The following is a 144,179-nucleotide window of genomic DNA, read 5'->3' as shown; positions in this document are numbered from 1 at the left end:
TACTTAACTGAGTGAGCCACCTAGGCCTCCCAACTGTCAGCCATTTTTACTCATAATGTCCCTTCCATTCCTATTTCAATCTTAATTTACTCATTAGTCAGGTAAAACAACAAAAACAAAAAATGCCAGAACAAATAAGTAACAGAAGAGCATTGGATTAGGGCAGGAGTAAGCAAGAGATATTTTATACTTTAAAATGATCAACGGGGCTTCTGGGTGGCTCAGTCAATTAAGCATCTGCCTTCAATTCAGATCATGATCCCAGGGTCCCAGGACTAAGCCCTGCTTCTGGCTCCCTGTTCAGTGGGGGTCTGCTTCTACCTCTCCCTCTGTCCCTACTGCCCCCCACTCATGTTCTCTCTTTCTCTTGCTCTCTCTATATATCTCAAATAAATAAATAAAATCTTTTTTTTGTTTTGTTTTGTTTAAGAGTCCAATTCTTTATTTCAGCTCAGATCATGATCTCAGGGTCCTGGGGTTGAGCCCGGCATCAGCCTCTGCACTCAGTAGGAAATCTTCTTGAGGTTTCTCTCTCTCCTTCTCCCTCTATCCCTCCTCCTACTCTCTCTCTCTCTCAAATAGATAAATAATTGTTTTTAAAAAGATGATCAAGCACTACTATTTAATATTAGCCATCACTGCTGGCTAGCGTAATTAAAAATAGTTTATTTCCCCTGTCTGTAAGTTCCTCTGCCATAATCATGAGCTCCAAGTGGAATTAGTTCTTAGTTAAATTTTATATCTATAATTAACTGCATCTAACAGAAAAATGACAGTTACACTTTCAGAATTGGTTTATGTCTTCCTTCTGCCTTGAAGTTTGTTGTTGTTTTAAACAAAATTAGAAAAGGAACAGGATACATTTGAAATCTAACATATTTAGATTTTTATTCACATGTTCTTGAAATTTCTGAAGTTAGTTATCATGAAGATATATGTAATCAAATGCCATATTCAAATGATCACAGCTGTACCAGAAGGGCTATTGCTAATCAGTGAAACTCAAAATATAAGATTAAATATCAGAAAGTATTTAATCAACATCCTTCATTTATAGGCAAGGAAACCAAGACCCGAAACGTATGTGACATTCCTAAAGATGTCAGAATGTTGGATGATCCCCTAACCTAATCCTTGAGCTAGTTAGACTAGCACCAGTTTACTAGTAGTGGTGGTTAGAAGTAATAATTAGCACCAAATTTACTCATTCATCATTTCCTTTCCAATTCTTCTGAAGGGTCCAATGACATACACAGGGATTACAAAGGAGGAGAAAAATTACAAAGGAGGAGATTAACAGACACAAAAAATAGTCTTAAATTATATAAAGGCAATCATACCAAATGTTCCTTACTTTCTTTGTAACCAATATCACCTAAATCAATTCTATTCCAATCATTCTTTCAGTGTTTGCAAGAGCTATATTGCATTGTAGTATGCTTCTTTTTAGTGAATTTATTTTACACCTTCTCCCAGAAGCTGAAAAGATTTCAATACCTTTAAGTATTTCACAGAACTCCATACAGGAGAGTAAAAGTATTAAGTAATAAAAATAATGTGAAAAATATTTAATATATCTTTTTTAAAAAAGCATTGTTTTTTAATATAAATATATTTTACCATCAGACCAAAAATGAATAGCTAATACAATCTTATCTCAAACCTAATTTGGGAGGGGAGTTCTTTTAGCAATAAGTACAACATATCTGGTTATTGCTAGCTGATTTGATCGGATTAATTTTAAGAAATATGCAAAATCCCATATGTGAGTGGTAGTAATGTCAGCATCAGACACTTATCGGCGTGTTATAATTTTCATAGAAAAGAAACTTCATTTTCCATTGTAGGCAGTCAATTATCTTTTATGAGCTCTTGTGATACCAATAAAACCTATGACTCCACTCCTGAGAGTTCATGTAACAAGACTGAGTTTAATCAATTCAAAAAAAATTAACTTCTATAACCAAGGAAACATAAAAAACAGCCTTTTCAAATAGGAAAATGAATACATGTATTTATAATTTTACTTAGCAATTCAAAATGAAAGGTCAAATCGTGTCCCTGGGCCAGCAAGTAGGAATGACTATTGTTAGACAGTAATTTAATAAATGAATGAATGGGCACTAATCTTGCAGTCATGGTAACTGATTTTTCTGTAACTGTACTGAAAACAGATTCATCTGAGAAAGGAAAAGCTCTCATTTTATTTATATAGCCTGGATCTCATACAAGAAAAAACAGGCATAAACAAGTTTTGCTGCTAACATTTTCAATATTTGCTGTTAAGAAAATGATACCTAGGATGTTTAGCAATGGTAAACACTTGGTTAAATATGATATACTCTGGTTGTTTTTATCAAGGTGGAAAATATGTATATATTCAGTTTCAAAGCATAATCTTTCTAAACAAAGATCCCAACCTATGTTTCTGAATCTGCTGGTATGATAAGCAAATTTGTAATGTCAATGCGTCTACCTATAAAACAAAGCCTTCTTGCTGGATTTAGAAAAGACAAAAGATGAAAGGGAGATTTGGATAGGCAGACAGGCCACATAGAAAAAAACAGTAATCTTCTCAAATTCTAATGGCACCTAACATATATTTTAAAACATTTTATTATATATTGAAATACATAATAGTTAAAAATAATAAATTAAATATATAAAGCATAAATAAAATTTATATAACTATATAATTGATTTATAAATATAATTTAATTACAAATTTTATATATATATGAAATTATAAAAATAAATTTATATCAATAAATTTTTATACACATATATATACATATATATCTTTACCACTAATAAAGACAGGGGCTGATAAATGACATAGCAAAGCATGAAATTCTGAGGCTATAGGGTTAGTAGAATGACACTAAATATGTAACTTAGAACACATTTATTATCAGTTAGGATTCATGATGAGGATTCATGACAAGGGTCATGCTACGGATTCAAAGGCTTGCATCCTTTCCTCTTTTAAGTTAGTTTTAATGTAATTCTTGGTAGAATAAAGATTATTTTACTGAAAAGTGATCTAATCTACTTCTTACAGTAGTGGGGAAATATGAAATTAAAAAAAAGATAAAACATTGAGCTATTGAAAAATCTGCAAGGTGACAGGAATGTTCCAGGCAAGAAAAATAAATTTAGAATGTAGAAGTGGGGGATCCCTGGGTGGCACAGTGGTTTGGCGCCTTCCTTTGGCCCAGGGCGCGATCCTGGAGACCCGGGATCGAATCCCACGTCGGGCTCCCGGTGCATGGAGCCTGCTTCTCCGTCTGCCTGTGTCTCTGCCTCTCTCTCTCTCTCTCCTCGACTGTCATAAATAAATAAAAATTTAAAAAAAATTTTTTTAGAATGCAAAAGTGGGAATGAAGACGCAAGAAAATTGAGGGTAAACAGTTTTCATATAGGAAGGACCCAAAACATCATGCTTATTTTACAGATAATGAAACTTAGGTTAAAAAGGTTTCATAAGTTCCTCATGTAATTTAACTTACTTCCAGAAATTCTCACCATACTACCCTTATTTGAATGTGCTTTCAGTAATAGTGAGCAAAAGTTTCTTACCTTCTCAGTCCCTGTGACATTACAAAGTTATGACTCTACTCCTGGAGCAGAAAGGCAACTATATCTGGAAGCATTCTTTTCTACACCAGGTCCTGATCTAATTACAGAACTCAACTCATAAAACTTCCAAAATCAGGAGTCCCATTGAAATGGAATTCTTTTCCCTGCCTACTTCAACCTAATGGGCCTAATCAAATTTAAAACTACAAAGACAATGCTTCTTTAAACAGATTTACTGCCTAAGGAAATTATCAGATTTTTTAGTTAAATTTAGAAACAAAGCAAGTGACTCCTCTACAGCACATACATTCAATTTTTTTTAAAATCAACATCAATTTGTGAATCAGGTAAGGTAAATATGAGGCACATTTCCTGCTTTCATGGAACTTAGGGGAAAAGCCAACAATCTGTCAAGTAACTAAAACAAAGGATACTACATGGAGGCATATAGGAGGATACCTGACAGGGTAGCAGCTAAACTTCATGGCACATCAGAATAATTGGGGGCTTGTTAAGAAAAATACTGATAATCTCCAAATCCACAGTTTTTTATTTAGTGGGTCTTGAATGGGGCCAATGAGTTTTATTTTTAATAATTCCCCCAATGATGTTGATGCTGCTTTCCTAAGACTTACTTTGAGCACCACTGTTCTAGGGAAGCAAGAAAATTCTTCTAGAAGTTTAAGCTTATTTATTAAAGAAGAAGGAGAAGAAGGAGGAGGAGGAAAAGGAAAAGGACAAGAAGTTTATTAAGTTATGTGATATGGGAAAGATAAGTAGAAAGTATAATTAAACATTTGTTTTAAGCTATGAATAGCTAATAGGAACAAAGTTCCTCCAAAACAATGATTAAAACTTCTGTTCTAAAAAAAAATAAAAAATAAAACTCCTGTTTTGCCCATAAGAGATTTCCACTTCTGCTCATGAGGAAGTTACTGGTACCCAACTAATGTTTCCAAGGTAAGCCATTGTAAAATAGGATAAAAAAAATATGATGAATCTGTTTTCAGATGATGGACAATAGGCAACATAGAGCTGTGATCCTTCAGAGAGGAAAATTGATGAGATGAGCCCAGCAATGACCATGACTTTTTAACTGGGAGTAGTTTCTTGACTGCGGTACATGGAAGAAAGACTTCAAGAAAGCCCTATTAGGTCTCAATAAACTGATAAGGCAGAAATCACACTTTGATGTTACCACATTGGTTGAAATTTACAAGAGAGATGAGGGCTACAAAGAAGAAGATGGAGAAGAAGAAGAAGAAGAAGAAGAAATCAATCTTCATATGATACCTCTTAAGATTTTAGCCGAATACTAATATAAACATGCATACAAAAATCATAAGTGAGGTCTTCCAGAAAAGAGATGCTATAAATTTATGAGATGAATGGAAATTCTAGAGCTATATGGGGAGACAGAAATTCTGACCAGTCAGAATGGAGAAACCTCACCAAATACTTATAGAGCTAAAGTAATGGCTGCTCTAGAAGCACCCTTAAAGAGCTTAAAAACAAACTCAAAAGATCAAACTTATCTACCAGTAAATTAATCGCCTGCCAAAACAATATGAAGCATGATAAATCCAGATACAACTACACATAGCAAGTTTCCCAAGTTTGATGATGAACAGTAACATAGAGATCCAAAATCTCAATAAACTATGAACAGAATGAAAACAAAGAAAACCCCAGAGAGGCACATCACTGGCAAATTGTTGAGAGTGAAGAATAAAGAGAAGATATTGAAAACAACTAGGGAAAAATACACACACAGAAAAAAAAATTATATGAATTATCAAAGACTTCTTATCAAAAATATTGAAGACCAAAAGACAATGGAGTGAAATTTTTTAAAGTGTTAAGAGAAAAATGGTAGGAGGAAGCAACCCTATACTATAAATCCAATGAAAACATTTCATCTCTAAATAAAGTATTAATAATAGAGAAATAACTAAGAGAATTTTCTGGCAGCAGAATAAATTCTAAAGGAAATTTTATTCAATGAATGGTATTAACATTAAATGCAAACTTGAATCTAGAGGAAAAATGAAAAGTACCGAAAGTGGTAAATATGAGTGTAAATATAAAAGACTATATTTTTCTTCTCTTTATATTTTTATAAAGACAAACAACTATTTAAAGCAAATATAAATTTCTATTGTGGAGCTTATAATGTATAAATATAAAACATAAAATAGTGAAGTGGGGATGGTAAATAGAATTTCACTGTTAAGAAGTTCTTACATTTTATGTAAAGGGTTTAAACATCATTTCAAAGGGATGTATTCTGAAGACCTTGAATCAAACACTAAACTATAATGGTACAAATATAAAAATATATAAACAAAGAGATATAGCTAAATAGCCAATGGAGGAGTTAGGATGGGATAAAACTGATTGATTTACAACAAGACAAGAAAGGAAGAACTAAGGATAAAAAACATACGCAAATGACAAAAATTTTAAAAATGCAAAATAGTATTAAATGCAAACATATCAATAGTCATGTCATATGTAATGGTCTAAATTTTCCAACTGAAAGAGGAGAGGTCGTCAGACTCAATCAAAAAGCAAGACTCAATTAAATGCTGTCACTAAGAAACACAATTTACATATAAAGACACTGATAGATTGAAAACAAATTAGTGGAAACAATGCTTACTAAAAACAGTTGGCATAAGAAGTCTGGAGTAGCTATATTAATTGCAGATGAAGTAGAATGACTTCAAGACAAAGAAAGTTATTTAATAATGACAAAAAAGACAATTCAATAGAAATCATAATAAATCATAAATTATTTATAATCATAAATTATAAATGTATGTGTGCCTGCCTAATATAAAAGCTTTGAAATACATGAAGCAATATATTGACAAAATTAAAGGAAGAGAAATCTACAAAAATAGTTTGATACCAACACCTCTATCTCAGCAATTGATAGAACAATTAATTATATAAAACCAAGCAGTAAAGAGAAAAAAGATTTAAACACTATAACAGTTTGACCTAATTCCTACTCATCACTACATAAAACTAAATTTTAGAAATGCATATGCTCTTTTTTTTTAAGATTTTATATACTAATCTATTTTAGAGAGAGAGCATGAGAGGAGGAGGAGCAGAGAGAAAAGGACAAGCAGACCACACTGAGCTCAGAGCCCAACCCAGGGCTCCATCCTACAACCCTGAGATCACAACCTGAGCTGAAACCAAGAATTGAGTGCTTAATTGACTGAGCTATCAAGGTACCCCTATATGTATATACTCTTAAGTGCATATGAAATATTTACCAAGGTGAACCATATGCTGTACCACAGAATAAATTTCAATAAAATGTAAAGACTGAGATCTCGGGATCCCTGGGTGGCCCAGCGGTTTGGCGCCTGCCTTTGGCCCAGGGCGCGATCCTGGAGACCCAGGATCGAATCCCACATCGGGCTCCCGGTGCATGGAGCCTGCTTCCCCCTCTGCCTGTGTCTCTGCCTCTCTCTCTCTCTCTCTCTCTCTGTGACTATCATAAATAAATTAAAAAAAATAAAAAAAAAAGACTGAGATCTCATGGAGTACATTCTTTAAGCACAACAGAATCAAATTATTAGAATTCAATAAAAATATGATCTCTCAATATCCTTTGGGATCAATTTACTCACCTAGGAGGTAGAAAAAAAAAGAAATAAAAAGCTGAAATCAATAAAATAAGAACCAGACATACAGTATAAAAATAAAAGCCAAATTGTTTCTTTGAAAAAAAAAAAAAAAACAACAATAAAATTGGAACACCTCTACCAAGGGAATATCAAGGTAAGGGGAGGGAAGATGGGGAAGGGGGAGAGGAAGTCAGAGTAAAGGGAGAAGGAAAGGAAAAGCAGTACAAAAGGAAAGATGAGGAGGGGGAGGTGAGGGTGAAGAGAGGAGTCAGAGGGAAAGGGAGGGGGAGACAGAGAGAAAAAGGAAAGAGGAGGAGGAGGAGCAACAGCAGGAGCAGAACAGAAGGGACTGATGGAGAGACCACAATTTACCAAAACCATAAATGAAAGACAAAATAGCTGCAGATACCACAGATATTAAAAGGAGAATAAGGACACCTCGCGGATAACTTTATGTTGATAAATTCAACAACTTAGATGAAATGGTTAGGTTTCTTAAAAGACAAAACTTAATAAAAATTGAGAAGATAGGAAATAGAAAATCTGAATAGACTTACTCCTATGAAGGTAACTAATAACAAATGAAAAAACTCCATGAAGAAAACATCACACCTAGATGATTTCCCTAGTAAATTATACTAAATATTTAAGAAAGAAATAATGCCAATTTTACATAATGCCCTTCAGCAGAAAAAAAGAGGATGGAATACTGCCCAGATTGTTGGGTCCAGCATAATTCTGATACCAAAAGCCAGACAAAGGTATAACAAAGAGTAAACTGCAGACCAATGTGCATTATAAACATACACGCAAAAACCCTTAAGAGATTTAGCATATAGAATTTGGCAATATATAGAAAGGATAAAACATTAATGGCCAAATGGTGTTTATCCTAGGAATGCAAGTCAGCTTAACATTTGAAAATCACTGTAAATCTGCACAATGACAAGTTAAAGAAAAAGCCATATGATTATCTTATCTGATAAGAAAGCATTTGACAAAATTATGTGCTGGTCATGATAAAAGTTCACAACAGATAGGAATAGAATGGAATTCCCTTACTCTGATAAAAGTATTTATTTAAAAAACAAAACGAAACTTAGTTTACTTAATGGTGCAACACTGAACACTTTTTACTTAACATCAGGAACAAAGCAAGGATATCAGTTTTCAACATATCTATTTAATAGTATAAAGAAGGTCTTACTGGGGCACCTGGGTGACTCAATTGTTGAACATCTGCCTTTGGCTCAGGTCATGATCCTGGGGTACCAGGATCGAGTCCCACATCAGGCTCCTCACAGGGAGCCTGCTTCTTCCTCTGCCTATATCTCTGCCTCTCTTTCTGTGTTTCTCATGAATAAATAAATAAAACCTTTTAAAAAAAAAAGTCCTTACAGTGCCACAAAGCAAGAAAAATACAAACTACATAAAAATTAGAAAAGTAAAGTCTTTATTTGGAAATAACACGATTGTTTGTGTAAGAATATTTGAGGTCATTCATGAAACAACTATTAAGAGAATTTAGTAAGTTCTCCATACAAAGTCAACATGCGAAATTGATTTATTTCTATACACTTGCACCACACAATTAAAAAACAAAATTTAAAACTCTATTCACAATAACGCCAACAGAAAATTCTTAGATATCCTAAGATATCCTTAGATATAAATTTATATCCTTAAATATACATCCTGTATATAGCAGAGACTAATTTCTGCCTTTTTAATATGAAAGAACATGAGTGATCTTAGATGAGAGGGAATATTTTATTTATTTATTTATTTTTATTTTTTTATTTTTTTGAGAGGGAATATTTTAAAAAGCAAACTACACACAGCCCCTTTGGTTTATGATCCCAGGAAAGATTCATTTGTGCAATTAAAGCTGGTTCCCAAGGGAAATAGCAAACCTAAAACCAAAAGCTTAAAGATCAAGTATTTAAATCCCTGCCTGAAGTAGAACAGCTAACCCAGAATGAATCCAAAGGAAACGTTCTAAACAAAAAACGGAGGTAAAACTAGGACTATATCAGTTCTATTCTCACTCATTTTATTTTATATATACACTAAATTAAAATATGAAATTCTTTAGACAGGAATAATCACTGATTTTTAAAAAATGTTTAAAGTTACTTTTTTGCAATGGGTTTGCCGCCAGAACACAGGTGTCGTGAAAACCACCGCTAAACCTAAACCAAAATGGGAAAGGAAACGATTCACATCAGCATCGTCGTCATTGGACACATAGATTCGGGCAAGTCTACCACTACTGGCCATCTGATCTACAAATGTGGTGGGATCGACAAAAGAACTATCGAAAAATTTGAGAAGGAGGCTGCTGAGATGGGAGAAGGCTCCTTCAAGTGTGCTTGGGTCTTGGATAAACTGAAAGCTGAAGGTGAACGTGGGATCACCATTGATATCTCCCAGCAAGTATTATGCGACCATCATTGATGCCCCAGGACACAGAGACTTTATTGAAAATATGATTACAGGCACATCTCAGGCTGACTGTTCTATCCTGATTGTGGCTGCTGGTGTTGGTGAATTTGAAGCAGGTATCTCCAAGAATGGGCAGACCCCTGAGCATGCCCTTCTGGCTTACACACTGGGTGTAAAACAACTAATTGTTGTTGTCAACAAAATGGATTCCACTGAACCACCCTATAGCCAGAAGAGATACGAGGAAATCACTAAGGAAGTCAGCACCTACATTAAGAAAATTGGCTACAACCCTGACACAGTAGCATTTGTGCCAATTTCTGGTTGGAATGGTGACAACATGCTGGAGCCAAGTGCTAACATCCCTTGGTTCAAGGGATGGAAAGTCACTCATAAACATGGAAATGCCAGTGGAACCACACTGCTTGAAGGTCTGGATTGCATTTGGCCACCACCTCGTCCAGCTGATAAGCCCTTGCGTCTGCCTCTCCAGGACGTCTACAAAATTTGTGGTATTGATACTGTCCCTGTGGACGAGTGGAGACTGATGTTCTTAAGCCTGGCATGGTGGTCCCCTTTGCTCCAGCCATTGTTACAACTGAAGTAAAGTCTGTTGAAATGCACCATGAAGCTTTGAGTGAGGCTCTTCCTGGGGACAATGTGGGCTTCAATGTCAAGAACGTATCTGTCAAAGATGTTCATCGTGGCAACGTGGCTGGTGACAGCAAAAATGACCCACCAATGGAAGCAGCTGGCTTCACCACTCAGGTGATTATCCTGAACCATCCAGGCCAAATCAGTGCTGGATATGCACCTGTGCTTGATTGTCACACAGCTCACATTGCTTGCAAGTTTGCTGAGCTGAAGGAGAAGATAGATCGTCGTTCTGGAAAAAAGCTGGAAGATGGTCCCAAGTTCTTGAAATCTGGGGATGCTGCCTTTGTTGATATGGTTCCTGGCAAACCTATGTGTGTTGAGAGCTTCTCTGACTATCCTCCTCTGGGCTGTTTTGCTGTTCACGACATGAGACAGACGGTTGCTATGGGTGTCATCAAAGCAGTGGACAAGAAGGCAGCTGGAGCTGGCAAAGTCACCAAGTCTGCCCAGAAAGCTCAGAAGGCTAAAAGAATATTATCCCCAATACCTGCCACCCCAGTCTTAATCAGTGGTGGAAGAACAGTCTCAGAACTGTTTGTGTCAATTGGCCATTTAAGTTTAATAGTAAAAGACTGGTTAATGATAACAAATGCATCGTAAAACCTTCAGAAGGAAAGGAGAATGTTTTGTGGACCATTTGGGGGTTTTTTGTGCCTGTGTGGCAGTTTTACATTATTAGTTTTTAAAATCAGTACTTTTTAATGGAAACAACTTGACCAAAAATCTGTCACAGAATTTTGACACCCATTAAAACAAAAGTTTAATGAGAAAAAAAAAAGTTTAAAGTTAGAAAATAAAAGGTTTAAATCTATAGCTCATAGAATATAAATAGTCCATTACTTTGAAGTAGAAGTAGCTACTTCCACTTAGCTCTCAACCTTAATTGGAATATCAATTTAAAAAAATTAAAAAATAAATAAAAGGAAAATCAACTTAGTATCTAAAATGCAAGAAACAAGCCCCACACCATGCTAAGATATCTTAACAAATTCTCCCAAATTTGGCTCTGTGGGATCTAAACTAAGTTTGTAAAATAATTTTATCACTCAAGTTAATTGAGTAAGTTTTATTTTAATGACGACACCTTTCCTTTTTAATTCCAATTCTGACCAACATATTAAATAAATTTGATAAGACATAAGCCAGTGGTGGAGACAGAATCTATTTCAAAGTAGAGAGTGAAATTATGGAGGTACTGCTCCCGTCTTTGACCTTTGCTTGTTTTCTTCATACAGTAAATATTTCTGATGTAAATGCAGGTGACAAAAGGTACATTATTTGTATTTATATACATTTAACTTATGTTTAGATCTTATTTTCCAAAAGGGTATCAGTGCCAGTCATGAGATATCCTATGAATTTAGGAAATAAATAATCATTGAATAAAGTTCCAACAGACATGTCAGCCAACTTATTAAGTTAAAATAAGATAAATTATTAAAAGGTACCCAAAGTCAATGGGACAATATCTCTAATGAATATCTTACAGAGCAAGGGGTTTTAGAGAATTTTATTTGAATATTAGATATCATACTGATAATATTTGTAGTACAGCTTACAAATATTTTATTTACTACTAAATAAAAAGGTCTGACAAAATAGTTTGAGTCTGCTTTTCTACAATTTCAGAATAATGCTAAGGCATAGCTATGTGTCCAGTCAATAAGGAAATGCAAGTATAGATAGACTCTTCCTCCAAGACAAAACAAAATAAAGCTGCAGACATCCTAATGCCTTGAAGAGGTTCATGACACCCATGGAAACTCTTCAGAGATATTGTCTTGCCTTATGGGTTAGTTAAGATCCATTCACTTAGGGTATCAACCATTATTATGTTTGTTACAAATTTTTGAGATCAAGTTGATTGGATGCATGGATAAAAGTGGGGAGTATGTAGAATCAGTTTGATGGTGATAGTAAGTAGAGAAAATTTAGAACTCTATATTCTAATATCTATTGTTTCCTGGTGGTCTACCACTCATATTTCACATGCTTTATTTTCTTCCCTCCTTATGCTAGTCCTCAAGGAATATTTTTTATCTTTTTTATTTAAAGAAAAAAATAGACATTCAAACTTTAAATAACTTGCCTAGAATGATATAACTACTAAAGGCAGAGGCAAGATTTGAACCCAAGTCAGCCAAATTTCAAGGCCACAACTGAATTCAGTTTTTTCACCCATAGTGTTTATAGTCTACCCCTTTCCACATCATAAACAATTCATTGTCACAAAGCAAAGGTAACTTACGACACCTTGGCTTAACCAACCCTAATGGATTTGGTCACCTATGTATTTTTCCATGTGACTGAAGGATCACATGTAACCAGATGACTAAAAAGCTCTTCTACCTGCATTTGAACATAATGATTCAAACTGTATATTGCCTTATATTTCTGTCTTAAAACCCCCAAAGAGCTGGTTACTATAGAAATAAGTCTAGTGAATATGCTATAGACTAACAGGTATACCAAAATACAGATGGTTCCAAATACTAAGTTGAAACAAAAAAAAAATTAATCTGTGGCCATTCTTTTTTTTTAAGACAATTTTTTTTATTTTTTATTTATTTTTTATTTTATGATAGTCACAGAGAGAGAGAGAGAGAGAGAGAGAGAGAGAATGGCAGAGACATAGGCAGAGGGAGAAGCAAGCTCCATGCACCGGGAGCCCGATGTGGGATTCGATCCTGGGTCCCCAGGATCGCGCCCTGGGCCAAAGGCAGGCGCCAAACCATTGTGCCACCCAGGGATCCCTCTTTGGCCATTCTTAATGATTGGCACAAGTGGGAATAAATGGAAAGTAAATGTTTTGAATAGTGGTATTTAATTGGGTCAGTATCTCATAGCTGGATAGGATGTAGGGCCCCAAAGGGGTTTGCAGATACTTTGTTAATTTCCTCCTATATGGCTTTTATTTGGCAATAACAAGACATGGAAATAAACACATCACTTTTAAAGGAACAAAGAGATAATTTTAGCTTAAACAGTGGGTAGTTACTCCACCCTTGTTTCCATTAAGTGGATATTTTTTTCATTTCAACATCATGGACACTAAGTGTTAGGTCATTTCTCAAAGGGAAATATCCCATTCTTGCTTATATTAGGAAAGTTTTGGGTTCTAGCTAATATTTGTTGGTCCTGGGTAATATCTGTGGTTCCATTTTCTAAAAGGCAACCATCTATGCTCAATAACATAGGGAGGTCTATACTCCTTCAAAGAATTTTAGAAATAAGTGAAGACAGAAATGCTTTAAGCAAGAGAATCATATGGGCAAAAATTAATTCAAGGCTCTGTCCCTTTCTTCCCCATCTTTCCTCTTACTCAACTGAAATGTTCAAGTATACTTGGCTGTTTACATACTTGCTAATCCTGCCTGCACAGAAAGCAATCTAACTTGCTTTTGCATGCAAGTCTTTGTCATTTTTCCCAAAAATAATCAGTAAAGGAAGATGCATTTAGAACAGGAGAGTGAAGAGGGATTTTTCGGACAAACGGAAAAGGCTGTTAGTGCCCTTCAAATCATACAACATAAAAACATAACAGTTTGAGCCCAGCTCTGAACAAAAAGGAAAATCTCTACTGCAATCCTAAACGTTGCAGCTTATGTTCGAATATTAGACATCTAACTACTTGGCTGACATTTAAACATATGGCTAACATGTGCCAAATTTGTTTAAAGTTGTGTCCAAAAGTTCAAATGTGGAAGACTAAAAGTCCTTATTCATGTTTTCTTATTATATTCTCCTGAAGATAAATCAGTGCCAACATGTCTGTGTGTGTGGTGGGGTGGGGGTCGGGTGGGGAGAAATGAAAGAAATTTAGGAAGGGGGAGACAATCCTCATTTGTTTTTCCTCCTTCCTCAGCAAATGGGGAAGCAAGGCAGAACACTGAAAGTCTGCAGCAAAGTAAGTCTTTGTGGCCAGTAGAATACACGTTCTACATGATAGCTGAAGATAAGGGCACAGTTTACTCAGAGGAATGTAAAGCTACCCCAGTTCCATGAATGGGAGAATAGAATAGGGTGGATTTAAAAATAAATAAATAAGCAAATATGTAAAAGCATGTCAAGGCTCATTTACAACTTTACAGCTATATTTAGCCTGCATAGTAGCAAGTTTTCAGTAGTAGAAAAATATTAGAAAACCAAAAAAAAAAATGTAACCTTAACTATAGTTACATAATAGTTTGTGGTCCTATCTGTGCCTAGCACTTTTTAAGATGGCATGCATTAATTATTTAAATCTCTCAGAATAATCCAAGAAAGTATATATTTATTATCATTTCCATTTCACAGAGATGCCCTGAGAAACTAAATATTTTGGCCAAGTCAGCAGTGCAAAAAATGGTGGAGCCAGGATTCAAACTAAGGCTCCTTGGCTTAGGTAAGGCAACTTGGCTCAAGAATTCATAGCCTTAGCCATAGCATATTGATGCTTGGGGCTGAAGAGGGCTGAACTGATCAAGTCTGCTACTATTTTTTTGAGAGGGCAGGAAGCAAGCTTCATCCTTAGAAATCTAAGGATTATTTTAAATTCTTCTTATATCCATCTATTTCTATGCAGTTATTAGGAGTAAAAATATCTAAAAAACAAGATGCCACATATGATGTATTCCAAAAGAACAAGAGTTTATCAGCAAAGGGAAGTAGGCAGCCCCATGTGAAATACAGAATGAGCTCTCCAGCATCATTAGAAAAACACACAAAAGTAGGTTGATGTAAGCAAACAGTGACAAGTAAAAATGTGGTCTTCAGCCTTCTACCATTAACAACCAGAAAAGGACGATTCCAGAAATTGGTATTAACTAGTACTATAAACATTTGACAACACAAATTAGAAGAGATATGCTCTTAAAGTCACAAAAGTAGCATCTTCAAAATGACTTTTGTATCAGTGAATAAAGTTACATCAAAAGGGCAAGTACATTTATCAATGTGCTTTTCTTAAAAGGGGTCTGAAATTGAACACAAATCTTTCCTCCAGCTGACATATCTACTTATTGTTTGTGATCATACCTAACATTTCTGTGGCAATACCTTTGTTCCTGTCACTCCCATATGACAATAATATTGCCAAACCTCTAATGTCTTCTTCAAGGTTTTTCCTTCAAACCATTCCTTTCTCTTGAAGACTTAACTGACCATATGTCTCATCTTTGAAAATTGTGACATCGAATACTTGCTCTGCAGTGTATATTGTCTGTATTTTATACATTACCTTGTTATTGAAAGAGTAAATTTGTAATGGCTCAATATTCTTACTGACTCAAACACTGATATTATAAGTTTATAAATCAGAGATACTCAGCATGCATGATTTTATATTTTTATAGTTACAATGAAATAGTTAGAAAGGTGACAGAAGATTTAAAGATTGATTGTAAATCAGTAGCTAGATCCCAAGTAGTGGCCTTTGTTGCAACAAAGTAGATTAGAACAATAATTTTACAAATCACAGACTCATTGGTACTCTTGCCAAGATACATTTAAAATATACTCTCTCACAATAGTGCAGACTCAAAGGGAATTCACATCATTCTATGTTACAGTTCTTGAACTCACCTATTTACTTTTCAAACTAGCACAACAAAGAAGCTATAGTACTTGTAACTAACACATTCTATTAACCACTTCTTTACTGATTTTGCAGGCTTAGTCATTGGAATCATGAACCTGGCCAACAGAGGTTCTGTGGAGACTTTCAAAGACTCCACCTTAAAGCACTGGCATGTGGCCATCTTTATAGGCTTAGAGTTTCCTAAGCCAGTCATCCCCAAGGGGCAGAATCACAACTATTCAGCTAATTCCACAAGCAGCAAGAATTTGTTAATTCTGCCAAAGTCCATGAGTTTTCACACCTGCAGTCAAATTAGGTTTGGTTTGTGTTCTACCATAAAGTAAAAATATTTGGGTAGCTTGCAATACATTAAGCCTAGGAAATGTTATTTAGACTACTAGGCTCTAACAGTATTGCCTAAGGGATAAAATTGAGAAATGAAGATAAGGCAAAAGACAGGAGCATAGGTATATTAGTGGAAAACAGTATGCAACACCTAAAACCAATAACCCAGTGCCACTTAGTACCATTAACACTTAAACATCACGTAAAAAAGAAACTATGTAAGTCACTTTCCCTAAATATTTTAAACATTATGCAAGAACATTTGCCCCACTATACAACCAGGAAATAATATATTTTAGAGTTAAGGGAATAAACAAATGCTATTAGTGCCAGAATTGGAGCAAATACTCAAAAAATTCAAATTCCTTATAAATCTTTCAATGAAAAAATCCTTTTAAAGGGGTCTAGAATTGACCTTATTGGGCCTTCCACTCTGATGAAGGGTATCAATGAAGCAACAGAGCACTTTCAGATATTACTCATCAAATACCAACGTCAAGGTCATAGCTGACATTTGGTTAATTATGATTATGTTCTCAATATTTAATTTATATTAATATAAATTCTCAGAACAAAACAGAAAACATCCCCACTTTTAAGATGGGGAAATTGAGGCACAGATGCATTAAGTAAACTTCTCAAAGTTACACAGATAACAGGGCTAAGACTTGAAGTGTTGTGGCCTGGTTTCAAAACCTTTGCCCTTTAAATTGCCAACCTAACCCACCTCTGGCACTTGGAGAGCTATAGGTAATGATCATGGTGAAATCTCACCCTTGACTTATAACTAATGATAATGAAGTAAAGGTATTTTTACACATGCCCCTTTCTTAAAACAGCTGCAAATAACAAGACTTTCAGGGGAGTCTGGATGGCTTAGTCAGTTAAGACTCTGCCTTTGGCTCAGGTCATGATCCCAGGGTCCTGGAATAGAGCCCCACATCAAGATCTCTGCTCAGCAGGGAGTCTGCTTCTCCCTCTGCCCCCTGCTTGTGTTCTCTCCTTCACTCTCTGTCAAATAAATAAATAAAACCTTTTTTAAAAAAAGAATTTCAATAAATATATGACAATACTAAAATATAAACTTTAAAAACTAGGTACCGAATAAGTCTGAGAATAAAATAATGGAGTAATTCAAACTTACCAGTGTTCCAATCCTATTTTTCTTGTCAAACTTAACAGTGTGGACTTGGGAAAATGGTTTTACTTTTGGCTTTTGATTCTTCAATAAGATGAAAATACAGCTATTATGGTAAGGATTAAACACCCGAGTCTATACACTTTACAGCTCCTGGCCAACAGGAACTGCAGTCTATAAATTAGTAATGCCAGCTCTTCTGTAAGGACACTAGGGTGACGGAATGGGAGAAGAAAAAAGAAGCTAATTAAAATAGCATTCTTATTATTAAGAAGCCATGTTCCTTGACTGTTTCAGGTGAAGTAAGAGCCCTTGTTGTTCAACTTCTAATTTTATTTAGGTCTCACTCTGGCTGCATGTTAGAAACTCCATGAACTTTATATAAACATTGATTCTAGGGCCAAGTCAGTCCAATTAAGTCAAATCTCTGGAGAGCAGAACTGAGGATTATGTTTTTAAATGCCCCAGGTGATTATAATTGAGAATCAAGTCGCATTCTACCATAGGCTCTTCAGCTGTACCCAGTGAAGTGCCTACAGATGTGGTCATGTGGATGGCAGCCACAGGTGCAATGGCTCAAGTTACTTTCTAGCTTTGCAAATATAGGGATGGTAAGACTGACCTTCCCCATAAGAAAGAATAGGTACAATGATAATATAGCTAATTGGACTCAAAAGGTCAGCTTTATTTATGGCCAGTCAGGTGCTCATTTTTCTACTAAGGTGCAGAGTAATCCTTCGACAAGATGGACTTTAACAACATGAAAGACCATTTTTTCCCTAACCCCAAGCTGATTACATCAAAAATATTCAGGCCTGGCTTGATTTACAGATCCTGGCTAAGACACTAGAACAGAGGAAGCAGAGACTTAGCTGGCCCTTCCAGGTAAAGTCCCTATCTTTCTTTTTTCTCCAGGGGACTAGAAGAACCAAACAAGTCAACTGTCTTTTCAGCTGAGTGGTGCCATTTTTTTTCCAGTTTTAAAGCAAAGTACTCTATAAACTACTAAAAAGCCATGAGCCCATAAATGCAGAGACTCATTATTCATCCTTTATCTGAACAAGAGAGCAAATAAGGATTGAGATACAGGTTAACACTTGCTCCTATTTCCCAAGTTGGATGGAAAATTGAAATATCCTGCTTTCTGGCCCAAAACAGCAATGTAGTTTCATGGAATGTTATTAAGATTCCACAATTTTTTTTCTATCATAGCCAATCTGGTCAACTAGGAGTGTGAATGGCCCTCTTGGCTGTCTTTCTCATTGCCATGCCAGACTAGGTTCAATGCCCTGATACATTCTTCTGAAGTTCATGAAATTGCCACTCAATGGTCACCCCCAAAATACTTTCATATGGGTCAGAACAAAGCATAACTAATTCAAAGTTATGTGGTCTATACAAAAAGTCAACCTTATTCTATTTCTCATTTCCAGATTATGCTTGGTAATTTTATCCATTATAACTCATCCAAGATTATAGGTGATACCCCAATGACAGCAAAAATACTATCTCCAAATAATACAACGTGCTGAAAACTAATATGTACATTTTCTAAATCTGACGTTACCAGAGAAAATTAGATTTTTAGATGGAATATTCTTCTTGTGCACTAAAAAATCAAAGTTCAAAAGCCATTTTCTCTGTTGCTCAGCTCAGAGGACACTCATTTAATTGGGGTTTCTTCACCAGCTGCTGTGTCCTATGGTGTCCCTCCCTGGTGCCTCCCAAATTGTTATTTCAACTCTAGAGCTTGTGTGTACATCTTTGTCCAGGCCTACTGAAAAGGATATAGGCTATCATATCACTGGCCTCATCTCCATTAAACTTGTAAAACAAATTTTTGGCCCCATGGCTAAATTCCTAGGAACAAGATTATTCCATGCCTACCTACCAAAGTGTACCAAGGCAAAAGCTTGATCTTATCTTAGAAAGGGTAGACAGGAAATATACAAGGTAAAGGAGAAAAATATATCTTACCTTCAATGGATTGGGATGCCATTCATTCTCTGAACAGTAGTCTGAAGCTTGCAATCTGTAGGATGAAACTCATTTCCAAGAATGTCCCACTGAGAGGTAAATTTTCATATTTCCCCTATCCTAGGGGGAAAAAATCTATCATATGCACCGCTTTATTGCTCAGTCAGGGCATTTGAGACATTCCAGTCTCCATGAGCCTTCTTTTTGCCCCTTGATCCCATATATTTAAAAAGTCTTAATTTCCTTTTTCCCTTTGAGTTTTAAGTACTCAGCACTCTAGGCATAGAATTTGTGTAAATTATTTTTCAATCAACCATCCATTGCTTCTTATATGTAAACTCCTCTCATTTTTAACCTGCAACATAAAGAAACATTTACTGCCCTTCTTTCTTTGCAGGCTTTTTATCTATTTCTGCCTTCCAGTAAGATCCCAAAGCATTCCAGTCCTCTGCCATATGTTGCCTATGAATCTTGTCTCCTAGGAGCAGTTTCCCCATTGACCCCACATACATGCCAGATGCAGAACTATTCTCAGCCAACTTTTGAAATGAAGTTGCTGGTGATGCTTTCAAAGCCCATGCCCTCAGAGGCACAGTGAGGTTCAATGCTTTCCCTCACTTTCTGAAGTTTCTAGATACATTAAAAAACCAAACAAATGGAAAAAAGAGCCAGTTGTTAACTCCAGGAGAAGTTAAAAGTTATGTGAGGAAAAATGTAATCATAATACACCATGTGCCTCCGCAAACAATATGCGCATAATTCTAATAATATAAGCCTAATACTGATTTAACAAAAATGTGTCCAATAAATACGTTGGAATGAAGGAGAAGTGGAAGTGCATGAGACCATGGTATAATATTAAAGGACTAAATCATCTTCCCAAGTAGGAAGCCATCACACAATATCCTAACTTGAAATAAATCAAGAAATAGCCAATAAGCATACTACTCAGAAATATGGAAGCAAATACTAGGAGCAGTAGCTAAAAATGTTGAAAAACAGTTTTCCCTGGGGAGTAGGACTCAGGAACAAAAAGGTGGGTCATGTGCTCAGTGTGGTTATGTGTGTAATATGAGCCTTTGGGTCTATCTGAATTTCTAAGCCATGTACAGGAACTAAAATAAAAATTGAAAGTTAATATACAATAGTACACATTCAAAACTGAGGAAACCCATTTTTCTAATCTTTTTAAAGATTTTTAAAAATTTATTTGAGAGAGAGTGTGAGTGGCAGGGAAGAATGGAGGGCAGGGGAGAAACAGAGTTCTCATTGAGCAGGAAGCCCCACCAGAGGCAGAACCAAGATCATGACCTGAGCCAAAGGCAGGCGCTTAACCAACTGATCCACCCAGGTACCCCTAATTTTTGTTTTTATTAAATGACATCACATTGGTCGCCTAAATACTAGAAGTGGAGCACTGAGGGTCTCTTGGTTAAGACCACACCCACAAACATTTCTGGTAGCATATATCTCAATTCTAAACAAAATAAGGATAGGCTGATTATTTGGCTTCCACTTCTCCCCCATTTTTTCCCTCTCTTCGATGTGTAATTCTTCTAATTCTTAAGCAAAGGAAAGCTATATATGCTTTTCCATTTTTGTGAAGCAAAGAAATGGAAACCACCTGGAAAACCCTATCTACTTCAAGGAAACTTGACCTGCTTGGGCTTCAATATGCCTTGAAGTTAGAAAAAGTTGGGGGTGGGGGTGGGGTGGCGAGATAAAGAGATCAAGATGGGTAGGTAAACACTCCATGGAGGAAGTTGGTTTTGGATTTAAGAAAGTGGAAAGATATCATGTCATGTTTGAGATGGAGGCAAAGGCTCCCATTAGGAAGGAATAGTTCCCATATGCCAATTCAACTGACAAACCTTGCTGAGCCTCCCAAGGACTTTTCACAAGCAAAAAATGTCATCTTCAGACTTCTGTGTTTCAATGCAAAGCAGGGGTTGGGAAAACCATTTTCACCTCTGGATACATGACATAGCATTACATCTCCTTCATAGACAACTTCGCTTTGTTGAAAATGTCAGTGTTATCCTGAGCCACTGCCTTTAGCAGCAGGCAGATTCTGTGCCTCACCAGTCATGTGACTCCTCTGACTCCTACCTACTGTGCACAATTCTTGCCCTTTACTAAATTCTTGTATCTATCCTTGAAGCTTTACTGATATTTTTCTGGTATTTTGCTGCACTCTGTAATTGAAATTTAGATCCTGAGACTTGAAAAGAAGACAAATGAAAGGATCAGAAAAATAAAACAGAAGAAATGGCTAGAATTCTTTTGTTTTAACCCAAGTAGAGGGTTGAGAAGTAAATTTGTCATGTATTTCAATATATAAGAGATTATTATAAGAGGAGAACAATCATAAATGTTTTTGTTTCATTGAATGAACACCCGAAACAATTGTTAACTTGCTCCAATTATAAATTGAATACATAACTGTTTATTGATTTCATTTTATCCAGAAACAATCAAACAAGGACCAAGCCTCATGTTAAGCTTGCCAACATTATCTTCCTGCCTCCAATTATCTGGTCTGTTGAGACCAGCTTTGGCCTGGTTTCCAGTGATAACTTCTGCCTGGAACATTGGCATTTCTCTGTATTGCGCTGCCTCTTGGCAGCTGGTCCCCTTCACTGCTCTCCCTGCGTATATAAAAAATGCTAGTTATCTGAGTCTCTCCTAAGGATATTAGTACAATTCTGTTCTTTCTTCTACAATAAACATGTAATACTTTCAAATGAATTCAGTAGTTTTTTAAATTAACAATAAAAGTATTCAATAAAGTTTAAGATTTCTTTCAGTTTTTAGTCTTAAGTAAACATAGCTAAGGATTTAAAGTCACAGTAGGTCAAGCAGAATAAATTTTATTTATTTATTTATTTATTTATTTATTTATTTATGGTCAAGCAGAATGAATTTTATCTTTGTAAGGTTTTTTTTCCCCCACCAAGTTAATATATGGTTATATTAATTTGTTGTTTTCAATTTTCAATGATGCCAAAGGATTATTTTCTTCATTATTTAATTATTTTATTATGTAAAATATTTACATAGTTCGATTTTCAAAACTCAGTGAGGGATCTCAAAGAATTCTTATGTTAACCCTACATTTCCCTTCATTGTTTCATTTTGCAAACATATATATTTTGCAAATTGTATGTATTTCCCCCATCTCTCATATACAAAAAAACTAACAATCTATATTATTCTTCATACTTTGTTATTTTTTTCACTTAGCAATATATATTGGAGATGACTACATTTTAATGTATAGAGATCCCTCTAATATCTTAATTCCTTTTTACCACTGCATAGGATTCAATGGTGTGATCATGCTATAGTTATTCAACCAGTTGCCTATTGATAACCATGCAAGTTCTTCTGAGTCTTTTGCTATTACAAATAATGCCACAATGAATAATCTTGTATATATGTCACTTTTTCTTTTTTAAATTTATATTTGTGATATATTTCCAAAAGTGAGATTACTAAGTCAAAGGAGAAATTTTAGAGGGGATTTTACTAACTGCAGTCAAATTCTCCTCTATGAAAGCTACCCATTTTGCATTTTCACTAACAAAGTGTGTGAGTGACTGCCTTTCTAGAGCCACACCAACAGAACATGCTGTGAAACTGATGGTAAGAAACAGTATGTCAGTGTGGATTTAATTTGCATTTCTCTTATTATGGGAAAGATTGAGCAACATTTTTTCATATTCATTATTCATCAGGGTCATTGTCATTCTTTTCTGAGAACTGTCTATATTTTTGTCCATTTTCAAAATCAAGTTGTTATGGGTGGGTTAGTTGGTTAGGCATCCAACTCTTGATCTCAGCTCAGGTCTTGATCTCAGGGTTGTGAGTTCAAGCCCTACATCAGGCTCCACACTGGGTATGGAGCCGACTTAAAAAAAAAAAAAGAACAGAAAAGAAAATCAAATTGTTGGGTTTTTTTCCTATTGATGTTCAGAAGATTGTTACATATTAGGGTTATTGGTGCTTTTTCTAAGATAAAAGTTGTAACAGTTTTTTCCCAGTGTGTCATTTGTCTCTTTGGTTTTTGCCAAGCAGAGGTTTGTTTTTGTTTTAACATGACCAAATGTATCGACATTTGTTGCTCCTGAATTTTAGGTATAATTAGGAATATTTCCCCTGTACCTTGGTGCAAAGGAGAATTCACACATGATTTCTTCTAGACATCGTACAATTCCATTTGTATGGTGCTAATCTTTTTAGAATTTTTCTTAGTTGTAGTGTATAATCTGGATAGAATTTGCCTTTTTCCAAATGGCTGCTGATCAGTTGTTCCAAAACCTTTCATTAAAAAGTCTATCTTTCCAGGGCACCTGAGTACCTCAGTCAGTTAAGTGTCTTCCTTTGGCTCAGGTCATGATCTCAGGGTCCTGGGATTGAGCCCAGAGTCCAGCTCCATGCTCAGCAAGGACTCTGCTTCTCCCTCCCCTCTCCCTTTGCCACTGCCCCCTGCTCATACTCAGTCTCTCACTTGCTTTCAAATAAATAAATAAAATCTTTTTTGGAAAAAAAAAATCTGTCTTTCCATCCATAAATTTGAGTTTCCTAATTTATCATATACAGAATTACTATATTCATGGGTCTATTTTTTTTAAAATTTATTTATCCTATTCCATTAGCTTTCCTATTTATTCAATAATATCATACTCCCTCAATTATAGAAGCTTTATGTTATGTTTTAACATATAACAGAACTAACTAGTCTCCTCAAAGCACTTTTTAGGTCTTCTTGTTTATTTACTATTCCATATGAACTTTTTAGTCAATTTGCATGGCTTGAGAAAATAAAAACTTATTGGCATGGTTATTTGAAATACATTAAACATATAAATTTAGAAAGGTCTGGCAACTGAGTGATATTAAATTTTAAACAAGAACATAGTTTATTTGTGTAAGTCATCTTTTATGTTTTTCAGTAGTGTTTTAAAACTTTCTTCATAAGGAGATTGTTTCTCTTTATTGTGATTATAAATGGATTCTTCAATTTGATTGTATCATCTAACTAGTTACTGTTTGTATATACAAAGAATAGATAGACAGGTATTGTTTTTATATTCTTCTACTTTATTAGGGACTCTTATTTTGTAGTAATTTTTCTAGATTTTTAAATATATAATTATATCATCTAGAGATACAGTTAGTTTTACCTTTCCTTTTACAAATCATATGTCTTCAGTAACTTTTAACAGTCTAATTTTGCTAGTAATACTTCTGATGCAATGTTAAATAGTAGTGATGATTTGGGAAAATCTATTTTATTTCTGACTTTAGGAGGAATGTGTTAGGTATTTAATGTTCTTCTGTTAAGTAAAATCCTGGCATCAGAGTGTGCCTGCTAAATTGTTTTATTTTTATTTCATTGATTTTATCTTAATCCAGAATAGTCATTGATTTTTTTAATTGATTCTGAAATGCATTTTCAGAATTTATGGAGATGATCCTATAATTCTCCTAGAAATATCAATGTACAGTTTAGATTAGTGGAACCCATAATATTAAACTATCCTTGCATTGCTGAAATAAGTCTTACTGAATCCAAAGGTAATGTATATTGAATTCTATATGCTTTGTGATTTTATAATTGATTATTTTGCATCAGCATTCATAAGCAAAATTAGTTATTCCTTTGCGAAGTTTTCACCTGATATTGGCCTTAGTGTTGTTATATTTACATTATAAAAGAATTTAGAATTTTTTTTCTCTGTGCTGTAATAGCATAAATAGCACTAGGACTATCCAGATTTTCAAAGTTTTAGTAGAATTTCCCTATGAAATCATCTGGGTCAATGATTTTGTGTAGGGAAGCTATTACACAACTTTTTGCATTATTTCAATGGAAATTGGTCTGCTTGGATCTGCTATAGCAACTGCATTTCTAATAAAGCATATTTTCCTAGAGGCTTATTCATTTCATTTAGGTTTATAGATTTATTTGTAAAAGATACATAGAGTAGTTACATGATAATTTTAAATTATTTTTATCTGTGCCTACTTTTTTAACCAGACTAGAAAAATGCTTTCTATTTTGTTGATAATTTCACAAATATACTTTCTTTGTTCTATAATTTTTGTTTTCTAACTCATTTTTTTTTTTGCTTCTTTCAATTACTCCCTTCTGCTTTTGCAAAGTCAATGTTGATGTTCTTTTTCTAAGCTTTTGAATTGAAGGTTTGGTTCACATATTTTTAATGAGCTATGTCTATGTGCTATCTCAAGTTGTGCAGGAAATATGCTTAGGAAATGGCTGTAAAATACGCAAATCTTTCATGTTGTATTTTCCATATTTGAAGGGTTGATCCCCTTCACCCTGCATCTGATCACTTTCCAGTGCCTTCAAATGGTTATGTATTATGTAGTGTCCAGATTTTACAATTGTCATCTTAGAAGAGTTCATTTGACCCAAATATTTTGCCAATACCAGAAGCTAGAATGTCTGTCTGGCTTATGGAAAAGAGATTGGGAAGACTAAAAAACAAATCAAAACTATCCTATTTTCTTTATCATATCTCCCTAAATTCACAGCCTCTGCCTTAGGCAGAAGCAAAAAGAGGGAGGCATTCTCTATGTCGTGTGATTTTCACAGGATTTTAGAGCACATGTGAAATGATAATGGCTTGCACTCAGGGAAATAAGATTGCCCCCTGAGCCTTAAAAAAATAAAGTAAACCTATAATATAACCTTTCAGTGAACAGAGGGCCCTGCCATGAAAAAGAAAGAACTACTGATATTAACATATTTAAGAAAAATCATGTAGGTGTAAAAGTCCTAAATAAAATAATTAAGTACCTATAATTGAACAGGTTATTATTGAAATATTTTAAATTTAAATTTAAAAAATTTTATGGTGACCATTTTCAAACTTCCAGAAAAACAGAAGTAATACTGGGATCAATCCCCTTCTACTTCAATGATTCTTTTCCTTTTTAATGCATGATGGCAACATAGGGTTTTAACTCAGGAATATGAGGAGCTTAAACATCAAAAAAAATCTCTCAAAGTAATTCACCACATTATAGACTTAAAATAGAAAAATATCAAAAGATTCCTTAAAAGCCTGCTGTGGTGTTCAAGATCTATCAATAATAAAAATTATTAGAAAATTATGATTAGAAGAGAACTTTCTTAATCTTATGACTTTCTCCCAATCATTTTTAATATACAAATTTTAGACAAACTTTATGTAAGTTTAGGAACCTGACAGGAGTTTTTGCCATGACAAGTGATTCCTCAACAAAATTTTCTAGGTCTTCCTAGTGAAAAAACGCTGAAAAGAAAATGTATAATAACAAGTAGATACTATTTAGTAATGATTTCATTTATACTGAAACCCTAAGAAAATTGCTATATAAACTATAAGAACTATAAGAAATTCAAAAAAAATTACTTAATCAAAGAGCCATATACAAGAATTAATACTATTCCTCTCTCCCAGTAATAATCAACTATATAAAATAACATTTCACAAAATTTGCAACATTCCTAGGAATTAACAAAGAAAACATAGACTTTTATAGAGAAAAATTTAATATTCTTCTAGAAGATATAAAAGAATATATATGTATGTGTGTATCGGTTAACAGCAGTTCATCTCTAAAATAATTTATAAATTATACACTCTGTTAAATTTCAATCAAAATCTCAAAAAGCAGGAACCTTAATAAATTAATTAAAAATTAATATTAGTAAGTAAAAATCCCTGCACAGCTAATACATTTTGAAAAAAAAGAAGAGCAAAGGTGCTTGTGCTCAAACAACATTACAAAGACAAATATTTAAAATTGTGTGGTGCTAGAACAAGAACATAAATCAACCAGGAAAACAAGTGGAAAATTCATAAATGGACTTCTGTATACATGTAACTTATGATAGTTATCTGAGAGATAACTGATAATGATGTGGTCAAATGTGCATATTTTTTTTCTCTGTTGTTTGAACTTTTAGAGTGTTAAGAAATAAATATATACATTTGACTTCATCAAAACCAAAATTTCTCTTCAATTAAAGACACCTTAACAAAGCAAAGAAGACAGGTTGGGGAAAAGTATTTGTAATTTTTAAAACTAACAAGGGTTAGTATTGAGATTATACAAGAAACTCCTAAAATGAGCAAGAAAAAATACTGAAAACCCAAAAGAAAACTTAAGTATATATATTTTAATGAGCTAAAAAGCTCAATCAAAATATTGAGTGCACCAGAATGTTCACATAGTACTGTTTGTGGTAGCAGAATTGGAAATAACTAACACGATCATTGCTACTGGAATGGCCAAATAACATCTGATATAAACATAGAATGGATTATTATAGCAATCACAAGCTATACTGGACTGGACTTCCTAACTTTTTTGGTCATCAAGAACACAGTGCTGTATGAAAAATAAAGGAAAAAGAATATAATTGTAACTTTTATTTTATGGCATTACATTAATATGTATATTAAACTGACAAAATCACACCTTACATTTTTTTTCACCTTACATTTTTCTAAGGTTAAAACAGGTATAGAAGGTGGATTGGAAGAAATATATACTAGAGTGGGTGCCTACTGAGGGGATAAGGAAATGGAATTACACTTGGGGCTAGTAAAGGAAAAAATAATAACTATCACAAAATAAACATGGAGTCTTGGAATGCAGATCATAATTAGCCTAAAACTGAGAAGTGTGATCAATTCCATTCTCCTAAAAGAAGAGAAAAGTGCTATTCAGTGGGTTTTTAGGAAGAAAGGCTGTGGTGGTCAGCAATAAAAGCATAAAATCAGAAACACCGGTTTTATAATCACTGTCCAAAGATGAGAATATCCTGAAAGACTGACTCAAATGTCCCATCCACCTTGCTAGATTGGATTGGTATTCAGCAAGTATGTACCATTTTGGTAGACTATGACCAGAGGCATAATTGGTGATGGTATCCATTCATCTGGGTTGGGGCAACTCCATTCTGGAGATTGAATAATCGAATTATCAGAATTGGATATTAGTAAGCATTTAGATCATATAATTAATCCCTCTGTTCTGAAACCAGGCCTCCTGGTAACATCATCATTAGCTTGCCTATAGAAAAATATATATCGATCAGAACAAGGAAGTAACTATTGTGCCTGATTGCTTTGTTTTTCAGTGTAAAATAAGAATGTCAATGTTATAGTTAATTTTTTATAATACAATGTCTGAACATACAAAGGCGAGGATGAGAGCTTAGGTCCCGATAAATTCATCAAAATGAGATTGCTTCTTACGTTTCCTTGTTTTTAAAAATTATATATTTTTTATTTTAAAAAATGTTTCCAAGTCCCATTTCAATATTTATGAGGAGTCTGAATTTGAATAATTTAAAATGAAACTTCCCAATAAGTTTTCATTGTTGAGGGAATCTTCCAATAGAAAATGAATTTTATTACCTGGATCATTGGCTGAAGTGACTCTAAATTGTTATAAGATAATAATCAAGTTGCCCTACACATGGACATGCAAAACAAATCATAGCTACCCCCCCTTAGCCTCCCAAAATATCTCATAAAAAAGAAATTATTTTTTAAAGATTTATTCATTCATTCATTCATTCATTCATTATGAGAGACACACACACAGGGAGAGGCAGAGGGAGAAGAGACAGAGGGAGAAGAGACAGAGGGAGAAGCAGGCTCACCGTGGGGAGCCCAATGTGGGACTCAATCCTGGGACCTGGGATCACGCCCTGAGCTGAAGGCAGACGTTCAACCACTGAGCCTCCCAGGCGTCCCCAAGGCATGATATTTAAAAATCAACTGCCTTCTTTCTTTTAATACCTTCACAGAGTTGACATTTTAACTACACATCCAACCACTTATTTTTTGGCCCTGCCAAGAATAATTTGTGTGGTCCTTTGCCATTTGAAATACTCACAAACTAAGGAGTCTCTGAGTTGAAATCATCTCTCCTTTTTCCTAGAGAGAAGCTTCTTGACAATGTGTGACTTGCCCTCTCAAAGAGAGGAAGACCCAAAGGATATCTAAACCCTTGCTACCTAAAGAGTATCTCCTGAGAATTGGAGAGCCTCAGTCCCCACCTGAGATCTGCTGAATTAAAACCCCCATTCTAGCTAAAGCCTGAGTGAATTACATGTACTTTAAATTTGAAAAGCATTGGTTTCCCCAAATCTGGGCAATCAACAAAATCACAGTAGAGCACTTTTGAAAACATCTAGTCTTGGATCTTGACCATGGAAATTCTGATTCACTTAGTTTGGGGGTGGGCCTAAATCTGTTTCAAAACTTCCAAAGCTTGGTCAGATTCAGGAACCACTGTCGAAAATGTTTTCATCAGTAGTGCCCAAACGTTAATTCCACCAAGTGTAAATAGCTGTTTGCTTGCATACAGGAAATAGCTCTTCTCTAACATGAGAGATGCCAGGACAACTCTGAAACACCTAACAATGTATCCTTTTGAGGTAAATATTTTGATCTACAGAAAACAAAATTGTAGCTAGAGATATGAAGTGATTTATTAAAAAATCACATTGTTGGTTATTCTCAGACCAGGGATTGAACATAAACATCTTGCCTCAAAATACAGGCATCCTTTCACTACAAGAACTCTTCTTTCCTACATCTTTTACAATTATGGAGCCTGGATTAATTTGTCCAGATTTTTAAAACTATTAATTTTAACAAGATATTGTCTTATTTGAATATTTCCTTTCCCCTCAAACAGCCATCCTACATTCCCCCCCCCCCAGGGGAAAACAGGTTAGGAGAGTGGTTTTTAAACTTTTAGCAGAGAACAATTGGACAGGCTTAAGTCTCCCCAGCTAGCCCATTTCTTCCACAATTCAGCTCTCTATGTTTTATTTATGTTACACATTCATGTTAAAATTTTTAAAAACTGGTTTCTGTGATTTTAAACATTTTGAGGATTGGTTTGGCAATGGGGCTTTGGTGTAGTGTTTGTCAACAAGGAGTAGGAGATAAGAAATGCAGGGATAATGGGTAGCTAGGAGAAGTGGCAAATGCCAGACATTTCTACATGTTGCCATTCATGTAACCAAAATTAGATATTGTCTGTATCACCTACTTTTCCCAAGGTTAAAATCTACAGATGTATTTTTCCCCTGGGTGTTTTGCATTTTAAGCGGTTTATTTCTAATTACAGAATGAAATCAGTTGTTTCCTCTTAAGATTTTTTAATTATCAGCAAACAAGAGAAAATGTAAGACTCTTCCCAGTATCCCTAAAATCACATTTCCTCATAGAAGTAAGAAAGAAATTTTATCCATAGGATAAAATATTTGGAACTTAAGACTAGCCAAAGGGTTCTTATGTTTTCTGATAAGAAAATGTAGGATCTGTTCCTCATAGATTTCAAATATCTGAAACTCTCTGATCCTAGTGGGAAGCAGAATTCTGGGAACTCAACAAAATTTTAGCAATCAATTCAAACATTGTATAAAAGAAATAATACTTCATAACCAAGTAGCATTTATACCACATATATATGCTGGCTCTACATTCAAAATTTAACCAACCTAATTCATGCAACAACCACTAAAAAATCATATGATATCAATTAACACAGAAAAAATATTTAACATAATTCAACTTTGATTCATAATAAAAACTCCCAGTACACCAAGATGAGAGGAGGACTTTTTTAACCTCATATAGAGCATCTACAAATAACTTATAGTCAACATCATCTTTAATAGTGAAAGAATGCTTCCCCATATGATCAGAAATAAGGCTAGGGATATCCATTCTCACAACTTTTACCTAACCAGACCTAGAAATTTTAACCACTATAATAATTAGGCATGAAAAAGGAACAAAATACATACAAATTGGAAAGAAAGAAAACGACATCTATTTGCAAATGATATGTATGTATAGAAAATTTACAAGGAATCTCTAAAACAAAACCTCCTTAGACAATTTAGTAGAGTGACAGGATCCATGATCAGCACGCAATCAGTTGTTTTTCTATATATTGACAATGAACAAGTAGAAACTGGAATAAAGCATGTAGTACCATTTATAATTGGTCAAAGAAAGTGAAATAGATATAAATGTAACAAAATAGATCTGAAAAAATTATAAAATGCTGGGGAGAAAAATCCGACTTAAACACTTGGAGAGAATATGCCATGATTATGGGTTGAAAAGTGCCACATAGCAAATATATCAATTTTCCCCAAATTTATCTGTTTATTGAAATTTCAGTTTCATGTTGACATAGACAAACTTATTCTAAAATTTATATGGAAAGAGAAAAAGTTTTAGAGGCCTTTATTTTTGAAAATAATTTTGAAAATTAAAAATAAAGTAGAGGAATCACTTTTCCTAATATTCTTACTTCCTACATAGCCAAAATAATCAAGAGTATAGTGCTACTGGAAGGATACAAAGATCACTAGAATAGAATAGAGAACCCAGAAACTAACCTACACAAGTATGTCCAATTAATTTCTGACAAATGAACAAAAACAATTCAGTGAAGGAAGGATTGCTTTTTCAATAAATGGTGCTAGAACAATTGAGTATTCATTGGCAAGACAAAAAAGGAACCTTCACCTATATCTCACATGTTACACAAAAATTAACAAAACAAAATTTAACTTATACAAAGATGGGTTATGGATGCAACATAAAATTATAAATTTTTTAGAAAATAACATAGGATAAAATATTTGGGACTTAAGACTAGCCAAAGGGTTCTTAGACTTGACACCAAAAGCATAATTCATAAGAATAAACAATTGATAGATTGGATCTAATCAAAATTGAGAGCCTTGATCTACAAAATATCATGTGAAAAGACAGAGAAGACAAAGTACATACTGGAATAAATTTGTTAAATCAGACAAAGGCCTTATATTCAGAACATATGAAGATATGTTCAAAATCATTAGCAATCAGTGAAATAAATATTAAAATTACGATGAGCCAACACTGCACATCTATAAGAATGGTTAAAATGAAAAATGGGGACAACAACCAAATACTGGTGAGGATGGGAAGAAACTGGATCACTTTAATTTTACAGATGAGGATAGAAAGTGATAAAGCCACTCTGGAAAACAGTCTGGCAATTAAATGGGAAAAAAACTAAACATGAAACTACCACAGAGCCCAACATTTGTCTCCTAGGCATTTATTTCAGAGAAGTTAAAATTTTTGTTCACACATAAACCTGTGCCCAAATGGTCATAGCAGCTTTATTCGTAATAGCAAGAAACTATCAAAATTCTAGTGTCTTTCAACAGCTGAATGGTTAAAAAAACTGTGTAACATGCGTACCATACTACTTAAAAATAAGAAGGAGGGATCCCTGGATGGCGCAGCGGTTTAGCGCCTGCCTTTGGCCCAGGGCGCGATCCTGGAGACCCGGGATCGAATCCCACATCAGGCTCCCGGTGCATGGAGCCTGCTTCTCCCTCTGCCTGTGTCTCTGCCTCTCTCTCTCTCTCTCTCTCTGTGTGATTATCATAAATAAATAAAAAATTTAAAAAAATAAAAAGGAATGAACTATAGATACATACGATTTGAATAAATTTCCAAAGAATTATGCTGATTAAAAAAGATCCAATTCCAAAAGGGTCATACCAAATGATTACATTTGTATAACATTCTTAAAATGGTAAAATTGTAGAGATGGAGAACAGATCGGTGGTTGCCAGGGGTTAAGAAAGAAGGAAGAGGCACCAATAAAAAATAAATTTATATAAAAAAAAAGAAAGAGGGAAGAGGGAGGTTAATTTCAATAAACCTTTCAGCAAAGGTTAATTAAAAATTTTAAAAAGAAGTCTTCTGATATTACCTCTGATGCTGAGAAAACTCAATTACCATACTATTCTCCATCCAAGAATAAAACTTTTCTATCCTATTCTTTGAGTACTTCTCTCCCACACTTGACCTTTGCTGGAGGTACTGTTATGCAGACTGTCAGCACTCACCCACACCCCTTATGATTTTATCACTGGAGTGAAAAACTAACCAATTTTTAACTGTCTGTGAGTTTTCTCTACAGGCTGAAACCTGCCTAAACCTGGCTACAAGTGCTGAGGAATCAGTTTCCCTTTACAGAATCTCTGCAGTATCCCTTAACCCTGACCCCTTGGATGAGCTAACTATGAAGTACATTTTCTTTATCCGCTCCCAGGGAGTTCCCCAGCAGAATTAAGATCCAGTAGCCAACAGTGGTAATTGGCTTTGATCATGCATCCTTTTTATTGGCTGGCTTCCCTTCCCTTTCTTGATTTCCCACCCTCTAACTTCTTTCATTGAAATTCTTCTTTTTGGGCCTGTTTCTGAAAAACCCAAAACAAGACAGTTAACTTCACAATTCTAGGAGTGAATATTGGTGGAATTGAGATGGTCTCCTTTCTCCTCTGGTTTCTGCACTTCTCATTCTGCACTTACCTGGCCCCTGAAAGTGTATAAGATCTGAGGTCCCATTCTTTTCTTCTATTTGCTTTGAATTGTGAGCAATGATTACAGTACCTGGCCAAGTATTCCTGGTCTGAGAACAATTTTCACTCCTTATTAACTCCTTGAATTCAGCCAAGACAAAGAACCTTGCTGGGTCTTTTTTTTTTTTTTTCTTGGATAAAACAGTACTTGCCCTAATGCCATCACAAATTTGTCATGAGGATAAAATACGAAAGTAGCTGGGAAAGAATACAGCATGATGAAATGTGAAGTCAGAACATTTGTACCTTTGTTTTCACAGGGAGAATTCTCTCTGAAATCCCACTGCCCTGCTGTGACTGGCTACAGGAAGGAGAGACTCTGAGTCATCCCTTTAACCTTCTCCTTCAAGGCTTTTTCTGCCTTCCACCAGCACCAAATGGCTTTTGTTAGTGTCAGTCTGGTTGTGTTCTATCTTGTTAGGAACATCAAGATATCCAATTCCCTTTTCACAAATCCTACTCCAATGTCATTTCAGGTTCAGCCTAAACCAGCAAAGGAGCTTCGGTTCTGTAAAAAGCAATTGTCTGTTCACTTTGTTGTATTGTGTGACTCTCTAACAAAGTCATCTGAGTTTTATGATTTTTCCCCTCCCCACAGTCATAACAGGGATATGCTATTTTCCCTCTTTTTTAAATTCAAAGAGAAGAGATTGCCCAAGGCAGAAAATACTTATCAGATACTCATTTTTCATGTAGCTTTCCCCCTGCTGTGGCTTAATGTAGAGATGATAAAGCTAAAGCTCTCATGTAATCTGGGTTTTAAATAACCATGACAAAGTTCTCTGACACTTCCTGGCTAATGTGGTGCAGATCTCTTGAAATGAGGGAAAGCGTAAGAGTCAAGAAACGAGAAATGTTTGGTGGGTCAGGTTCTAAGAAGTTAGGCTTCCAAAAGCCTTCTCCTGATTCCAAATTCTCTTTTCTAAATTCTCTTAGAGGCAGTAGTAGCTATAATACCCAAGAGGCTTTTACATTATACTCTTATTTTATAGCTGTATAGCCTTCGACAAGATATAACCCCTGTAAGCCTTCCTCTGAAAAATGGGGCTAATAGTGATGGTACCTTGGGGGCAAAATGTTTAGTTCCTAATGTTAGTTCCTGAGCTTTCAGCAAATGTTCATTCCTGTTACCATTATCAGCATCATTGGTAACATTAATACTATTTTTTCAGAAGTAGTTATGATCATTTAGGATTTTCTTCTTAGAAAATTTTCTTCTTCTTAGAAGATATACAGCTGTTGACTAATACTTCTTTTCTTTAAATGGCCGATTATCCATTTGCTTCCAATGGCATGGTCCTGGCTCACTTGAGAATCTACCCCACCCCATGGAAAGACAAAATTTTCATGAGCATCCTGAGAATCACCAGTTCTTCCCCTGTAATGCTTGGCGCTAACACTAACAGCCAATAACAAAAGAAGGTGTCTGCCTGTGTTACACTAAAATCATCTTTACTTTAGCTGCTTGGGGATCTTGGGTTCAGTACCATCAGGTGCGTAATAAAGCATACATAGATGTTAAGTAAACTATTTGCCTGTCTTCAGAAATTAAGGTGTACTTTTTAAATATATAACTGACTGTATTTCTTTCTTTAGAAGTAGTTTTAGGTTTATGGGAAAACTGAGCAGAAAGTAGAGTTCCCATATACTTATGTACAGTTAAAATCAATGAAATAATAAAACAATAGTTATGAGCCACCTAGAACTAAGATTCCGTATGGCTAAAGGTACATTCACTTATAAAAATGTTCACAGGGCAAGTTTTTAGGAGAGTAAACCAGCCAAAGGAAATAATATGCAATGGCACAGATGTGAAAGCAAGCATAGAAGAGTCTCAAATTAAAGAACAATTTTGTTTGAGCATACGATGCAAAGATAATATAAATAAGAGATGGTGCTTGAGAGGAGGTCCAAGAGAGCACCCAAAAGATAATGAAGAAGTGTAAGGATTTTTATCTTACAGGTAGTAAAGAACCACTAGGAATTTTGTACAGCAAAACATAATTAGATGTGTGTGTGTGCATAGGGGCCAAGGGCAAGCTGCCCCAAAGATGAGCCACTTCATCATGAAGATCATGTTTAAGTTAATAGTAATCTAATCAAAATTCAGCAGGTTCAGGAAAAGCTCCTTATCTTTCCCTCAGCTGCTAAAAAGAATTTAGAGAACTTGCTCCAGGAGGAAAACCATCACCATAGATAGTTACATTACAATATGAACTGGGTGTGGTAGACAGGAAGGAACCAGCAAGGGCTGTTTGATCCAAGTCTTCTATGTTGCACTGTTTCTGAGTGGCCTAGCAAATATCTGTTTACCAACCATTTAGTCTTCTTCATTTTCCTGTGAATTGCATTCCTTCTCTTTGAAGTCCCAGACTTCTTACTCCCTTCTTAGTTCAGGATGGCATATATACCTCATGTTGCCTGTCTTTAGAATTTCGTATCTACATGAATTTCCCATACATATGAAATTAAATGTCATTTTCTCCTGTTAATTTGTCTCTTGTCAATTTGATTCTTAATCCTGCTAGAAGGACCTCAAAGGGCAGAAGTAATTCTTCCTTCTCAACATAGGCTAAGGTCCTTCTGACAGTAATATGTTGGGTGAATTAAGGTGAGTCGAGGCTAGGTGGGTGGAAACTAATGAATCTGTTGAAATACTTAAAATGAGATCATTCAAATGAGTACTCAAAGGGTGATAGTAGGATAAGGGAGAAGATGAGTCATACTTCTAAAGTGTTAAAGAGATGAAATTAACAGAGCATCTTGGGCAATGTTGGGTGAGGATTAGATGGAGGAAGAAATATAGAGTGACCCCCCATTTCTGACTTGAAAAATTAAATTAATAGTGCTGTCATTTTCTGAAACAGAATGTGTAAGAAGAGAATGACATAAGAAAAGAGTTGAGTTTAATTGTGTCTTGAGTTTGGGACATTCAAGGTAGAACTCTCTGGTAGCATGTAAGATGTTATACTTTGGACCCCAGAAAAAGATATTTGAGCTGGAGAGAAGATTTGGGGTCATTAATTAGTTGATGAGATTTCCCAAGGTGTATGCATTGAGAAGAAAGGAGGGCCTAGGATCAAATACTGAATAAATAGTACCAATACTTAAGGGAGCAGGCAGGGGAAGCAGCCTTAGCGGAAAAAGAACCACTGACATCACTAAGGGTGATTAAAAACTAAGAAGTTTTAATAAGGAGGAACTAGTCAATGAGGCTCTGTCAAACATGCTTCTAGTGTATTTAGTTACCAGAAGGTCATCAAAAACCTCACCAAGGGGGAATTTGCAATATAGACTTGAAGCGTGAAATGTCAGTCAGTCCCATTCATTGCTAAATCCCTATCACCTAGCACAATGATTGGTTCTCCTCATTGTCTAGTAAATATTTATTGAAGATTGCACTATATATATTTTCCTAAGTCACGTAACAGCACAGAATTGTTTTTTCTGAACTGTACTTAAAATGTAGTGATTCTCATTCTCTGATCTAAAAGCTTATCTGACAGATAACACAACCACACTCAGCTACTCTCTCCATGTTCTGTGTTCCTACTCAATTATTCTTGCCAGGATTTTATAGTGAAGTCTTGTTCTTTGTGAAATAGCTTAAACTAAATTTTAAATACTTTTAAAAATTTTAATTGTAAAAAAAGTCACATAAAAATTACCGCCTTAACCATTTGGGAACCCATTAGGGAACCACATAGTTCCCTATTGTACTATTCCCTATCATATTATTAAGTGTATTCATTGTTGTGCACTAGATCTGAACTTTTTTGTCTTGCAAAACTGAAACTCCATCCACTGAAAGGAAGCTGCCTATATCTCCTTCCCTCCAGCTACTGGCAACCACCATTATATACTTTGTTTCTTTGAATTTGACTACTTTAGATGCCTCTTATATAAGTGGAATCATAGAACATTTGTCTTTTTTGTGGCTGGCTTATTGGCCGCTAGATTCATCCATGTTGTACCATATAAAATAGATCTGTTTTTTAAACAGGATTTCAGTGCTTTTCTTGCAAAAGTTCTAAGAATCCAACAACATACATACATCATACAATTTCCAAGTAAGTAGTAATCATGAAGGTTTGTCCATGCATTTTGTGGATATTTTTACATGGAAGAAATCATTATTCTTATTAGAAATAATTCAGTGATAGGGAACCAACCAATTTGAGGGTGCCTACTGCACTTTTCGATAAACCTCACCATTAAAATCTACAATATTCTACCCTCTGTACTCTTCTGGGGATGAATTTATTGAAATCCTAGAATTTGACATACAGGAAGTATCTAAATCCAGTTAGAGCACTTATTTTTCTTAAAGCTTTACAACATTCTTCAAGTCACCTTTGTCTTTCTGGTAACTAGCCACTCGGTTCCTTGTATCATTAAACTGTGGTTACTTATTAATCGCCCCCCATGAGATGGCTGCAGTAACAATGTGCACATAGGTTAAGCTGTCTGGTTTGGGAAAATGAAAAGAAGAAGTATAAAAGAGGAGGGTTAGAATCCATCCCCACACACCGAAAACAAAGGAAAAGCAGTCTGGCATCTCAGCTGCTACCTCCCACACTACTAGATTTTACTATAATTAAGCTCTCAGCTTCCAACTTAGTACAACTGTAATCTCCAGCAGCATTTCAGATATAGAAAGCCTAAAACACATTTCCACATATTTTTATTTATAGCTTGGTCTACAGAAAGTTTGAAAATGAAAATTTGAAAGGATGTCTAACTTTCTACATAAAGAGAAAGGTGGGATCATCCAGTCACTGTGCTTACATCTACACTTCTCAATTCTGCCCCACATGGTATATTCCAGTAAGAACTGGGTTAATCTTCGCTGATGTTGTTTTTTCCTTTTGGCCCGGTACAAAAGTCTAGACTGCCGAGGGCAAACATGTTTAGTTATTTTTACTAAGGTTGAGCAAATAAGCACTAAATCTTGCCTTAAAACTTGAGCTGATCCTCAACATAACCTTTTAGGAAGTTCCAAAAGGTGTTGTTGCCTTAGGTTTTCAACCTGGTGTTTTCATTTGTTCTCCTGTTATCTTTAAAAAATATATATGCTTTATTTTGGTCTTTAAAAAAATATATGCTTTAAGAAAGATCTTATCAGCTCCCCATACACGATATAAGGGAGAAAAATCCATGACTGTTCTGTGTACAGAGTTACTGAAAATACCTCTCTAAGTTTTTGCCAGGCAAGTATTCTTTCCACCATGGAACACAAGCAGTATAGATGGATGATGATCTTATTACTAAGATTTAAGATTTCCTTTTTGGGAAGATCTATGCATGCACATTGAGATTAACAGAAATTCCTTTATATGGAAGATGCTGACTTTTGCTCTCCAATCTATTCAGATATAACTGTTCATTCTCGGATGCCCCTTGTTCCTAAGCCAGGAATCCGGGGTTAGGTTATGAAGCATGGCCTCAGTTTTTACTAACCTACATGATTCTCCCTTAGGATGGATTTGACTTCCTCTACCCCTAGGTCCTCCACAGTTTTCAGTTACATCCCCTCAGCCTTCCAACTTCTATGTGAGGCACAGCTGTACAAAAATAACAATTCTTGACACTTTTATAGGAAACACAATTACAAGATACGTTCTTACATATTACCTTAACACAACAGTCTGGGATAATCAGATCCAGAAGCAAAGTCACATTTTAAAGATAAGGAAACTATGGGTAAATGGAAATCAGAACCTAGGTTCTCTGTCTGTTGTGGTTTTTGCCTTCTGGTTGTCTGTGTAAGCCCCAAAGAGAAAGGCACATTGTTTTCAATATTCCATCTTCCTTTCAGTTGTTTTTCTTTTTGCCCCTCATCCTTGTCTTCCCTTCATTCAGTATGCTGTGGTTCTCTGGAAGTTACCTCTGCCTTGTAATAGCCAATTCACATTTACACTGTGGAGCCACTTCCTACAGCTTCCTGAGCTTCCGGTTTTCCTGAGCTCCAAAAACCTCCCGTTCTCTCAATACTCTGCTAGACTCTTGGAGCCAAATCACACAGGATTAATGGAAGGTAATAGTTCAGTGCAACAGTTCTCAGCCAGGGTGAGTGATTCTGCCCTACAGGGAGCTTTAGCAGTGTCTAGAGATATTTTATACTACTGGCATCTAACAGGTAGAGACCAAGTACTGCTAAACATCCTACAATGCACAGGACAACCCCAAAGATGAAGAAATACCTGGCCAAATGTGAATAGTTTCCCAAATGCCAAGGTTGCAAAGCCACAGCTTACAGCAGTAATACATTCCATCCCACAGTGTCTATTACAAGCGTTTACCCAAAAGGACTAGCCAATGTCAAGCCTTTTTATCACCATGGTGGTCAGAGAAAATAATAGGTTACAGCAGAGGAGGTAGGGGTGGTGGAAGGGTATGGTAGTGTTTTCATTCAGGTCCTGGAAATAATAATCTACTTGGATTGTGTTTATTGATAACTCTTGACACCATAAGGCCACATTAAGTTTGCAGGTTTGCTCCATGGCAACATAGCAGAAACTTGTCATAAAGGGGAAAAAAAGCCAATGACCCCGGGGTTCTCTGTCTCAGAGACACTGAAGGTTTGTTATGAGTATGCCCCATGTTGGGCCTCCTGCTTCTGAAGGTGAGCTCTTGGCAAATGACTCGTTAGCAACCACATGAGATGATTATGTGATGGGCATCAGCCTTGAGGATTAAAGGACAAAAAATATTTTTAATGTAGTATCCCATGGTGAGGAAACATTGCAGATGGGAGAATTTGAGTGTGAGATCCAGGCTCTGCTCTTAACTGGATCTATCAGAGCAGTTGGTCATCTAATTCCATTCCATCTGTAGAATAAGACATTTAAAAAAAATCATTCTGGGACCTGTGCCATGCACGTTTCTAACCAACAGTGCAAAATTCCATTTCATCTCAAGGACAAAGAACAATTTGCTCTCAGCTACAGCTTCCTTTCTTCCTTCTCTGACATCAACTCTGTTCTACTTGGTCCCTCCTCTCTAGCCTGATGTGCTCAAAAGACAAAGATGTCCTTTGACCTCACTGTCCCTCCGCTTTCATGTTCACAGCATGTATTTATAATATTTGAATGAGTGATCACCATTTAATTCTAACACATGTTTTGAAAGAACATTTTCTTTAAATGGTTTACTTTCCAAGTCCATTTCTCTCAATCCCAAGAATTTCTCCCTTCCCATTTAGCTAAGTCCAGGGTCCACTATTTGTTATCTGATTTCTGGACCCCGGTTTGACATTTGACATTTTTCTGTGCTCTCTGCTTGACCACTTTCCAGCCTCAGATGCAGACACACTCGATTTTTATCTTATTGCTTCTTTATGTAACCAGAATATTATATGCACTTGCATCACTTCTTTTCCTGCCATGTGTACTTACAGGATTGGAACTACATGAAGATACAAGTTCTAATTGCTACTACATATGGAGAACTACATTTATTTTGAATTTTCATCCCAGTTAATGGTAACCCACTAGTTACAGGCTAATTCATCTACTGAGATAAATGGGCTTAAGTTCAACTAATGTTTCTCCTTTCCACAATTTTGAGAAAAACTACATGCAGTGAGGGTATGTGTGTGACTATAAGAAAAAGAAAGAAAGTAGGAAATTATTTTAGGTACTTAAAGGTGATAGAAGTTCTTTTTCTTAAATAAGATTTTATCTGTGGGGCACCTTGGTGGCTCAGTCGGTTAAACATCTGACTCTGAACTTGGGCTCAGGTCAACATCTTAGGGTCATGAGATCAATCCCCATGTTGGGCTCACACTCAGGGCAGAGTCTGCTTGAGATTCTCTCTCTCCCTCTGCCCCTCCCCCACCTCTAAAAATTAATAAATAAAATAAAAATAAATAAGATTCTGTGACATTGGCCAGTATAGTTCTTGAAATGAACTCCCAGTATAGTTCTTGAAATGAAAGAATAAGGGGAAATTTTGTGTTATGTTCTATAGAAAAAAGTTTCCCCTTGTTCTTTCATTTCAAGATTCAAAGTACAAGGATCATGCTGAGAAAAGAAGGATTTGGGGCTGCATTCGTTTGAATTCACTATCGGAGTTTCTTCCAATGATTGACCTTTATTTTTCCTTTGGCAAGGACAAATTTTTGTTTTGCTTAGAAAATCCTTTGCTGTTGGCAGTGGTAGGTATTTCAAAGGAGGATGGAATGAAGGAAATGGAAAGAACTATGTGATAGAATATTTTCCTTGTTTTTTTTCCCTCAAAGTAGAAGAATGGGGGGTCATTTAGGATGAGGAAAACATGATGTTTTTTGACCTCCCTGAAGCAAACACCATATTATTTTGCCTTCCCACAGAGCCTAGTTAAGTTTCTATAACCAACGAGTGTCCAGAAAATATTTGTATCTGACTGTTTTCATCCTAAAACCCTAATAAAAATACTCATATAAGAGTTGTATGTAAGAATTCACATTTTACTTACTTTATAATAAATAACTATGTAGAAAGTTAAATGAATCCACCCAGCGAAAGGGTGCATATGGCTTTAAACCTTTCAGTGTGCTGCTCCCTAGTGAGCATTTTTAAAAAGACAGCTCTGCCTGAACTATACCACAGGCACCAGCAGGGCAACAACCAACCTGTGAGGCCAGATAGGTGGTGGTGGTAGCGGTGGCAATGTCCAGGGGGATCAGGAGAGACAAGAAAATTACCAAGGAGCCTGAGACAGAAGATCAGAGACCTGAAGTCCAGGGAGCAAAACTGGGTGTTACATGACTACTTATCAGAGGTATCTCCACATTAATAGATTTTGCAGACTGGTTCACCTGGGTGGCTCAGCAGTTGAGTGTCTGCCTTTGGCTCAGAGCATGATCCTGGAGTCCTGGGATCGAGTCCCACATTGGGCTTCCTGCATGGAAACTGCTTCTCCTTCTGCCTGTGTCTCTGCCTCTCTCTCTCACTCTCTCTGTCTCTCATGAATAAATAAATAAAATCTTAAAAAAAAATAGATTTTGCAGACTGAGACCAGGCCAAAGCCAGGGCAAGTCCAATGATCACCTAAGCACTCTCTTAAGCAAACCAAGGACTGATGGGAGAAATTGAGAGACAGTGAGCAAGAAGTTGATTTCCAGTTGGCAGTAATAAACAGACAAAATAAACAAAAGGATACTCCTCTTGAGATTCATATATGCAGTCAGAATCCTGTCTGAACGAGCTAGCTGGATACTTAGAAGTAATGCACCTACCCCACACCACCTTCTCTTTTTAAGTGACATCTTCTCACCACTTTTAGTCTTTAGAGTTACCCTACCTACCTGCCTACCTACCTACCTACACACACACACACACACACACACACACACACACATACACACACACACACACAGAGTTATTGCCAGAAAAAATGGAATTTGTGCCATGTTGGGGAAGGGTTGGGTTTGGGCCCAACATTGTCACCCTGCCAAAGATGAGCTGTAGATAAACTGAACCACAGCTTACAAAGAAGGAGGAGTCTGGAGGTTTGACCACCTCAGTAAATACTAAATATTTTGTTTCAGCTTTCTAAGGTAGCCTACTGTCCCCTTCTTTGGTGTGGAATATAGGATTAACTTCCTCAAAAATATGAAAAAAGTAGAATACATTTTAGAAGGCATCTTCTTATATAGCAATCCCATTCCCTTTTGACATTATTATTATTATAAGAAACACACTAGCTTTTATTTTTGAATACCTACTGTGCCTTTTTTTAAGTTTATTTCTTTTTCTAGTAATCTCTAATACCCAGCATGTGGCTCAAATTCACAACCCCATCAAGAGTCTCTTGTTCTTCCGTCTGAGCTAGCCAGGTGCCCCTACTGTATCTTTCTTTAATGTTAATAATAACTAGCCCTGCATGTAAATTTAATTGTCCAAGAGATTGCTGCTAAGACAGTTACCCATGATTAGGAAACTAGTACATGGCAGTATTGAGAATTAAATGTTTGGTCTGACACTAAAGACACTATGCTCCAGTTGCTTGTTTGCTCCCTTGCTTGCTTGCTTGCTTTTTAACAACCATTTCCTTTCAAGACATACCTAATTCTATTGCTCTTTGGAAGATAATTAGTGAAGTGGATGAATTAATCTGACCAACGGTAACCTTCCTCTTCGCCTAACATGGACACTTGTCACCATGGCTTTTGAGATGCTATCCCACCCAAGGTCATTGGTCATTTCCATTCAGCTGTAAAAGGAAACTGAAACTATGACAAAATAGTAGAAGCATTAATTCTAGGCAGATAAAACCTTACAATTCCTCTCAAAATAAACCAGTATTTGTTTGGACGAGTAGACCTTTCCTCCTACCTTCTTTTATTGAACCCATTGGATTGGATTGAATAATGTCCCCCACAATCCATGTCCACCTGGGACCTCAGAATGTGCCCTTATTTGGAAATAGGGCAATAAAGAGAAGTAGTTAAGATGAGGCCATACTGGATTAGAGTGAACCCTAAATCCAGTGACTAGTGTCTCTCTAAGAGAAGGGAGAAGGAAGGGCACCTTGCCTACTCTTGATTTGGGCAAGTCATGATCTCAGGGTCATGAGCCTGAGCCCCTCAGAGCCCTACACTAGCTCTGCACTAGGCATGGAGCCTGCTTCAGATTCTCTCTCTCTCTCCCTCTTCCTCTGCCCCTCCCTTACCAGCTCACATAAGCTTGCGCTGGCACCCTTTCTGTCTCTGCCTCTCTCTCAAAAAAGAGGGTTGGGTTTGGGTCCAACATTGTCACCCTGCCAAAGATGAGTTGTAGGTAAACTGAACCACAGCTTACAAAGGATGAGGAGTTGCTCAATTTTTTGAGAGTTGCTCAAAAAAGAGAGAGAGAGAAGAAGAAGGAGAGGGAGATTCAGACGCAGAGACATAGCAGAGACATAAGGAACAGAGACTGGAACGATGCAGCTACAAGCCAAGAAACACCGAGGATTGACAGGACCCACCAGGAGCTCAGAAGAAACGAGAAAGTTGTCTTCCTCTAGGACCTTCAGAGGGAGTGCCACCCTGCCAATATCTTGACTTTGGACTTCTGGCCTCCGGAACGGTGAGAGAATAAATTTCTGCTGTTTTAAGTCGCCCCCCTTTTGTGGCACTTTGCTATGGCAACCCTGGGAAAATAATACGCCCATTGTCACTAATTGATTTAACCATGTAGTTATCTCTTTGAACACTTGAAAAAGCATAGAATGTGGGAGAATGAAAGAGAAAATAGTGACGCTTCAGTGGCTGCCAAAAGCTTAGGAGCGAGACATCCCAAGTGGCTAGAGGACAAATAAAGCGATCCAAGAAATGAAGAGAAAGGAGACAAGATGGAGAAGACAGATCAAAAATACGATTTTGAAGCGAGACTGCCTGCTGTTCACTTTTGTCTAAGGGTCCAGGTTGATTACAGTCAGCCCTGCCGATGTCCTCAAAATCATTTAGGAAAATTAGCACGCTTATTTTATGTAAATAAAGCCATTTTTTTCCAATAAAGACATCTAACAAACTTTGATTGTGATATGCTAAACCAAAACATACATTCTTAGATAAATGAGTGATTTTTCAAAATAAATAAACTTCAAAAACTGATATTCACATTAGGCCTTCCTAAAGTCAACAGTCAATGTACGTTTATATTAGTTCTAGCCAGAAAACTCTTTCAAAATGGTATTTGTACAAACAGTTCTTTGCTTAAAGGTTTCATAAAACCCTTACTGAATACTTTTCAAGGCTCTTTAGAAAAACAAAGTTGGAGTTAAAGTTGATTGCTTTCTCAGAATAAGCAAGCAGGAGTCTTGGATGGAGTGTGGAAATCCCTTCTAGTCCCATTCATTATTAAGGAAAAAACAAAAAGGCTTCATAGTTTAATAAAAGGGGCCTTGTGCTGAGAGTTAGGAGACTCCGTTTGAATTATAGCCCAGGCTCTGACATAGATTTACTGTATGACTTTAAGGCAAGTATATGATATCCCAAGTTTCAATTTACTTTTTGCTGTGTAACATTGGACAAGTTGTAACAATGCTCTACCTCTGTTTTCTCATCTATTAAATAAGGATGACATATTCTTGCAGAGTAACTGTGAGGATAAAATGACTTAATATGTCTAAAGTCCTGAGAACAATGCCTGGCACCAAGTACCTAGTAATCACAGTATTATATGGCTTCTCACTCTTCTAAACCTTAAGCTTCTTGAGGATAGGAATCATGTCTTATTCACCTTGGTATCTCTCAAAACCCCTAGAAATGTATCTTGCACATAGTAGTTGCTCAATAAATATTTGCTGAATTGAATTTCAACTCTAAGGATAAAGGCCACATGTGCTCTAGCTTGTTGGGTTGTATTCATTAATTTTTAAAATCCAATTATCTGGGAAAAGAAAACAGCATCTTCTGGGAAAACATCTGTGAGCAAGGCATTCCCATGAGAAAGTTTGTCTCAGGTTGGAAAAGTACTTTAACAGATCTTCTCCTAGTGACAGTAGAAGACTTCAGCTCTTTGTAGGCTCCAGTCTCTGCTCCCTTAGAACAGCCTGGGACATATTCATTGTCTGCAAGAGCCTACTTTCTCCCTTGATCCCCTTCTCTTCTTCCTACTTTCCCCTTCCCAGGCTCACCCTAGCCTCTTTCCCATTCTGCTGGTGGCCTCCGTCTCCCAGGAGAACTAATAGTGAATTCTTTACTGCTTTAGCTTTGTTGCTTTTAGCTCTGAAATAGTGTGTGTTTGGGCAGTAATTATATTTCATGTATAAATATTATCTCTAAGAGAATAGCTAATAGCTTTTTTGTAATGCTATCTGTAATTCTGTAGCTGCTAAATTTATGTGTCAACTAGAATCTTGAAGTAAACAAAGTTTATAAATTGATTCCCGTAGAATGATGTAAGATCTTGCCAGACTCCACTACTGCTCAATTGAACATTCTGAGCAGGCTTCAAGAACCATGACAAATTACAGTAAAAACAAATGCATGAATGTCAGTTGCTTTGTCAAGAAGTCAGGTTACAAGTTACTCAGCCTCCTCCCGGCCACAGGTTCATGTATTTCTTCCCAAGTTAAGCTTGGGAAGGTGGCTTTCTCATCAAAAACAATTCAGATGGGAAAGAGCCCTTTACCTTCACAGCAGAGTTAAAGAAGAATATAAGCTACAGGCAGCACGCCTGGCCTCAATATAGGGTCTGTGGATGGAAATCCTTGAGCAGAGGTTAATGTCCACTCTGATGTCTTAGTCAATGACAGTGTCATGATGAAATAGGATGGAAGTAGAATCCCATCCTCATACCGTGGGGCTCCTAAGGAAAACGGTGTGCAACAGCTTTCTGGACACCAAGGAGTCTTAAATGTTAGCAGACATCTGCATACTTTGCTAAAACTCATTTTCTCTAGAGAGGTAGCATTATGTAATGATAAACTGCATAAGCTCCGGAGGACAGAACTTTATGGATTTATTTCCAAAACTGAGTTGGGGGGTACCTGGGTGGCTCTATCGGTTGAGCATCGCCTTTCACTCAAGTCATTATCTCAGGGTCCTGGGATCGAGCGCCCTGTGGAGCACCGCATGGGGCTCTGCAGTCAGGGAGGAATCAGCTTGTCCCCCTGTCCCTCCCCCACTTATGATGTCTCTCTCTCTCTCTTTCTCTCTCAAATAAATGAATAAATTCTTTTAAAAAAGTGAGTTGGACAAGCTATATCAGGGTTTTTTTTGTTTGTTTGTTTGTAAAATGGATACTAGCTGAAAACATTAACTGAGTTAATATAATTGAAGAACCTGTTAGACCATAAAAGATCAGTAAGTGTTGCATTATATATTACTATTATTATTATTATTTAGGACTATTTTATTTAAGGGACTCCTGGGTGGCCCAGTGGTTAAGCATCTCCCTTCAGCTCAGAGCATGATTCCAGGGTCCCTGAATCAAGTCCCGCATTGGGCTCCCTGCATGGAGCCTGCTTCTCCCTCTGCCTATGTCTGCCTCTCTCTCTCTCTCTCTCTCTGTATGTGTCATAAATAAATAAAATATTTTTTAAAAAGAACTATTTTATTTAGAGTAATTATTGGGATTATTCAATTTTAAATCGTTACATTATTTAGAATTATTTTTTAGCTCTCTCTTAGCTCTTGCTATCTTAATTTTAGCCCAGGAATGGCCAAGCAGCTGCCTCCCATGTTACTGTCCTGAAGAGGCATTCTGACAACCTTCCCTCTACCATGGCCCTAGCCAGGACAATTCTAATTAGCCCTAAAAGGAGGAGAAATCTTTTCTAAAAAAAAAATTAAAAATAAAAAAAATTAAAGGAACAAATGAGAATAAAAACAATTATTGTCTGAAAAGAAAGATAATACAGTAGTCGCTCCTTATCCACGATTCTGCTTCCAGAATTTCAGTTAACAGTGGTCAGCCATCGTCAGAAAGCAGGTGATTCTCCTTCTCATGGTCAAGAGTAGCATAAGTCTGCTCTCAAAGCGCATTATCACTCAGCTCACTTCATTGCATCACGTAAGCATTGTTATCACCTTATGGCATCCCAAGAAGAATGGTGAGTATGGTAAGGTATTTTGAGAGAGAGAGGGCCCACATTCACATAATTTTTGTTAGTATATTGTTATACTTGTTCTGTTTATTTGTTATTGTTCATCTCTTGCTGTGCCTCATTTATACATGAAGCTCTATCACAGTTGTGTATGTCTAGGAAAAAAACTAGTATATATAAGGCTCAGGACTAGCCACGATTTCAGGCACCACTTGGGATCCTGGAATGTCTCCCCTGCAGATAAAGGGGGCAAACAGCACAGAACACAGCATTCCAAAGTGACTTGTTGCTACTTCTAAGGGAGCTGAGGTCCCCGGGAATCCTTTGTAGTCCCTGGGGGCCCTCTATTCTTGGAAGTGCAATGAATAGTTTTCCTCTCCTCCTCTGAGCTGGGGCTTTTGTTTTCATCTACACGGATGCCTTTTCCTCAAGATCAGTTTCAGACTTTTTTCTCTTTGTGCTATCTCCCTGAAGTAATAAACAACCTTTTTTCATCCCACGATTTTATTATTAAGTACCATACAAAAGAAGAATAATGCTAAAAACATTTTTTTTAATAAAAAATAAAATTGGAAGCTTCAGAGTTCTCAAATGTCTTATAAAAGTCTGGAATTTTGACCCTGAATGCCTTTCTTGGGTGGAGCACAGACCCTTACTGTCCTGCAATTCTTCTCTAAGTCTTAAAGATGGAATTGGCCAAAGTGTTATCCATGAATAAACTTTCACCAGATCCTTTTCTTTTTGAAAACTCTTCCAAATAGGGAAAAAGATGTAATTCAGGTGGATTAATTAGGCTCTTCTCAAGTAAGTCACTTGTACCTCAGATGAATTGCAGGCATGCATTTCTCCTTTGGGTCCATCTCCATGTTCCTCTGTTTCTGTACATGAAAGGTCACTGGGTGGCCCTCATTTATTTCAAGACTCAGTTTCCATCTTTTACTCCAGTGGTTCTTAAATCTTAGTATATCTCACAATAGCTTGGAGGACTTGTCAAAGAATAGAATACTGGTCCCTCCTCTCAGAGTTGCTTAGTCAATAGGAGCTGGGATAGAGCCTGAGAAGTTGCGACTTCTGGGGGACACTGCTTCTGCAGGAAGCACCCTAAGACCTCTGGACTTATGGTCCTTCTACCCAGTTTTGCTCTTTGGTTGAAAAGGGGAGCCTCTTTGTAGAGTGAAGTCAGAACCAGAGACATGGAATAAAGAGAAAGGAAGGGGCATGCGGGGAGAAGCTTAAACAAGATTGTACAGCTCTGCAGCCCATCAGGGTCTGAAGCCAGCTCCCCACACTCTATTTCCCAGCTATATATTAAAAGTTATAAATACACTTCTTGCTAAACTAGTGTCAGTTGGGTTTTGGCCACTTGCTACAAAAAAAAAGACACAGCCAATATAATTTCAGTAATGTCCATTCAGGAACATTTCTCATTGCTCCTGGAAATAATCAGAGAGGTCATTTCTCCACATCCCTTAATCAGCTTTGTCAACAACAACAAATATCCATTACCAACCTGACAAAGACTGTGTTTATTTATGGAGATTTGATGGTGGGTGGAACAGATGGAAATTCCCCAGGTAGACATAGGCTCAGAATGCGAAGTTAAGCATATGTTTGGCAAGCCTAGAATTCATTCACCCATTTATTTAATAAATATTTGCTAAATCCCAACTATGTGCTCCTTACTATGCTAAGTGCTGGAATGAAACAGTGAAGAAGACCTCTTCATGCCTGTCACTCCTCAAGTTGGGGTGACAGAAACAGTCAGTTACAACAGAGCTAGATCATTGCTCTATGGGTATCACAAGGTACCACCAGGGCATCAGGCATGTGCTCTATAAACTGTTGCTCTGAGTCAAGGTTTGGGCGATGGTATGATGCAGTGGACATGGTGGGATAGATTTTAGTGCTTTGGGGAATAGGCTTTGGGCTTTGGATAGACTTGATTTGAGGCATTGCCCCACTATCTTCTAGTCTAGTTAGTAACATTGAACAATTACCTTCTGAGCCTCAGTGTCTCTTATTTATAAGTCGGGCTATTCAATATTACCTGTCTTAGGTAATATTGCAGTAAGAATTGCACTCTAGCGTCAAACATATAATAATAAATATTCTTTCAATGTTTGCTAAAGATAATACCTCCAAATCACATAGTTTTAGAAAAACAGTAAAGGAAGCTCCCATCTTCCACTGGAATACAACTCACAGAGCAAATGCGAAACCTGAAGTTCTAAGGACAAATGCGACATTAAAATTCAAGTAGGAATTTTTGAGGGATCAATAGCTTCAGATCTGAAACTCTAAGCCACTTCCTTAGGAATCAATACCAATGCCATAAAATTTATTGAAAAATTAAGAAATGGCATGATACCTGCTTTTGAAATGGAAAAATAATGCAAATTTAAAAAAAAAAGTTGCAAGAGACATCAGTTCTCTGTGGTTTTCATTCATGAAAAATTGTAAAAAATGTCCCTGTAAGATTATGCACAAGTGCATATCTGTTATAGTGGAAAGAGGAAAAATAAAAAGGCAACATGTCAGGCTTAGACTTAGACTTGACCAAGGATGAGCTCCACCACTTTCTAGTTGTGGGGGATTAAATTCTGGGCATGATAACTTCTACCATTATAATATTTACAACACCGGTTTGTGGAGAACTATGAAAGAAAATGTGAGTAAAGTAGCTACAATAATGCTTCATTTGTTTGGAAGCTGCCCTGACTCTGACCCACCAGGAAAGGATGGTTTCCTAAAACTTGCTTCACGAACACTGTGTACCTACATCCTTCTTGCTGTGAATAGACTCTGGCAGGCACAAGCAAGTGGTCTGTCGAGATTAGGCTCTTCTGAAAACTACTCAAATGATTCAGTCTAAAACAACAACAACAAATTTAACTGTCACGGGATAGGATTAGAAATCATAGGAATTTCTTCTCCCCTCCAATATCAGATGATGATCTCAGAATTCATGGAGCATTCATAGTTTTTTTCTTTTTTTTATGTTGTACTTTTAAAAAAAGATAGTTTTAAGAGTAAAAAATACATTGATCCAATTGAAATGTGTTAAAATTGATCACTGGAATTATGGTATTTATATTCTGTACATGCTTCCATGTATTTTATGTAGTTAAATACCCATCAACATAAAATATTTTTAAAATAAAAGAAATCTTGAATTACTATTAAATTAAATTTCAAAAGGTCAACAAGTTTGTGGTTAAATTTTTAGAGCTTTAAAATATAAAATTTGTAGGGACACCTGCGTGGCTCATTTAAGTGGCCGACTCTTGACTTGGACTCAGGTCATGGTCTCAGGATCCTGGGATCAGCTGCGTCAGGCTCCAGGCTCAGCACAGAGTCTGCTTGTCCCTCTCCTCCCACTCTACTCTCGTGCACACCCTCTTTCTCTTTCTCTCTCTCTCTGAAATTAATAATTTTTAAAAAAAAAATAATAAAATACAGAATTTGCAGAAACACATATAGCTTTAGGATAGAAAACATGAGTATCATTGTCCACTGGAGTCCAGTTTAGGCAGCTAGAAAGCATACTAATTACTTAACAGATATAAATAGTATAAGTTAATTATAATCAATTAAGGAACTCCCTTAATAAGCATTAGAAGGCCAAAAATGCAGAAAGGGAACATTGAGGTAATGAATACAGAAGCAGGAACCACCATAAGGAAGGTGCAGTAGAGGGAAAAACTTGGAGGTGAAGAAGGGGCCCTCGGAGTTCACCAGACCTCTGTGGAGAAGGCACTGCCTGGCTGGTGCTGACAGCTCTGCAGAAGGAGGGGGAGCATAGAAGGAACTGGAGAACAAAAGGGATCAGTCACTGCTGCCAAGAGAGAGCAGCTGCTGCTGGGTATACTGTTGACAGGAAAGGAACAGGAACTTCCCCTTCTCTCCCTCTACCTCCCAGCATGCCCCCAGGGCCTCCTCCTCCAGGCAGCCCAAATTACAATTCCTGGCCTCTCAGCCTGGCCTCATAAAGCTGAAGATAGAAAGCTGAGTTTGGAATAGAGACTAGCTTCATAAATCAGTCCAGTGTCTTCTTAGCAACCACTTCAAGTAAATTGAGGCAGTCACAAATCATAGCAGTGCTTCAATTGGCACCTGAAGTTTGTAAACAAAGAACATCATTTCTGTGTCTAAGAGTAGGGAAGCCCCTGTTCATGCCATGTTGATCTTTCCAGCCATCCACAGACACAAATAATCATCCCATTCACTTATTCATATATTTATTCAACCATGAAGTATTTTTTGACGTTCATTTCTAGGCATTTTTCTGGGTGCTGGGGTGGTTATAACAGTGAATAAGATGGTCAAATTCCCCGTCCTCATGGAGCTTATATTATTCTAATGGGGTAGACAGACCACAAACAAACACATAACCAATGGCCAGTAGGGCTAGGTCCGTGGGGTGGGGGTAGGGAAGGGGTCTTCAATCCACTTCCCTTTTGTAATGTGATGAACACAGAGTATTTTATAAAAAATAACTGAATGCTCCAGCTCATCTGGATTGCAATTTTACATTAATTTCTGTTTTTCATAAGCCATCATTCCAACTGTCAGTAGCTCGTATTAAGCATTCTGGCTGACAACATGTCTCTGATAAAACAAGACCTAAGATTGCTGCTCCCTGGAAAAATCCAAAGTCAGACACATCAGCTCAAGCCCGAACACTAAGGTGGGGGGCAGTAGGACACTCTCTTGGAGGATGTTTTTGCCCTGGACATATCCTACGATGTCTGAAATGATCCTCCCAAAGAGATTTAGTGGAGAGTTACAGGCACAGCTTATGCAGGAGAATTAAAACCCAGAGACATTTCAGGAACTTGTCCTTTCCTTAAAGCTTCAGTGGCAAATCACTTGTTTACAGTTGAGTGTATAGTTAGTTGTCTACATACAAATATTGTAAGATGAGTTATTCTAGCTCCATTATATTTTTACTCTGGGCAAAATAAATACTACCGATGTCTTGACTCCAACTTGCTTTGCTTCTTCTAGGCACCATAACTATTAAAATATGGAGAATATTAATCAAATTTGTGTCTTTGTGCATGGTAACTTGTGTTAGAAAAAGTAACTAAGATTCTGGCATACATTTACTGATCCTTGATTAATTTAAACTCTATAAAACATCTGTAGGTTATATAGATTATTTAGAATGCTATAAAGATAAACTTTATTTCCAGAGGGTTTAAAAAAAAACTCTTCCTACTATATTTTTTCTCACAGCTAACATTAAAACCCATATTCTGAGACTCGGATAACACTAGCTCTCAATTTCCAGTGGCCACCCTTGAAGATGTCCTCTAACATGAGCATGCTGTCCCTGGGGCACAATCTCTGGTCCTGCTCAAACTGCTGCACCCAGTTCCATCACCTACTGGCCTTTGGAGAAATTTGAGTTTTACAGACTCTGTACTCATTGAATAGCTCAGAAAGATATTAAACATATTTAAGAACCAAGAAGATAGGTACCTGGGCGCCTCAATGGGTTAAGCATCTGCCTTCAGCTCCGATAATGACCCCAGGGTCCTGGGATCAACCCTGTTGGGTTTCCCTGCTCAGTGGGAAGCCTGCTTCTCCCTCTGCCCCTCTCCCTGCTCATGATCTTTATCTCTCACTTGCTATTTCTCTCTCAAAAAAAAAATAAATAAAACCTTAAAAAAAAATAACCAAAAAGGTATGGGTAATAGAGTGAGGTCCTACAGGTCTCATGCAGTATTAAGTATTAACCCACTGCTTTCTGATTGTGTAGAGAAGAGGTTAAGGTGCAGAGGTGTGGGGGACATGTAGGAAGCTCAGGAAAATGCTTACCTACTTATGTTATAGAAATATCAATATCCAGACAACACATATGGTCATATTAACTGAATATCATATCTAAGTGTGCAATCTTTAGTTGAAGGTTCATGAAACTCCTTCATGAGTTTAAGGTGACTATTAAGGGAAGGAAGATATAGAAGGGAATGAAGATGTGGAGTCAAGAAAGAAGAGGTCTTAGGTCATACAACTTAAAGGTAGAAGTGTGTGTGTGTGTGTGTGTGTGTGTATTTACCAGAAAACCTACAGAAAGCCTGTAAAACTTAGAAAGAATATTGTTTCTAAGGGCCTAAGCATGGGGTATACAAGATACTAACTCTACAAAATATCTGAAACTCCTGTTTTAAAATGGATAAGAAGAGGTGCCTGGGTAGCTCAGTCAGTTGAGTGTCCAACTCTTGATTTTGGTTCAGTTCATGATCTCAGGGTCATGAGATCAAGACCCACAGGCCTAGCATGGAGCCTGCTTAAGATTCTCTCTCCCTCTGCCCCTTCCTAACCCTGTTCATTTTCTTTCTGTCTCTAACAAGTAAAAATAAATTAAATTAAATTAAATTAATAAATTAAATAAAATAAATAAAATAATGGATAAGAAACGCAATGATTCCTTGGTCCCACAGGCCTGAATAATGGAAGATCTAAGATGACAGGAACCTCTATCTGATCCCTTATCCCACTTATCTCCTTCCACTGGACTCAGAGTTTTTTCATCTTTGTACTTCCCAAACTTAAGACAGTGCCTGGCACATAACGCCTCCTCCCAGTCCCTTCCAACTTCGAGTTGATTTAGATGTTCTAGTTTATCTGTCTCATCTGGAAGATCCCTGAGGCAAGGGATTATGTCTTATTTACTGAATATGGTGCCTAGTGCCTGACTCAGAGTAATATATTTGTTGAATGGAGAAACAGATGAATATCAATCAATAAACTATCTTGGCAAATAGTCGTGGGAATAATCTGTAATGTTAAGCATTTATTTGTTCAAAGTATGCTGCTGATTTATGAAATAATGGGGCAGACGTTGGTGATTGGCTCACCAAAAGCCATTCCTAACCCTTTCATCCTGTGGTCTCTGTATATAGCAACTGGATATCTTTAAGGCCTCCTTTGCTTAGAGGTAACCATGTGATATATTTCTGATCTATAAGCAGAAGTCTGCTGGGGTGGGGACCAGAATAAGTGTTGTATTCTCTGGCTATTTTTGCCTCTTCTCCTATTTCCTTCATTCTATCTTGAACATCGGTGTGATGACTATAGTGGTCATCTTATAGTTATGAAAAAAAAGGACCTGAAAATCCAGAAGACCAGCTATGACATATTCTAGCAACCCTGACATCTTTGAGCAATTGAATGATCATTAGCATCTATACATTTTCTACCGCTTCATGATTTTTAAAAAAGTGGTTTAAAAAAAAAAAAAGGTTTAACCAACAGATTTCCTGTTACTTGCAGCTAATCAGTAAATACCGGATGTTAAAGTTCCCGATGCCAAAGTGTAATTTCTCGGATAAGCGCATTGTGGGGATGGAGACAGAATGTATTCAGAGACCCTGGATCTGAAAGAGTGGGGTGTTAGAAACCAAGGTACATTTTCTCAGTGTCCTCTGCAGTCTTCAGACAATTTCCCTCCTGGACACACCCTAAGAATTAACCTACCCTGCTGGAAAATGAAAAACAAACAAAAAAAGTCTTAGAAATTTACTCCTTCATTTCTCAGGAATAGAATCTGAAGTCCCTAATTATGTTCCTTCTCACTATAGAGAATGTTGCTAAACTGGATGTGATTTCTTTCCCTTTCCTGATTCCCCACTGGCCTTCACATCTGTTTGATCTGCAAATAGTAGGTTTAGCCCTGTCCAAATCCACTGTCCCTCTGTATTTTCACAATAAGACTGTCTTAGTAGTGTGTTAATACCTTGTTACAATGTTACAAAACCAATTACAGTGATAAAAAATTAATCACTATATTGCTACCCCCAATATTTATCTTTCAAAAACTAATGAATATTGATGATTAGCACATTCTTGCCATGCATCGTCAGCAATTTGAAAGCTCCTAGATCTGAAACAGAATAAGCCAACAACTTTAAGTACTTCTAAATGTGATTCTTGAATAATAAGTTATAATCATTGAAAGGAAGCTTAGAGATTCTATCACCCTCTAATGTCTGTTTTACATGAGGAGTCTGAAAGACCTAAGTGGGAGCTGTCTTTTTTTTTTTTAGGTGGCGATTTTATTTTATTTTTTTTCTTTAATTTTTTATTGGAGTTCAATTTGCCAACATATAGCATAACACCCAGTGCTCATCCATCAAGTGCCCCCCTCAGTGCCCATCACCCAGTCACCCCAACCCCCTGCCCACTTCCCCTTCCACTACCCCTTGTTCATTTCCCAGAGTTAGGAGTCTCTCATGTTTGTCACCCTCACTGATATTTTCACTCATTTTCTCTCCTTTCCCCTTTATTCCCTTTCACTATTTTTTATATTCCCCAAATGAATGAGAACATATAATGTTTGCCCTTTTCTGATTGACTTACTTCACTCAGCATAATACCCTCCAGTTCCATCCACGTCGAAGCAAATGGTGGGTATTTGTCGTTTCTAATGGCTGAGGAATATTCCATTGTATACATAGACCACATCTTCTTTATCCATTCATCTTTCGATGGACACCGAGGCTCCTTCCACAGTTTAGCTATTGTGGACATTGCTGCTATAAACGTTGGGGTGCAGGTGTCCCGGCATTTCACTGCATCTGTATCTTTGGGGTAAATCCCCAGCAGTGCAATTGCTGGGTCGTAGGGCAGGTCTATTTTTAACTCTTTGAGGAAACTCCACACAGTTTTCCAGAGTGGCTGTACCAATATGAGCTGTCTTTACCTATGTTTTCATTCTCACATCAACTAGGTCTATTTATATAAATAGAAAGGGACAGGGCTTGCTTTTCCTGTGCTACCTATCCAATGTCCAACACAATACCCTGCTTGCACATAGGAGCAACTTAACTCGTGTTTATTGACTAAAGAAGTGATTCCACACATTCCATTGGGTTTTGTCTCATTCATTAGACCAAAATAGGATGGTTTTCACTGGGTCCTCTGACTGTGTCTTTGGTCCCACTCATGACACCTCAGCCTCTAGCTCCTCTAGGGAGCCATCCATGCTGCCTCCAATACTCACGGCTCTCACTCTTGCTGAAAGAGCTTAAAAGACAATCAGCACTTTTATACCATTTGGGATTTAATTATATGATCTCTCTTATTGATTCTTGTTTTCCTGAATTGCTTTGTCCATGCCACTATCATTTGTATTCCCAGAAGGCAGCATAAATATGCCATATTTTTATGTATCAACATGCATATCATGTTTCAAAAAACATGGAGGTCCTCAGCATGTTCCTGATTTGTTAATTGGAAAGAACAGAAAGTTCCTTTGTAAATCCCTACTCAATAAAATAGATGTGAAATAATTTCTGCATCATTAAACCAACACCATAAACATATGAAAGGAAGAGTATTTTATTAAGAATCAGGAAAGGACACACCAGCACTAGTGAAATAGAACATTTTAACATCAAAGGGAGTCACGTATTCAAGGATATCTGCCTTTATATCCCATTTCTCCCAGAACAAACTGAAATATTTCAGAAACAAACACACACAACATCAAGAAAACAGCAGGAATGGAGGGTAAGAATAACCAATAGATGAGAGATTTCAATAAATCCCTAGAAGACAGGACACGGAAGGGAGTTTATTATTATTGATGGACTATAGCAAAAGAGGTCATACCCTGAAGTGTTCCATGAGAGAAATGCATTGGAGGATGGGGGTGCCACCATCTGCCAACTAGAATCTCAAAGGGGCTCTGGGCTCAGGGTGAGGAATTGGTCAGCAGCCTGGAAACAGACAGATTTACTGAAAATATAAATAGGGAAAAGGGATACCAGTTCAATTCTTTTCTCTCCACCTCCTTCTTTGCCAACATTTGCAAGCCTCCTGGGGAGCTAAGAGCTAACTAAGACTTCTAGTGTGATGTTGGCCCCCCAGTAAAATCTCCTCGCTCTGACTTTTGGAAAAAGCACACCTGACAGCCACCTCCACATCTTCTCATTGTAAAACTAAGCTTGCCATTCCACAGGCTCTGCCTGTGTAAACAGAACTCCCTCTCGGAATTTCCACTCAGTTGGAGCAGCTGTCTGAAAGCCAATATTGGAAACCAATATAACAGGGTAGGTGGTTTTACCAGATCCCATCCTTCATTCTTAAATATGAAGAAACAATCCAAAGGTGACCAGATAAGTGAGAAAAAAACAACAGCATAAAGGAAAAAAAGATCAACAACAACAACAAAATCACAACAGGGGATAAAAAAGAAACTCTGTGTACAAAAAGATTTGACATCCATGAACAGAATGTGAAGAGAAAGGAGAAAGCAAAGACCAGTAAAGAAGTTGGAAATAGGATAGAAAAAGAACTACACACACACACACACACACACACACACACACAATAAAACGATATGAACAGTAAAGGACAGAAACATCAAAAAATGTAAACAAGACAATAGGAGGAATATAATATGAGAGAAAACATAAGAGGAATAGAAAAACCATTTTTGACTTAGAATCTCAGAGACAGAGAGAAACGGGAGAAACAATGTTATCAAAGAAACAGCAGGGTGGGGGGGAAGTCTTGAGAAATTGAGAAAGATGTTTTCAGCAGAGAAGGAGTTCCTTTTCTTTTTTTGTTTTTAAAGATTTTATTAGTTTATTCATGAGAGAAATTGAGAAAGATGTTTTCAGCAGAGAAGGAGTTCCTTTTCTTTTTTTTTTTAAGATTTTATTAATTTATTCATGAGAGACGCAGAGAAAGGCAGAGACATAGGCAGAGGGAGGAGAAGGCTCCCCATGGGGAGCCTAATGTGGGACTTAATCCCAGGACCCCAGGATCATGCCCTGAGCCAAAAGCAGACACTCAACCACAGAGCCACCCAGGGTTCCTGAGGAGGAGTTCCTGATTGCCGAGTAGACTCAATGAAAAATCATTGTAAATTTTAGAGCACCAATGATAAAAAAAATAATCACAAATGTTTACAGGAATGAAAACACAAATTTGGTCTGGAATTTGATCTGTTGTCTGGGACAACACAACTACGCTACAAGCTTGGAAAACAGCCAGTCCAGACAGGCCCAGTAGGACAGATGCTCTCATGGGGTCTCCCCTAAAAGAGTCAGAGAACTTGGTTCAATATACAAAATAATCATGAAGTTAGATAAACTATGAGAGTATGACAAAGACATAGAGTTTTTTTGCCAAAAAACAAACAAAAAAAGATAATCAGAAAAAGAAATAGAAAAACAACAAATTTATAAGACTTAAAGTAATAAATGACGTGTAAAGGAAGAGATTCCTCCTTTTTTTAAGTAGGCTCCACAACCAGGGCTGAGCCCAACAGAGGGCTTGAATTCATAACCCCAAGATCAAGACCTGAGCTGAGATCAAGAGTCAGACACCTAACCAACCAAGCCACCCAGGTGCCCCAAGATTTCTTTTGACCTTGATGCTGGGGAGATGTTCCACTGAGCAGTCCAGAAATGTAGACACTGAACGAATAGAGAAGAAATGTTCACTAAGTATACTACTTGGCCCTACTTTGGGGGAAAAAAGATATATAATCATAATAATGTAACTGCTATTGACTAGTTTTGTTTTTAGAATCATTTTATAGGAGAAATGTAGAAGGTTCATGTAGGGCTAGTGAACAGAATGTTAATGCTAAAAATCCTGAGAATGTGAAAGAAAAGTTGTGGCTGACAGAATGGGGAAAAGAGAAGAGAAAGTTGGAGAAAGGGGTAAAAGCACTAATCTCATCCTAAATAAGCAAAGAATCAAGAAAATGACAAAAGCTGTTTGAAGAAGAAATGTCACTTGAACTGTATCAATGAAATTATAGTGATAATGAATAGAAGTTCTAAAACTAAGAATTGAATTTAAGAAATGAGAATGGATAAGGAAAGTGGCCAATGATATAAGTCATATATATCATCTTTTCCAGCAAGGAATCTATACATATTGTTTAAACAAAGGCATAAGCCTCTAATTTAAAGTTATACTGGTAATGATGAGAAGATAAAAAGTAGAAGCAGACAAAGAGTTACCCTTAGAAAGTAGAGAATGGAAAGAGTATAATGGGCATTTTGCTATTTTTTAAAATTTATTTATTCATGAAAGACAAAGAGAGAGAGAGACAGAGACAGAGACACAGGCAGAGACACAGGCAGAGGGAGAAGCAGGTTCCATGCAGGGAGCCCGACGTGGGACTTGATCCCGGGACTCCAGGATCAGGCCCTGGGTCGAAGGCAGGCGCTAAACCGCTGAGCCACCCATGGATTCCCCCATTTTGCTATTTATAATAAGCTCTTTTACTTTCTTAAATATGAATTTACACTGATTTTTTATGAAATAATTTTGCAATAAAATAGTGTGCTAAGAACCACGCTTTGGCTTCATCCATTTCTGAACCTCGTCCTATCCTAAGTCACACCTAAAATCTCATCTTTGTCCAACCTGTGCCTCGAACCCGGTCTTACTCTATCTGGAGGTCCAGAGGAGCACAAAACTACTGATATACCAAAATGGCTCATCAAATTGGCCAAATAAAAATATTATATAAACGTAAAGTCTGCTCCCGGTTTTAAAGTTTCCTAAGAATACTTGTGCACATATTTATGTATTGGTCTCTCAGCACTAGACTATGAAGCTAAATATCCACAAGATGGCAGTCTAAGTCTAGTTCTAGAAAGAGTCCCTTTCATTCTTTTTAACCCTCCTAGTCTTATTGGGAGAAATCACAAAGCTAAGAACTAAGAGAAATAGGTTGAGGAAAAGCCCCATGAGGCCATAAATACCATTCAGAGACAGCAGACTCCGCACAACCTTCCACCACCTCTAAACCTCTCCAGTAGCCTGGAACTACGTTGCCACAGGTCGTAACAGCCTGTGAAAATAGTTCCCAAGTAACAATCACAAAATCATCTTTCTCTGGTTTGTACTTCCACTCCCACTGTGGGAAATTCAATCTGCTGCTCACAACCCTCACTCCTCCAGTTAATTCTGAGATCCCTGGCAGGGATGCTTCATCAACCAAACCTCTTAGCACCTTCACTTCCATACCAGTCAGTGTTCCGCCAGAGAAACAGAATGAGTAGGCTATAAACATTAAGACGTTTTTATTAAGAAATTGATGTATGTGGTTTTGGGGACTGGCGAGGTAGGCCTGAAATCTTAATGCAGGCTGGAAACTCTCAAGCAGAAGCTGGTTGGTACAGGCCAAATTTTTCTTCGGAGAACCATCAGTTGTGCTCTCGAGGCTTTACAACTGATTGGATCAGGCTCACCCAGATTAGCAGGGATAATCTCCTTTACTTCAATCCGTGATTGTAGATGTTAATCACAATGACAAAATATCTTCCTAGCCTATTAGTGTTTTCGATTGAAAAGCTTGGCAGTACAGCCTTGCCCAGTTGATACATAAAACCAACTATCCCAATTTCTTTGCCATTTCCTCTTTCTCTTGCTCAGGCTCCTTGGGGCAATGCTGGCTCTCAAAGATGGAAACGTTCCTGGTGTTGCTCTGGCGTAGTGTTTCTGGAACACTCCAAACCACTGAAGCGCCATCCTCCTAGGCTTTGAATATGCTCATGTTCCCTTGTCCTCTCAATGCTTCTCCCAGATTTCAGGGACACAGTCTCTGATTACGGCCTCTCTACCCTGGGTCTCTCTACCCTGGATATTCTGAGTAGGAAGAACCCAGGACATAGTCTTGTACAAACACACCATCAGCCACTAGCTTTTTTCTTTGGACTCAACTTGTATAATTTGGCTTTCTCTACCATCCTCATAGGATGGATGAAAAAAGGTCTAACTAATTCTTGCCAGGGCCAGCAAGACACATTGTCTGACACCCTCTGCTCCTCCAGTCTCATCCTGCACTGTGCTCCTCCTGCCTCCTCCCCACACTCCTGCTTTAACAAACTTTGCTCAATTCCTGGAACTTGCAAGGATCACTCCTCCTTGGGCTATTGAATGCTCTCTACCTTCTGCCTGACATATTTCATCACATCTTCATTACACCATCATCTAGATAATCAGATTTTCCTTTGGATCTCACTTCAGTTGTTATTTCTTCAAGAATGTCTATCCTGACCACCTTTCCTGGTTATTTCCCCATTACAGTTTTATATACCACAGATCATTATACATCTAACCACAGCTGAAATTTTACTTTTCTATATGTCATCTTTATTTATTATATTTCTCCCAACTAGAGTGTAAGTGCCACCAAGGCAAGGATCATGTCTGGTTTTGTTCTTTATTGTATCTGTAGCACAGTGCAAGAGTACTTGACACAAACTGGTGCTCAAAATATTTGGTAAATGATGAGGCACATGGGCAGCACAGTTGGTTAAACATCTGACTCTTGACTTCAGCCCAGGTCATGACCTCGGGGTCCTGATATCGAGCCCTGCATCGGGCTCTGCACTCAATGTGGAGTCTGCTTGAGATTCTCTCTCTCCCACTCTCTCTGTCCCTCCCCCAACTCTCTCTCCCAAATAAATAAATCTTTAAAAAAATTAGTAAATGAATAAATAATTAGCTTTTGTATATCTCTTTCAAGACCTAACAGAGTGTACTAATTTCCTAATGTAGGATCATAACTAAGGCAATTAGGGCTGCCATAACAAAGTACCACAAACTGAGTGACGTAATGGAAATTTTTTCTCTCACAGTTCTAAAGCCTGGTATCTGAAATGAAGATGCTGGTTAGGCCATTCTCCCTCCAAAGCCTCTAAGGAAGGATCTTTCCTTGTCTAACCCAGCTTCTGATAGTGTTTCCAGATGTTTCTTGGCTTATGGCAACATACCTTCAATCCCCACCTTTGTCTTCACAGGGAGATCTTCCCTGTGTGTCAGTGTCTGTGTCCAAAATTCCCCTTTCTTGTAAAGACAATGATCATATTGGGTTATAGGTCCACACTACTTCAATATTATCTCATATTTTTTATTATATCCTCAAAGACCCTATTTCTAAATAAGGTCACATTCATGGTACTAGGAATTTGGACTTTTCGCATATCTTTTGGGGAGAATACAGTTCAACCCATAACACACATTTTTTAAAATAACTGATACTGAAAAATTTTATTAAATTTATATAAATTTCTCCAAATTTCAAGCAGAAACATCATCATATCATGAATATGTTCTTTTTTAAAGATTTCTTTATTTATTTGAGAGAGAGAGAGTGCAAGAGTACATGGTGTGGGCAGGAGTGAGGGCAGGGGGAAAGAATCTCACACATACTTCCTGCTGAACCCTGAGCTCAATGTGGGGCTCAATCCCATGGCTCTGAGATCAAGACCTGAGCAAAACTCAGGAGCCAGTCGTGCAACTGACAGAGCCACCCACATACCCCATATATATTCTACATATGAGTATGTTCTAACTGAGGCCATACATATCTTATTCCCAGAATACCTCCAAACTACTTTTTTGCATTTCCGTGGAATTGATCTTTTATACTTGAAAGTTCAATGTAGTTTAAGTCCCTTCTTATCCTATGCAAATAGCAGGTGTAATGAAAAGAACTTTTCAATTTGTGTTCCAAGACCAGCATTTTAATCACACTTCTGCTATTTTAACCTTGCTAAGACTTACTCTCCTATATAGTGTAAAATGCTATTAACAATGCACACATTGAATTTTTATTCTCAGGACTAAAGGAAGGTAATCTAAATCATCAGACACATAAAAAATGTTATAGAAATGTCCATTTCTTCTTTCACATGTATGACAATTTTTCTACTGCCTCATCTGAAAATAGAAACACACATATATACACGTGGATACTACAGATACACTATATATAAATGTGCTTATATAGTATCTCTATAAATGTGTGTATAACTATACATATATGCATATATATGTGTATATATATATATATTTGCTCTGTCCATGTTTGCCATGAAGTACATGAAAAAATTCATAACAGTAGCTAAAACATTAAGCCAGGAATTAGTCATTTCCTAAGTCCTCATTCATAATCCATTCTTAGCTTTTTCTGTGATTCTAGAGGATGTTACTCACTGTCTCTGGACATTATGTGTAAAATGAGATGTCCCACTTCAAAGGGCAGATCTGTAGGGCCGCGTAATTAAAAATGAGAATAATTCAGCATCAAGACAATTGGCCTTATCAGACACAAGTAATGAGGCAAAACTGGCCACACTCTTTCCAAAGAGTATTCAAGAATAAGAATATTAATAAAAATGTACATTGTATGTAAAGGACAAAACCAGAAACTTTGTGAATTAACCCCACAATTAATTATACCTAACACCCTTCTCTCTACCTCTAGACAGAATGTTACATGATAGAGCTAAAAACAAAAGCTAACATGCTCTAAAACTTTGTGGTCTCTAATAGAAAACAAAACATTATTTACTCTATGGGGATTCTTAAAAACATAGATTAATGGAATTCTGCTAAGCTAGTGAAGGATATGCAAGCAAGGTGCTAATAGATGTGTCTTTAATTGAAATTTCTCAAGAAATTTCTTGATTTGGGAAATACAGATCAAAACCACAGCAAGATATCACTTCATACCAGTCAGAATGGCTAAAATGAACAAGACATTTGCCAACAAGACATTAGCCAACAAGACAAAATGTTGGCTAGAATTCAGAGAAAGGGGAAGCCTCTTACACTGTTGGTGGGAATCCAAGCTGTTACAGCCACACTGGAAAATGGTATGGAGGTTCCTCAAGAAGTTAAAAATGGAGCTACCCTATGACTCAGCAATTGCACTACTAGGTACTTACCTCAAAGATATAAATGTAATAAACCTAAGGGGCACCTCCACCCCAGAGTTCATAGCAGCAATGTCCACAATAATCAAACTGTGGAAAGAGCCCAGATGTCCATCAATAGATGAATGGATAAAGAAGATGTGGTCTAGGGATCCCTGGGTGGCGCAGCGGTTTAGCGCCTGCCTTTGGCCCAGGGCGCGATCCTGGAGACGCGGGATCGAATCCCATGTCAGACTCCCGGTGCATGGAGCCTGCTTCTCCCTCTGCCTGTGTCTCTGCCTCTCTCTCTCTCACTGTGTGCCTATCATAAATAAATAAAAATTTAAAAAAAATTTTTTAAAAAAGAAGATGTGGTCTATATACAATGGAATACTATTCAGCCACTAGAAAGGATGAATACTTATCATTTACATCAACATGGATGGAACTAGAGGGTATTATGATGAGCGAAATAAGTCAATCAGAGAAAGACAATTATCATATGGTTTCACTCATATATGGAATATAAGAAAGAGCACACAGGATTACAGGGGAAAGGTGGGAAAACTAAATGAGAAGTCAGCAGAGAGGGAGAAAAACCATAAGAGACTCTTAACTATAGGAAACAAACCGAGGGTTCCTGGAAGGGCGGTTGGTGGGGAGATGGGGTAACTTAGTGATGGGCATTAAGGAGGGCACATGATGTGATGAGCACAGGACGTTATATGCAACTGATAAATTATTGAACACTACATCTGAAAGTAATGATGTACTATATGTTGGCTAATTGAATTTAAATTGAAAAAAAACTTTCTTGACTTTTAGAAAGAGAATGTATGTTAATGTTTCAGCTGAGTTTACAATGCTGAACCTACAGACATCTAAGTCAATATAATATTTTTCCAGTACTGCCAAGTGACCTCCCATGAATACAAAATCAACACAAAGGAGGATGCCTGTAGGCTAAGATAGAAATGTTAAGGCCAGAGTCCTTTAGTTCATTATTTATTCATTAATTCAACAAATATCTATTGAGTGCTTACTGTCTGACTCCATGCCAGACACTGAGAACACAGCCAAAAACAATACTTTAGGTCACTGTTTTCCCAGAGTTTACATTCTAAACTCTGGGAAAACAGACACTATAGCTGCAATCTAAAGGATGAATTGGGGGCAGGGGTGAGAACAGAAAGATTATTTGAAGCTTGTTATAATAATTCATCCAGAATATGATGGAAATGGAGAGCAATGGCATATTCACCTAAATTATTACTCTTCCTAACTTCAATTTTCATCACCCCCCCACCGCCCCCACCACAGACACAACATCTACCAGTACTGTCATGTAGCTGATGACTCCCTTCAGTGTGATCTAATTTCAAACTATGTCCTTGTGCTAAGCTGTAAGCACCTTGAAAGCAAGAGATTCATAATAATAATAACAATGACAATAGCAATCAGACTGTGATCACTAAGCACTTTACTACGAGTTTGGCATTACACTCTCATCTCATATATCTTCAAAAAACACTCCCATGAAATAGATGCTATATTCTCCAAAAGACATTTGGAGAAGCAATATATTTATCTCTGTGTCTCCAGAGCTTGTCTTGGGTCTTACCCATAATAAGCCTCCAAAAATATCAACCAGAGAGTTTATTGAATTAATATAACCAAAGCAAACTATTTGCTTCTTTTTCCTGCTCTGATTATTACCTTTCTTGCCTGCATCTCACAACCTTCCACTATGACATCAGTCAGGCCAAAAATACCATCTCAAATTGAGAGGATTGGAAAATAACAATATATATATATAACAATATATATATATATATATATATTTCTTTTGGCAAATGTCAGCTTATTTTCAAAAAATAACATTCTATTCAAGGTCAGACACAAAATCACATGAAAACATGAAGCTTATTGGTAATGGTAAGTACACAGATAAAGAATTTTGTAATACTGTAATGTGGTATGTTAATCATTTCTATTCTTGCATAGAGGTTAAAAGGCAAAAGTAGAAAGAAACTATAACTCTAAAAATATGCTCAAGGATACAGAATATCAAAAGATGTAATTTGTGACATCAATAACATAGAAAAGAGGAGTAAAAATGTAGAGTATTTGTGCACCTTTGAATTAGTTTGTTATCAGCTTAAAATAAATTGTTACAACTATAAGATGTTTTATGAAAATCCCATGGTAACCAGAAAAAAAATACCTATAGAAGATATGCAGAAGAAAATGAGAAAGAAATCAAAACATACTGCTACATAAAATCAATGAAATACAAACGAAGGCAGCAAGAGAGGAAAACAAGAGCAAAAGAGCAACAAGATAGCCAGAAAACATTTAACAAAAAAGCAATAGTAACTCCTTCCTTATCAATAATGAAAATGGATAAAATTCTCCAGTCAAAAGACATAGAATGACTAAATGGGTAAAAAAAAATTTTTAATTATCCAATGTTCATGGATTGGAAGACTTAATGTTGTTAAAAAGTCCATACTATGCAAAGTAATCTATAAATTCAATACAATCTTTATCAAAATCTCAATAGTGCTTTTGACAGAAATATTTTAAAAATCCCAAAATTCATATAAAATCACAAAGGTTCCTGCGTAGCCAAAATGATCTTGACAAAGGGCAAAGCTGGAGACCCCAGACTTCCTGATTTGAAAACATATTACAAAGCCACAGTATTCAAAAAGCATGGTATTGGCATAATCACAAACATATAGGATCAATGGAACAGAGTAGAATGCCCAAAAGTAAACTCATACATGTATAGTCAAATGATCAAAAAGGGTGCCATGCTACACAATGGGGAAAAGATAGTCTCTTCGACAAATGGCAATGGGAAAACCACATGGAAAAGTATGAAAGCAGACCCTATATCACACCATACGTAAAAATCAACATAAAATGGCTATCAAGACTTAAAGACCTAAAACCATTAAATTTCTAGAAGAAAACATAGGGGACACCTTTCATAGCATTGGTCTTGGCAGTGATTTCATGGGTATGATACCCAAAGAACAGGCAACAAAAATCAAAATAGACAAGTGGGAATGTATCAAACCAAAATGCTTCTGCTCAGCAAAGGAAATAATCCACCAGCGTGAAGAAGCAATATAGAGAATCGGAGAAAATATTTGCAAACCATATATCTGATAAGGGTTTACTACCCAAAAATAAATAATGAATTCTTAAAATTCAATAAGAAAAAAAAGTCCCAGACAACTTGATTAAAGAATGGACAAAGGACTTGAATACAAATTTCTCCAAAGAAGGCATACGAATGGCCAACTGGTGCATGAAAAGATACTCAACATCACTAACCACGAGGGAAACGCAAATCAAAACTGCAAACGAGATATTACTTCATACCTGTTAGAATAACCATTATAAAAAATAAACAAACAGGGACGCCGGGGTGGCTCAGTGGTTGAGCGTCTGCCTTTGGCTCAGGGCGTGATCCCGGAGTCCCGGGATCGAGTCCCACATCGAGCTCCCTGTGAGGAACCTGCTGCCCCCTCTGTATGTTTCTGCTTCTCTCTTGTGTCTCTCAGGAATAAATAAATAAAATCTTTAAAAAAAATAAACAAACAAACAAAACCCAAAATATCAGTGTTGGCAAGGATGTGGAAAAAATGGAAGCTTTGTACACTATTCATGGGAATGTAAAATGGTGCAGCTCCTATGGAAAACAATATGGAGGTTCCTCAAAAAATGAAAAATGGACCTACCACATGATCCAGCGATTCCACTTCAAATATACCCAAAATATGTGAATTAGGATCTCAAAGAGATATTTACAGCCTCAAGTTTATTTGCAGCATTATTCACAATAGCAAGGAGATAGAAAGGAACTAAATGTCTATTGAAAGATGAATGAATAAAGAAAATGTTGTGTATATACACAATGAAATATTATTATTCAGCCATTAAAAAGAGGGAGATATTCTCATATGCTACAATACGGATGAAATTTGAGGTTATTATGCTAAGTCATATAGATCAGTCATGGAAAGACAAATACTGCATGGTTCCATCTACATTAAATAGAATTGGTGATTGCCAGGGGCTAGGAGAAGGGGAGAATGGGAAGCTGCTATTTAATAGGTATAGAATTTCAGTCACACAAGGTGAAACATTTCTAGGGATCCACTGTACAACATTGTTCTTAGAGTTAACGATATTGTACACAAAAATTTACGAAGGTAAATTTTATATTTATTTTTTACCACAATAAAAATAAAGATAACTTTTTGGGGGGTTTGTTCATGTGCAAGATGGAAGTGGAGGGAGTTAGACAAGCTGATTCTAAATTACAAATGAAAAAAATAAACATGCAATAATATCCAGAAAATGTGTGAAAAAGAATCATAATGAGACAATGAGTTTTCTCAGATCTTACAACATGGTCTAATGTTTGTAGCTATTTAATTTTTTAATTTTTATTTTTTTAAAGATTTTATTTATTTGTTCATGAAAGACATGGGGAGGGAGGCAGAGACATAGGCAGAGGGAGAAGCAGGCTCCATGCAGGAAGCCCGACATGGGACTCAGTCTGAGGACTCCAGAATCACACCCTGGGCAGAAGGCAGATTGGGCAGAACGCCCAATCTCTGAACCACCCAGGGATCCCTGTAGCTATTTAAAAATAGAGCAGTATAACATAACAGAAATAGAGACTCTGTGATAAACATAGCAATTCAATAAAGTAATGGGAATATGGATTGTAAAATAAATTCTATTAGGATATATGTCTCTTTACCTGGGAAAAATATTCTCTGCAATAACTTTCAGATGAATCCAAGATTTAAAGTAAAAAATGAAAGAAAAAAATGGGAGAAAATATGAAAGTTATTTTTTTCAAATTTGGAATGGGAAAAATCTAAGTGAAACAAAAATATACAAAAAAAAGCAGTCACTAAATTTTATAAATATGACTATATAAAATATAAGAGATCTACATGGTAAAAAATAATATAAATTAAAATAAGAAACCAAATAGGAAAAAAATTTACTACACATAAAAGACAAATATTTCCTTTCAGATAGATAGACTGGTAGTCAAATAGAAATTAATATCTTACAATTAAGTACAAAGATCAATCATCTTATCAGAAAACAGGTAGAACACATAAGACAATTCATAAAGACATAAAAGTGATTTTTAAACATGAAAACTTGCTCAAACTCAGACAAAATAAAAATTTATTAATACTTTAGGCAAAAGTGTTAGGAAAAGTATATTTAATTGTGTATTTTGCGTTAATGATTAAAAATTATTTGGAGGCTAATTTGGCAATCTTTTTCCTTCAAAATCCATCCGTTCTACTACCAAGAATTTACCCTAGATAGACCTGTGCAAAAGTGTCATACAGGTGCAGACAGTTAAAGAAAGATGTACTAGACTAAAAACCCAAAATGACCATCAATGTGAGACTGGAAAAGTGAATTAGACTTCAATCATATAAACAGAACCTATGAGGTACATGAAAATTTACAGACAAAGGGACCCCTACATGGCTCAGTCCGTTAAATGTCTGCCTTCAGCTCAGGTCATGATCTCAGGGTCCTGGATCCAGCCCTAAATTGGACTCTCTGTTCAGCAGGGGCGGGGGGGGGGGGGGAGGGGGCGGGTCCTGCTTCTCCTTCTGCCTGTGTCTCTGCCTCTCTCTCTCTCTCTCTCTGTGTGTGTGTGTCTCTCATGAATAAATAAATAAAATCTTAAAAAAAAAAAGAAAGGAAAAGATATATACACATAATACTGTCTCTGGAAGTATTTAGAACAAACTAGTAACAGGGATTGCCTGAGAATGGGTGGGAGACAGAGGGCATCGGATGAAAACAAAACTTACCTTGTTCACCTGTATTACTACATTAACGTTTAGAAGTATAAATACGCAGGCAGACACTGCTATCAGACACAGACGAAAACCATGCACACATTGCAGAAACCACAACTGTTGGAGAGGATGCGGAGGAAAGGGAACCCTCTTACACTGTTGGTGGGAATGTGAACTGGTGCAGCCACTCTGGAAAACTGTGTGGAGGTTCCTCAAAGAGTTAAAAATAGACCTGCCCTACGACCCAGCAATTGCACTGCTGGGGATTTACCCCAAAGATACAGATGCAGGGAAACGCCGGGACACCTGCACCCCAACGTTTATAGCAACAATGTCCACAACAGCCAAACTGTGGAAGGAGCCTCGGTGTCCATCGAAAGATGAATAGATAAAGAAGATGTGGTCTATGTATACAATGGAATATTCCTCAGCCATTAGAAATGACAAATACCCACCATTTGCTTTGACGTGGATGGAACTGGAGGGTATTATGCTGAGTGAAGTAAGTCAATCGGAGAAGGACAAACATTACATGGTCTCATTCATTTGGGGAATATGAATAATACTGAAAGGGAACAGAAGGGAAGGGAGAAGAAATGGGTGGAAATATCAGAAAGGGAGACAGAACATAAAGACTCCTAACTCTGGGAAACGAACTAGGGGTGGTGGAAGGGGAGGAGGGCGGGGGGTGGGGGTGAATGGGTGACGGGCACGGAGGGGGGCACTTGACGGGATGAGCGCTGGGTGTTATTCTGTATGTTGGCAAATTGAACACCAATAAAAATAAATTTATTATTAAAAAAGCATTATAAATATTAAATATTTATAAATATTACACATATGGAATAAACATGCACTTGATAAACATAAATAGCCACATAGCATAACAATTGAAATTGGTCAGTGAGTGGGAACAAATTCAGAACTAGCTCCGTGGAATTGAAAGTTTTCCAATTGATAGGGTCTTCCAAATGTTCGTGAAGCGGTCATTCATTACAGCAGGTGGCAGTATTACATATGAAAAGAGCTCGAAACTCCGTGCCTTAGGACCTCTGGCCAGAAAGGGTATGGCTGGTTCATGTTTGAAATATGCTTAGATTTATTACTTGGTTTTTAGAATTTTATACTGCAAGGGACCTTGGCAATTACTTAGTCCAATATCCATGCTTTATTTTCAAACACTGAGCCCCAAAAGATGTCTAGCAAATCCTATGCAGACAGCCGGACAGAACCCACGCCTCCTGATTGGCCGTAAGGGTGTGACTGATGTGGATAACAGGTTTATGAATCTTGTTTTAAATTCTAGTTTTCATCAGTCTGCCCTTAAAAAGTAAAAAACAAAGTCAAATAACTCATTTCAAGTTGCAGAAAGCACTAGGCTAGTTTCTATAAGCACACAATTTCTGTGGCCTGTATAAGCCTTTTTCCCTCTAGTCTTTCATCAAATAAAAGTCCTTTTCTGTTTCTCTCTTTAAAACAATTTATTGTCATATATGCTTGGTTGCCATAATATTTGTTGTGTTGGTCAGTCTTGAGGGATTGGTTTTCCTCTTCTGCAAAATATTAGTCTCACTAATTATTCTTGTCTATGTATGTTTTCTCCTCACTTCTTTAGTTGCTGAGACAATACTTTCCCTCCTTTTCTCAGTTTATGGTGATTCTTGTTTCTCTCATTATTCAAAAAAAATAGAGGTCAGTTGCACAGTTCCAAATGTTTAATAACAACTGTGTTTATTTGCTCATGGCGGGGGGGCACTCCAGGGGAGCATTTTCTCCCAACACACTGTTTCTGCTCTGACATGATGCTACTGAGCTCTAGCATGGAGGGTGGTGCCTACATCACCAGCACCATTGACCCCAACTTCTACCCAATAATGTAAACAAATAAGAAAGGGTGGAGGCTAAGTGAAGGTCACTGCCTCCACCTGCTGAGACAAAGCTTTCTCCCTCCGTGGTCACCACTACTCCAGTCAGAGGAGGAAGATGAGGGCAGCAAATGACATAGACTACTAAGTAAGGGAAGCCATGTGAGACAATGGCAAGCTGTCCACCCTGGGAGTATTGGTGACTGTTTGGTCCTACATTTCTTGGAACTGCTTCAGTCTAACACTTTCTAAACTCTCTGACATTCTGTGCAATTTGAGAAGCATTAAATGAGTTAGTGTCATGAGACATGTCTGTTTGATCGATATAAGAGTCAAGACACCAGAATGTTAACCCCTGTTCTCACATGTATTATATATGTTATTAGGGGCAAGTGGACCCAGCTCATCAGTTGCCTGGGTGGTAACAAGAATCCTCCAATTCCTAATACTTACAGTGTAGGCCTGGACTACATCAGTGTTTTCAAACTGACACAAATACAAGGATCCCCTGGAGCCCCTCTTGAAAATAAAAGTTTCCGAGATCTTACTCCTGGAGACTTTTATTCAGAAAATCTGGAATGGGGCCCAAATTTTGTGTATCTAAAAAGAAAGCCACAATGGTTGTTATTATCAAGAAAGTGTCAGAACATTTCCAAAAATTCTCCAAACCCTTAAATGCTGTGATAACTTCCTCTTGCTATTGTTCTCTTTTGCCGATTGTGTTATTTTATTTGACGTGGTCCTTCCTTCACCTTCACAGATTTTACACTTACCCAGGCTTATTTCCCAACTTCAACTAACAATTGCTGGTGGACAGTTGGTTTCTATTCTTTCATACTGTGACCCACTGGCTAATTCCCCTCCACATCTATTTGCCCCTCCACATCCACTCTCCACTCTTCTCCACCTGATCTCTGCTCTTGGAAGTGAACTTTACACAGTGAACCACATCAGTGAACCCTTTTGTCTTCTGACTTCCAATTGGGGTTATCCAATGGGAGGTATCAACAGAAGAGTAGAGAATGGGAAAGAATAACATTGAGTTACTTATTAGCTTAACCTTCTCTCCTCTTTTTTTAATAAATTTATTTTTTATTGGTGTTCAATTTGCCAACATATAGAATAACACCCAGTGCTCATCCCATCAAGTGCCCACCTCAGTGCCCATCACCCAGTCACCCCCACCCCCCGCCAACCTCCCCTTCCACCACCTCTAGTTCGTTTCCCAGAGTTAGGAGACTTTCATGTTCTGTCTCCTTTTCTGATATTTCCCACTCATTTTTTCTCCTTTCCCCTTTATTCCCTTTCACTATTTTTAATATTCCCTAAATGAATGAGACCATATAATGTTTGTCCTTCTCTGATTGACTTATTTCATTCAGCATAATACCCTCTAGTTCCATCCATGTCGAAACAAATGGCGGGTATTTGTCATTTCTAATGGCTGAGTAATATTCCATTGTAAGACAGTAACTTGGGGCTAGCAAAGTTTCCAGTCCTACACCTGAGGGAATCCCAGTAAGTCTTCTCTATGCAAAAGGTCTCCAAGATGGCTGTAGAAGGACGCAGCCATCTCACAGTAATCCGTCAAGTAATCAAGAGGAGAGGAGGTTAAGCTCCTGTGGGGTGGCTGGGTCCTTCTACAGCCCTCTTGGAGGCCTTTTGCATAGAGAAGACTTACTGGGATTCCTTCAGGTGTAGGACTGGAAACTTTGCTAGCCCCAAGTTACTGTCTTACCTTTCATAGAGACTCCTTAATCCTTTCCAGGCCTTTTTTACTGTATTCTTTTTTTTTCTTTTTCAAAATAAGCCCTACACCCAATATGGGGCTTGAACTTAAGACCCTGAGGTCAAGAGTTACATGTTCTACTGACTGAGCCAGCTAGGCTCTTCCACCCCAAGCCTTTCTAAATAGTCCCTTTGATTAAACTTTCTCAGTTACTCTGAGTCTGGATTTCTGCTGCCAGGACTTTGATGAGGACCATGACTTACCTTTAACTATATGTGCTATTTATATAAGAAGGGCTTCCTTGTTTCTTATTAGAAATAGTAGAAATGGTAGAGGTAGAATTAGAAATGGAAATAACAGAATTCTAGGATTTGAATGGCTTTCAATTTATCTCTTCTAGCTTACCACTAAAAGCTAGAACACTTCATAAAATAGATCTGCTTCATCCTGTTCATTACAACTTTGCAAATACTTGCTGGCAATCATCATTTTCCCATCTAGGCTAAATGTTATCAATTCCTTCAACAATTCTTCATGTAGCATGGTTTCTGGATCCTTCTCCAGCCTGACCATTGAGTATGTTCTTCTGGGTGCATTCTTAAAATGTTTAGAGAAACATTTGCAAAATAGGTCAAATGTGGACCAGAGTCTCACCCAGCTGGAGAAGAACCCAGACATCCATAACTGAGAGGCATACAAGAATGAACAAGTGCAGCTCGAGGCTCTGGCTATCAAATGGAGCTGCTAGCTGGAAAACAGATGCATGAGTAGAGGCAAGAGTCCCTGCTGGAGGGGGAAGCACACTCCACCACTACATTTCTTCCATGTCACAGTTCCACCCTTGAATTTATTTATTTTTTCTTTTGTACTTTTTCTTTACTACTAAGGGGGGGGAACTGAAATGGAATTCTAGTCAGGCCAAGAATTAAAATAAAAAATAGGAGTGCTTTCAGTTCCCCTGGTCTGGAAATCCACAGTCTCCTTACCCCCTTACCAGATGCTTTCCTTGGGCTTCTGGGCTTATGGCCAATGGCAAGTAAGTCATTTGTGCAAAATAGTGCAGAGTCTGTAGCACAAGATATTTTCTTGAGTGCTGAGCAACTTTAATTCTCATACTTAGACTCCGTGGGCCTCAAAGTCATGGAATTATCACTACTATGAGCCTTACATTACCTGATTCAGGCAAACTAGAGGATCCAAAGAGAGAAATCTTTGTCCCAAATTACAGAGTAATTTACTGGTCAGGCTAGGATTAGAACCCAGATCTCTTTCCTCTCTATAATTCTGCCTCTCTTTTCAGTTAATTTACTTCATTCTTTTACCACAGATTACAAAATTGAAATGAAGAAATTAATACTGCTGGTATCCAAAGCATCCAAGTCACACAGAAGCAGCCTTTGAATTACACAATTGCCTTGAAAGTATTGGGGAAAGATAGCTATGTGCACATTACATTTGACACAACCTCAAGGGTGAAGCAACCCATCATTTTATTCAGAGAGTTCAACTACCTCTCCTTTGCATTGGAGTCTAAACTTTATCACATCTAAATATTTTCAATCAACTGAGCCAAGGCACCGCAAAGAAGACCCAAATTATCAGATTCCTGAGTTTAAATCTTTAGTCTTCCATCAACATAAGCCTGTCTAACTTGTACAAGCTGCAGAGGCCCTCAGGGATATCCCAGTTCAATAAAATTTAGACCCGAAAAGTACTTGATATACAAAGTTACAAAATAGAAACAGGGTTTGACTCTTATTCCTATGAACTTTCACATGCACTGTGCTTATTTCCTGTAGGACTGTGACTTCTGTGTTTAATTGTCGTTCAGGTCAGGGCATCAGATATCTGCATATAGCATTTAATACAACCACATCATTAGATTGAAGGTAAGTATCTTCTTTATTAAATGAGAAGAGGAAGGGAATGACATAAATGTTCTCTTAAAAGCTACTACCAATTATTGGGATTGCCTAATCCAAATAGATTTGAAAGATTTAACAAATAAACAAAATCTAGAAAACTATCAATGATTTCCAACCAGCTGATGGGGGGAGATGGTAAAGTTTGAAATGCCCTAATAAAAGACAATTTACATCCACTATTCTGAGCTGAACTGTATGGCAAGAGAGGATCTGACACTATGAGAACTGTTCATAGCAATGGAGGGGAAATGACTGTGTAAGCTGAAGAAACCACTTCCGAACAGCTGAATTTCAAGACTCCGGCAGATCAATAGGGCAAAAGTAATCAAAATTACAGCCGATGCTGTTGAGAGCGACAGAACCTGTGGTGCCTCAGATGATCCCAAACTGAGCAAGCTCATGCAACTCCAGGTGGCTAAACGCTTCCCAGGGACAAATCACCGTGATATCTGCAAGAAAGGGAAGAACTTGTAAGCCGACCCCACCCCTCTAGAGCTTCTTCTATTCACAGAAAAGACATTCTTCAGGGGCGCCTGGATGGTTCAATCAGTTAAGCATCTGACTCTTGATTTCAGCTCAGGTCAAGCTCTCAGGGTGGTGGGATTGAGCTCCATATCAGGCTATGTGCTCAGTAAGGAGTCTGCTTGTGCCTCTCCCTCCCCCCACTTGTGCTTCCTCTCTCTCTCTCTCTCTCTCTCTCTCTCTCTCTCGCTAAAATAAATAATAAATAAATAAATAAATAAATAATAAATAAATAAAATCTTAAAAAAAAAAAAAGACACCCTTCAGGCAGAGACACCTCACTCCTCTCCCCTATTCACTGTCTCAGTAACCAGGAAGTTATCTAGAGTGGCCCTACAGCCCCTGGAAGGATTAGACTGATTGCTTCATTAATCCCTTACAGGGTTCTGATGCCCCCAGAACAGGCGCCACTAGGTGGGCATCTTCACTGGTTTCATTCTGCAAGGCTTTGGCGAGGTGACCCAAGGTATTGACTACAGCTAGCCTGAGAGGGTGCAAGTCACTGATCAAATGGGGTCTCCTCAAAGCACAACCACTATGGAAGGAATATAGGGGAATTCTAGTCAGGCCAAGGGTTAAAATGAGAAATAGAAGCATTTTAAATTCCCATGATCTGGAAATCCACTGTCTTCTTACTCCTTATTCGTTCAGATGCATTCCTTGGGCTTCTCTGACTCACTCTTTAGTTCCTTTACATTTTGAAATGCCTGCTATATCTAGTCACCTACTGAGAGGTAATCTCAAGGCAACTACTAATTCAATTTTTTGCTTAAAAAATATAAAATATTATAATCCCTGAATTACAGAGAAGCTGACTGGAACCCAAAGAGATTTAATGCCTACAAAAAAATCTGAGTTATAGAGATGGGACTGGAACCAAGCCAAAGATGTCAGTTCTCCCTGCAGTATAAAGCTCTCTCCTGTATTCCAAATATGTTGGCAGAGTTAAGCATATCCTCCAGAGCCCAAAGCAAATCTGCTGCTCTTATATACACCTGGCCAAAATACAAAAGCAGTTTATTTAGCAGAATAGCAAATGAGCTTTATAAAGTAGCCCAAAAATGTATTTGAGATCCCAGAAGTGGCATTTGACTGTAAAAAGCAAATACACTGAAAATTGTTTGTTGAGGACACTGATTACTGATTACAGCATTTATCAAAAGTGTATTGGATGAGTTGAAAACATGTCCACACAAAAACCTGCACAATGGTGTTTGTAGCAGTATTATTTGTAATTGTGAAAATTTGGAAGCAAGAAAATGTCTTTTAATAGGATAAGCAAATTGTGATACAGCCATATAATGAAATATTATTCTGTGGCAAAAAAGAAATGAACTATCAAGCCATATGGGGCATAAAGGAATCTTAAATGAATAAATACTGCTAAGTGAAAGAAGCCAGTCTGGAAAAATCTATATACGGTATGATTCTAACTACATGACAATCTGGAAAAGGCAAAAGTTTTGAGAGTAAAAAAGTTCGTGATTGTCAAGAATTTGTGGAGGGTGGGAGAAGGGGTGAACAGGGGAAACCCAGGGGATTTTTAGGGCATATATTCTGTATATGCCTGTAATGGTGGATATGCAACATTGTGTATTTGTCAGAACCTGGACAACACCAAGAATGAATTCTAATATAAGCTATGAATGCTAGTTAATACTAATGTTACCAACATTGGCTCAACAATTATAACAAATATACCACACTAATGTAAGATGCAAATAATAAGAGAAGCTTTGTACAAGGGTATTAAGAGCTCCATACTTTCTGCTTAAGTTTTCTGTAAACGTAAAACTGCTCTAAAGAATAAAGTTTAATATTTTTAAAAGAATGTCCAGTAATCTGCATTCATTATCCACCATTTCAAATTATTCTAGCCAACTAAAAAATATTGTATTGGAGATATTCAGTGTGTGGGCCCTGTTCTAGGTGCCAGAGAATATGTAAAAAGAGGAAGTTGGTTAGGGAGGGGTTTGCCTGGTAGCTTTGAAAAAAGTCTCCAAGCCCCTCCCTTGTTTCCAATACCTCACTCTGTGGCTTCAGATTGTCACTCAATTCCCCTCTGTCTCAGGTTTCTCTTCTGAAGAAGTGATGAAGTTGGGATAGACTAACCCTGAGAATTTCTCTACCGTGATAGTTGACAAATCACCATATGTCCTCAAGCATTGGTTAATAGAACAAGATTTTGTATCTCCGGGGCTTAGCTTGATTTCTGTGAATGTTTGGCTCTGGGCACACGTGTACTTACTTAAGAGGTTCAACTAAGCCCCACACTTCTATGTCTTCAAATATCTGCTGTCTTAGCTATTTCTTATAATTTTTCACAGCCCTTTGAGGTCTAACGTATGTAGAGTGGTGAAAGTCCACACCCTTGTGTGGCTCACCTGTTCCTAGCCCCTCCATGCCTGGAATGTCATCTCCAAACCTATGGGGGAAAAAAAGAAAAATTAGCTGACATCAGAGTGAAAAGATCTCAAAATGACTCATTGAGAAAGCTTCCTGACTAAGGGGGAAGAAGAGGTTTAAGTTTTTGTCTTTGAGAAATATCTTTTATTTGCATTGACCTGGGGCAAAGACAATATCACTCAGGCTGGTTTCAGACAGTGTGTCCCAGTGGAGAGAGATTTTCCCCTCATAAAAATTTAGCCTAAAACAACTGAGAGCCAAAGAGAACTATCACTGGGGCAATTTAGTCAAGCTCCATTTTTTAAAAAATAGAAATTGGAATAAAGCACAGTACGAAAGATATTAAAATGATTAATTCATCCATTTGGTTAGTTACTCAAAAGCACTTATCAAGCATTTACAATGTGGCAGGCAGTGTATTAAGCATAGGGAATTAAGGAAAAGCTAATTTTCTCCGAGGAACTTCAATCTCAGAGAACAGATGTAAATAAACAAATTTAGTGTAAAACAATTCAAGTTATGATAGTTGAATGTACAAGATGCAAACATGGAAGTAATGATCACATTTGTCCAAGAGAGTCAGGAATGGCTTCACAAGAGAAACTAACATATGGGTGTATGTTAAAGAATAAATAGGGTGTTGCCAAGAAGAGAAAGAAAAATAAAGAACTGAAGACTTTTTTTAACTTTTGCAGCCATAAAAATCAACTCTGTGTTCTGGAAATGGCCAGTGTTTTAGTACTCCAAATTAAACCACAGGGTTTACTGGTAAAAAGGAGTGGTCAAAAAAGTCTGGTAAGGTAAGTCAAAGGTTGCTGTGACGGGCCCCATTTACCATGTTAAATGTGAACACAGACCTGGGGGCTGAGAGAAAACCTTCCAGGGCTAACAACGTGATTCAGCAAAGATTGTGGAAATCTTTGTAAGTCTGTTTAATATTGGGAGCATTAATTTCTCAAAAACCAAAGCAAGCTTGTGATGGAAAAAATAATAGCAAATCTTCCTTTTCATTTTGGTCTTACCCTTTCACACCTTTCTTAGGAGGTTTGCTCTTGAATTGGCGTGTCTGTCTCTGCTTGAACTTGGGGGGCCCCTTGCGGGGGGTGGTGGGACCCTGGTTTGAAGCTGGAGGAGCCAAAGTAGTGTTGTCACTCATCCTGATGTCCCTGGGTGTCTGATGGTTCTCTTTCAGGTTCCTTAGATAGTGAGAGGAGGGAAAAAAAAACCCTTCAGGCTACAGGGACCATTGCTTCTTAGACCCTCACTGGAAGTTCCAGAAAAGCTCAGGACTTTTTGTTAAAACAAAAGGGAAGAACTTACCAGCTTTTAAAGAGATTTTCAAGAAAGAGATTTTCACAACAGAGAGATTTACAAACCAAAAATCTAGGTAGATATGTTGCTTCAATGAATTGTCATGAGCTTTCTATGTAAATTTATTATGATATGTACTTCCCCTCTGTGATCACCAGTTCCACTCTCTGTGAAGAGAGGGAAATGGACTAAATGCTACCTACGGTCTTCACAGAACTGGTATGTTCTTTAAGCTTTATATATTTTTCCACCCAACTACATAATAACCTGACTCTTAATGTTTATTGCCTCACAATTTATGGGCTTTTTACCTTCCAGTCCTTATTTTGTTTAAACCTCATGTGATCAAGATACTTCTAGTTCTGGGGGATAACAATGTAGTCATCTGGACAGGGGAGCTCTGAACCAGAGACACTAACCTGTGCGGTATTTGATAATCTCAGTACACACACACACACACACACACACACACACACACACACTAGGGAACGCAATGGAATATGATTAAGTAGTAAGTTTATGCTTTAACTCCATATCCAGACATGAGGTTCTTTAGCCACAGACCTCTCTGAAATGTTAAACATTTTCTCCCATTATCCAAATCATGGACTTACCCAATATGATTTTTTTAAAGGATTTTATTTATCCATTCATGAGAGACAGGGAGAGAGAAAGAGAGAGGCAGAGACATAGGCAGAGGGAGAAGCAGGCCCCATGCAGGGAGCCTGATGTGGGATTTGATCCCAGGTCTCCAGGAACACGCTCCGGGCCGAAAGCGGCACCAAACCACCAAGCCACCCAGGCTGCCCCCCAATATGATTTTCTTTTCTTTTTTTAATTTAATTTAATTTAATTTAATTTAATTTAATTTTATTTTATTTTATTTTATTTTATTTTATTTATGATAGTCACACACAGAGAGAGAGAGAGGCAGAGACATAGGCAGAGGGAGAAGGAGGCTCCATGCACCGGGAGCCCGACGTGGGATTCGATCCCGGGTCTCCAGGATCATGCCCTGGGCCAAAGGCAGGCGCCAAACCGCTGAGCCACCCAGGGATCCCCCCCAAAATGATTTTCACAGACTTTTACTTTAACTACAGAAATAGACATTGTCAGGATGCATGGTGGCTCAGTGGTTGAGCATCTGACTTTGGCTCAGGTTGTGATCCCAGGGTCCTGAGATTGAGTACCACATCAGGCTCCCTATAGGGAGCCTGCTTCTCCCTCTGCCTCTGTCTGCCTCTTTCTGTGTGTCTATCATGAATAAATAAGATCCTTTTTTTAAAAAAAGAAGAATTGTACATTGTCTTCAAGTATAAAAATGCATTAATAAGATAAATTTTAAAAGTAAGTATGCTAAAAAAAAAAGTAAGTATGCTAATCTAAAGTATGACTTTTTTTTCTCCTTTTCTATCACAAAAGTTGGTAACACTTATCCTGGGAAGGAAGATTCTAAAAGGCTCCAAAGAACTGATAAGTAGCCTTAATCTCTTACCCTGAACCAATCCTTTCCATGCCCTGCTACCTAGAAGATTTATTTATATAATCTATAAATTATTGATTTATGCTAATATTCTTAGCTCCGACTCTTCCTATCTTTGGCCCATGCAAATCTTCTTTCTCTTTCTCTGCCACATGGACCATGCCTCAAATCTTATATTTTATGACTTCAAGTTCAACTTTTTCTTATTACTTTCAAAATCAGTTTAAATTATCATCCTTGCATAAAAGATATTTTTCCTTACCTTCTTTTCCCCAATTACTATTTTAATTTTCTCCTTCTAGTTCTCAACTTCTTCAACAGAAATACATTGACTAACCTGTGAGCAGGTATCAAGGATGGTCAATCTGGCCAGGGCTCTGGATCATTTGTTCATGCCATGGATCTTATCTTAATTCCCCACTGGAATGTGCTCCATAAGGTTGCTTTTTCCATTTTTGTTCATTTCTGCGACCTCAAAACCTAGAAAAAGGCCTGGCACATAGCAGGGGTGCCATATATATTTATCCAATGGGTGAATAAATAAATGGAGAAGTTGAACTAATATCTTGAACACTGGGTCATGAAATCCTGACCCTGTGAATTCTCCACTAAACCATAAAGAAGGCAACAATTGGTCTTCTCCTCACAAACCTCTCAGTGGTTTTCAGAAATAGGCTGCCAGTTCATCTGTTCACTGAATCCAGTTCTTGTGCTATGGACCCTCTTTTGCCCTGGTAAACAGGCACAGTTTGTGTCCAAGTATGGTTGGGACTGTGGAAACTGCTGGTGGGCAGCCAAGAGCAACATTATTCTCAGAGTTTACCACCAGTAACTGACACATCCCAGCTCTGACAAAGCTATAGAGGAAAACTAGCGAATTTCTCTCAGATCAATTTTTTGGACTTCTTAATTCTTTCAAAATAGTAAGAAAGCACAAACTTTCCTTTAGCTCATCTGGAGAGTTTACTAGCATTAGGATTACCAGATTTAACAAATAAAAATGGAGGACACCCAGTTAAATTTGAATTTCAGGTAAACAACAAATGGGTTTTTTTTTTAGGATAAGGATATCCCAAATATATCATGATACATACTTATTCAAAAGATTATTTTTTGTTTATCTGAAATTCTAATTTCACTGGGCATCTTTTATTTTTATCTAGAAGTTCTAACTAGGATCCCACTGGGTTAGATCCAGAGCCTATAATATGAAGCCCTAACATAAACTAATCAATTACCCTTTGGGGGCAACGCAATGTAAAATTTCTGTGCTTTAGAATCAAATAGATATATTCTCAAATTCCTGCTCCACAAGAACTGTTTATGTGACCTTGGACAAATCGCATAACTTCTCTGGATCTCATTCCATCTATAAAATGATTCAAATATATCTTCTTTTTAGAGTTATGGGGAAAAGTAAAAGGCATAATGTAAACAAGTGTTCAGTGTAGAATGCTCAGAAAAACAGTAACTATGTAATAGACCTTAGGAATCAAGGAAGTCAAGCAAACAAATCTATGATTGTGACACAGGTTCACCTGCCCTACCTACACCGTTTCTCCTGGGCGAACTGTTGAAGAGCTCTTGTCATGTACCAGAGAGGTGACTGTCATCAGCACTTGCTGAGTAATCTTCTGCATCTCTTCAACACCCTTTTAATTTATGCCTGGCCTTAAAATTCTGTCTTAAGCTCTCCTTGGATTCCTTGACATCCCCAAAAGCAGCCCCAAAGAACTTAAAAATCACGCTTGACTTCCATCTTTCCCCGATTGTACTTCTCCTTTTTTCCTATAAGTTTCTTTTGCATACTTAACTATAAAATTTTGAAATTACACCTCTAAGCTCAGAGTTCCTTTGTAGGTGTGATGCATTATGTAAAGGAATTCTTCAGAAAGAGTTCTATAATAGCTTCCTGGCTAATCCATGGATCCTCATGACACTCAGTGTTTGCACAATGGGTAAGAATTTTATGTTTATTGTGTCTTTCATGTATAATATTTCATTTTTGAGTATGTAGGACAATCAACTAACTCCTAGAGTGTTAGATGTGCCCCCAGTTCTCTCTGTAAAACCTTTGGAAGGAGCAGAACAAATATGACCCTTTCCAGCCTTGGAAGTTAGTCTTGTCCACCACAGATATCACTAAAGGCTAAACTTATCCTGGCCATGCTTTCTTGTGAATTAAAAGGGCATCCCTTAGGCTAAACAATCCTCAATCTAGTCTCAGACTTGATTTTAGCTCTAAGAAGATGTTTCACATTTTTGCCTCCCAGAAGTGTCAAGTCATTCATTCCTTTGTGAGGCAGAATGGTTTTCTCTTTTTAAAACAATATTAGCCCTTCCCCTTTTGGAAACTATGAACTGTTGTCCTACAGAAAGAAGTGGATGCATCAAAGTAATATGTGAAGGCGTGGTTTTATGGGGAACCAAGGTTAGTGTCACCTTGGACCCAAGGCAGCAGAGTTCAGTTGTAGAAAGCTACAGAGGATGATCATCCATAAATCCCAGCTAAGGAAGAGCAATTTCAGAAGGTTCTTGACTCGGGATCTCTGATGCTGCTATCATCATCCCAGACTTCCAAGTCTTTCTTTCTTTCTTGGAAAAGATATAAGCAAATAGACAATTCTATTGTTGAAGGACTAAGGGAAAGAGGGGTCAGGAGGAGATAGATGCAGAAGTGCTCTCCTTGCACTGGTGGAGTTGTCCCTAAATGTTACCAGGGTCCTGCTGAAGCAGAAAAAATCAAATAATTTGGAGAGAAGAGCCAAGGAAGACTCAAACCAAAGTCATGAAAAGACAAGAACAAAAGTCCAGTGAGTACTTTCCTTCAGATTGGAACAAACAAATACTTTGACCTTAGAGGAAGAAGGCTAAGCCATCTGTACTGCACTGAGGTTATTCCTGGCTGGCTCTTGACTCTGTTTCTCCTTATCCTCACTCTTTCATGTCCTTCTCTTGTGTTTTGGTCTTTTTTAGCATGTCTTGGGTGTAAAGAACTGTTTGTTCTGTGGTCATTTAATGCCCCACATCCCTCCTTTCCCAGAAAACTGGGAGCCACAAAAAGGAAGGAATCAGTTTGGAGTTCTTTCAAAATGAATTTAGCAATAAATTTTTGCAGCGACCTTGTAATAATCAAGTTTCACTTATTAGCCTGCTGCATGATATTATAAGGCCATTGTGGTGTACTTCATGTTTTCCCTAGTTTCATTCCTGGCCCCAGTCCAGGCTCAGATTCAGAGTTCTCTTCTTCCATCTCTTTATTTTAGAGTCACATCAACCCTTCACCACCCACAAAGCCTTTCAATTACAAACTACTTAAACATCAGAAGTTGAGAAATACTCACAGAGTTGAATGTTGCTCCTATAAACTGTCTAGTTGCCCTCTTCACAGCAGATGAATAAAGGACGTTTGCGTCCTGATTTATCTCCCTGTAATACCCACATGCTTCTTAATCCCACTCTTATGAGATTAAAGCACCAACCCAGGTGCAAAGAAGTTGGAAGAATAAGGGGTGAGACTAGGACAGGCTTAGGAATTTTCTGATGATTGAATACTCTCACGAAACTGACTTGGGCTCTCTCCTGTCAATAAGTAGGTATTAAATCCACAAACACACACAAAGTGTTGATATCCAGGGACATATTCATAATTTGTGATTCAATATCTCTTGTCCTCCTCCATTCCCACTGTTAGTCCTTGCTACCCCTCATTTTTTCCCTTTCTCTGACTAACACACCCAATCATAAATCAATCCCCACCACACACACATCATGTCATAATTATTATAAGACTCTAGGTAACTGAGAAGAAGGGAGTGAATCATAATGTCCCTTGCTGCAGTGGGGACACTGGGATGCTAATTGTGTGAGCAATGACATTGAGAAGTATACGATATCTCTCCCTAACAGGTAAGGTATACATTTCCTCAGTAAGATAGAACCACAAACCAAAAATGACACAAAATGCAGTGATACTTGACAGAGAAAAAGCCCAAGTGGTAGCTAATAACTAATAACTGATGCCATTTATTTGAAAATTGATTGCTGGATCTTCAATATCAAAGGCTTCAGAGTATGAGGCTCAGGCTACAAACCAATTCATTGGCACATTTGGCTTCAGTTTTTCAGTTATATTGAGCCACTAGTATTAACTTGTACAACACTTTATATCAACCTTAGCTCATATGCTAGTATCAGTAAGTTCTTTTGACAAATTTATCATAGAGAAATGATGTGATTTATTCGACTGCATATAATAAGTTACTAGTGAAGCCAGGACCAAGGCCCAAATCTCGGAATGCTCTGCATATTCTGCTTCCTTTCTATTATACTACAGCAAAGCAGAATAGACCAAGATGCATGTGTTGCTGGTCTCTCTCATGCCTTGTCAGTGAATTGTAATGTGCATTCCCTAAATTGTTACCTGTTGGAGAATTGTACTCCATAAGATTATAGAGCGAGAAGGTCAATTTATCCTTCCTAGGAGGGGAAAGATTCTTCACTGACAGCCCCAAGCAGATTACATGGGCTGCTCAACAGCTTATGGGTTTTTTTTTGATAAGCTTTCCTTTGGTCCTCACCAAAATTAGAGGAGTTTTGAAGCTGCATATGCATTGCAGAGCCAGCAGAGTGTTTGGTGTTTGAATGAGTCTTTCTACTCCCATATCTGTGTCTCCATTACCATTCAGACCTTCCTCTATTCTTACACACCAGGCACATAGATATTGAGATTCTTATCTGTGAAACCCACCCATTCTGTATTTCTTTGTTAAACAACTGCAATTCATGCAGATAGTGAAAAGAAAAATAAGCTGAATGCTCTAGAGTGTTGCTACTCAAAGTGTAACAGCATCCACACCACTTGGGCATTTGTTAGAAATACAGGACATCAGGCACTGCTCCAGACTTAACTGAACCAGAAGCTGCATTTTAACAAGGTACCAACATAATTTGTTGGCATAGTACCACTGTAGATTCACGTGCAAGCTTAGTTTCACCACATCTCTGCTGTGTGACAAGATTGCCCCTTCTTCAAGTTTCAATTTCTTCATGTCATATGTCATAATGTGCCAAGGTTCTCAATTTTTTCCATCCCAAAACACTTGAGAAAGATAAACCACATTGATCAGTAGCAGGATTTGTAACCAGTGATTCTCAGTGTTGGAGGAAGGGGGAGGGTTGTTGTACTGTGACTCTTTGCCCTCCCGGCAAAATGGAGACCCAGAAGAATGGAGAGTGACGAGTGTGATATATGACCAACTATATAGTTTGAAAAACTCTTCTGAAGTGGTTCTAATTTAGCTCTCAAGGATTTATGATTAGAAAATTCTTAAATTGCTTTAAAAACTTAAAAATTTATTTTCCATCCAGCTCTGAGCCAAGATGGAACAGATATACTCCTCCCCCCATTTCTCCTGCAAAGTACAGCTAAAATTCCTACATATTATACATAGAACAAACACAAGAGTATTTTAAAAGGTCAAGAGAAAAAGAGAGACCAAATAGGGAATTTAGGGCCTTAGGAATAATGTGGCAGTAAATTCCTTGAGTTCTCTTTTTATTTTGTATATTCTGAACTAGAGGCAAGAGAGGCAGCAACCCAGAAACACAAACAGGAGCAGACAAAAAAAAAAAAAAAAAAAAAAAACTTCTCAAAAAAACCTACTCTTTGTAGAAAAATGACCAGAAAAGAAGTATTCTAGTTAGGCAAAAAAAAAAAACAATTAGACAAAAATTACCCTATGCCATGGAAATAAATCCAACATCAACAAATACAATATTATGGAGGGGAAAAAAATGGCCACATCAACCTCATCAGCACAGGTTGAGTAAAGAGACTTCCATCCTGGTCCAGCTATACTTATGTAACCCTGCTCCACCCCCCATGAGTAGTATCAGAGAAGGCCACCTGGAGATCTTAGACTTTCATCTACAACCAGTGATAATAAGGCACCGTCTTCCTTCCTACTAGAATGGTGTTAAGGGGCCCATTTTTAGAGCTGAAAAATGCAATTACCAGCATAAAAATTCATTGGATGGGCTTGACAACAGAAAAGAGAAGACAAAAGAAAGAATCAGTGAACTTGAAGCTAGAACAATAGAAATTATCCCATCTGATCAAAAGAGAGAAAATAAATAGAGAAGAAGAAGAAAAAATAAGAAGAGGAGGAGGAGGAGGGGGAAGCAGCTCAGAGACCTCGGGAACAAAAAGATCTAATATTCACATCATTAGAGTTGCAGGACAGAAGAGAAAGATGAGGCTAAAACAAGTACTTGAAAAAATAATGACTGAAAATTTCCTAAATTTGATGAAAAACATAAGCCTACGGAATCAAGAAGCTATCAAACCCCAATGCGATAAATCCAAAGAAATCTATGCCAAAGCACATCATAAACCACAAAACTAAAGACAAAACAAATTTTGAAAACAATAAAAAAATATATGTATACCACCTTACCTAGAGGTGAAAACATAGAATGACAGAGGATTTCTCATCAGAAACCATAGGGCCAGAAGAAAGTAGCACAATATTTTTCAAGTCCTGATCATAGAACTATCGCCTCTGTCTGTGAATTTATCCTTCAGGAATGAAAGGGAGAGAAAAAGCATCTTAATAAAGAAAGACTAAGACAATCTATCACCAGAAGACCTACACTAAAGGAATGATAAAGGAATCTCTTTAAACAGAAAGGACATATTAGGGAAAAACGAAAATTTTGAACATCTAGGAAGAAAGAACAACAAAAAAAAGAGAAAGTGTGGGATACAAAGGGAAGTGTGGAAGACAGGAAATTCAATCACATCAGCAGGGCCTTGTGGAAACTGAAACACTGTCCAAGACACTGTGAAGTTCTAAAGATCTGGTCATTTTGTATCTTCAGGAACTGTATCCATTGTTCTCTGTTCCAAGGCTGTTCTTTCTACCTGTTCCTCTACTATTCCTGCTGCTGCTGCTGCTGCTGCTGAGTCTTAGAAGGTTTGAGTACCCTGGCCAATCAGCAGTAAATACATACTGCCTCCATGACACAGAACAATTCTCCTAGGTTACTTCATTGATCATTGGCTAGACTCATCATGGCTGGCTTTTGATCAGTTATCTATCTCTGATCTTATCAACCAGGTAATGGGGTCACATGGCTCTAAACAAGGTGATTGATGACCAAGAAATTTCTCTGGAAGAACCTTGGTTGTCTGGATACTCTAAATTTTCAAAGACAAGAAATTTTTGCTGGGAAAAGAAGAATTATTGGTATATGTAATGACATCAATGAATATGAAGCACCTTTTACTAAGTGAAAGAATCCAGAGTTGAATGGCTCTATGCTGTCTGATTTCATTAATGACATTCAGATAAGGCAAAACTATAAGGTTGCAGAACTAATAGGTGGCTGCCAGGGATTGAGAAAAGTTGATGGCATGAAAGGGACAATGCAGTAGATTTTAAAGGGTAATGGAATTACTCTGTATCTTGATTATAGTGATGAATCTACAACTCCATGCATTTGTCAAAACACATAGAACAGCACACTACAGAGAATGAGAATGCGTTTGCAAATTTAAAAGCTAAATATCAGAAGCACCTGGGTGGCTCAGTGGTTGAGCGTCTGCCTTTGGCTGAGGTCTTGATCCCAGGGTCCTAGGATTGAGTCAGGCATCAGGTTCCCCCACAGGGGGCCTGTTTCTCCCTCTGCCTATGACTTTGCTTCTCTCTGAGTGTCTCACATGAATAAACAAAATCTTTTTTTTAAAAAACCCTAAATATCATAAAAATACTTTAAAAAATTATGTTCCATAGCTCAATAATCCTTGGTTCTTGATATTTTCTGACAGATGGGAAAGTATTATTAGTCATATACAGAAAGAGAGTTAAAGGGCACTTACTTAGTAATTAAAAGTAATTAAAATTTTAGCTGTCCTATAAACTCCTTACACAAGCACTAATCTCTAATCCTTCTTTAGTGTTACTTAAAATATCTTTGAGTAGGAAGACACACATCAAAGATACATTTCCTCTACATTTGGATCCTCCTCAACTGAGATTCCCACTCTGATTAATACACAGCAGATTCCAGAGAGGAATACCCTAAATGTGAAGAAGGAAGGTACAAGATTGTCCCTATCTTCTCTTAATACCCCATCATATTTATGCATTTTCCAGGAAAACATTGTTAATCTTGAAAGAAATAACTTATTAAATAGTAATACAATACTCTCTTTCAGAAAATAGGGAAGAAAAAAAAAAGAAAATAGGGAAGAGGGAACAGTTCTCAGCTAATTTCATGAGGCCAGTTTTACCTTCATAAGATTTTTTAACACTGAAACCAAAGAGAATAAAAAGGAAAAATACTGACCAATCTTTCTCATGAATTTAGCTGTAAAAATTCTTAACAAAATAATAGCAAGTCAAATACAGGACTATATAAAAATAATAATGCACCATGACCAAGTGAAATTTATTCCATGTATGCAAGACTATCTAAAGCCTAATCAATTGACATAATGTGCTACAGCAACAGTTTAAAGAAGAAAAATCATACGATCATATCAATTGACACAAATGCACAAAAAATGCATTTTTTTGTGAACCTAGTACCCATTTACGATGACTCTCAGGAAACTATAAATAGAAGGGAACTCATAAAGACCATCTTAAAAAAACAAAAACAAAAAAAAATCCTACAACTAACCTCATATTATTTGTGAAAGATTGAATGTTTTTTCTCTAAGATCAGGGACAAATCAAGGATGTATGCTCTCATCACCTTTCTTCAACGTGGTATTGAAAGGTCTGGCCAATGCAATCAGGAATGAAAAAATAGAAAGAATATAGTTAGGAAATGAAGAAATGAGGCTGTTTCTATTTACAAATGACATGATTGTTTACATAGAAAATCCTAAGGAATCTGCATTTTAAAACTATCCTATAAACTAATAAGTGAGTTCAGTAATGTTGAAGCCTATAATTTTATTTATTTATTCATCAGAGACACAGAGAAAGGCAGAGACATAGGCAGAGGGAGAAGCAGGCTCCTCACAGGGATCCTGATGTGAGACTCAGCCCATAAACTGGAATCACACCCTGAGCGAAAGGCGGATGCTCAACCGCTGAGCCACCCAGACATCCCAGAAGCATACTAAATTAATATAGAAAAATCTATTGCATTTATATGTAACAATGAATAAATGGAAACTGACATTTAAAAGGTAACATAATTCACAATTGCTCTAAAGAAAATGAAAGCTTAGGTATAAATCTAACAAAGCATGCACAAGATTCACATGATTAAAAACTATAAAATCTAATTTAAAAGAACTCAAAACAACCTAAATAGTTGAAAAAACATACCATGCATATGGATTAGAAAACTCAACATAGTAAAGACGTCAATTCTCACTAAATTGATCTCTTTTTATTGGAATTCCTTTCAAAATCTCAGCAAAGCTTTCTGTAGACACAGATAAATTTATTCCAAAATTTATAGCCAAGACCAGTTTTGAAAAAGAAGAAAGTAGGGGGGGAAAGAATCACTCTTCCTATTGTTAAGGCTTACTATATAGCTACAGTAGTCAAGACAATGTGGTATGGACAGAGTGATAGATACACGGATCAGTGGAACAGTAAAGAACACAAGTGTATACCTATACAAACATGCCCAATTAATTTTTGATAAAGGTGCAAAAGCAACTCAATGGAAGGAGGAAAGTCTGTTCAACAAATGGTGCTGGAGAATGAACGTCTAAGTCCTGGACAAATGGTGCTGAGCACTGACACTTTATCCATGGACATCCATAAGGAAACAAACAAAAACTGAATTTTAACCTAAATTTCACACTTTAAGCACCTAAAATTCCACACCTAACTGCCACACCTTGTATAAAAACTAGTTCAATGTGTATCACAGACTTACACATACAATGTAAATCTATAAAGATTTAGAAAAGAAATAGGAGAAAATTTTCAGAGCCTTGTAATAAGCAATGAGGTCTTAGACTTGCCAGCAAATGTACTTAACAGGAAAATCTAATGTATTTGACCTAATCGAAATTAAAACTTTTCTGAGGCGGGCACTTGATAGGATGAGCACTGGGTGATATGCTATATGTTGGCAAATTGAAAAAAAAAAGAAAGAAAGAGAAAGAAAGAAAAAAGAAAGAAGAAAGGAAAGAAAGAAAGAAAGAAAGAAAGAAAGAAAGAAAGAAAGAAAGAAAGAAAGAAAGAAAGAAATTATAACTTTTGTTCTGTGAAAAACTCTTTTAAGAGAATAAAAAGACAAAATTCATGCTGGGAGCAAATATTTGCAAATTACACATCCAACAAAGGATTTACATCTAGAATATACAAAGAACTGTCAAAACTCAATATTAAAAAGGCAAACATGCCAATTAGAAAATGGACAAAAAATACAAATAAACATTTCACTGAAGATTATACAGATGGAAATAAGCACATAAATAGATGTTCACCATAATCATCCATTAGGAAAATGCAAATTAAAACCACAATGAGGAAATGAATCAGGTACGGCTATCTGGGAGAAGAGCATTCCTCAGAGAGAAGAACTCCTGAAATGGGAACTCACTTCTCAAATAACGATTATCAAGGGAGCAGGGGACTAGAATGGAGAAAAGAGGAGTCTGGAGTGGTGCAAGGGGCCAGATCATGAGAGCATGAATTATCTAATAACATAAAAATTACCTCAGAATTTGGCAGCTCATAACAATAAAAATTTATTATATTCCATGGTTTCTGAAGGTCTGTTCAGGAGTAGTGTAACTGGGGGTTTCCTGCTCTGTCTTTCATGAGGGGGAGTCAGGCTGCTGGGACTGCAGTCATCTGGAGCTGGAAGATTCACTTCCTGCATAGCTCACTCGCATGGCTGTCAGCAGAAATCCCGTTTCTCACCATGTAGACCACTCTATATGTCACTCACATGTCACTTCAGTATCCTTATGACACGGCACCTAGCTTCCCCAAGAACAAATGATCTAAGAGATCAAGAAAGAAGGTACAATGTCTTTTATAATATAGCTTCAAAACTGATTGTAGCATCACTTTTGCCATGCTCTATTGGTCACACAGACCAAACCTCATACAACGTGATCAAGGATGATACCAGGATCATTGGGGCCATCTTGGAGACTGCTCACCACAATGAGCAAACCTGCAGACCATGGTAAGTGCTTCCATTTTATTGCAAATGGGTAAGAGGTCCCTAGAAGTTTCAGATGGAAGGAATGATCTAGTCATGAGTGTACTTCTAACTCTGGCTACTTTGAGAATAAAGCATTAGGCTGTTATGGAAGTGGAAAAAATACAAGGAAGCTATCTTAAAAGTCCACCGGAGGCATGATGATGTACAGCTAGGCTGTTAGCAGAGGTGATGAAAAGTAGCCAGCAAGTTATATACTGAAAGCAGAGTTTGCATAAAACAGGATATTCCTAGATGTGGCCAACTTTTCTTTTTATACTTTCTCAGTGCTGTCTTATCCATTTCTATTGTTTAAACCAGTGTTTCTCAAAAGTCACAGTTTACCTGCAGAGTTTTTTTTTAATTTTTTAAAAATTTATTTATGATAGTCACATAGAATGAGAGAGAGAGAGGCAGAGACACAGGCAGAGGGAGAAGCAGGCTCCATGCACCGGGAGCCCGACGTGGGATTCAATCCAGGGTCTCCAGGATCGCGCCCTGGGCCAAAGGCAGGCACTAAACCGCTGCGCCACCCAGGGATCCCCACCTGCAGAGTTTTTTAAAACAGATTCCTGGCTCCAACCCTAGAGATTCTGATATCATGGGTCTGGATTTGGCCTAATAATTTGCATTTCTAACAAATTCCTGGATGATGCCCATCTGCTGATCCACAGATCACACTTTGGGTAACTTGGTTGAAACCACTATCCATAGCCTGATGAAGTATGAATCATTAGTCTACAGTTGAAATTTAGGCTTATATATCTTTCTGTCTATAGAAAAAGTACAGTTGAAATGGTACAGTTGTTTTCTTTTTTCTCTTAAGATTTTATTTATTTATTCATGAGAAACACAGAAAGAGAGGCAGAGACATAGGCAGAGGGAGAAGTAGGCTCCCTGCGGGGAGCCCCATGTGAAACTTGATCCCAAGACCCAGGATCATGACCTGAACCAAAGGCAGACATTCAACCACAGAGCCACCCAGGCATCCATGGCACAGTTGTTTTCAAATTCAACATGTCCACCCTCAAGTCAATCTCCCCCAACACACCTGATTTTTCTTTTTTATTTTCTATATCAGTTGATGGTACAACCAAGAACCCTGTCATTCTTGAAAGAAACCTGTAAGTCCTTGCCCCTCTTCATCATCATTCTTCACATCCCTCCAAAGACCAAGTCATGCCAATGTCACCTAAGTATTCTTGCAGCTGACCACCTCTGTCTATCCCCACCATGAGTACTTTAGTTAAGGCTTAAATAGTCTCCAACCTGGTTTTGTTCCCACCAAACCCATCAACACAGCTACCAGAGAAAACTACAGGGTAAAACACAAAACTGTTCAGGGGACTCCTTTATTTTTTGTGGTTCTCCATCACTGACAGGATCAAGACCAAGTTCCTTATTCACATAGCATAAGAAGTCCATTAGGATGTGACCCTCCACCTGCCCCACTCCAGGCACATTTATCATCATTATATGATGTTCATTTTGAAGTTCAGCAACCTCGAGCTGCTTCTTTATAATTCCCGCACATACATTTTAGGATGCCACACCTTTCTCATGGTTTCCCTTCCCTCAAATGCCTTCTCCTCCACTTCCAACACTTCCCAGGTCAAGTACCCAATGTCTACTCTCTTGGTAGACTTGGCACTGTAGTCACTTCCTCCAAGATGTATTCCTTGATATCCTTGCTAACTTCTCTCATAATACACTGTGTACATTTCTTTTCCCAAGCTCACCCCAAAAAATTAATTTGTTTCTTTCTGTCTTTCTCATTACATTATTAGCAACATAAGGTCTAGGACTGTGACTTAGGAGTGGGTTTATCTCTACTGGGATATAGCTGGGAATTCTTAAGGACTTGTTGAATTTGGAAATGAATCTTTATACCAAGGCCATGAGCCCCTGCAGAATACAGATTGGTCTCTGTGACTCCTATGGACACATGACTATACTCATATTCATATTTGTTCTTCCCCAAGGCAACACTCTAACCAGAGGAAAGAAAGGGAGCAGGAGGGTAGAATGTAGGTATTTCTATCTAATTTAGAAAGATACATATCTACTAAGGAACTTTGTTCAGTTTTTTGCATAATTCAGGTAAATATTATGATAGCCATTCCACATAATACAAGACATGTAAGACACAGCCCCTTCCTTACACATTTTATATTTTGATGTAGAAATAACTCTACTATTCAGAAAATAATTACTTAACACAAAGCAGTGCCTACCAAAGTCCTAAATTAAATTGTATAAACAGTTCACACTCTAATTCAGAAAAAAATATAATCTAGGATCTAGGATAAGATCAACACTGGAAATCTTCAAAGAAGAAGAGGGTAATATATATATATATTTGAGATGTGTGTTGGCTGATGGTGAGCACTTAGATGAAAAAGACTCTCTCCCAGTCAATCTCATATGTAGTCTGCAATAATAAGCATCAAAATGTAAGGTGGAAATGATGATGGTGATGATTTTTTTTAGCCTCAATCATTTATTGAGCAGAGCAGTTACTCTATAGTACGCACTCTGCTGGACGCTTCCTCACACATTATTTCCAACACTTCCTGCAATGTTGGATTTTGATATCATTCCTCTTTTACAGGTGGGTAAACTGAGGCTTGAAGAAACGAAACCATGGCCGGAGATACATTGATGGGTAGACACAAAGCCAGGACATCCATCTAACTGCAATGCCCCACTTCCGCCCCCTAGCCAGCCTGCTAACAGTGCCTTGTGGACACATTTCTGAATGGACAGATTTCAGGGTTGAAAGTCATCTCTGAGAATTTATTGTCTCAACATGGAGCCACAAAGAAATAGGTCTGTGCAAAAAGAGAAAGTTTTAACAGTCTGCCGTAGCCTTTTGCCACTTTTTGAGGCTCATGACCCATGGAAGATTTGTCTAGAATTTACCTTTCAGTCATATGCTTGTAACAACAAAGAAAAGATGGAAAATACTTTAATGGTTTGGTCATTTTTTTTTAAGATTTTTTATTTGTTTATTCATGAGAGACACAGAAACAGAGACAGAAACAGGCTCCATGCAGGGAGCCCGACCCCCATCCCACGCAGGGAGCCCGACGTGGGAGTCGATCCCGGGTCTCCAGGATCACGCCCTGGGCCGAAGGCGGCGCTAAACCGTTGAGCCACCCGGGCTGCCCGGTTCGGTCATTTTTCTGGAAAATCTTATGCAGGTTTCCAAGTCCTGTTGATTTCATTTGGTAGCAGCTAAGATCCTTAAAGGAAGAGCATCCTTACTGCTCGAAGGAGAACGTCTCCCATGGTAGGCCTCTTCAAAGAGTCTCTTTGCCTCTTTTCCCAACTGATAAACACAGGTCAATAGTGAACTATGAAAAATGAGAAATGGGAATTTCAGAGAAATCCCTGCCCTGAAGTGACGTCAGGAGGTATTTTAGGAAAACATGACAGTTGTCCTCTAAGCTACTGAAAGCCCATTGCTATATCATCAAGAAAGGGCTTTAAATTAGCAATTCTTAATCCTTTTGAGATAATGGACTGTTTGAGAATTTGCTGAAAGTCATGAATGCTCTCTCCCACCCCATTAAATACACACACACTGCACACATACGTACTGATTTACAGACACTTCTTAGGGGCTTCCCTACCTTCTAATGTCCATACACAATGCAATGCATTAAGGAATATTTTAGAGATACATTAAGCTTGACAGGAAAAAATAACAAACAAACAAACAAAAAACCCTGTTTGACTAGTTCTGCCTTCCTTAATAACATGAGAAATAGGGAGTGGCATGTAGACTATGAATCTACCATTCCCAATTTTTAAATCCTTCTTGTTCTAAATAATTTATTCTATCTGGGTTATTTTTTAATTATCTGTCACCCCTAGAACATAATTTCCACAAGTGAACAGAGAGTTTGTCTGGTGTCTACTGCTGTTTCACTGGTACTTACAACAGTAGTTGGGGGGGGGGTCAGTGCTCCACAAATACTATTGAAAGAAGAAATGTGCCCCCTCTTGAGAGTACTGAGCTACAAAATTTACTCTCTTCCATGTGAATTAATATTTGCTTCGATTTATAATTCAGTCAGATACATTCAAGGGCTAGTTTCTATCCATATCATTTTGAAATTTGCAAACTAAGTTTGTATTCGGTTTTCAGTACTTTTGCTAATTTTAATTATATACTGTTTTCCTTTTTCTATTTTTCTATATTAATATTTTTTCTCCCACCAAATGCCCACCATCTTGACTGTTTCGGTTCCCGTGACTAAAGATAACAATCTATCTGGTAGCCTCAATTTACAAAATAAGTGGAACAAAATGCAGCATGTTTAAACGACAGCAAAATAAATGCCAATTTCTCCAAATATACTTGCTTGATTAGTCAGCTCTACACATATTGAAACAATGTAAATACTGAATATTGAAATGTTAGCATAAATAAGCATTTTTTTATTGACAGCAGCATCCGTAGTGTATGGAATAAATGTGGCTTCAATGTTTAAACAATGTTCCTTTAAATGGTTTAAATATGGCAACTTGTTCCCATTTAAATTACTTCACAAACCATTTCCTTAAATATGGTATGAAGTCAATTTTAGTACTTGTTAAATTACCACAGATTCTGAGTTAGAAGACTATGAATTAAATGAAGTTTTAAGCTATTTTGTAATCCGCATTCCTAGGTTTAATCAAAAGCAGTGCCTTACTTTTTTATTAATTAAATAAATTAGTGAAAACTACAGCAAGTAACATTTGATTGTGCTGCAGTAAAAAGCTACATTTTGAAATTATAACTAGCAAAACCAAAAACCTGTTTGAGGGCAATTTTTTTTAAGTTTAAGGCCAAGTATACACAGTTAACATTTGTAATTCCTTGCCACTCTGCATTCGCTGCCAGCAAACTCTCAAGATATCTGGCTGATAAGAAAGCTGGCAGAGACCAGATAGGAACAGAAGTCAGTGGTATGAAGTAAAGCTGATGTGAATCTATTGCTACTGGTTTTAGGCTACTTGCCTCAGTAAGCTTATGCACAGCAATGACTCGATTTTTAGACATATCCACACAATTATCCATGGCACTCAAAGGTTATGGCCTCAATGCCCTTGCATGAACACTCATGCATGTCTGTGTCCACACTCATATGGGCAGTCGTGTTCCAACATGTGCCATTAATTGACAAGAACACTGTTCAGTTGACTGATCAAGAGATATGCAGTGCAAAGGAACAGGATTTGAGACAGCCCAGGGTTTCCTCTTCTAGTAGGTTTAAAACATTTTTTTCCTCACTAACTTCCTTCCTGTTCTAACTGCCAGTACTCAGAAGGCAGAGTGAGAGACAGAGGCACCCCAGAGAGCTGTGAGCCACTGAATGTAAGTTGAAATACCTCGAGGTCGGGGAGGCTATAGGCGGGCACAGGGAGAAAGGGAGGCAAGCTCTCAGCTAGCCTAGGACCCTCTCCAGCTTACTTTCTTTAGATTATCTCTGAAACAAACTTTACGATAAGAAAGTACAGTTCTGCAGAGAAGGGGAAGTCAGAGCAGGGAATCTTAGCAATGACTCAGGGGAGAGAGCTCAGTGAGGGAGAGGAGGGTGTGCCCTGCAGTCCCGGGAAAGAGATCCTGAGTGTCTGGAAAAAGGACTATGAGTGCAATTACTGGGCAGTGCCCGGAGGGGTTTCCTACAAGGTAGGAGTGGGCATCCAGCCAAATTCAGAAGCAAAAAGACTGTAGACCCAAACTGGTGTGGAACATGCTAGTAGATGAGGGGTTGCTGCTGGGGTGGAGATATGTGGTTTCCTGTTTTTAGGTAGATGTAAAGAGACTGATTGAAAAGAAAAAAGATAAAGACTCAAAGCTGTCAAGCATTAAACTGTTTTTCACTAAAGAATTTTTCTGGTGATATAGGAGAAATGCATAAGGAAAGCTTCCCTTAGGGTACTGTGGGGTTTAACCATCAAGGGGGAGGAATGGTAGGACAGTGTTATTTACTCATCAGTCATAGAGGGATTGATTTCTACCATTAACAAAGACCACTTAGTAAATCCCTGCGGTCAGATGGGCAGAAAGGTAGTTGCTGTTGTTGCTTTAAAAAAAAAGTTAATAATAATAATAATAATAATAATAATATAAATAATAATAGCTCTTTACATCTGAGAGAACTAAAAGCAAATACAGAAGACACCAAATAATTTATTAAGAGATGGGTTCTACATCCAGTTAGCTCAGCTAGGACACATGATCCCTAAGCCTTCGAAACGTAAAGGACTGAATTTGGTGACCATTAGAAGCGCTTTAGGCATGATCTGAAATTCTTTCTTCCCTGTAGAGGATGCTCCCATCAGCACGTTTTATCAACCTGGTGTGTAATTAAACTCTAGACATAGGGTTACTTGTGACCTGGGTCTGATAAACCCCGGGCTGTTCCTTCCTTCAAGGTCGAGGAAGGCTGACTGCTCTCCCAGAGAGGTCCCAGAGTCACCCTTTCCCACGAAGCCACTGGTATCAGGGCTAACATGTTGGGTCCTCCCTGCAGGACTGAAGGAGCAAGGGAAATCAAGAGGTTTGGCCACAGGCAGACATCACTGATGTTTGCCACTGCTTTGTTTCATTAAGGTTACAAGAAAATATCCTTCCCCAATCCAAACATGACATAAGCGTAGTAATAAGATCATCTTACTCTTTCGTGAGAGGTGTAGAGTTCTGAGAGAAGGGTTCATTCTCCATTCGTGCCACCCAGACCCAGCACACGAGAAATAACCATGTTACAGATGAGCAAAAATTGACTGGCATGTTCCAGAAACTGGGATTTAGTTCTTCCTTGTTTGGGAGAACATGAATTTGTCCCCAGGGAAGTATGCTGGGAGCAACATTGAGGTTTGGTTTTCAGTGGAAGCTCAGCAAGGCAGAGTCATTCTGATGGAAAGATTGGCTTGGGCCAATTTATGGGAACATGATATATTACACATTTCAGCTAGCAGGAAGAGAGAAGCCCCAGAGACTACAAACTAGGCAGATAGAGGAAGAGAACCAACATCTGTTAAGTGCCTTTTCTTTGTCAAGCCTGGTGGTAGAAAGTTTCAAATTTGAATCCTGAGAGGATAGTAAGTGTTAAATTATTTGACTAAAGTCCCAGAAAAAAAAAAAAAAAGAAGAACCAATAGCTACAATGCCTTAGAAGGACATTTTAGGAAATGTCCCATGGGGGGAAATTTTCTTTAACCCCACATTCTGGGCATCCTTTTTCGTAGGCAGCGTTGCGCTGTCCAGGACCCTGGATTAAAGTCCCCACTGGCATACCTAGGGATGGATCTCATGTTGCTCCCACAACTTCAATGTTCATCCCTTGTGTGAGCACTGATCGAATAGCTCTGGGCTGTGGTTTCCATAGCCAGAGCTAGTAAAAATTCACTTGAGCTTTCTAAAAGGGGCTGATACTCTCAGCACAAGTGATAATGTCTTTACTTATTTTCATACTTGATTTAAAACTTCAGTGACTGTATGGAATTATGGCAGGACAGTCTTTTGCCCAATGATGGCTGACTTGATGCAGTTGTCATCGAGAATTATTTGAAAGAAAGATTTGTGAGAATCCTGAGCATAGTAAATAACTTCACAGGGTAGATGCTTGGCCAAGTTGAATGGGTCCACTGAGTTCTCCTTCCTTTTGCATAGGAGTTGGGGTTGGGAGAGTATCCTGTGAATATCCAGGGGAGAAAGAGTATATCATTTCTCTCACAGAGGGAAATGTTAAAGAATTCTGCTTCTGATAATCTGTACCCTTCTCTGGATTGATTTATTTTTATTTTTATTTATTTATTCATAAGAAACACAGAGAAAGAGAGAGAGGCAGAGACATAGGCAGAGGGAGAAGCAGGTTCCCTTCAGAGAGCCTGATGTGGGACTCAATCCCAGGACCCCAGGATCCCGCCCTGAGGGGAAGGCAGATGCTCAACCACTGAGCCACCCAGGTGTCCCCATGATTGATTTTAATGTTTATTGTATCTAACAAGACACTGTCCTCTCAGACACCAAGTTGGTTCTCCTCATTCAGCTTTACTATTTCAGATGTTCTCCATAGGGATAAGATGGTAGAGAGCAGGACTGAGGAACCCAGGAGGCACCAATCCTTCTATGTTGCTAAGACATACTCAGAAACCATGGAGGACTCTAGGACCAAGACAGCTTCTGGTGCCCCAAGGGGTAAACTTGGATTCCCCAAATAAGCTAAATCACCAGGCAGGCAGCAAAGCAGACCCAAATCCTTGACTGGCTGTACCATGTCAGCAGTCCTTCAGGGATGGCCCAACTCTCCATGGCCTCTTCTAGAGCTGCAGCCCCAGGTTTGGAGAAAATGAGATGTATCCTAGTCAGCAGGGAGAGGATGTGACAGGGTGACAGAGAATGCTGATGTTTGCATAGGTACTTCTCTGATGGAAATCCCCCTACTTCTGGTACTTCCATATTTCTCTGTCTCTCTCTCATCTCCCTTTTTCTATCTCATATTCATGACCAGTACATCTAGATGCATAATCAGGCCACTTTGGAACATGGGTTAAATCTCTGCAGGGCCAAAGGAAATTCTGTCCACTGGCTGTGCCTGTGTCTTTTATCATTTCTCATCATCCACAGAGTGAACTCTGGCTTCAATTATAAAAGGGAGCAATAAATAGAATCTAAAATTAAATTGTTCATATGGGAGCTTTTTAAAGAAATATAAAGTGACAGTCCCATTCTAAGGTTGATTCAGTTAATAAACAATCCTGGCAATTCCCAGAACTTCTTGTCTCTTCCGTACTCCTCAAAGAAACAAATTCTATTTTTAAGATGGAAGGAGTGGACATTGGCAACACTGCAGATCCAAGAGCCAGCATTGGGTGCCTAGGGCGTCAGTTACCTTGCTTCACAGAAGTTGTGCAACAGAACAGATAGCCCCACAGGGCAGGGAGCAGAGGAAGAGAATGGGTAGTTTATTGAACATCTACTATTGCCAGGATCGTCTGAGAAATTTTCATGTGTTTTCTCCAACTCTTCAACTCCATAAAGAAAGATCATTATTCCCACACTACTGGTGGAAAACCTGGGGCTCACTGTGGCTGATAATTTGCTTCAATCCTGCAATAAGTCAACACAGAGCCACATTTTGAATCTCTGGCCACTGGATTCAAAGTCCATATCCTAGTAGGCATTGAAGATCACCTTTCTTTGCATTAACCAGATGATCTGTTTCATCTGAACTCAAGAGTCTCACCTTTTCTTGCCCTCTGCTTATTTGGAACTGCATTAATGAACCAGACAAGTGTGCTCTGTCCTGAGACTGCTGCAAATCCCTAAGTGTATTTCACTTTCAGTATCTTGGACATTTCACTGGACTTGCAAGCAAAACCACCAATTTGTGCTCGACATAGTCATGCCATGAGTAACCATCCTAACTTAATGTGGCATTTTAATTGGGCCTGAGAGGATTAAGTTCCTATCTCAGCCCGCCTATCTCTTACACCGCTTCACTGCATAGCAAACATGAGTGTGTGAGGGCTTCGCTGTGAAAATTCATCTGTGGAGGCACCTGTGAAGTAAAAAACAAAGGTAATGAGTACCAAACACACACACATACTCACACATACACACACACACCAAATATGTGTTTTGGGGCCTGACAGATTCCATACTAACCTCGTTAAACATGTAATTGTTCATTCTCCATTTCACTTTCACTGTGTAAAAAACCAAACTCAAAATGACCTCCAAACAAACAAAACACCTCTGCTCTTTGTAGGACAGTGGGTGAGCTGCAGAGGAAGGTGAGAAAAGGCCAGCCAGAAAGTTCTACACAGATGGACTGGGTTCTCCCCAACCCCACCTCCACTTCCTCTTTTCTTTTCTCATTTCAGAGGCTTCTTTAAATTAAGGAGCATTCAAGTCATTGAAGTAGGAAGAGACTTCAGAGATCCTTCTGATGCAATGATTTTTTTTTCTTTTTTCTTGTCCTACCACTCTGAAACCTCTTTATTTATTCTGTACTCATTTTGTAGAAAACTGCCCATTCGAAACAACCAACCAGACATTGTGGACCAGATAACAAATAAAGAGCCAATACCATCATCCTTGGACTAGCCCAAAGGGAGGTTCTCCAGACCCACCCCCCCCTCCACTTCGCTCTCGTATCACCACCCAAATGCAATGATTTCATTTTGCAGAGGGCAAAACTGGAGTGCAGAGAGGTTCAGGGACTTGTGCAAGGTGACACGGGACAGAGTTGCCCTGAAATCCTCTTTATGTGATGCCTCTCTGTCTCGGTAAAGCCTGCAGAGTTTTGCAAAGAAGCACATTTCCCTCTGCCTGGGCACTCTCAGGATAGGGTACCAAGATGACTAATGGGTTCTACAATTTCATTTTTACTTCTTACTGGAGACAGCTAGAGCAACAGACATAGCACCTGCAAGCCAGACAACCTGGCTCAGATGGTAATTCTGCTCCTCACACAACAGGTCAGCTTGGGCAAGTTACTTAACTGAGCTTTAGTTTCCTAACCTATAAGAGAATGATGATAATGCCCACCCTCGAGACTGTAGTAAGGACCAATGAGATAATCCTCGAGAAAGCATTTAGCACTGTGTATGATAACTAATATAATTATCATCATCAATGATAAAGCCAGTTGTTCTTTGGATACTTGAAGGTAGTTGTAGAATTTCTGTAAAATGCCTAGTCTCCCTTTCACAGGCATAGCCCACAGAAAAATGAGGGGGATAAAGAGAGAAGACTGATGTGTGTGACTCAGTATGTACACAGATTTTGGGAAATTATTATCTACTAACTACATAAGCCATTATGGCTGAGGCTGAGGCAGAATCTGAGGTTTCCCAGAGGTGAATTGTGGAATTAAAAATGCAGTTCCTGGGGACCCTGGCTGGCTCCATGGCTTAGGGCCGGCCTTCAGCCCAGGACATGATCCTGGAGTCCCGGGATCGAGTCCTGCATTGGGCTTCCTGCATGGAGCCTGCTTCTCCCTCAGCCTGTGTCTCTGCCTCTCTCTCTCTGTGTCTCTCATGAATAAATAAATAAAATCTTTTTAAAAATGCAGTTTCTTTGGAGAGTTCACGCAAATTTGAGATATTAAAACCGAGATTGGTTAAGTCTCTTATGTACACAAGTGAAATAAGGTAACTGAATGTCTGAAGCTCTCTCTAACGATTAATCTCATCTGGATTGCTTCATCTGTCCCTGACTCAGGGCTGCAGGGCAGGACAAATCTACAGGTGGAGAGCTTCGAAAAAGAACACACCTAGAGGTGGTCTGCTCCAACCCCCCAAACCTCAAGAGAAGGAGAATAAGACCCACAGTGGTTGAACTATTTGCTCAAGGTGTTACAGCAGATTAGTATCAAAGCCAGAGCCAACACCCATGCATGATGAAATGTAGTTCAATGAAGAGATAATTATCCAAAATCAACTAGATTGACCATGAAAATCTTCCCCTAAAGAGCTGCACCCCATGCACATTTGCTCCCCAACCGGGCTTGGGTTCATATTCTTTCAAATACAGATGTTATCTGATTTCTCCTTCTGCTTCTACATATCCAGCATTTGGGGTTTGATAAACATGATTCTTGCCTGGAAGCTAGGTTGGGTCGCTGATTTGGCCAGGCTTCCGAAAGAAGCAAGCTTCCTCTTTAACGTTCAACTCTGCTTCATGTTTCCAAGAAATCACAGTTTCAAGGTCATGTTTCTAAACTTGGACTCCAGTAATGTCTCTGGACTGCATACACCATCTCATGGGCATATCCTTTTTGTCCTTTTATGAGGATTGTGACTTTCATCAGATTTTTTAAAAGACCTGTAATTTCCAAAAAGATTAAGAACCATCAATCAGTCCATAGTAGTTGTCCATCTTCCAACTCCTTCTCCACTTTGGAGAGTATGTGTTGATCATCAAATATTATGTTTTAAAGAAGCTTTCCTGGAGAATTGTTTTTCTAGTTCTTTATTTGCTGTATTATTATATTTTTATCTTTTTCTAATCAGCTTTGAGCTGGTTTGGACTCATCTGGCTTTATATCTCTTTTTCACATGCTATATAATTAACATTATCTCAGTGTGGTCCTGAATTTCCTCCTCTTTACTGCAGCAATACAGAATCTCTGCTATTAAACACCTTTCAAATAAATTTGTGTTTCATTTTTATGAAGCAATTATTATCTATCTGTTTGCAATGAATCAAGGAAATTTAGAATTGACATAAGTGTCAGAAGTACTAATAAAAATATCAAGATCTAGAAGACTAATAAATTGACTTGCCAATGATCACACAGATGTGGTCAAATCCTGTCCTAGATCATGTCTTTGTCTTTTTCTCTCCCCTTCTCTCTCTCTCTCTCTCTCTCTCTCTCTCTCTCTCATTCTCCTTTCAAAATTGAGATTTCAGGGTGCAGAATAGTAATTCCCGGCAGGTTATGGAAATCACCTGGAGCTAGTTAGTGGGTGGGTGTGATGTTGTTATCTTCTGCAGGTGACTTGTTAGAACCAAGCAATATATTCCAGAAAGGCCTGTCCAAGAGATCCAAACATCCTCATTTGTAGAAAGGCTTCCTGATGATCTGTCCACCTATTTGTCATGTGACTTCCACTCTGGGTATCTTGTCAGAGTCCTGGATATCACCAGAGGAGAACCTCTCTCTCCTGATTAATCTCATCTGGACTGCTCTTCATCTGCCCCTTAGTGATTGTCCTCAAATGCCCCAGAACCTCCAATATCCACCCACTGCATCCTTATTATTTTTCCAACCAGTCCATTCACTTTCCCTGAGTGTTGTTTGGAATACCAGTTGACCTGGTCACAATCTTTATTATGCTGTTCTCAAGAGGCTTAGCTATGAGGGGTGCTGAGTCTTCAGCTGAGGCAAGAGTTGCCATAGGAACAAGCCTGCATGTTTCCTTCCTGCACAGGAAGTAGACCTGGGCATTGCAATGCTGTTTGCAGGCTTGATCAAGCTGATGGTGCTTGGCCTGCTATTTTGCTAGAAGAGGATTGACGCACTGAGAGATAGCATTTCTTTTTATTCTCTGTTTTTTCCTTCTTTTTCTGCTAAAATTGTTTTTGCTTGATTTCACTTCCAAATTATTTTCCTTTCTAATGCCAGTGATGGAGACATTGAAACTCAAAACCTCAGCTGATTTTGGCCAGAGATAGCTTCACCCCCTGAGGGACTTTACAGAAGTTTGCAAAGTCACTCAGGATGAAATGTGCTGGATATTGTCTAGAGTTGTGCCATTTAGGATCAATGTAGTCTTTAACCACAGGCAGGGAAGACACTTACTCTTGGGGGAAGATTGCAGGAAATCAGGAAATTATCTCCTTGCCCAAATCCCTCCCATGTTTCCCTAAATAGCTCCATTGCTGCCAGCCACAGGCCTGAAATTCTTCTAGTTTATTAGGACACTGCAGTTCATCCAGCTATGGAAATTTGGGCATTTCTCTTAACCTCTAAATTGCAGTTTTCTCAATGATTGCATGGCAGGTTGGACTATCTCACCTCTAGGGGTCTTTTCTGCTCTGAAAATCTCTGAAATGTTAAAACATATGTTAAAACAAATTAATTTTTAAATCTATTATTCAGTCACTAACAATTAAGGGTGAATAATCATATTAGAATCTCCCCCTCAATATTTTAACACATAGCAAATAAGTGGAGATGATGAGGGAAGGAGACTCCGGGGTTTGCCCAGGTGAGGTCTTAGAGCGTAAAGTCACTAGCAATCTGGTGAGGTAAGGGAGATACTCAAAGGGAAGGGGATGTAAAAAAGAGAGACAAATGAAAGGTAATAGTAAAATAAAGACATGCTAATCCTTACCATCTTGTCTGGAGGAACTTAAAGAGTCTTTTGGTATTTTATGTCATTTCAAAAGAACAGAAGATCCTTAGATGTAGATCCAAATATATCAAACAATGGGGGTTGATAAATTGTCTAAACTATTCAATTATTATGAGAGATTCAGAAGAAACACAGAACCTGGTATCTGCCCTCAGGGAGTTATTAGTGGTGTTGGATGGAAACCATTCAGACACCTCAGGCGGGTGTCACGGGGGCCTACAATGCTGCATGACTTACCTTTGAAGTATTTCAGGAGTTCAGAGAAAAATTCAATAACGGGAAGAAGCCAACCATTACTTTAGCTCCCTGTGCTTTGAAATCATCATCACAGAGATTATACAACGCTAAGAGCTCTGACACTAAAGGAGTGGCTGGATTTAGAGGACTGTGGTTATTACTAGAATTGTTTGAACTGGGGCTATCTGCTTATTAGTTGGGATCACTTGTGTTATGTTGTTTCACTTGTACATTATTCACAAATGAGCTATTTCATTCTTGTCAGTTCTACTCAATGAATAGGAGACATTGGTCACAGTACAGAGAAATTCAGGAAGGTCAGAGAAAAGACCAAATGCTTTCTATGCTTATTGCATAAAAAGTAGTGAGATTAAATTAGGGGAAAAAATGCCCTGGAAAATCACTGATGACTACAGAAGTCAGTTAGGTCAAGGTTGGTGCTACCAGAAGCCCCAAAGACATTTTTCATATCCACTGACTTTTGGATAATGAACTATCTATCTCTCTCTCTCTCTCTCTCTGAAATAGATCAAAATGACTGAAAAGGCCCCAGAAGCACACCTGGAGGAGGATGTCGATGAGCTGGACAGCAAGCTCAACTATAAGCCTCCACCCCAGAAATCCCTGAAAGAGCTACAGGAGATGGACAAAGATGATGAAAGTCTAATCAAATACAAGAAAACACTCCTGGGGGACGGCCCTGTGGTGGCAGGTATATGTGTGTGGGGGGAGATGGGGGGCAGGTGGAAGGAGCCCTATAAGGCATAGATTTCAGGAACTCAGGAGCAGGTGCAGAAGACAGAGTACCAAATGTTACCAGAGCTAAGTGAGTGAGGCACAATCTATATGTGCTACATAAAGTTATGGGCTATCGGATGATTTTTTTTTTTTTTTGGAGAGAAAATGCAAGTCAGCATTGAAAGAAGCAAAAATTACACATGAGGGGGATTTAGAAAGAACTCCAGACTACCACTTAAAATTGTATTCTCTCCATCCTCTCACATTTTCTCTCCTTCTCTTTCTCACGCCTTCCTTTCCTAACCATTCATCTCTTTCACAGACACAACAGCAGAAAAAGATGTAGATGGGCAGTGCCCTAGCAGAGGAACTTGCCCACAGCCACCCAGGAAATGTTTGCTGTTGGTAACTAAGGCGGACCTGCAAGTGTCTGAAGCAGAAATAGCACTGCTCTAATTTATAAGGTCATTACGACTGACATGATGAACCTGCCCCTTCCATTTCTATTGCCACTCCGGATAGAGATATCACTTTTCTTTTTATGTTCCCTCTCTTCTATTCAAAAGATACACACACACACTGTACACACATGTCTCTTCTCTATGTTTACATTCTGTTTTGAATCCTGCAGACCCAACAGCCCCCAATGTCACGGTCACCCGGCTTACCCTGGTTTGTGAGAGTGCCCCAGGACCGATCACCATGGACCTCACTGGTAAGTGGACACATCTGTTCTGCTCAAAGGGGCCCAGTGATAGGGGAAACTTAATCTCTGGGAACATCTAATCTCTGTCCCCCTCCCAGCAAAAGGAAGCGCCACTAAGGTGAATCCCAAGCAAAAATATGCTAGGACCAGTTCACAAATCATTGCTCTCACAGTACACAGTATTTACCGTGCTTAATGAAAAATCCAATCTCTGTCTCTATGTAATGGAAGACAGACAGTACAGTCATAAGTATTGGAGATATTTACTTGTGTCATTATATTTACTTCAGATTTTTATCTCCACACAGCAGCATGGGAATGACTTACTATTCACATAAAAAGACTGATGATGGAAATATTAAGAATCAAGCTGTATGCTTCTGAAATGTAATATTCATACAATCTAAATATCAGAGAATATTGATCTTATATCAACTCAAGAACTTACCTGAAAGCAAGGAGCAATCTAAAACCTTTCAATTAGTGCTGGGAATTCCACGGTTAAGTACCATTTTAGCTTAAAGTTCTGATTCTTGTATAAGCAACTTCCCCCACTAAAGATGTACAAATTAAGGTGTTATTTCCTTTCCTCTTATTGTGACAAGGGTCAAGTCCTTGCCTGATACTTAAATCTTACGGAGATAGAGGCTGAGAAGGTGGGTATTTTGGAGGCAATGTGCATCTGAGAGGAATGAGGGAAGGGCCACAGAGCCAGGAGGTTGGAGGCATCTGAGGCAGATCTTCAGGGAAAAAGAACATTATTCCCAGAATCAAAAGGTGGTCTCATGAGACAGAGGAAAGCATGACTCCTTAGCAGCTAGGTGATTCCCCTCTCACAGGACATATCCACTCTTGACCTTATATGGGCTTATTTGTCTGAAGGAGGAAATCAGAGGCTGAGAAGACACACTTCCCCTTCAACTGAAATCATTAAAGCAGACATAAATTCAACTACCCCCACCTTCTAGTATCTCTCTAGGACAATCTCTCTCTCTCTCTCTCTCTCTCTCTCTCTCACCAGGACTCAGGCCTCTTCCTGTGTGAAATTGTGTAACATTACCAGGTATAACCGTCAGTTTGTGAGATAAGGTCTGAATTAGCGCTAAGGAAATCAATGGGCCTGATGACATTGCAGGGAAAACTCAATTTCTTTCACTTTCTTAGCATCGGGATGCCCAAATATGGTTTTCTGTCACCAAGAAGCTGCTGAGTTGAAGCCTAGCGTGTGTGTGCATATATATGTGTGTGTGTATATATATGCACACACACATACACATATATAATACACATAATATATATAGTATATTATATACATATAATACATATATGCAGTATACACATGTGTATGTATATATGCATATATAATGTATAGAATATATAAAAATATATATTTATTATATACAAATAATATATATACTACATATACATAGTGTGTAAATATACATACATATATACATTATATATACATCACATATACATATAATATGCTGATATATAGTATATATACAAAATATATGGTATATTTATTATATACATACTATATACACATAGTGTGTGTATATATACACATGTGCACACATATACATGGTATGAAGCACATGCACAGAACTAAATAAAACACACACAGAGAGAGACACACGCACACATACACTCACCCCTGAAGTCAGATGGTACAGGATCACACTGGGAGAAGAACAGAGAGTGCTTACGTCTCTAACCAGAGTACCAGAATCAGAGTCAGATCCTGGTTTTATGGGGCCCAAAGTTTTTATCACTTAAGTGACTTTCCTGAAGAAAAATAATGTGAGATTACAAATGCAAATGCAAAGTTAAGTACAAAAGTGAATGTATATTTAGAACAATAAAAAGGAGCCAAACAAGTAAATTTTTTAAAGCTAGAAAATGCCACAGACATCACCAAATCTACAAAACCAAATAGCTGATACTCTTATATTTTTCTTTTATTTATTTATTTGAAGGGCAGGGACATATTCTTTAATCATCTCTTTGGCCACATATACAATATCATTTTCAATAGAGAAAATAAAAAGGTAATTCAGGCTTTCCTCTGGGATGACTGATTGAAATTTGTTTTTATTATTTACAATTAGAAAGACATTGTCAGGGCAGCTATTTGGCTCAGTTGGTAAAGCATGCATCCCTCAATCATGAGGTCATGAATTCAAGCCCCACATTGGACATGGAGCCTACTTTAAAAAAGAAAAAAAAAGACATTGTTGTATATAACTCTTTGATGACCATACCCTGTATATTTTAGCATTATCATCAAACTTGGGGGGGGGGAGTGCTATCACATTTTTTTCATATCTAGCTGTAAGATTTCAGCCATTTCAAGGGCAGGTGCCTATGTGCCTTATGTGTGTGCATGTACGTGTGTAATCTCAAATATTCTTCAAGTTGAGGTCCACGTGTACCATGTTGTTATGGGCCCAGCAAACAGCTCTGGGGTTTAAACTTCAATCATCTCCTTGTGTTTCTCCTTCTGAGGAGAATAAACTCTTTCTAAATCTGTTCTACAGGGGATCTTGAAGCCCTCAAAAAAGAAACTTTTGTGCTAAAAGAAGGTGTTGAATACAGAGTCAAAATTCACTTCAAAGTAAGTATCTTGCCCTGCATATATTTATAAAGTCTGCATTCTTCCTATAATCAGAGAAAGAAAAAATCAAATGTCTTGCATTATGTTGTCATAGTTTTTGTGGTTTTTCCCCCTGGATCTGGACTGTACTCTCCCCAATTCTGAGCTCGACCTGTTGAGGCCCACCATTACTTCACACCTTTGCCCTACCAGAACCTTCTCCCTGAAATCTCCGCTGATCACTTCACCCACTGGGAACTCTGGATGCTCCCATCCATGAAGTACTCCCTGCTTTATCTTGTACCATTTGTGCCATTTCTTCCCTGTACAGCCCAAGCGCCCTGAGAAAGGAGAGATTATATATCTCTTTTTTCTAATGTTTTACACAAAACTATGTAATTTATGTAAATATGTAAAATGTAAACTTTTTACATATTTAGTGAATATGTATTGAGGAATCAATAAATGTATGAATCAATTAATAGTAAGAAATGGAACAGATAGAGAGCCTTAGTTCTAATTGCTCAAGGATTGTATAAATCCAGGGAATGTGGACCTTGGTAAATAACTGGAAATTACAATTATAGTTGTGGAGCAAGCAAATAGGTAAGAGCAAAAACTAAACAGGAGATAAATTGACATATAATGAATAGACATATTCCCCCAGTGAACAGCCAAAAGCAAAAAAGGAAAATAATCTTGGCTGAAAACAAGTAAGTCAGAAATGTACTATTTGCTCTTAGTTGCTTATATTTGCCTTGGTTGCCCTTCTCAGCATATTCTTCAGGGCCACTAAGGAAGATCCCATCTGCCCTCTGTGTTTGAACACTGGGCTCTTCTTTCCCCCCTCATTCAGGGTCTGTGAATAATCACTGCGTACCATATATAAATATGCCTCAAAATAATTTCATTCTGAAAATATTTGTTGACACCTACTCTATAATATGCACTGAGCTATGGTTCACTTGCTTGTTTCCTATAGTATTATTTATTATTGAAGTACCTGAGAGTCTGATATTATGTCCAAATATGCCTAGAATTATATCCAAGGCATTATATCCAAATAGGCTTAGGATGGGTTACACACTGGTTGAATTTTTAATCATTAGTGCTACTACCTTAATTTGTCAATTTAGTAAGCCAGTTTGTACCAAATGAAACAGGACAGGGAAATTTTGATGGGAATAAGATCAGAAGGAAAAGTCTGGGGTATGGGCTTCAGCTGTGGATGGGAAGGCTGAAGAGAATATAGTAGTCGGTATTATGCATTAAGGTGATGGAGGAAGAGGGTACAGAAAGGAGTTTTCAAGTCCCATCTTCTTCAGAGTCTTAGCATTTTCTTAAGAGAAAAACCACTCTCTGTGTGTGACCCACACAAAGTTGAACCAATCTGTGGCCAGTCCTAGTGTGAAGCAACCATTAGAAGAAACACCAGCTTAAAATTGGAAATAATTGAGAACCAATTTAAATCTTTACATCTGTTGAAAAATATCTAAGACAATTTGCATTTATAACACCAGCAACACATCCTAAAACCCTCTTGCATTATCTTTCTCCTAATTGCACTCGGTGTTCTCTTTCTTCCCCGCAAACTTCATGGCTCTCTCTAAAACTTGGCCTGGGATGTTTCTTTTAATTTCTTTGCCTTTTCCTCCTGCTTCCCAAGGAAATGCAGTACATTCTCTCTGACTTCCATAGCTGTCATGTCACTAAGGCTTCTTCCTTCTGGGAAGAAGGAGAGCAATATAGCCAGGAATGCAGATGGAAGAAGAGAATACTATGAATATTCATACTTTTCTCTTACTCATCTCAAACATATTTATATTAAAAGATCCCTTGGGGCACCTGGGTGGCTAAGTCAGTTAAGTGGTTAAGCATCCAACTCTTGATTTCAGCTCAGGTCATGATCTCAAGGTCCTGAGATCGAGCCCCATATTAGGCCTGTCTTAGGCATGGAGCCCACTTAAGATTCACTCCCTCTCCCTCTACCCCTCCCACCCTCTCAGATAGATGATAGATAGATAGATGATAGATAGATAGATAGATAGATAGATAGATAGATAGATCCCTCTATGGAGCAGTAGAAAAACAGAGGATTCTGTTTTTAAGTTCTTATTGCTGAATAGCAATTACCATTCCTGTTTTTTAGTCTTTTTGCCACCAGACCACATCTCCCATGAGGCCCAAAGGACTAGCTGAAAGACTTCTAGAAAATGCATTCCTTTTTTTCCTATTTGTATGAGCCACATCTGGCAGAGTAATCAGAATGTTTGGGTGTCATTTTAGCACAATTTCTTTGATGAAGCTGTTTCCATTCTGTCTGCTTTGATAGATTTATACTATAGATTTTACCGAGTGACAGTCTAGAACCTAAGCCAGCAGTGTTTGCTGCTGTGCTAGCTCAGCACCAACGAAAAAAATGTAGCACTGAAAAATTGGTTTAATTACTCTGACCAAAACAAATAGGCAGCCATAATTACTATTGGGAGAAATTATTTGAAGATTCTTTCATTCTTCATCTTGGCAAACAATTAACTAAGCTCTCCAGTACTGACGCAACCTCCGTTTTGTTTGTATAAACATGAGTGCTGTATAAAATTAATGGACAGCCCAGTTCAATCCTAAGTAAAATGAATCATGGAAAAACAAAGTGCTTGTGCTGTGTATATTTTCATCCTGTTTTAGTGACCTTTCTTTGAAAGGCCTGGGGAAGTGGTGACATCTCTGACAACATCTGAAAAGGACAGACATCCAAAATGCTTGCCAGACATGAGTGGATTTCACCCATTATTTATATGTAGGGAAGATGTTTCTGGGGGCCCATCTCCTCATCATTAGACTCCAATCTCAGTGAAATTATGGGTGCAACCATCTTCTAGACTCAATTTTCATTATAGCTTTTTTCCTTGTTGTTTGTTTTTCATGCTAGGTGGATCATTTCTGAGGTCAGGGTTTTCCGGTATTCATATAACATTTTCCATTGGTACCTTTGTAGCCTTTGCTGAGACAAGGATGGTCTTCTGGCCAGCAGTATCAGGGAGGGAGAGCTCAAGATCATTCTTTGGACTTTTAGAGGAAGGAAAAATGTAATGAAGAATATTGAGACAATGTTTTAATTAAACACACCCCACTCCCAAACCGAATAGCACAGTATTTGATGATTAAAACCAAATTGGCAATGTCGAGTCTTGTGATCTCCTCTCCAATCTCTGCCTCACCACCACACTAAATGAAAATAATAACACTTATTTGAACGAAATCTTAACCTTCTTTCAGCTTCAAAGAAGACTCAGCTAGGTAGGATAAGCATGAAAGATAAGGAAAAAATGAAGACCATTTTTAATCTGAGTTGCTTGGATCCTTCCTGCCTACAGGTGAACAGGGATATTGTGTCAGGCCTGAAATACGTTCAACATACCTATCGGACTGGGGTGAAAGGTAAGGGACCCACACTTCACGCTGTCCCAAACTCTGCTCCCTGCTGATACTTAAACTTCTGCTTATTAATAACTGTAGTCATAGACTCTTTTAAAAATCTGATGAAAAGCTTTGGACACTCTCCCAGGAAGGAGCACACATATACCCCTAACCTAGACATTAATGGCAAGGCCTACAGTCAGAGACCGAGTTTAGACTCGATCAACCACTAACCTCAGCATTCAGCTTCTGTGATTTAAGCTTATTATTCATAAAGGAGAAGTGTAACCAAGATAAGTTTGAATAAAAATGGACTATATTAAAATACCCTCAAAAGTAAAAAAAAAAAAAAAAAGAAAAGAAAAATTAAAAAAAAAAAACTTTTAAAAGAAGCAGTTAACAGGTATAAACCTAAGTGTCAGAGAAATCCAAGACTGGAAGGATCTATCCAGTGGCATGTTTTTTGGGAATAGGAGTTGGCAGTAGCATGTGGGCAGGTGTGGAGTGGGGGTGGGGGGCAGCACTTAATTTTTAAAACAAAGAAATAGAATTCTTTCTAAATTAAGAAAAGCTATGATTGAGACATAATATGACATATGATCTGCAGTTGCACTTGACAAATTGTACCTAAACTGTAGCTGCCTTGGGGAACTGTCTTCAGTTTCCTTCCATTATTATCGGCAGGGAGAAATGAAATTTGGAAAGGTGATAGAAGTACTTATACAGTTCCCTTTTACCTTGGGTGCTCTCTTCTTCCAGCGGTGTGAAGCAGTAAGGCACAAGTCAGTTCCACCAAATTACTAAACAAAGAATCAGGGGAAAAATTTTTTGACAAATTTTCATGACACAACCACTCCATTATCCAAATCCCACAGAAGATTGTTGACCTGGAAGATCTTAACTGGTCTTTCCAGTACCGAGTCTCATGAAAAAAAATAGTTCAGTTTCCTATTTTCCTTTGGGTATAGAGATTATGTTGCCCCACTTAGGAAAGAGGATGATGATATGCCTGTAGCTGTTCCTCCAAACTTATTGACAACACTGAACACCTAAGTACACATTGCCTGCCTGTGTACCTACTGACCTTTAGTTATTCTAATGCCCTACCTTTTTAAATATATATCTCCATTATTCACCTATTAATAACTTTGGTTCGCTATTTTCAACATTTGAACCAGTTCTTCACTTTTTTTTAACCAAATTATTGACTTCCCCCTTCCATCTGGTATTTCCATTCATGAGTTCTGTTCATTCTGATCACCAGCTGTTACCTTACCTCCCCGCCAACTAATATGTTCATAGAATGAGAGTTGTAGATAGAAGACCCTTGAGGCTCACTGTATATAAAAAGAAGCAGAGTCCCAGAAATGTTTTGTGATGTAAGTGATTGCAAAGCTGAGACCAGAACTCAGATCCCAATTAATGAGGGACTTTTAATGGTATAATCTGCTATATCTCCATAAAAGAAGGGTCTTGATACCCATGGATTTAAGGTGCTGATTTCCCAACTTTCCTGACAGCATCAGCTGTGATGCTTTTTAGAAACATTGATTCTTGGGGTGCCTGGGTGGCTCAGTCGGTTAAGCGTCTGCCCTTGTCTCAGGTACTGATCTCAGGGTCCTGGGGTCAGGCTCCCTGCCCAGCAAGAAGTCTGCTTCTCCCTCTTCCTCTGACCCTCCCCCTTCTTGTGCTCTTTCTCATTCACTTTCTCAAATAAAATCTTTTAAATAAATAAATACATAAATGAATGAATGAATAAATAAATAAATGCACTGATTCTTGGCACTATTCATAGCAGATTACTGATCCATAGTCCCTGAAAGTGAAACTGTATTATTAAAAGACACTCCAATAAAAAAATATTTTAAAGGAAAAAAAAAATACCCTAGGTAAATCTGATGTTTAGCTAGGCTTGGAAACTATGGCTTTTGGGTTTGATCGCCGTAGGCTGTACTCCAAATGTTCCAGTTTTCTGTGTTTGCTTTTCTTCTGTCTGATTCTTCCCCTAATGAACTTTTCTTTCTTCCTAGTGGATAAAGCAACATTTATGGTTGGCAGCTACGGGCCTCGGCCGGAAGAGTATGAGTTCCTGACTCCAGCTGAGGAGGCTCCCAAGGGCATGCTGGCTCGAGGCACTTACCACAACAAGTCCTTCTTCACTGATGATGACAAGCATGACCACCTTACTTGGGAGTGGAACCTGTCCATTAAGAAGGAGTGGACAGAATGAGTGCATCTGCCCATCCCTTTCCCTACCCTGCCACCCAGAAGTACCTTCTCAGTCATGTTCACTACCCCATCCCTCCCCCCATTCACAGCTGGATCCCTTCCTCAATGCTCCCCACTTTCTGTTATCAAGGTATCTTAAGGCACCATGTCTCTCAAAGTGTTCACTAGCACAAGATGCTTAAAACCCAGACTTTAATCCTGCCCATTCCTTCTGGTCCCCCATCATGACCAGATCTTCAAAATTCTTCATTTCAATACCCAGTCATTTAATAGTTCCTTCTATTTTTCCCATTTGAGCAACTAGAGGCCAGGAAATAGGCAAACTATCACTAACAGTCCTTTTGCCTTGGGTTCCAGTAGCTCATTCCCAACCCTGGATTCTTCTGTGGTTGCTGCTGGTTCAATGAAGGTCCCTAATCACATTCCCTACAAGTTGGGGTTCTTCTTTTCTGGGAGACATTGTAAAGAGCACAAGAGAGTAAATAAAACAGTTGTATGATCTGACTGAGACCTTCATTTCCCTGCCTTCTTCCTTTGAACAAATATGATCACTAAATCGTTTATATTCATGAGTTTCCTCAGAGGGCATGTGGGCTGGACACAGCAGAGAAGGTTTTGTCACCCTGTTCTAGTGTGATGAGCAACGAATATTCAGAATCTGAGTGGTAGAAATCTGGAATTATTTTACTCTATAGTAGTACATTTGGAACTTCCTCCTGAGCTTGAGACCTATATATCTCACTGCCTCTGGGAATCCTATCTTGGATTTCTGAGGGCACTTGTGGGCCAAATTACATACTACCCTATCACCTAAAGAATAAGATCCTACACTTATTATCAAATGCCCCCTACAATCTGGACTAAATTCAATTACTCAGAATTCTCCCATACATTTGCATCTCCATGTTTGGCTCTACATGAAACTCTCTTTCCACCTTTGTTGCCTGGCAACATCCTACTTATGAAGGACTCTGCTTAAGCATCTGCTGGAGGAAGAGAACTTTCACTGAACTCCACCATTGTCTTAAATGTCCTTAAGTCTGTATTCTCATAGTATCCTATGAGTTTCTCAATTTTTTATCACTTCCCATTTTGTACTTAAATGATCTATTGGTCCATTTCTCACACTAACAATCTAAGCTGGGAAAGTCTGGATCAGATCTTACTTATCTTTGTATCCCTCATGCTTAGATCAATATCTTCAGAGAATATTTCCTTTTTTTTTTTTAATCCAAATGAACAGACTCAACTTTCTTCTGGCTGGTTATGTTCTGGGATCCTGTCATGGAATTTGGTCTTTTATCTCACATGTTGAAGGTTCCCATAGAGCCAGCTGCACAGTTCCCAGAACACTAACAACGCCACAGCCAATTAACTGGAGTGGGCTGCCCTGAACTAGCACCGCAAAATACAAAGTCCAGGGCTCGGAGAAGGAGCAGGAAAAGAACAATGGAAGCTGACCAATCTAGACTCTTGTTTCTATTATTTCTTTTCACATGGCGACTATCTCCAGAAGTTGCTGCAGAAGTTCAGGAATCGTCAGGTAAAAGAAAAAAGCACTTGGGTGATTGTACGGTGAAACTGTTGTTAGGGAAGGGGATGGGAACATGGTAGTGCTCTGGATAATTTTCCTCAAATGGAGAATATTTTCCAGGAAACGGAAAAAAGATAAAGACCCATGTTGCCTAGTGGAGAAAAGAAAAGTCTAACATTGTCCTTCAGAGAGAAACCATAAGGTAGAGTCATCCACCATATGTCAGTAAAACAATAAGGCCTTGGAATGATGATGGTATCCCTAGAGACTATGGTTTCTTTGGCCATAGTAGAGAGAGAAAAAGTATACATGCCCTCAGCATTTAGAACTGCTGCTTCTCCATTTGATACCCCAATGCCTTCTGCTTCTCTCTCTCTCTCTCTCTCTCTAGATGGTTCTGTTGCTTCCCAGAAACCCATGTGGCTCACAGATGTCTCAACTACCATGGAATTCATTGCTGTTGCTGAGGTGGCTGTTATAGGTTTCTTTCAGGTTTGTCTAGATACCCTGTTTCTGTTCCCCTAAAGAACCATTAACATTCCAGCCCAGAGCAGCCATGACAGTCACCTACTGGCCAGATGACACTGTATTTAAGTCAAGGAGCACAGAGTCTGCTTTCAGCTTATTAATCAAGACATATCAATTTCCAGACATTCCTAGTCTCTGAATTATGTCTTTCTGATCCTTGCTTCAAGAGTTCTGAGTCTCCTCATCTATGAGTGCTTTGAATTTTAAGTCAGTATCCAGATTGCTGGGGCAGGAGCCAGAGTAAGCCCAACTTCTATCATCCAGGCAACACAGTAACCAATAGTTCATCTCTATCTAAAGCCTTACGGGGCAGGAAGTCCCTTATTCTGCTTTCTCTCTGTTCTGAAATGTTGAAAAGGATGACCATTTGAATATTGAAGGTGTTAACCTCCACCTTCCAGATTTGCTGCCTGGCTAATGAAAGCAGCCACAATAAAAGGGCACCATTCCAGGATATTTTATCTTTCTTTGAAGGTGATGTCAGGTTATTCTCACAGATCAAGCCCCTACTCTAATCGCAGACCTTCCTATTTCCATTAATTAGTTACAACTCATCATCACCCAGTTGATTCTGTGAACATAGCTGGAAATGGCTACAATGAGATGCGAGTGAGGAAGGAAGACAAGGGAGCACGTTTCTCAGTGATGAGAGAAATCTGAGCTGGAGACCAAAACAGCCATCTCAGAAAGGCAGGGAGAGGCAAGAAAGCCGGAATGGAGGAATTTGCAATAAGTTAAGCAGCCACCAGATGCCGTCTGTCATTTGATCCATGAGTAATTCCCCTCTAAGGAGAATTAAAAAGGGGGAAGCAGAGATTAGCAATTGTTTGTAGCCTCAAATGAACTCCACACATGCCTCCAATGAACAAGATACGAGCTCCCTCTGCTTGACCCCAGAGGCAAGGCTAGTCAGCTGCTTTTCTTTTTGCACATTGTTCCTTCCAGCCCAGAAAGATGTCAGAAGAGAATATGCTCCCTCCAGTTGATTTCCTGGAGCCTCTCTGGGCAAAGGTCCTGTGACAGCTGGGAAAATGATGCCTGCTTGCTGCAGAAGGACTGGAACCATTACTTATATGTGGCTTCCCTGCTCCTTCCTGCAGGCCTGGGTTCTAGAGTTGGAACAACACAAGAACAGTTTCTTCATGGGCAATGCTTTAGACTTAATGCAGGGAAGAAGACTGTTCTTCGTCCTGCACAAACCTTTGTTAATAAAACCTCTAAGCTTCTAATTTAATTTCCTTTATTCTTCTGTTTTTTCTTTTTTGGTCCTTTGGCAGCACCTATTTCCAAAACATTTGCTTCCTCGGGTAGGTCAGTGACAGTGCCACCAAACTCTGCAGGCCTCTATGATTCTGAGGCCCCTCTCTGCTAATAAACTGCAAGTTTTATAGGAAGGCCAGACAGGAGTTTCAAGCTTAGCCACAATTTTGTAGTTACCTATTAGCCCACCCAGCCTGGAAAATTCAACAATGCTGCAAGTTTAGGCTACATTCTTAGGATGTTGTTTCACCCAGTACTAAATCAAGTCTATGATTTTTTCATGAGTAAGCATATTTCTAACTCCTAGTCTGTTGATGCGTCTCATCTCCAACATAATCTCTGTGGGTTTTTTTTTTTTTCCTCTTGTCTTTAGGATTTAGAAATACCAGCAGTGTCCCTATTCCATAGCATGGTGCAAAAATTCCAAGATGTGTCATTTGGAATCAGCACGGATTCTGAGGTTCTAGCCCACTACAACATCACTGGGAACACCATTTCTCTCTTTCGCCTGGTAAGTCGGGTGGACTGCTTGAGGCTTCTTCCAGTTGGTTATGGATTTACAAACTTCTAAGACTAGAAAGGGCTCTATGCCTTTAATGCAAATGATGGTGCCAGGGACCAAGGAGTCAAAGACCATGATGAGAAGAATGGCAGTTCAGCTCAAGCTTCCCAAACAGGTGCTGTCACGATGGAAAGGGGATCGGACTGAGAGTCAAGAGGTAGAATTGTAGAACTGCTTTGTCATTGGACCAGTCATGTGACTTGAGCAAATCACTTGACATTTTTTTAGCTTCAATTCCTTCTGCTATAAAATAAAAGAGTTTGACTGTGTCATCTGTAAGGTCATTTTGAGCTCCAAAATGTTATATAAAATGTTCTATATCCTTGGGAGTTCGCTTACATTTACCAAACATGTATGAAACAACTACTGTGTCCTCTGCAAGATATGATAATAAAAACATGTTAAGTAGGGCCTCTGCTCTCATAGATCTTAAAATATAGTAGAGAATATAAATATAATTTACAAGTATCTAGAATGCAAAAAGCATCACTATGGATAAAGTATTATGATGATTAAGAGGATAAATGCAATGTAGGAATTTTGGCAAAAAAAATGATTAAGGAGACAACTGAGCTGGTATTTAAGGGATAGATAAAATTTGGACAACGTAGAGGAGAATTCATGTCCAGGGTGGGAGTAATATCAAATTTTGGAAACAGTGATCAAGCAACCCAATTTGACTGGATCTCAGGGCACATGTTTAGAGAAAATAAATATAAGATAGAGAAGTTTGATTGAAACCATATCATGGAAAAATTTGAATGCCAGGTTAGTGGGTTTGCACTTAAGTTGGTTGGCACTGCAATGCACTTAAAGCCCTTAGATCAGGGGAGTAACAGGAACAGAAATGTGTTTTTAGCAAGATTATTTTGGCAGTGATGGCAGGATGGATTGTTAAGCAAAAACACAAGAGTAGAGAGGACTTTTGTTAGGTTGACATAACCAATCATATTGCAGAGAGGAGTCTGCAATAGAGAAGTGGTAAAAGTGAAGAAAAGGCAGGTCTTGCTAATGATTAAATATAAAAATTCTGGAGAGGAGACAAAGTTTAAAGCCAGGATATGTAGGGAGAGTGAGGGCATATACAAAAATAGTGATTTCTGATGCTTTAGTTAGTTGTTGTTGAGTTTGTATTGTTGATGGAATATCAAGATAAAGATGTATAGAATCTACTGAAAATGCAAATTTGGGGCAAAAGATAAATGTCCTTCCCCCTCTAGTCTCCCACCTACATATTTCACTTCTCATCCAAATCCCTTTTAAATGTTTTTTTATATCCAATGTCTCCAATTTTCTTCAAGTTCTTAAATATTCTGCTATCTGATCCATGTTCCACACTCCATTAAAACTGCTTTCATCCAGGTCAGCATGGCTTCCATATTTCCCAACCCAGTGAACACTCTTGAGGTCTTATTTAAGTGAACATCTATGCCATATTTTTTATTTTATTTTTATTACATTTTTAAAAAAATTTTAAAGTCAATTTGCCAATATATAGTATAACACCTAGTGCTAGTGTGCACTAGTGCGCACCTAGTGCGTCAAGTGCCCCCTCAGTGCCTGTCACCCAGTCACCTCATACTCCCACTCACCTCCCCTTCCACTATCCTTTATTCGTTTTCCAGAGTTAGGAGTCTTCATGTTTTGTCACCATCTCTAATTTTTCCCCCTCATTTTCTTTCCTTTCCCCCATAATCCCTTTCACTATTTTTCATATTCCCCGTATGAGAGAAACCATATAATGATTGTCCTTCTCTGATTGACTTATCTTCACTCAGCATAATACTCTCCAGTTCCATCCATGTCGAAGCAAATGATGGGTATTCATCATCTCTGATGGCTGAGTAATATTCCATTGTATATATAGACCACGTCTTCTTTATCCATTCATCTTTCGATGGACACTGACCGAGGCTCCTTCTACAGTTTGACTATTGTGGACATTGCTGCCATAAACATTAGAGTGCAAGTGTCTTGGCTTTTCACTAACCTGTATCTTTGGGGTAAATCCCCAGTAGTGCAAGTGCTGGGTCATAGGGTGGCTCTATTTTTAACTGTTTGAGGAACCTCCACACAGTTTTCCAGAGTGGCTGTACCAGTTCACATGCCATATTTGACATTGTTGACTATCTCTTTAACACTATTTCTTTCCTTAATTCCTAGAGGCCTTCTTCTATTCCTTTTCTTCTTTTCTTAATCTATTTGAGACCTTCTCTGTCTCCATCTACACTGCTTCCTGATCCCAATGCTCTTCCCAACCTGAGCATAGAATTCATATTCTGTATAAGCAGACACTGTTTTGTTCACTACTTTAATTATAGAGCCTAAAAAAATGTCAGTAATGGAGCAGATGCCCATTAAGCATTTATTGAATGAATGTGTTTTCCTTAGGTAATACAATTTTTTTTTGTTGGGCTATCATGTACCTGCTGAGGATCTGAAATGTTTCATCTCTAGCCTGGACTACTCTCATGATTAAAATGCATTTGGATACCTTCATAAGCACTACAGTCTTAACATGTTCAAAATTGAATTTATCATCTGCACCTGCTAAGTTATGCTCTTTCCTCTAAAACACATTTATTGAATGGCTATGTTCATTTAGTCTAAGTTTTGCCAGTTAAACCTCAACACTGATTGAATCTATATTCCCCTTCACTCTTTTTACTTCATTCCTCATTTAGGCTCCTAGCTTCCTTGGCATAAACAATTTTAATAGCTTCTTAATTTGTCTCCCTTTGCTACTTCATGCCCAGTTTCTAGATTGGTATCACAATGATGTATTTAAAATGGAAAGTTGACCATCATGCTCCCTTCTTAAAAACTCTTCAATATCCCCCATTTCTTTTAAGGTAAAAACCAAGATGTTTAATGTTACATCTAGTCTTCAATGACCTGGCTGCTACCTGCTTCTCTAGTTCCTTTTCTAGCCCATTCCCACCATCGGCTTTACTCTCTCACTACCCAGATATACACAGTGCAATGATACAATTCCATGTTTTGTACAGTCCCCTGCCTTTAAAGCCACCACCCTTAAAGACCTCTGTCATTTAGCCTCACCCAGCTAACTCCTCATATTCCAGTGAATCAGTTCCAGTATTGTATCCTTCACAGAGCCTCCATGGATCTTCAAATCAGCCTTACCTATGCCTCTATACTTCCATATCTCTAGTTACATTTACCACTTTATAGCACATGTCATGTATCTCTGTGTCTGTTTCACTTAACAGTCCATTAAGACCATGAGCTATTCAAGGGTAGGAACCATGACTTATTTGCATTTGCAATCCAAAGCTCTAAGGTATGCCTCTGGTCACAAAGACACTCAGAAGTGCTTGAGAAACTGACTCACCCCCAAAAGTAACTCTGAGTCCCTTCAAAAATGCTTTACCCACCTGGACAGTAGTTGCAGGTTTGTATTTTCACCATAGTAAAATAGGTTTCAATCAAACTCTTCTGTGACAAGCTTTGGAAGAAAGATATGGAAGATTGGGCTAATCATGTGACTGTTGAACCACTAGTAGTAACCCTTCAGTAGAAAAATTCTTTTTTTTTTAAATACATGTATATTAGAGATATCTTTTTTTTAAGATTTGTTTATTTATTTATGATAGACATAGAGAGAGAGGCAGAGACACAGGAGGAGGGAGAAGCAGGCTCCATGCAGGAGCCTGATGTGGGACTGGATCCCACGTCTCTGGGATCACACCCTGAGCTGCAGGCGGCGCTAAACCGCTGCGCCACCCGGGCTGCCCCAGTAGAAAAATTCTAATCAGCTACTTGTCCACAAGTACCTCTTTCCCAGTTTGTTATTTGTAAATCTCATAAAGACCTGATTTAACACTCTCAACGCTAAAAAATATTTAAAATGAAATAAACAAATAAGTAAATAAATAAATAAATAAATAAATAAATAAATAAATAAATAAATAAATAAATCTTAGTGCTCCCAAGATATATATGTGGGGAAGAAAAACTAGTGTTGTTGCTTCCAGTGTGTCTACAGGCTCTATGACCTCTAATGGATGCATTAGCCTTGTTTACAATTTATTCTTTATAAAGCCCTGTTGAGACTTCCCAGAGCTGTTCGTGGTTCTTTGGCATCTGTTTTTTTGTTTACCACTTGTGGCAGACCTACTCTGAATGAACTCCTGGAAACCCTGGATGAGATTATTGATGTACCATACCAAAAACAAACACATGGGTTCCTGCCCTTCTCTGTTAGCAGGTCTCAGAGAGGTTCAACTTACACCCATGCCAGCTTTTAAATAAATATATTTCTCTCAGTTTATACTTTCAAAAGTTTATCCCTATATTTTAATAGAATTATTATTTAGGAGTTCGGGATGCCTTTTTCTTTTTCTTTTAATTTTTATTTATTTATGATAGTCACACACACAGAGAGAGAGAGAGAGAGAGGCAGAAGACACAGGCAGAGGGAGAAGCAGGCTCCATGCACCGGGAGCCTGACGTGGGATTCGATCCTGGGTCTCCAGGATCGCGCCCTGGGCCAAAGGCAGGCGCTAAACCGCTGCGCCACCCAGGGATCCCCTTTTTCTTTTTCTTTAAAGAACATCACCCAAGACTATTCTTTTTTAAATTGGGAAATGTGAACCTGTTGCAAAATTTTGGGTATCTACCCTCATCTTAAATGTATAGTTCATTCTGTTTGCTTGTTTGTTTGGTTGTTTGTTTTTAGTGCCTAATTTATGATAGACACCGTTAGGTGTTTTTCGTGTTCTACCATTTAATTCTCACAAGAATCTGATGAAATAATGCTTATTATCAGTAAGAACACTACAGCTCCATATTCTATAGTTTCACAACTATAGAATAACTGATGTCTGCTTCACACACATTGCTCTCTAAAACATTCCATTTTTATATTACTATAGTGACTTTCTAAATTACTTAACCCTGCCAAAAATCTTTGTTTTTACTCCTAGATTCAATCTACTCTAATGCCCTTCATTCTCAAGTCTACTTATTTTAACCTTTTAAAACATTTATCTATCCCCCTGGCACTACTTAATCAAACCCTAGGATTATTACTCAAGATTTAATCGTATTTTGGCAAAGAAATCTCAAAATTTAGACATAGAGAATTTTCTATTGTAAGAACATATTTAGAGATAAGCTGGAATAATAAGTGGAGAAATAGCAAGTCTGTAATGAGTTGACATTACTGGATGCTTTGAAATGCTGGCGCAACAACAAGAAGCCAGCAAATGCTATATTCATGGAGCACATCTCCCTCCAAAAATAGTGCAGGCCAACTATATAAATGTGATGAGGATGAATTTAAGTAAGTGAAACAATAAGTTGTATATGACAACTTGTTTGGAGTGTATGACAGCTTGTCTTTTTTGAGTGTGACTGCAAGGAGACCCTCTACACTCTCTGACAGCACTCTTGTTGTTTCCCTAATGGAGATATAATCCTAGGTTGAATAAACCATAAGCCTGTTCTAAAATGGAATTTCAGATATTATTTGAATGTTTGTCCTGCTTTGGTTTTCCTCAATCACCTCTATTTTAAGAAATATAATTAGCCTAACTTTGACCCAGTAGGACAGTAATGGAAACACAGTGAAGGCATTCTTTCATTCCTTGGACAGTTGTGTGCTGGGTTCCTATTATAAGGAATGCACCTTACCAAACAAAGGGAATCAAAAGGAACTAGTGCATAAAAATAAACTAATAAATGCAAGAAGGAAGATATGTCAAATTATTAGGTATTTTTTCTAAAGTATATATTTACCAAATATATGGCAAGCTAGGGAGTTTATAAAAACAAACCCAGGGACATGAGGATATTTGTTTAACAAATGAGTTCTCAGGGCTAGTCAGGACATTTAATACTGTAACTGTGGGGTAAACTAAGACAACTTTAATACGCTTTATGAAAAACTGGGTTCTTAATTAGAGAGACACATAGGAATTCAAAGAAATATTGCTGAAGTCTTAATCTACAGGGAAAAACTAATCTCTTGGTATGATACAAAAATCATAAAACAAAATCATCCACTTCAAATACTCTTGGGAAGACTCAAAATTATATTGTAAGGTGGCAATCCTGGTTTACTGTTTCTGTTTCTGTTTTTCTTCTGGTGCCTTTTTTTGGGGGGAGAAAAATGGTATGATATCTCTAGTAAAATTCTTTCCAAAAACTGGAAAAATATATATATATAAAATTTTTTTCCCCAACTCTTGGTTTCAGGGTTATTTTCTGCCCAGTGCATTATGCAAATAATTCCCTTTACAGAAGGGAGATTTCCTGTTCAAATATTTCCAGGAATGCTACATATGAATGTTCCAGAGTTTATTAGTTCAAGAAATAGTGAACCAATCCACCATGTTTCGTTAAAAGAAGCACCACAAACTGGAGAGACTTCAGGAGAGTGGTTTTTATTAAAACTCTTTGCTACTTAGAGAATGTTATCACCACTTAACATCCTCTGCCTCCAACATACTGCATTCCTTAAGTCCAGAAACACCTGGAGTAACTGGGCTTCCTGTTCTCCCTGTTCTGGGAAATGGTGAGGGACTGCCTGGAAGAGCAGAGAGGGAGGGGCTCCTGGCCACAGCACATCTCTGTTAGCTGAGGCGCGGCCACCAGGCCTGCAAGTTCCTAGACAAATAATCAGGAAGTATTTAGACACATGAAATATTAAAAGGGCCCCGGTTGTGATTATAATACTGATGATTTTGATGTTTGCAATTAGCAAAGCCTTAAATGTGAAGGAGACATGCCAGCTGGCAAAGCATTCTTTAAGCAACAGCAAAGAGCCTGTGGGCTCATTTTCTTTTTCTCCTGACTCTTACTGACTTGGAGAGGTGGGTGGGAGGGGCCCAGTAAGGACTCCCCTCTAGAAAGACTTTTTCTCTTGCTTTGATATTTCTGCCTCAAGCCTTCTGCTCAGAATTTGTGAATATTGAAACTAAATATACAAAGGGAGTTCACAGTTTAAAATATCCTATGGTTTTGACGATTTTTTTTCAAAATTCTTATTTTGAAATATATTTTTTGTACCTCTGCATGTATCTGTTTTATAAATTTGAGTTGTGAAAAACAGTCATAAAATAAAGTGATTAAATTGCTATCTGAAGGAATGTCAGGCATTCCTGTGCCTCAGCGCCTAACATACTGCAGGCACTCAAAAAACAATTCATTTGCAAAGGTATTAGAAGAGAATGACTGGGTATTCTAGAATTAACAATATTAACCATAGAGAACCATGGGCTTCTTAAAGGTGCATATTGCTTTCAACTAACCCAATGGGAGACCACCTTGAAAAAAAGAGGAGAAAAATAGGCAATGGGAGTCACCATGGAAATGACAATAATGAACAATCTTAGATTCCTACTGTTTAGAGACTTTATATTTGCCTGAATTCCCTCCTGCATAAACTACAATGAGACATAACTCTGACTTTGCTGGGTATACTGGGAGAAAGTATCCAAGGGGCAAAAAGATGGTTCTGATCCAGGGCAAGATTGGATTGGGTAGGACCTATATGAGATAGCAAATGTAAGGTAAAGGGGTTGAGATGTCCAAGGGGTAGTGGCCCAAGCATCTCAAAAGTGATTCGAAGATTCAAGGTATTTAAGGAAACGTAACCCTTCAGGAGCTAGCATTTGTCTGTAGGCATAGTTGCCATCGGTGTTAGAAGCATTATCCTCTGCCTCTATGGGCATGAGTAGATTGGGGGAGGAGGATGGAAAACCCTGGGACAATGATTGACAGTATGAAGTCTTATCTTTTAATATATCTGAGTATGGTGGAAAGGCAGCTTTAAAATGCAAATATGGGAAACTGGACTAGGTAACTAGATAGCCCTTCTGTCAAAAATAATTTATTTTAAAAGCCAGGTGAGCAGAAAAGGGGGTGGAGGGGTGGAGCTTGGAGAAGTAGTAAAAGAGGGAGAAATTTCTAGACTAAGATCTAGAGGAAGAAGAAAATCCAAAAAGAAAACCCTTCATTGGGACTTTTTTTTGTCTGAGTGGCTTTTCCTGCCAGTTCTTGAAGAAGTCAAGAGGCTGAGAAGTTTATTATCTTTTTTGAGAACCTCAAGGAGCCAGAAAAGTAAATGTTGAAATCCAGGGCCCAGAAGCAGAAGTACAAAGCAGATTTAGTAAAACACCCTTTGCCCCACTTTGACCCTAAAGAGCAGTACCCTAAAAACAAGGATGTACAATAAGTATATCAGCCCTCCCAAAGGCTGCAACAGATTTAAATCATTTCAGTCCCTGAAATGGGATTAAGGTGATCCTATGTGGATATATAAGTATATATACACCCATGCATGCATGCATACAAACACACATATACCTCTACACATACTTAATTACACACATGTATCATTTATATAATCTACCCTTAGCCATGCCACAATATAATAGCTGAAACTCAAAGAAAAAGACAACAATTTTAAATCAGAGAAGAGATTTCCCTCAAAGTAATCTCAAAGGGCTAATTTCATAGATGACTTCTCAGTGACTTTCTACAGACTGGAATGTTACATATAAAGAATTATGTCCTGTAAAAACTGAAAGAAAATAACAGTAACCTTAGGATTCTACCTCCAGCAAAAATAGCCTTCAAAAATAAAGCTGAAATAAAGATATTTTAAGCAACCAAACTGAGAGACTATGTCACCCAACAGGTCTTACTCATACTAAAATGTGTTCTCTGGGCAGAGGGCAAAACATCCCAGATGGAAGCTCATAAGTGCAGGAAGAAATGAAAAGAAACTAAAATTGTATAAACGTGAATGTATATTGACTATATATCAATAATATCTTGTGAGATTTAGAATTAAAATACACAATAATGATCACCTGTAAGTCTTCAGTGTGGGGTCAAGGAATAGAGTTGGAAAGAGGAAAACTAATGCCTGCATTATCCAAGAAGAGACAAAACTGCCAGACTAGGTTAGATTTGGATAACTAAAGAATGCATGTTGTATAATGCATGCTTGGTAATCCTCAAGAGAGTGATTATAGCACATGTAACTTCTAAGCCAATCAAGGGAAGGAAGGAATAATATAAAGTGCTCAATCAATCGAAAGTAATCCCAAAATGAAAGAAAGTGGGATTTGGAACAGTCAGAACCAGTAACAAGTGCAATGCATATGGGATTAAATGTATTCATGATTACTTTATATTACATTATATTATATAAAAATACATTACATTATATAAAAATAATATAGCAGACAAAAATAGCAGACTATATTAAAAAATACAACTCTGTGCTTTTTTACCAAAGACATCATTTTAAAACATAGGGATATATGTAATGTATAAATATAGGTTAAAAGTAAAAGGACATACTCTATGATCCAGCAATTGTACTACTAGGTATACACACAAAGGATGCAAAACTACAGACTTGAAGGAGTACATGCACCCTGATGTTTATAGCAGTATTATCAACCGTAGCCATATGGAGAGAGCCCAAATGTCCATGGACTGATGAATGAATAAAGGAGATGTGATACACACACACACACACAAACACACACACACTGTAGAATATTACTCAGCCTCAAAAAGAATGAAATCTTGTCATTTGCAATGACGTGGAAGGAGTTAAATATATTATGCTAAGCAAAATAAGTCAGACAGAGAAAGACAAACCATATGACTTCACTATTTGTGGAATTTAGGAAACAAAACATATGAACATATGGGAAGGAAGAAAAAGGAGGGGAAAAAAGAGAAAGAGAGAAGGAAACAAACCATTAGAGAGTCTTAGTGATAGAGAACAAACAGAGGGTTGGTGGAGGGAGATGGGTGGGGAATGGGCTAAATAGGTGATGGGTGTTAAGGAGGCCACTTGTGATGAGCCCTGGATATTATATGTGAGTGATGAATCACTGAATTCTACTCCTGAAACATATATTGCACTGTATGTTAACCAAAAATTAAATTAAAAATTTTTAAAGAAGGAATTCCTACCTAAAGAAAAAAAAAGTAAATGGATAGAGCTATACCATACAAATACTTCCAAAAGAAAGCTGATTTAGGCATATTAATGTCAGACAAAGTCGTCTTTTAGGCAACAAGAATACCTAGAGATAAAGAATGATGTTTCATGGGACTCAGGGCGTGATCCCGGGGTCCTGGGACTAAGTCCCACACCGGGCTCCCCGCAGGGATCCTGCTTCTCTCTCTACCTATTTCTCTGCCTCTCTCTCTGTGTGTGTCTCTCATGAATAAATAAAATCTTTTAAAAAAATAAATAAGTAAAGGAATGATGTTTCATAATGATACATGTTTCAACTTGGCCAGATATGTAACAATTCTAAATTCGCATTCATCTAATACATGGCCTGAGAATATATAAGCAGAAACTGACAGAATTGTAAGAAAAAATGATTAAATTCACAATCATGGTGGGAGATTTTAATACTACTCTCTTGGTAGAATAAATTGGTTAAACAAATCAGTAAAAATATAGAAAATCTGAACTACGAAATTAACCAAGTGAGCTGTTAGTATATTCAGAATACTGTATTTGAAAACTGCAGAATATACATGATTTAAAGGACATATATAGCATATATAGAAGTTGACAAATGATATAATAAAATGTAGAAATTAAGCTAGAATAACAATAATAAAATGTAGAAATTAAGCTAGAATTTAAAAAAGCACACTTCTAAATAGCCAATAGGTTAGAGAAGAAATAAGAACAGAAATTGGAAAACATTTTGGACTGAATGATAATGAAATCTACATATAAAATTTATGGATGCATTTATAGCCCTGAAAGGGGGAAATGCATAGATTTTAACATATATTTTAGAAAAGGATAACAATAAAAATCAAGAATCTAAGCATCCATTATAAAGTGAAAAAACTGAATTTTATATTCTCCATTTCATGCTTTTCTCTATATGTATTATTTCACATTAAAGGGTACATATATATACACATAAATCTGATTATGTAAATGATCCTCTTGCCTTCAGGTTAGAGTTTAATCTATTCACTTCAGCTTCAAGGTCCTTTGGAAGTTTGCCCCAGCCTACCCCACTAACCTGTCTCTCTCCTACTCACACTTAACATCTACTGTTATAGTCATGGCAAACTAAATGCAGCTACCAGAGCATGACATCTCTCATCTTTTTGCCTTTTGCAAATACTGTTTGTTTGTTTTTTTAATAATTTCCTCCCCATCCTCATTCACTTGACCAAGTTCTAGCTACTTTTCAAGAGTTGCTTCTTCCTGGAAGCTTTCCTGCTCTTCCTTTAGGTGGTATATGGGCCGGTGATGACATTTCTGTTAACTTCTTTGTATCTCACCAGACAGTGTGTTCCTCGAAAGCAGAGAATATTTCCTACTTACCTTTATGTCTTTTGAGCTTTAGTCAATGCCTGATATGTGGTAGATAGTCCAGAAACATTTATCAATGAATGAATAAAAACAGAATAGTGACAATTTTATCCTTTTTGTGTTACCCAGGTGGACAACAAAAAACTGGATTTAGAGAGCAAATACATTGAAAGCATTGATGCCACCAAATTAAGCCGTTTCATTGAGATCAACAGTCTCCACCTGGTGACAGAGTACAACCCTGCGGTAAACAATAGTCCTTGTCTCCAGACCCTTAAGCCCTGTGTCAGGGAGGGTACTTGTCTCTATAGCAGAGATCCCTTCATCTAGGAATTCTAACCTTAACCATTAATAACAGCAGCTGCCATTATTGTCATTTATTTTGCTATCCTTACTACAACCCTTTAAATTTGATGTTTGTCCCTATTCAGGAAAAAAAAAAAACAGAGAATTTAAATATCCATCAGTGGGGCTTGGGTGGTTCAGTCAGCTGAATATCCAACTCTTGGTTTCAACTCAGGTTATGATGTCATGGGTCATGGAATTGGGCCCCACATAGTGCATGGAGTCTGCTTTGGATTCTCTCTCCTCTCTCTGCCTCTCCCTCTCGTGATCTTTCTCTCAAATAAATAAATAAATCTTAAAAAAAAAAAAAAGAAAGAAAGAGAGCTCTTAAATACCCATCAGATGACTAGTAAGAAAAAGAGCCAGAATGCAAGTCAAAGATGAGTGAGTCAAAAACTTCTGAGTTTTGCTGCCTGAAACCGTTCACTATAGGCAACTCATCTGAGCCACCCTCTAAACCACACTTTTCAAACAAAACCACAATCTTAGCCGGAGTCCATTTTTTCCCCAAAAGCATTAGTGACCAATACTTTTGCAAAATACAAGGAAAGTAAATTAACAGACAAATGGAAAAAAAAATTTTTAAAGGCCCACTGATCACATATTTGGATGTTACAGCTAAGCAAAATTTCTATAACATTTTTAAAACTTCTCCCTACCTCCTTATGGACCAGTAACCAACAATTACTGGTCTGGCTTCCCCTGCACATGCCTAGACCCTCGCAGTAATCCGCTTTCTTTCTGGATTTGTCTCCTTTTGGTGTTGCATGCTGCATGCAACCCGAGTGAAGGTGCTGATCCACCTGTTCTGATAATCTTCTAACACTCTACAGCTTCTACAAGTGCCTTCTATACCCTTTTATTTTCCCTGATGTAGATCATAAAGTGATAGAGTATTAATTTCCAGTGATTTCCTCAGGTCAGAAATGCTCTGCATTCTCTAATAACATGACTTTAGATGCACATCTTGATTTTTAGAACTCACCAAGTCATTTCACACCCATTTTCTCATTTAATCTTCACGTTGATTTTTTGAGGTAGGAGAGAGAAAAGTATTATGCCCATTTTATAGAGGAGCACATTTAAGATCCAAGTGACTTATCTAGGATCCCATATAAAGCAGGAAAGGCAGAGTAGAAGGCAGGAAGTTTACTGCTGAAGCATTCGTTCACTGTCTATTTCCATTTTGCAGGAGAAAAGAGGGTTCAGAAAAGTGGAGTAACTTCCTCAAGGCCATATGCCTAGCAATTTGAGCCTCAGAAACAGCCCTCTGCACTTGTCCCTGCTTTTTTCATGACTAGTCTGTCTGACTGAATCTTGTGGTTTTTCTATTGCCCCACTCAGGCTTCAATAGGAAACACCCTTTTTCCTGTTGACTAAATTCCTGTCCACCTCTCACACCACGTTTGTCTTCGTGGAGTGGTGACTCCATTTCCACTCTTACAAAGATTCCAAACACATGCACCCCAGGGGTGGGTGGCAGCAGCAATAATCAAAAAGGCATCTTTTTCCTAGGCCATCATCATTCTCATGATTATGTCTATAGAGGTCAGGAGCGCATGTGGGAGCAGAAAAGATGATCTTAGAGTCCCTATTTCGTGTACCTAGGGTCCTGGAGTTCTTCAGGTTAATGCAGGCAGGGACAAGGATTGGTCTTCCTGAATTCTAGGCCTGGGCAATCCCTTTTCTTACAAAATACTGACACAATTTTTAAGTTCCACATTAGTAGTGAAGGTAGATCGCACCAAGAAGAAATTAGGTAAGAATAACTTTAGAGAAGCAAGTTTAACTCTCATTGTGACCTTTCTGTTTCCCAAAAGTGATATTTTTCCCATTTGGAGACCCGCCCCCACAACTATAGTTATGTCTCACCTGCTGCTGATGCAGAGGTTTGCACCAGTGACAACAAGGAAGCAGAAACTCACAATCATGTATTAGGCTGTTTGTATACTCTTTTTTTTTAAGATTTTTTATTTATTTGATGGGGGGGACCGAGGCAGAGAGAGAGGACGAAAGAGTCTTAAGCAGACTCTATACTGAGCATAGAGCTGTGTGAATCTCTTCATAAGGCTGCATGAGTGTCCAACACTGGGACTGGCTTTCCCCAGAGTGAGTGACAGAAGAGACCAAGCATAAGCCACTATGTCATTTATGACTTCATCTTGGAAGTCACACTCCATCATTTCTGCAATATCCCAGTGGCTACTCGGCTCACCGTTATCTAGTGTGGGCAATAGGGATCTACACAGTTTCATGACAGCCCAAGGGTGAGACTTATTGAGGGTCAAACTGAAGGCTAGTTACCATTTATGTTATGGATGGACAGTTCTCATTCATATTTAAGCCTATTTATTTACTGTGTTGCCACTAATGGGGCTTTTTGTTTGTTTTGTTTTGTTTTGTTTTGTTTTGCTCCTTGTCTCTTTCATTCTACTATGAAATACTTCAATTTGCCAGACTGTGATTGGCCTATTTAATAGCATGATCCAGATTCATCTTCTACTGATGATGAACAAGGCCTCTCCAGAGTATGAAGAAAGCATGTCCAGATACCAGAAGGCAGCCAAGCTCTTCCAGGGGAAAGTAAGTCTGAAATGGGAGATACTCTTTTGAATACTCAGTAGCAGGTCACTAAAAACAGGCAGATAGATCCAGGGAGATTAGGTAAATAAGGAAAATGAGTAAGGTTAAGAGATAACAAAAGGGAATACAAGGGAAGGGTAGGAAATATCAGAAAGGGAGACAGAACATGAAGACTCCTAAGTCTGGGAAACGAACTAGGGGTGGAAGGGGAGGAGGGTGGGGGGTGGGGGTGAATGGGTGACGGGCACTGAGGGGGACACTTGACGGGATGAGCACTGGGTGTTATTCTGTATGTTGGCAAATTGAACACCAATAAAAAATAAATTTATTATTACAAAAACATTCTTGAAAACATAAATAAATAAAAAATAAGAAATAAGATCTGAAAAAAAAGGTTAAGAGATAACAAAGTAAGAACTAGGACCTAATAAATCACATTACTCTGATTTAAAATTAAAGATGCTGTATTTTATACTATTAAAGTCCTGTATAACCATATCTTCCCTTGGCTGGAAGTCTATTTCATTTTTTGTCTACATTAAGAAGTGGAGAGAAAAATAGAGATCCAAAGATGTTGAAAATAAAAATCCCCTATTAGTCACAATTTAATTAGTCCTTGCCATAACCTCTTAGAATTTTAGACTCAGGACTTACTTCTTATATAAAGTAACTCTCACATACCTGGTGCCTACTAGATGTCCAATAAATATTTAGTCCTGTCCCTTCTCTACTTCATGCAGCTCTGTTTGGTATCACTGAAATAATAAAACTCCAACCACTTCAACGCTACTGCATTAAACTAGACCTTTTCGATGTTGAAATTGTCTGGTAATAACATAAGCCAGCTTTCGGGCGGCTATTTCCTTAACACTGGATGTTTTCAAAATTTCTGAATCTAAATGATCCCCTAACAAGAACATTATAAAGGTTTCTACTTTGAGTAGAAGGTTTGATTTAATAATATAAAATAATCGACATTTATCAAGCATTTACCATATGCCAAAAACTGTACTGGACATATTAAATGGATCCGCTCATTTAATCTTTCGGGCAAAAGCCTATTTTGCCAATGAGAATATTGAGCCTCAGAGAGGCTGAGTAATGTGCCAAAGTCACACAGCTAGAAAGTACCAGAAACAAAATGTAGAATGTACTATCTGCTTTTAACCATTAGGCCATACTTGTTTATTTAACTAATCACTAAAGTTATTTCTAATTCTGTGTTCTTAATCTTAAATCTGATGAAAAGGGATAAAATACCAAAGCAGAGAAAAATAAGAAATTCATTATATTATATGGCACAGACCACAAGTTAATTAGTGTAAACTGCAACAATTATGAGACGTCTCTTTCTCCTCTGGACCTCAGATAGATTTTTTTTTTCCCTTTCAAACCTCTCCAACTGCAGATTCTTTTTGTTCTGGTGGACAGTGGCGTGGAGGCAAATGGGAAGGTGATCTCATTTTTCAAACTAAAAAAGTCTCAACTGCCTGCTTTGGCAATTTACCGTACTGTGGATGAAGAGTGGGATACACTGCCCATGGCAGAAGTTTCTGTGGAGCATGTGCAAAACTTTTGTGATGGATTCCTAAAAGGGAAACGGCTGGTAAGTAGGAGCCTCCAGTATAACAAGTTGAGTTTTCCTCTCTATGTCCTGTTGAATAAAAATTCTTTCAGCTCTCCTGGATTTGATTAAGAACAAAAGTTCACAAGGGTATGGTAGAGAGGATCAGAATGCTTCTTAGGTAATGACAAATACCCACCATTTGCTTCGACATGGATGGAACTGGAGGGTATTATGCTGAGTGAAATAAGTCAATCGGAGGACAAACATTATATGGTCTCATTCATTTGGGGAATATAAATAATAGTGAAAGGGAATAGAAGGGAAGGGAGAAGAAATGGGTAGGAAATATAAGAAAGGGAGACAGAACATGGAAGACTCCTAACTCTGGGAAACGAACTAGGGGTGGTGGAAGGGGAGGAGGGCGGGGGGTGGGGGTGAATGGGTGACGGGCACTGAGGGAGCACTTGACGGGATGAGCACTGGGTGTTATGCTATATGTTGGCAAATTGAACTCCAATAAAAAAAATAGAATGAATTTTAAAAGTATGATACTATTGTTAAAATGGCCATCAAATAATAATGTGTGTCTCTTAACAATATTAGAAATGTTTAGATTGATTTCAATGATAAAGCCTAGCAACGCCTCCCCATTGGAAGGTGGCTTTCTATAAAAATAAATTTATTATTAAAAAAAAAAGAATGCTTCTTAGGATAGAGTCGTGAGAATAGAACTACACGGGCAACTTTGGAAATGTCTTGCATATTCAAAGGAACTGAATTTGGGATTTTACCATTCTGTTTACATTATTAATGGGAAACAAACCAAATTCCTATATATAAGAGTTCATGAAATAAAAATTAAGAATGGGTTTAGGACTTCCAGGAGTAATTAAATAGCTGTTTGCTAATCTCAGAGCTCAAAACCAAGAGTGGGTTCCAAATCTAAGTAACAGTGTCATGATGTTTTTCAGAAAGAAAACCATGAATCGGAAGAAAAAACTCCAAAGGTTGAACTCTGATTTCTCCTGATACTTCTACATACTACTAAGTATTTACATGAAATGTAAAAAAGGCAACTGAAATCTCAGAGACAGTAAACAGGATCACCAGGCCTTATACACACACACACACACACACACACACACACACACAGCTCTCCACTTTGTTCCTTAAAATCTCATTTACTCTCCTTATCCTTTCTTTTAAATGGTCTACACTCTTACTACCCATCCAATCTTCTATACAGTCATACTGCGTAGCCCCATACACTGCAATACACGCCGCTCAATGGAGCCATAAAGAGAAATTCTGTGATCTCTTTGAAGGGAGAGAGGTTGTTTTGATTTGTCATTTCCTATTGAATCTGTACATTCCACAGGACTCCCATGCAACATAATTTCTGCTCTTTTCTAGTCCTGAAGAGTTGAAACTCTACTTTCTTCACAAGCACGTGTCCCTCTCTAACTCAGTCAGGAATAAAGGGAAGGTTTGAGACACCTTTCTGGAATTGTCTTTTTGCCAGTCAAATGATGTTTCCAAGTCTCTAAACTCAGCAGAAACAGACTATGTAAAAACTATGCTTGTTTTGCGTTCCTAACTCCTATGTAAATCAACAACCACACAATAAATAAAAAGCAATAATGTTATAGGAAAAGGCTGGCATCTCTTTGCAGGCCAAACCTTTTATAAATACCCAGATGCCCAAATAAGCAGTAGGTACCTCACCCTTCGGTGCCCACTGTTTAGTGTCAGGCCACGAGCCACTAATGTGTTATTGTTAACTCTATGGGTGGGATGGGAGGTGGTAGAGACCATCCTGCATGAGGATCGGCATAAATGTGACAAAAAAAAGCTAGGAATCAAATTAGGTAAAAGGTTGGGGAATAGGTAAGGAGGGGTCCACCTGGTGCTGGGGCTAATAGGTGCAGATTACTGTAGGCGGGGTATGCAATCCAGTTTATGTGAAACAGAGGGAGTTTGGTAAAGTGTCTCTGGCCCCTAGACTGTTACTGTCAACACACAGATGCTACATTGTTCCCAGGAAGCCCTTGGCTCAGAAGGAAAGGGCCTAAGTGCTGAAGAGCTGAAAAACCACAGTGTACACCTCAAGGACTGGCCCAAGTGAGGAACAGGGAGTGAAAGACTTAGTTGTTTCTCTCTGTGGGGAACACTCCACAGCCTCTGAGCTGGGAGTGGGCAGCTGGCAAGGACACTAGGAAAGCAGCAGTGTGAATGGCACGCCTCTCAGCAACATGAGACTGATGGATTGTGAGGAGGCCATCCAGTCCATCCTAGGGGCTGCAGGAAACCACCCAGTCTCTTGCTTGAGGCTAAAAAATATTCCTAGGGTAGGCACATCCCAGAAGCCTCCCTTTGATCCTGTAAACCAGAACTCTTGACATTTCCAGTCAGGAAATTCTTCCTGATATCCAGCTGAGGTCCTCTGGCCACACAAACTCGTTTCTTCTTACCTACAGTCCATGGAAATTCTTAACAGCTGCCAATCACCATCTCCAAGTGGCACCTCCAATTCTTGCTGGTTGCTCTTAACCTCCTTATCCAGTCTTCTTTTCTCCATACCTACAGTCCAATTCTTCAGTCAATGTGTTTTATCTCCAGGTCACTTGAATAGCTTTATTGTCTTTCTCTCTTTCCTCTTTCTCAAGTTTCCCTCTTTTTTTTTTCTTAAAATAGAGAATTCCAAACCACTGAACAAATTTGGTAAACGTTAAAAGATAAATTCCCATGAGATATATTTTGTTCCATGTTGGGTTAACTTGTCAAATATTTCACTTGAAGTGTTTCCTCCAATAACTGCGGTCGACACTGACCACATCTTTATTGTGCATTTTGCTGCTTGATGACATTTGGTAGCAATTTTATTATATATTGCCTTTTTATGCTTATTTTCATCTCTACTATTGAATTGAGTTTTCCTTCAATTTCTGGTTCCCCAAAACTGCAAGATATTTTTGCCTGTCTTCTTCACAGCCAATCTGTTCTTTGTCGCTCTGATGACTCATGACCAAAGAATGGAACTCTTTCAGAAAGAAGAGATTTCTAAAGTTTCTCAGTCATTCACTAGATATCAGACTTAGTATTGTAAAGTTCTTTAATTTCTAGATCTTCTCTATCTTTGGGTAATATATTCCTAAGACTCTACATTCATTTCTCCAAGGCCATGTTGTTGTTGAAGAATCTAGATAAATCTTAGCTACTTTTCATTATGGACTCACTCTTTAAAGTATGAAGAAATTGCCATACTTCTTAAAGTATGAAGGAAGTGGTGATGTTACACAACAAACTTTGTAAAAGATATCGGAGGATTTGGAAGACTTTGATAGAATTAGTAGAAACAGAGCATGATTCAGAGAAGCGCCAGGAAAATTTGTGTTTGCGTCTCATCTCTTTGTGTATGTGGCTCTGGGACCTTGGAAAACACTCTTTAAATTTCAGTTCATTTAGCATAATAAAATAATTCACAGGACTTTTGAGATCCTAGGTTGATAATACATATGAAGTAAAGCCTGTCATTACTTTTATTTTTTTAACTTAATACTACACTGCCTTCTCCAGGTAATAGTTATTTCTCCAAATTGTCAGAACGTTTAGAAAAAGAGAGGCCTCCCTCAGAAGTAAAAGAATCAGCATGGGAGGCCTCATACTTGGGATTAGAGAAATAATTGGAAATAACTATTTTAACATGTGGGTTTTATTATCCCTCAGACATTGGTGAAGCCAACAGATCAGGAGGAGACAGACATTGATAAGATAGTTTGTTACAGTTTTTAAGAGGAGGGAACATGTCGTACCATGGGGAAGCACCAAGATTGGTCAGGAGGCAGAAGGAGCAAGGGGAAAATATAAACAAAATATACACAAAAATGTAAATTTATTGTGCTTTCTACCTGAAAGAGCGGACAAGACCAGGTTAGCCTGCTTAGATTGGCTACTTTGAACAATTTCAGCAGGCTCTGGAGTATAGGAGCTGTCCTTAGTTGTCTGGAACCTGGCCCTGGAGTGATTAGAGCAGGTGGTTAGTGGATCAGAATGTGAGAGCCCAGTGATAACTTAGCTAAAGAAGGTTTTTGGGCTATGGGCCCTGGCTTGATTGGAGCTGGCCAGCCTTAGGAAGAGCCATTTCTCTAGGGTCAGTAAGCCCCAGATGTTGTTAAGGCATCAGAAACACATGGTTAACCTAATACTCCAACAGCCATCTGTCCCGGGGCTCCTCTCCTGACTCACCTCATTTGATCCTGCCACAAAGGAAGGCGTGATGTTTTCTTCAGGCCCCTGGTAAAACACGTTTACCCTGGGTGGGTGGGCGCAGGATGGGTGCTAAGTGATGTACCATGAGGGAGCAGTTTATTGATTCATATTCTTATCCATTTATTTAAATACTTACAGATCAATTATAAGTGTGCCAAGTAAAATTGCCTCCTAAAAGCGCAAAGTTAGCCTTGGATGAGGAGCTGTAGAACAGGGATGTTTCAGTTATAGTGACAATGAGCAGCATGGAGGCCACGAACAGACTGACTGTGGGTCATGGACAAGAACAACAGAACAGAGAAAGCTGAATGAAGAAGAGGGATGCTGTGGAGAGGGAGGGACAGAAGGCTGGCAATAAACCAAGGAAGTCTCACAGTTAGGGGAAGAGTAGCCACAAAGAAAAATAGTGTATGCAAGGGGAAGAGGCTCATCATGAACAAACTATTTCACAATGAGGTTGGAACCAGCCCTATTTATTTTACCTTTCTGAAAATATCTGGTTTTCTAAGCAAAGGAAAATAAAACAGGGAGTGGGATGTATCTGACCCATGCCCCTAATTACAGTACTTTTACACATCTAGAGAATAGTCAGATCAGGAGTAAAGGTAAGGAGAGGAGAATGGGGGCAAAGGGGTGAAGTTACTTTTATAGGTTATAAAAAGTGTGAAATGCAGACTTTATTTTTTTTAAGATTTTATTTATTTATTATTTATTCATGAGAAACAGAGAAAGAGAGGTAGAGACACAGGCAGAGGGAGAAGCAGGCTCCATGCAGGGAGCCCAATGTGGAACTTGATCCCGGGTCTCCAGGATCATGCCCTGGGCCGAAGGTGGCGCTAAACCGCTGAGCTACCCAGACCGCCTGAAATCCAGACTTTAATGTTTCATTGTCCAAATAGCTGCAATAGTCTTTTTTTTTTTAATTGAAGAATAATTGACATACACTATTGTATCAGTTTCAGGCATACCACATAATGATTTGATACTCATTTACATTATAAAATGGTTACCATAATAAATCTAGTTATCATCTGTCACCATATAGAGTGATCACAATATTATTAACTGTATTCCCTATGCAGTTCCTTATATCTCATGTCTTATTTATTTTCTAACTAGAAGATTGCACCGTATAATTCCCTTCACCTATCTTGTCCATCCTCTAAATCTACTCCATCCTTTAGATTTATAGAAGTGAAATCGAATAGTATTTGTTTTTCTCTGCCTGACTTATTTCACTTGTACAATACCCATTAGGTCTATCCATGCTATTGTAAATGGCAAGATTTCATTCTTTTTTCATGGCTGAGTAACGTTCCATTATATATATATATATATACCACATCTTCTTAACCATTCATCTCTCCATAGACACTTGGGCTGCTTCCATATCTTGTCTTGGCTTTTGCAAACAACGTTGCAGTAAACATAAGGATACATATGTCTTTTCAAATTACTTTTTGTTTTCTTCAGATTAATACCTAGAAGTGGAATTGCTAGATTGTATGGTAATTCTATTTTTAATTTTTTGAGGAACCTCCATACTGTTTTCCAGAGTGACCACGCCAACTTGCATTCCCACCAACAGAGCATGAAGGTTCCCTTTTCTCCACATCCTCGCCAACATTTGTTATTTTGGTTGCACTAAGCCTTAATAGCAGGATTCAATTTCTCCATTAGGCCCACTGGTCTTAATATGGGAACACGGTGTTAGCCTAAGCTTGAGAAAGAAAAAATAGACAAGATCTGACATAATTCTAGCTGTGGTGAAGTAAGAATTTTAAAATTAACAAATATGTTGTGTCATAGTTTTGTTTCCCAGGAAGAAGACTCTGAGACTAAATTTCCTTGCAGGAAGTTTATTGAATAGTATACTCTTGGGACCTGTGGGGCAATGAAGAAAGTAGGATTGGGCAGAAGGAAAAGTTGGGCTATGACCACAAGGACTCAGATTACCCCATAAGGATACTCAATGCTGGGATGTCTTTGCAGAGTTGTCCTAAACTGGAGAATGGGGGCCAGGGCATTATGCCCTCATCCTGTACCTCCACTTCCTGCTCCTCCCTCCCTCTGGCCCATCAACCTCTTGCTAATAATTACCACCCTATGGTCTATTCTTTATTACTTTCCTACCAACTCATGGCTTCTGACACTCCCTCTTCTACCATCTTCACCTCATCCTAGGATGCTGCTCCAGGTCACTACATGGGGCAGAGGTTGAATCAGGTTGAGTTAGCATCAGGACTGAGCACAAAGGAGTATGGTCAGGGAAGGAAGTATCTGGAGGGAAGTGGTATACATTGAACAGCATATTGAAAGTCCTAGCAGTGTCCTGAAATCTCTACATTCTACGTCAGGATCATAAGAATCTCACTGGTCCCAAAGGGCACTCTGCCACATTTGGGCAAACATGTCACAGAATGAAGATAGGAAATAATTATTTGTGATCTAACCCCTTAGACCTGCAGCCTCTCTCGATTGACTCATTCTGGTCACTCCACATGTTCTTTTCCTTTAACACCACAAATGATATGCCAGGGCTGGAGAAGGGAAGACAAGGAAGGCTTCCACAGTCAACAAGTGGAAATGTTGGGTGTTCACAGCAGGCAGGTAGTTTGTGGGAAGGTATTTACAATTGTGACACGTAAGAATGGTAATAGCCAATAATGTGATGATACGATGTTGATTTGTAAGATGAGGGCTGAAGGTCAAACAGCCACTGCTCTCTTGGGGCCAGCTGCTGTTTGGGAAAGAACGGTAGCCAGTGAGGTTAAGGCTGGATATAATTATGGAAGCCAGACCAAGTGTTAAAATGACAATTTACTAAGAGCTACAGTTTTAGAACTGTCATCAGCTTATGACCTTCTAGTTCCCCTTCAACCTTCTCATTTTCCAATTTGCTAAATTATAGAAGATTCAGGTTCATCAGGGTTTCCTGAAGGAGAAATTCACCATTTTCCAATCTGTGTGAGTTTAATTATATCTTAGTATCTTAGCATAATGATTTCTGGAAAGCTCAAGTCATAAAACACAATTTCCACATAGTTCTCAAATGTCTGGTTTTAAGCACAGGTTTTCAA

At 38.0% G+C, this 144,179-nt stretch overlaps 3 protein-coding genes across 5 annotated transcripts; 2 read left to right on the top strand and 1 right to left on the bottom strand.

Annotated features, from left to right (window-relative positions):
- Nucleotides 1-76,364: 76,364 nt before the first annotated feature.
- On the bottom strand, nt 76,365-100,064 carry PDE6H (phosphodiesterase 6H). Of its 3 annotated transcripts, none has more exons than XM_055318672.1 (4): nt 99,993-100,064; nt 80,357-80,530; nt 79,313-79,353; nt 76,365-76,855 (listed from the first exon to the last, which is right to left on the bottom strand). In XM_055318672.1, exons 1-4 carry the CDS (start codon nt 100,037-100,039, stop codon nt 76,779-76,781), a joined length of 339 nt encoding a protein of 112 aa, XP_055174647.1. In that variant the 5' UTR covers nt 100,040-100,064; the 3' UTR covers nt 76,365-76,778. The 3 variants fall into 3 exon arrangements, with proteins under 3 accessions (XP_055174647.1, XP_055174648.1, XP_055174649.1); XM_055318673.1 differs by lacking the exon at nt 99,993-100,064 and adding an exon at nt 82,466-82,829; XM_055318674.1 differs by lacking the exon at nt 99,993-100,064 and adding an exon at nt 82,391-82,449.
- ARHGDIB (Rho GDP dissociation inhibitor beta) lies at nt 98,627-117,617 on the top strand. Its single transcript, XM_055318671.1, has 6 exons — nt 98,627-98,686; nt 107,950-108,133; nt 108,791-108,874; nt 111,406-111,482; nt 114,836-114,899; nt 116,909-117,617. The coding sequence occupies exons 2-6, from the start codon at nt 107,956-107,958 to the stop codon at nt 117,106-117,108; spliced, it is 603 nt and encodes a 200-aa protein (XP_055174646.1). The 5' UTR covers nt 98,627-98,686; nt 107,950-107,955; the 3' UTR covers nt 117,109-117,617.
- Nucleotides 117,618-118,556: 939 nt separating this feature from the next.
- Nucleotides 118,557-137,849, top strand: ERP27 (endoplasmic reticulum protein 27). Its single transcript, XM_055318474.1, has 7 exons — nt 118,557-118,650; nt 119,033-119,133; nt 120,803-120,940; nt 132,465-132,581; nt 135,138-135,263; nt 136,672-136,869; nt 137,802-137,849. The coding sequence occupies exons 1-7, from the start codon at nt 118,557-118,559 to the stop codon at nt 137,847-137,849; spliced, it is 822 nt and encodes a 273-aa protein (XP_055174449.1).
- Nucleotides 137,850-144,179: the final 6,330 nt, after the last annotated feature.

The sequence above is a fragment of the Nyctereutes procyonoides genome, unplaced genomic scaffold (genome assembly GCF_905146905.1).
Source record: "Nyctereutes procyonoides isolate TBG_1078 unplaced genomic scaffold, NYPRO_anot_genome, whole genome shotgun sequence".
Taxonomy (NCBI): Eukaryota; Metazoa; Chordata; class Mammalia; order Carnivora; family Canidae; genus Nyctereutes; species Nyctereutes procyonoides.
Note: the sequence above shows the minus strand (reverse complement) of the source record. Positions and strands in the feature narration are given on the sequence as shown.

What these genes read in the sequence shown, in the direction of transcription:
- PDE6H (XM_055318672.1), bottom strand. Translation starts at nt 100,039, where the DNA reads ATGGAGAATGAACCCTTCTCTCAGAACTCTACACCTCTCACGAAAGA. An exon ending in TCTACACCTCTCACGAAAGA is followed by an intron (nt 80,531 to 99,992) that starts GTAAGATGATCT and finishes TCACTATCTAAG; the next exon opens with GAACCTGAAAGAGAACCATC. An exon ending in CATGGAGGGGCTAGGAACAG is followed by an intron (nt 76,856 to 79,312) that starts GTGAGCCACACA and finishes CCTTTCTTGCAG; the next exon opens with ATATCACGGTGATTTGTCCC.
- ARHGDIB (XM_055318671.1), top strand. Translation starts at nt 107,956, where the DNA reads ATGACTGAAAAGGCCCCAGAAGCACACCTGGAGGAGGATGTCGATGAG. An exon ending in GATCACCATGGACCTCACTG is followed by an intron (nt 108,875 to 111,405) that starts GTAAGTGGACAC and finishes TCTGTTCTACAG; the next exon opens with GGGATCTTGAAGCCCTCAAA. An exon ending in GAGTCAAAATTCACTTCAAA is followed by an intron (nt 111,483 to 114,835) that starts GTAAGTATCTTG and finishes TCCTGCCTACAG; the next exon opens with GTGAACAGGGATATTGTGTC.
- ERP27 (XM_055318474.1), top strand. Translation starts at nt 118,557, where the DNA reads ATGGAAGCTGACCAATCTAGACTCTTGTTTCTATTATTTCTTTTCACA. An exon ending in AGAAGTTCAGGAATCGTCAG is followed by an intron (nt 118,651 to 119,032) that starts GTAAAAGAAAAA and finishes CTCTCTCTCTAG; the next exon opens with ATGGTTCTGTTGCTTCCCAG. An exon ending in CTGTTATAGGTTTCTTTCAG is followed by an intron (nt 119,134 to 120,802) that starts GTTTGTCTAGAT and finishes TCTTGTCTTTAG; the next exon opens with GATTTAGAAATACCAGCAGT.